Source organism: Corythoichthys intestinalis, unplaced genomic scaffold, assembly GCF_030265065.1.
Source record: "Corythoichthys intestinalis isolate RoL2023-P3 unplaced genomic scaffold, ASM3026506v1 HiC_scaffold_23, whole genome shotgun sequence".
Taxonomy (NCBI): domain Eukaryota; kingdom Metazoa; phylum Chordata; class Actinopteri; order Syngnathiformes; family Syngnathidae; genus Corythoichthys; species Corythoichthys intestinalis.
Genome location: NW_026651592.1, coordinates 4,673,413 through 4,795,308, shown reverse-complemented (window position 1 = coordinate 4,795,308; position 121,896 = coordinate 4,673,413). Strand labels below are relative to the sequence as shown.

Below are 121,896 nucleotides of genomic sequence, written 5' to 3'. Positions count from 1 at the left end.
CTACTGTTTTAAGTTTTCTGCATTGAAGATTAAGGATTGTTGCAACTTTTTGAGAGTTTTTGGCCTACTTCTGATCCTACTTGGGGATTTCTTGATCAAATAGGTCTGGAGAAAATCAAGCTCTGGTGTATTTAGTAAAATTGAACTTAATAAAGTGACTATTCAGCTAACCTTTCACAAAAAAAAAAAAAAAAAAAAAAAAAAAACTTGAGTTCTACTGGTTTACCGATACAGTAACGTTTTTATTTTTATTCCCAATAAGTATTTCTGTACATACACATCAGAGAACTGGAAATAAATCTGTTTTTGCTCTATCATACAATTTAATGGGAAAATTGGCAGAAGAGAAAAGGTTGTACAACCCTTAACAAAAGCTGAGTAACCACTTCATTTTATTTTAAAACACAATTTGAGAAAAACACGACACGAAGCAGTGCTTTTTACCAATCAGTCAGTACCGTAGAAGGCCATTAGGTGTCGTATTGCTTTGAAAACAGGTCCTATTGCATCTCAATGACATGTCTGTCAAGCTTTTACAAAAGTTGAGGTGGGTTTGGGTTGAGGGTTTCATCTCATTTTAGCTTTGTCTTTTTTATACAGTGGTTAAATTATGGTTGCACTCATATGACAGCGGGGAATGTTAAAATGTAACTTAAAACATTGCCTGTACAGTTAAAGGTTTTTAATTAACATCCTGTTGGAGGAAAATCTTTTTATGACGTGTGGAACAACAGCACACAAAGTCCTTCAGGATAAACGAGATTTACGTGCTGAGGGAAATGATTGTTTTAGTGCCAGTGACGGTGATAAGACGTCCAAATTCATTTGAACTTGAAGACGCTGGCAACGATTGGAGCCTTGTCATAGCCCATTTTTTCAACTTCCATGATTACTGCCAGCACTTCCAGTACAAACGGATTTGAAGTCTATCGCCATCAATGGCAACCAAGGAGTAAATACAAGGAATTTTAAGCAGGCCAAAATACGAGCTCAGAACCTGCAGACGTAACTTTAAAGATAATAGGAGCGACAGGGGTGGAGAGTCAATGCAAACACACAAGACGCCACATGTGGCGAGGGCGGCGAGGACGTCAACGCAGGTCGCTCTCCTCCTCCTGTATGGTCTTCTTGATCCGTAGGAGCATTGTGGTAAGCCACTGGTCCAACCGCGAGATAGTATCGAACTCCTTTACCTGTTCCAGTTGTAGAATTAGACCACAAAACGGCACCTGTTGTTTAGTAATAACATGAAAAAATGTAATTGTCCGCTTACTGAGTCGGTGTAGGCATCCACATTTTGTTCTTCGTAGGCATCTAGAAGTTTCTGGTCGACAAGAAAATACTTTTATGAGTTACAATAGCAGTTTCTTGAAAAATAATACAATCCCTGTCAAAAATTCAGTCATTTATTGCCTACTGTTTGGCTTCAAGAAATACTAATAGTTACTAAGACAAAAAATTGTAAGAGTCATGAACAGTTACTTTTTTAGACCACACCCAGGGAAAAACTTAACATTGCACCGACACTAGTATCGGAAGGCACCTTGATACTAGGGGTGTGTTATTTTAGGCACCCCACGATTCGATTCGATTACGATTCAGGGTGCTACGATCCGATTATTAAACGATAATCACGGTATTGACGATGATCGCGGTTATCGCGATTATTGATGCATCGTACATTGCTACTTAATACAGTAGCCAAACAAATTTATGTCCATTATTTATTTAAAATATCCTAATGATTCAACAAGAACAATAGAAACATGCTCATACGACAAAAAACAGCCCTTAAGCTGCTTTTTTTATTATTTTTTACAAGAAAGTGCAAAAACATTAACCATTTTAAAAGGGAGTACTTATTTCTCTCAACAATACAATAAAATTTACACAGGTGGAATGAATTCCACATTTTCTGGAAACAAAGTGTCTTTAGAAATAAGACTTCTTGTAACCAATATACTTTGTTTTCACAGAATTCTGTACTATTTCGCATGTTTGTAGTGTTACTGCTGTACTTAATCGTGGTTTTACAAGTTCTGCATATGAAATACACGTTAGCGAATTAGCTTAGTGCTAACTATTAACATCTCAAAAACAACAACAATAAAAACTAAACAGTACAAGAGGGTTTGTGTACTCACCTCTTTTAGATGCAAACGGGTCTTAGCAACACACTAAGGACATTTTTCAATTGAAATGCCTTAAAACTACTGCTGGACATCTAAATGACAAGGAGCAACGAACTATCTCTCTTCCCTTCTTGCTCTAAAAAAAATCATTTGCGCACAAAAGCGCGACCACCGGGTTGCGCTTCTGTCTAGACTCTCTCATACACACATTTATTTTCCAGTCTTTTAAAAAGGAGTAAATCTCTCTCTCAGTAACCAGCAATATCCATCATAAAGTGCGCGCGCCTGTTAACGGTGCCCGGCGGCAGACGTGTTTTGAATTTTGTTCTGCTACGAGCGGCTGCCATAAAGTTATGAGGGAAAAACATCGTTTTTGAACCTTTATGAATCGTAATCGAATCGTCATGTGTCGAACTGCGATGCATGTAATAATCGATTTTTTGGAACTCCTCTACTTGATTCTTCATTAAAACGCAGGCTTTGGTATCAGTTAGCACTAGAGATGGGGTGGCGTGGCTCAGTGGTAGAGTAGTTGTCTCCCAACCCAGAGGTTGTGGGTTCGATTCTTCGCCCTGATGAACTCGTCTAAGTGTCCTTGAGTAAGATACTGAACCCCACGTTGCTCCTGGTGCTGCGTCACCAGTAGGTGGATGGCGAGATAGTGTAAAGCGCCTTGAAAGGTGTAAAAGCGCTGTATAACACCATAGAGCAGGGGTCGCGTTAACCGAATATTTTCCGTCGTTGACCAGTTTTTTAAAATAGTGACGGAAAAAACTGAAGTCAGTCCGTCATTTTGACAGGTTGCAATTCACACCCCAGACGACAGGGTGGCGAGTGAGCATATGAATTAACTATTGTCTCTCTTAATGCATGACGTCGTTGGCTATTCTGTCAGAATATTGTAGCGTCACCGGGGTCTGGTGGCGGCACCGTGATTGACACATCAACGCGAGGTTCTAATTGGTGCACCCGGTGTGCCAGCGCATCATCCAATTGGTGGACTAGATTGCCGCCAATCACATGACGTCACAACTCCGCCCCCCGACTGGAGCCGCTCGTCATGTTTACACATTACCGCTACGTACATGCCTCGTATTACGGCATGTTTTTCTGCTCATTAACATTAATAATCAAAATGGTGAAGGCGTGTGTGGCGGTTGGTTGCAGTAACAGAGAAGACAGACGGAGAGACTTGAAGTTCTACCGTATTCTGAGAGACCTGAAGAGGAGAGCGAGATGGACTGCTGTAATTCGACAAGAAATCTGGGCACCAAACGATCACCACAGACTATGTAGTAGTCATTTTATATCTGGTAAGATGCATTTAATATATATTTAGGAGCTTTTGGGCTGACAACCACAAGTAAGATCATGTGTGACGTTGGTGATTGGGGTCTATATAGTTGCCTCTTTTTCTTTGGGGGTGGAGTTGTTGTTTTGTTGGTGGTGTTGGCGGTAAGCAGAGTAAAAAGAGGGAGAAAAATACCACAACTTTCGTGTCTAATTTTTCGCCGCCAAGCAAGCGTAACAATATTAATTAAAAATGAATGAAAACTAAATACTATTGAATATGTCATCATTATCATTTTAAAAATTTAAGTGACGGGTAAAAATAGATTATGACCGGATTTTTATGACACTGTCAGTCAAAATGACAGACAACGAAAATGTCTAGCGCAACCTCTGCCATAGAGATAGACCGATTACCGTCTGGGCTCATTATTTGATGTATATCGGTTTCAGCAGTTTTTTAAAAAAAAAATTTTTTTAATCCGACCGGCCGATACGAAAAATTTACAATTAAAACTGGGTAATTTCGGCTCAGATACAGCCGCGCCTCTCTCTCCTGCACTAGAATTCACCCCATCCTCTGATTGTTAAAGGGCAATGGTAAATGGAGTTACACTAGTATTGCACCTTTCCACTTTTTTAAGGCCCTCAAAGCGCTTCACAATATACAGCGCTGGCCAAAAGTATTGGCACCCTGCTATTCTGTCAGATAATGGTCAATTTCTCCCAGAAAATTATTGCAATTACAATGCTTTGGTAGTCATATCTTTGTCTATTTTGCTTGCAATAAAAACAACAAAAGAGAATGAAAAAACATTTAATCATTATTATTTTACACAAAAATCAAAAAATGGGACGGACAAAAGTATTGGCACCCTAAGCCTCATACTTGCTAGCACAACCTTTAGGCAAAATAACTGCGAACAACCGCTTCCGGTATCCATCAATGAGTTTCTTACAATGCTCTGCTGGAATATTAGACCATTCTTCTTTGGCCAACTGCTCGAGGTCTCAGATTTGAAGGGTGCTTCTCCAAACTGCCATTTTCAGATCTCTCCACAGGTGTTCTATGGAATTCAGGTCTGGACTCATTGCTGGCCACTTTAAAAGTCTCCAGTGTTTTCTCTCAAACCATTTTCTAGTGCTTTTTGAAGTGTGTTTTAGGTCATTGTCCTGCTGGAAGACCCATGACCTCTGAGGGAGACCCAGCTTTCTCACACTGGGCCCGACATGATGCTGCAAAATGTGTTGGTAGTCTTCAGACTTCATAATGCCATGCACACTATCAAGCAGTCCAGTGCCAGAGGCAGCCAAGCTACCCCAAAACAATCTGGGAACTTCCGCCATGTTTGACTGTGGGGACCGGGTTCTTTTCTTTGAAGGCCTCGTTTTTTCCCCCCTGTAAACTATGTTGATGTATTTTGCCAAAAAGCTCTACTTTTGTCTCATCTGACCAGAGAACATTCTTCCAAAACTAGGGCTGTCAAAATTATCGCGTTAACTGGCGGTAATTAATTTTTTAAATTAATCACGTTAAAATATTTGACACAATTAACGCACATGCATACTCAAACAGATTAAAATGACAGCACAATGTCATGTACACTTGTTACTTATGTTTTGTCGCCCTCTGCTGGCGCTTGGGTGCGACTGATTTTATGGGTTTCGGAACCCATGAGCATTGTGTAATTATTGACATCAACAATGGCGAGCTACTAGTTTATTTTTTGGGTTGAAATTTTTACAAATGTTATTAAAACGAAAACATTAAGAGGGGTTTTAATATAAAATTTCTATAGCTTGTACTAACATTTATCTTTTAAGAACTACAAGTCTTTCTATCCATGGATTGCTTTAACAGAATGTTAATAATGGTAATACCATCTTGTTGATTTATTGTTATAATAAAGAAATACAGTAATTATGTACCGTATGTTGAATGTATATATCCATCTTGTATTTTATCTTTCCATTCCAACAATAATTTACAGAAAAATATGGCATATTTTATAGATGGTTTGAATTGCTATTAATTACGATTAATTAATTTTTAAGCTGTGATTAACTCGATTAAAAATTTTAATCGTTTGACAGCCCTATCCAAAACATTAAGTTTTGGCAAACTCCAGCCTGGCTTTTTATGTCTCTGGCTCAGAGGTGGGGTCTTCCTGGCTATCCTACCATGGAGTCCCTTTTCATTCAGATGCCGACAGATAGTAAGGGTTGACACTGTTGTACCCTCGGACTGCAGGACAGCTTGAACTTGTTTGGATGTTTGTAGTTGAGGTTCTTTATCCACCATCCGCATAATGTTTCGTTAAAATCTCTCATCAATTTCTCTTTTCCACCCACATCGAGGGAGGTTAGCCACAGTCATTTATTGATGACACTGCGCACAGTAGACACAGGAACATTCAGGTCTTTGGAGATGGAATTGTAGCCTTCAGATTTCCCATGCTTCCTCAAAATTTTGCATCTCAAGTCCTCAGACAGTTCTTTGGTCTTCTTTCTTTTCTCCATGCTCAATGTGGTACACACAAGGACACAGGACAGAGGTTGAGTCAACTTTAATCCATTTTAACTGTCTGAAAGTGTGATTTAGTTTTTGCCAACGCCTGTTATGTGCCACAGGTAAAATACTGTTGATTACACAAATTCCATAAACATCACATGATTTGTTCAAAGGGTGCCAATACTTTTGTCCATCCCATTTTTTGGAGTTTTGTGTGAAATGATAATGATTTTTTTCCCCATTCTCTTTTGTGTTTCTTCATGGCAAGCAAAATAGATGATGATATTACTACCAAAGCATTTGTAATTGCAATCAATTTCTGGGAAATTTCTGAGAAATTGAGCATTATCTGACAGAATTGACACTATATGCACTACTGTATTTTTCGGACTATAAGTCGCACCAGCAATAAAATGCCCAATGAAGAGGAAAAAATATAAGTCGCACTGGAGTATAAGTCGCATTTTTGGGGGAAATTTACTTAATAAAATCCAGCACATAGAACAGATATTTCATCTTTACAGGCAATTTAAAATAAAAATACAATATAGAACAACATGCTGAATAAGTGTACAGTATGATGTTGCATGATGCATGAACAACAAAATGTAAACGTGGCCGGCATGTTAACGTAACATAGCTAGAGTTATTCAGATACCTATAACATAAAGAACATGCTAACAAGTTAGCAAACCATCAGTGTCACTCCAAAACTGCAAAATAACATGTGAAATGATATAAAAATGTGTTAATAATTTCACACATAAGTCGCTCCTGAGTATTAGTCGCACCCCCAGTCAAACTATGAAAAAAAAACTGCGACTTATAGTCCGAAAAATACGGTATATATGTGAACGTGAACCTACCTTCAACAGTTTGCACTCTCTTGAGTCGGAAAACGCTGGAAACATCTCTTCGTACTTCTGCACAGCCAGCTAACGCGGTGAGAAAAACGGTGAGTATTACAACTACGCGAAACCTATCAAGGCGACTCCATGGTGACTCACTTTGGCGTTCAACATGTCCACACAGAAGTGACACAGCGCCGCCTTGAAGAAGTGATCCTTGGCACTGTATTTGAGCAGCGTGCTGTCCATGGCGTGAGTGCCCACCTTCAAAAGACGCAATATCCTCAAATTCTAGTGTAATGTTTTATTCTGTGGCGTAAGAGATAAGGTATTTTTTCCTAATTTCATACGGTGATGCTAGTTAGCTGACCTGCTCGTAGATCTCGATGGCTTTGGGGTACTGCTCAAGCTGGGCGGCGTAGGTGGCAACCTTCAGGAGGCACTTGTTGGCCGAACTGAAAAGTCAAGGAAAGAGTTGCTCAATCTGAGAAGTTTACAATGGAACACTGCTAAAAGTGTTTGCAAGGCGAAAAACTCACCTAGTGGATTCTTCGCCTTTGTAATAATCTGCTGCTTGTTCATAGTGAGCGATGGCCTGCAAATGAAAAGCACAGCTGGTCAATTCATTCTTACATTATGTGAAATAGGGATTACTTTCATTGTGATTAGTTTTAAAATCCTCAACTCACTTTAATACAGTTCCTTGCACCAAAAAATGACTGCTTTTGTCTAAATGAGGCACTGAAACTATAGGGCAAGTGACTACCCGTATGTGGATGTCACATTTTGGGTAATGTAGGCCACAATATTAACATTTTGCTCTACAAATGTGGTCAACAAGATCCAAAATGTGACCTCGACATACTGTATGTGGACACCAAGTCGCAATTGTAATTATTAAGGGTGTAACGGTACATGCATTTGTTTTGAACCAATTCGGTACGTGGTGCTCGGTTCGGAACGGATGCGTACCAAACTAGTTTCTGACGTAATATAACCCTTACTTTTCGAGGCTGTTAGTCGATCAGGTTACAGTTTCTTTGTGGAGATTATATTTACTCCGTCTTCTCTACTATACTAAGGACCAACACGGTAGGACAGTATAACCCAGAAACGTCAACGGCGCGACAACTTGCCCGCCGCAAGAACACAGTGAAACGCGGGCGTTAAAGTAAATCAGCCAATGCACACCAGTCGCAGTGCGGCCACGTGTTGGACGTGTCCCAGAAGCGGCTCAACACGACACACGGGAAAAGAACGGCAGAGTTTATTATTTGATGCGAGACGCGACCCTCCTGCATCAAAACTACTACCGGTAGCTAGGATCGGGCAGACTGGAAGTCACTCATGTAAAAATACGTTGGATCCGGTCGATTTTCAAACTAATATGCAATCGTAACCCACTTTTTGAGTCCATCAGATCTCGAGTGGCAGATCGGGGCACAGTTGACTTGTCTTTGTTGATTTACTGCTGTCTTCTCTGCTACAATAATAACAACCAACACGGCCCCGTGTTCAATACAAAACCCTCCTACCACAACAAAACAAGTAGGAACTAATATTCACATAGGAACTAAAGTTATACAACATAAAATATACAATATAAATGAATACATCACATTTGTAAAATATTAACACATAAGATAAATAATAGCCCATTTAAATTAAATAAATTGAAATGAGCTAAACCACCTGCAATTAAGTAATAAGAATAATAGACAGATCCTGCTTACACAATTAAATTTAATAATTTCTGTGTGGCGCTTTAACTTGAGAAAATCCACCAATAAAGCTTTTGAAAACCATTCATAAGAAAAAAAAATGATTAATTGAGGCATTTCATTTGTAAAATACATGTTAAAATCTTTGTCATTGGGATTGCTTTTCTCTTTAGCACAGGACTTTTTTCTTCTTTCTTTCAGAAAGAAAGCTGACCAATACGCGGGGTCTGAAAGGCAAATTGTTGTTGGATTATCTTTAAATACCCGCTACTTTTTTAGCAGAATTCTAGCTTTGTATAGGCTAATATTCCTATCATGAAAGCACAAAGGTGTGTAATAAACAACTAGCACATTTATATTTTGCATTTTGTTTTCTTACTGTACCGAAAATGAACCGAACCGTGACCTCAAAACCGAGGTACGTACCGAACCGAGATTTTTGTGTATCGTTACACCCCTAATTTTTTTACTGATACAGATTCTAATTGCTATATGGTAGTCAGCAACCCGTGTTTTGAGAACCGCATGCGGCTCTTTAGCGCTGCCCAAGTGGCTTCCTGGAGCATTTTCAAAAATGTTTGAAAATGGAAAAAGATCGCGGAGTGAAATATATTTTTTGTTTTGATATGGTTTCTGTAGGAGGACAAAAATTACACAAACATTCTGTGTAGAATAAATATTGAATTTCAACATTTCGGTCAACGAAGATTTGCGTCATAGCCTGCAACACGTTTCTATCAGCAGGGCAGGATGCCAGGCAGGTGGCTATTGTAAACAAACCGGCAGCCGAGTACCCAGTTGGGAGTGAAAGAAAAAGTGTGATTCCATTACTTCTGAAGAACTTAGAAAGCGCAAAAATAGATTTAAGAAGTGGATTGCATTGCCAAACTCCACTATACTGCTGCATGTTTTGTTGCAACCCGGGAGATGATAAAACGTGGAAAACCCATCACAGATGGTGAGTACTTGAAGGAGACAATCATCAACATAACAGAAGACCTATAGACCCTACTCACATGACGTCACAACCACGCCTCCGCGCCATATTGTCCATCTACTCGTCGTGTTAATGCATTACCGCTACGTCAATTCCTCCTATTATGGTGTGTTTTTCTGCTCGTTAACATTAATAATCAAAATGGTGAAGGCGTGTGTGGCGGTTGGTCGCAATAACAGAGAAGATAGACGGAGAGACTTGAAGTTCTACCGTATTCCGAGAGACCCGGAGAGGAGAGCGAGATGGACTGCTGCAATTCGACGAGAAAACTGGGCTCCAAACGATTACCACGGATTATGTAGTAGTGATTTTATATCTGGTAAGATGCATTTAATATATATTTAGAGGGTTTTGGGCTGACAACCACAATTAAGATCATTGCGAGGCTAATCGCCGACAACATACAGTTTCAAATTCAAGATGCTTATTTCTTCCACCATCATTACATTTTGAATAATATTTAGCTGGTACCAAGTGAAAGAAGCTGGTCTCGTCTACGGATCATCAGTTAAACAGGTGTGTCCAAACCTTTTGCAAAGGGGGCCAGATTAGGTGTGGTAAAAATGCGGGGGGCTACCTTGGCTGATTTACATAGAACAATATATTTAAACAAATTTTAGCAAGCCCTACTGTGTGTCACATTTGCTTTATTATTTTTTTAAAATCATAATTTCAACAGTCTTGTCTTTGTGGCTTTTTCTTTCGACGCTCGGACTCTTGCGAAATACTGCTGCTGTGAAAAAATAAACTAGCTTCAACTTGCTATAATTTCTGGCTGCGTATCTTCCCTGTAATGTCGTACATGTCAGCGTGTCTTGTTTAGTAATATTGCGTCACATCGAACTTTTTGAAAACAGCGACTGTCTCTTTGCAAATGAGGCAGACACAGTTGTTGCGTGTTTTATTGAAAAAATAGTCCAATATCCACCTATCCTTGAAGCGTCGGCCATCGCAGTCAACTTTTATTTTTTTGATTGTCACCATTTTTAGAAATCACACGTGGTAATGTTGCTTAGAGTGCTGCTCAAAGTTTTTCAAACTTTCGTGAGAATAGGCTGATTTTGTGTGGACAAGATAGTTATAGATATCAGGGTAGCAGATGTCAGGCAAAGAGGGCGAAGACAGCGGGTCGAAAAATATTGATTTAGGCATCAAATATGGATCTGGCGAATGGATAGACTGAAGCTTTTCCACATAACGCCTTTTATGCAACGCGTCCAATGAGTTTACAGCGTCTGAAAGCACCGGGGTTTCCATGAATTGCTCTTTTTAACTGAACGACTAATTGAAACCATTGAGAATAGGGCTAAACAGAGACGGACAATATGGCAGCCGGATACAGTGACACGTCATTTGTGACGTTGGTGAGTAGGGTCTATTTGCAGACTTCAAAAACAACGCATGTTATGCACATTCCATTGTTGTTTTCGAAACCTCAAAATAAAAATGACATCAAAAATTGGATTTCTTTATTGCATTTCTATAATTTCATAAAAGCAATGACACAATTCATTAATATTTTAATGAAGTTAAACTTGAGGTGGCATCATATAAAGAGTAGTCACGTGCAGTCAGTGCATTGGATGCACTGCAGGGAAAATAAACATTAAATCATGAAGGCTCATTATGTATTTTTAGCTGACTTAGTCATTTTTGATATAAGGCTAATATAGCTAATACAGATACATACAGCATCTGTTGCCTTCATTATTAGGCTTATTTAAGGCTTTTAATTTTGGTTCAATATTGCTCTTTCAACATTTTGCGTTGCCGATCCCTGGTATAGCCCGATGCCGATAGCACGTCTTTTGGATTTTTTAATATTTTTTTATTTTAAATACTAAATTACTGTGTAATATCTTGAATGTATAAATGTATTTAACTCATTGTCTCCCACTGACAGCGGGAGAAGAGGAATCAGAGTGTCCTTATGGTCTGAACAGTTTTAATGTATCACATGGGAAATTAATATAGCCCCATTGCGGTTGTTCATATGATTTAGTGCAGCTATGAATAATCGATTAACTCGAGTATTCGATTAGAAAAAAATATTCGAATTCAATTTTGTTCCTTCGAGTATTCGTTGAATTAAAGTGGCATTGTAATGGTTAATTTTGAAAGTGTTTGCATGTTGTTTTATTAATTATGGTGGCTGAATCCAACTGCTCCATGTTAAGACCAACGTAAACTAAGTTTTTGTTTGAGCTAATGTTTTTTAATGCATTCATAATTTCGTTTATAGGTATATTTAGCAGTTTTTTTGCGAGAATATGTGTCTGAACCATTTGTTAACATTCATTCATTCATTTTCCATGCCGCTTTTTTCCTCACGAGGGTCACGGAGGTGCTGGAGCCTATCCCAGCTAATTACGGGCAGTAGGCAGGGGACACCCTGAACTGGTTGCCAGCCAATCGCAGGGCACGTGGAGACATACAACCACTCACGCACACACTCATACCTATGGACAATTTAGAGTGTTCAATCAGCCTACCATACATGTTTTTGGGATGTGGGAGGAAACCGGAGTTCCCGGAGGAAACCCACGCAGGCACGGGGAGAACATGCAAACTCCACACAGGAAGGCCGAAGCCCGGGATTGAACCCTTGATCTCAGAACTGTGAGGCGGACGTGCTAACCACCTCATTTGTTAACAGGATTGTAAAAAAAAAAACAAACAAAGAAAAACTAGCATTTTATAGCATCTAAGCTAGTGGACTTTTTCTATGTAAGTTATCCAATTGTTCTTTTGTTGTACATAACTCATTAAAAAAAAAAAAAAAAAAAACATACCATTTGAGGCTCAGCTCAGGTATTTTAATTTTTCGTGTTCCTTATCTGATTACTCGATTATTCGAACCAACTAGTCTATCGATTAATCGACTACTAAAATATTCGATAGCTGCAGCCCTAATATGATTCATTTACTAGGAGAAAGCAGCCAACAGGAATGGGTTATCGGGTGACAGAAAGGAAGGAACCAGGCAGAAGAGCAGAAAAACAACAAAAAGAAATACAGTATTACACACGTATGTTCCATAAGAACATAGTTGTGCTATCGTTGGCTAATTATATTAGCCCATGGACACCATGTGGTGGGCCTGATAGCCGGGGAAAAAAAGGAGGGAAGGCGAGTCAAAAGGTGATTTGATTAGGCGGGGTGGAGAGTACACAATTCAGCAATGAGGTGGGGAACCCAGTACGTCTAGCTCCGTCAATCGCAGAAATTGAGTACCTTATCAAAGCTCAACTTTGGATTCATTATATTTCACCTTGTCAATGTCCACCAACTCAGTCTCGTAGATCTCGGCGATGCTTATGTGATGCTTGGCCGCGATGGTGAAGCGACCCTAAAGTCACAACAACAACAAAAAAACACAAAATAAACACCCCCTTGAAAAAATTCACATCCCAACAACAACAAAAAAAATGTCAACCACATCCAAACTTACCATATCTGTATATATCTCGATAGCTCGGTTTAGACAGTTGATGGCCTCTGTTGAGACAAGGTATCAATAAACACTCAAGTTTTATGAAATTACAATTCATCAAACCGTTTCTACCTTGAGGATCAGCTTTTTTAAAGGCATTTCCTGCGTCGATGAAATTAGTAGCCGCGTCGTGTTTGCTTTGCATCTGCAGGTGGAGCCGGGCTGCCTGAGAGAAGGCGTTTCCCGCAGCTGTAAAAAGACAACATTACTTCTTAAATTTTAAAATAAAAAGGGAGCTGATTGGTTGATGTTGAAAAAAACTCATCTTACCGCACCAGTTCTTGGCCATTTTGAACATGTTGGCTGCCCTTACGTACATGTCGCAGGCTTCTTCCAGCTTGGAGGAACCTCTGCGTGTGACATAGCGTGACTAATATTTAGACATGTGTCGATTACCGGTTTCAAGGTATACCGTGGTATGAAAATGTTTTCCGTCATACCGTCCCAATGTTATTAGCTATTTTTTATGTCCCAAAAATGCAGGGACAAATCCCTTGCTTGCAACTGCAAGGCTCAACCCTCCCCCACTAGCTGTTGCTCAGTGTCACTAAGTCAGCTGTGCTAAACGATGGCTGGAGGAGGTGGAGGTTTTCCCCCACCAAAGAAAACTAAATCACTGGTATGGGAATACTTCGGCTACAGAAAAGTTACATATGGCCACGGCTTAGAGGAGTAAGGCCAACCGACCTGTAAAACGTGCTTGCTGAGGGTGGTTGCCAAGGAGGCAATACCTCCGATATGATTTCACACATTTATACAAAATAAAAGGTTAGTAAACACTGACATGAACGTTTCCCACCAGCTGCGAGAGTTAACTCCAGCGTGTTTAGTGTGTCTAGCGGTGGTAAAACGTGGTGGGGTTTTTTTTCTCCTGCAAATGTCTGTTGAGAAAGAGAGTGTGTGTATATTGTAAATATGATAGGAGTCATACACGTGTAGCTTTTATGGAAAAAAATTCAATTATTGTGTTGCTGCTGGTAATAATGTTGAGCTGTGGCTGTGGGTTTAGGCTCACCTAAAAGACTGACTGAAGATTTATTTTAATTGTATTTAGAATTTTTCAGATATTTCTGTTATTTTTTTAAATTTATTTTAACTTAACATTATACATATGCTAATGTTTTGAAAAATAAAAATCCTGTTCAATAGCATGGTAACCATGTAGATAAATGTGCTATATAAGTACTCTCCATTTACCAATAGAAAAAAAAAAGTTTTTTTTTCTTTCTTTTAAACCCAAATATCTCAAAGCAACACATTTTAGAGCTTTATTGCATTACCGTGAAACTGCGATATTTTGGCTTAAGAATCTCATACCGGGACATACCTACTATTATGCATCATTATGTTCTTATCATTATGTTATTCATTTAACTCATTGACTGGCATTCAGGGTTTCTCACAGTGCTTTATAAGCCTGGTGGGTCGCCCCCACGCCAGGCTATAAAAGTACAACAAAAAGTATAAAATGTATGACATTTTAACCGCATCTGGTGATACCTTTGAAAGCGCAATGATGACAGCTTATGGTCCATATGTGAATAAACCCGTCCAAGACATCTGGCATTGCAGCAGCAGTGTATTTTTGTTTGATAGTACTTCAAAACTGTGCCTTTTTGTGTGACTATGTTACTGCATTATTAATAAGTGGCTTATAACAGACAATAGTCACAATTTAGAAGTTCCTGTAAACGTTTTATTTTATTTTTTTGTTCAAAAAACATAGTGGGCCTTTGCAGGTTTTCTGGGGGAAACCCTGTGACATCAAAATGTAGTATTACAGTGGCCCACACATATATTCCTATAGGTAATGGGAATAAAAAAACTATCTCAAAAGTTTTGAAAAAAAATATTAAAAAAGAATATTTTATATAATTTGCCTTGGCCATTTTATGAAAAAAAGCAAAAAATATTAATTGCCAAAATTATATAATTATTAAATTTTTATATAAAATACAGTTTAAAAATAATAAATACAATTTAAAAATAATTGGTAAAAAATGCATATTTTGCCATTGACATTTCTTGTTTTCTTGTAGATCTATTTATACTTATTATTACTACATCTCTTATGGCCTATCATGGCTCAAGCTAACGATAACTTTGATGGTGCTTTTGCGAACAAGTTAGCCAAAGTGAATTATCAACATTAGCCCATATTTAAGGGATTACTTGATGCAGCCCAGTCTCACACATACTATTTCTAGTCGAGTTTGACACCCCTGTTGTAAACAAATGATGACTAAATATCCTCGACCATGAATAGCTTTCTCCACTAGATGGCGCAATCTGATGACCATACAGTATTTCGTTTTGGTGACGAATATTGCAAGTTATTCATTTACGCTTCTCGTGGTTAACCTGAAGAAATGCAATCTGCCTGACAACAACCAATTAGCAAATGGTCAATTCGTTATATTTATGTATTGACTATTTGAATGTTAAATTGCAATTCATATGCGTTTCCAAATTCGAAACACGCGTCAATCTCTAAAATGTTGAACGACAAGGTGAAAACAGGAAGGGAGAGTAATAAATAACTTCTTAAGCAGATGTTTTTAGCCATGTCAGGCCAGCTACCTTTTCCGCTTAGTTGGCCCATTAGCTAGGGGAGCTAGTGTGGCAACTCACCCGAAAAGAGCCCCAAAAAACGACTGAGACGACTTTAACTTCCTTTCGGCTTCCGCCATCAACGCTGTGGCTTCCTTCTCTTTGCCGCTGTTGTCCATGTCGGCGGCGAGTCCCTCGCAGTAGAGAGAGAAGGTGACAAAAAGACGAAAAGTCAACAAACTTGTAGCATAAGCAGCAGCCGTTGATTTGTCACTAGAAACCAGCTCGCCTGTCACGTGACAGTGAACACCGGAAACGCTGCTCTGGGGCGTTAAGGGACATTTCGGAAAAAACAGAATACCCCTCAGTGATGTTTTTTTAAAAAGTAAAATTCACTTTTCATTCCATTATTTGGATTTTTTTTGTTTTGTTCAAACATTTATTTTGTTACCATTTCTTTTAACGTTTTTGTCCAACAGTCTACATTATAATTGAATCACTGAGTTCAGTTATTTTTTTTTATGTTAGCAGTCGTTACAGTATTTTACATGTAATGTTACAGTAATATTTGACATGGGGTTTAGGGAGAAAACGTGCATGCTTTTTGATTAACACTTCATAAATGTTTGTAACTAGCAGCTACACATTAAACCCATTATAAAACATCAATCAAGGCATTAAAAGGCATTCGTGTTCATTTTAGTGCAAAATGCATATGAAGCAACTAATCAATATTGGCCAAAATTCCATTAACAAATTTATAAAACATGTTGCAAATCATTAAACTTCGTTAAGGGCAAATAACGGTTAAAAAAGAAATCTAGCATCAAAGTGTTAAAATAACATTTAATGACATTTTTCTTGGAAACACTTATTAACTGTTGAATAACAAATTTCAATAAATAATATTTCATGACATTTTTCTTAGAAATAAATCATTAATTACTGAATGACACATGTCAATAAATCAAATACTCATAGAGAGTTAAAAAAAAAATCAAATGGTATGAAAATTACCTTTACACAGTATATTTCAAGCTCTATACACATCAAATAAAGTGTGGGTATTAAAATACAATAACATTTACTGTACATTATAACCCCCCCCCCCAAAAAAAAATAAAAATAAAAAGTGCTGTGGTTATATTTTCTATATGATAAAATGCCATTTTAACATCATAAACAGTTTAAACTTTATTTACAAATTTGAATAGAGGAAAATGAAAAACCATACTCAAAAATGATTCAAATCACACGGATTACCAAATAAAAAAGTGTCTAAATAAATATTTGAAAATGAAATGTTCTGGGATGTAAAATAAAAATGTTTTTTTCACAGATACTTGGTTAACAAAACAGTTCAACACTAATATTACAAATTGTTTACCTTATTTACTCATTCCTAAACCAGAATTAAAAAGTACAAAATTTTATAGTATAAAAAAGTATATTTAAGATGTATTTTAACTAGATCATGAGACCTTTGAAAGCACACTGGCCACATTTTATGCTTGAAATATGAACAAACCTGTCCCAGCTCACTGCCACTACACTAAAATGCATCGCATTTTTGTTTGTTGAAGCTGTTTTTTTTTAGACGGTGCCTTTTTATAAGACTTTATGTTTAAGTATTGTTAATAAATGGCTTATAAAAAAACACATAATAGTCATCATTTCAAATCCAGGAAGATATTGTTCTTTTATATTTTGCCATTAATGTAAAGTATGTGACTTGACTCAGGATTGGGAAACACTGCATTAGCCCACCGTTTTGCCGTACTGACGGTTTTTGTTTATCAACGTTAGCAAAAGTCAAACCCGTAAAAATAGAATATTTAAAAACAAAATCGATAAACTATTTCCCAACTGTCATCAAAATTTTAGGGAAAACAAAAATGCATTCGTTAGTGGGAAATGACGAACCTGCCTAAAGTCGACTTTCCATCAGGCACAGCGATGGCCGACTAAGTTCCCTGCCTGTAGTCGGGTCCTGTGCAGCAGCCCGTGCGAAGCTGTCCTGGAGACCCCGCGCTGCCTGCACCTCTATCGTCTCGGGTGAGTTTGTTACAATGTAGCAATTTCTCAATTAATCGCAATAACTGCTACAAAGCTGCATTTATCCACGCAGTGCGAGTGCCGCCGCTTCGTGCATGGCGGTCGGCGTCGACTCGCCACACTGCCGCACGGCCCGCCTAAAACGGGGGGCTCCTTTTTCCCTGCGAATTCCCAAGCATACCCCCCTCCATCCAAGAGTATTCCAACATTAACTCATATTTTTCTGCTCTCTGGCTGACATAGGTTTGGCTCTGTGCTCCTTTTGGCGTATTCCACATCCGTGCTACTTGCTGCGTCTCTGCCCGAGTGTGAACGCGCAAGCTCGGGCGTTTAAACCGCCTCCGCTGGCGGTTTGTTTTGAATGTCAAAGGCTCCCGAGCTAGCGATACACGTACGAATATTGTTGGTAGCCTAGCTCGGGCTAACCAGCTAAGGCTAACTAAACATAACTCGCAGGATGGGACAAAATACCGGCGTTACAGCTGAAGCGTGTTAGTTTTATTCTTCACGCGGACACCTTGTGTGCGATTTGGGGTTGTTATCGTAAGCGTAACATGACGAAAATGTTATTACACAGACGGATATATTGGGGGGATGCGAGTTAGCATGTAGCTAAAAACGTCTCCCATTCATATCCTGCACACTGGCGCCGCTAAATGCTAATATCCGCCGCCTTTGTAGAGAGGGCAAGTGGGGCTACGTAGGATTTTTGGGGTACGGAGTAGGGAGTGTATTGGTATATGTTTATGTGCTAGGGTGGTCTCCTCCCGAGATCACAACGAAAAAGATCTCGGGACGCCAAGAATCCGCGCGTTTTCACTTTGTTTTCTTTTGACTTGCAGATTACTTGGCCAATAATTAGGACAAAACAGGCAATGACGAAGAGATTTTTTTGCTTTAAAAAACAAAAATTGATATTGGGAATATCTTTAGGGTTGTACATGTAGTTGGTCAATAGGCACTTGGATAGAAAAAAAATTAAAAGTCACCTGTTCCACAATTTCTGTCTGCAATTCCAAGGTTAGCAGAACCATTGATGGCCCTTTTTTGTTAATTAAAAAAATCTTTACAGAGGAAAATATGAAATATTTTACCCATTGACTTTCGTGATCCAAATTGGGATCAATGGTGGTGAATTTTCAATGTTTTAGGCTACATCTCAGACAATGTTTTCTTTTAAATCAAATGTACATCATCTTTATGACCAGAACTTCATGTACTTGATATTTGACCTGACAACTTGACCTTTGACATCGTTTTGGCACAATCCTCATACTAGCCTATATGGCAAGGTGTGGCAGTATATGGCATCAGCAGATTAATTTCATATTTCCTACACAAGTAATAGAAAATGTAACAGCAACCTAACAGGTAGAAATCAAATCTACTCATAATTTTTCATCATCCATTATCACTTCTAAAAGTCCCTATTATTAAAACAAACAACAAGTAACCTAAACAAACCATAGTGGCCTGGAACTTAGCTGTGATGGCTCCCCCATGTTGTCAGCTTCAAAACAAATGACTGGCTTAGCTGCAACCAACTTTATGGGAGAATAGTTCCCAAAACATGCAACTAGAGGTTAGGCAGTCAACAGACTTGCTGGGGCCCGGGACAAGAGACCATTATAGGGCCCCCCCACCCCTGCCACCGGCTTGTCACGACATTATGCAGTACTTTTAATGCTTTGCAAGCAATGACAGTGTAAAATTTCTAATTATTTAATTTGAGATAGTTAAATTTAACAGACTGTAATGTGATGTGACACAATATAAACAATTTCCATTACAATACAGTACAACTGAGAGTGCCATGCCTGCCTGCTACGCAACAAAACGGTATAACACAACATCCTGTGCCTGCCCCCTCCACATCCCTGGGGTTATCAAGCCCTCAAACAGGGATGCGCCTAGATTTTTTGACAGCAAAGTCATTTATAACATCAGTGAAATCCAGTTTTTGAGAAAGCTCGCACTCAATGGAGAGCATGGCTAGGTTGTTAAGCCTGCCCTGTGATATGGTGGAGCGTAGGTAGTTTTTGTAAACTCAAGATAAATCCAGCCACCGACCAGAGTCTGTTCAGCCTCGCGCACCTGCTCCCCCACATACTAACAAACCCACCTTCTCTCTCCTCGGCTTAACGCAAGCAGCATGTCTTGCCATACTGCAGCTCAATAGGTTACAAGCGGCCGGTGACAGACTCGAATCGGGCTTTGGTCACGGTGATCATGAATGTAAACGTTCACTGTTAGCGGCTGTTGTTCACTTACCGAAAACACTATCCACAGCCAACTCTAGCCCTAATTCTGTGGCTTACTGTCCCCCTTTTAAAAACTTCATTTTTTCTTGTTCACCTCTATGATCTTCATCTCTATTTCTTATAATGCGCACCTGATTTATGATGACTCGCCTTGTGTAGAGTTTTTAATAGGGGAATACGTTTAGTCTCTAGGTTGGTAGGGACAATATAACCACATAACCTGCATGTACACTTTTTGCTCGGGATGGGACATTAATAGGACCAAACAGATTGGGTGAATAGGGGTCAGGGCTACATTTCTCACCATTATGAACCTAATTAATTGATATGCTAAACCGGGGTGCTCATTACGTCGATCACGATCGACCAGTCGATCGCAACGCTAGTGTGGGTAGCTCGCGGCATCCATGAAAAAAAACATTTTTTAATGTACATAGTTAATTATGATTTTGTTGTGTGTATGTTGTGTTATGTGAGCAACATACGAGGTTATGTAGCTTCTTGCTCACGTTTTTCGGGGTTGTATAGTTTCCAGCAGAGTTCACTACATTTCTCACAGTTTAATTAATATTAACAGTACAAAACACAAACAGAAGGACACTTCTAAGCAGCTCCCTACTTGAGTTTTGCAGGTAAGCAAGTTCACACAGTTTAATGTTATGCTAACACTGATGCTGGTCGGACTTTCAGTAGAAAAATTAGTGGTGTGTTTCCCACCTCCACAACATTGGCGTCTTTTAAAATTACTTACAGTGGCTGCTGCTGGCCGAAAAAGAAAAAAAAAACTTCTAATATCCTTCGTATTCAAAGGGGGCGGAGGAGGCGGCATGTTGTCGACATGTATTTCTGTCTGGGCTCTGTGAGTGTGAGCGTGTGTGTGTATGTCGGGGTTTGGTTAAGTTATGTGTTGTGTTATGTCTCTACCGTCCCTATGCACACCTGCGCCCTTGGTTTACAACAATGACAGGTTTTAATTTCCTGCTTCAGGGCATGTACGTAGTGTAGCCTTGAGTGCGCCAGAGCGTGGTCAAACCATTCTCTGCTAAGACAGAGGGGTGGGGGGGTGCTGTGCAAAAAAGGAAAAAATATGTATTTGAAATATTAAATACGTTAAAGTTTTTAAGTACAGTGGGGCAAATAAGTATTTAGTCAACCACTAATTGTGCAAGTTCTCCCTCTTGAAAATATTAGAGAAGCCTGTAATTGTCAACATAGGTAAACCTCAACCATGAGAGACAATGTGGAAAACAAAAAATCACATTGATTGTTAAAGAATTTATTTGCAAATCATGGTGGAAATAAGTTTTTGGTCAATACCAAAAGTGCATATCAATACTTTGTTATGTACCCTTTGTTGGCAATAAGGGAGGCCAAACGTTTTCTGTAACTCTTCACAAGCTTGTCACACACTGTTGCTGGTATTTTGGTCAATTCCTCCCTGCAGATCTCTAGGACAGTGATGTTTTGGGGCTGTCGTTGGGCACCACTGACTTTCAACTCCCTCCACAGATTTTCTATGGGGTTGAGATCTGGAGACTGGCTAGGCCACTCCAGCACCTTAAAATGCTTCTTACGAAGCCACTCCTTTGTTGCCCTGGCTGTGTGTTTGGGATCATTGTCATGCTGAAAGACCCAGCCACGTCTCATCTTCAATGCCCTTGCTGATGGAAGGAGATTTTCACTCAAAATCTCTCGATAAATGGCCCCATTCATTCTTTCTTCACACAGATCAGTTGTCCTGGTCCCTTTGCAGAAAAACAGCCCCAAAGCAAGATGTTTCCACCCCCATGCTTCACAGTGGGTATGGTGCAATTCTTTTTCCTCCAAACACGAGAACCTGTGTTTCTACCAAAAAGTTCTATTTTGGTTTCATCTGACCATAACACATTCTCCTAGTCCTCTTCTGGATCATCCAAATGCTCTCTAGCGAACCGCAGACGGGCCTGGACGTGTACTTTCTTCAGCAGGGGGACACGTCTGGCAGTGCAGGATTTGAGTCCCTGGCGGCGCATTGTGTTACTGATAGTAGCCTTTGTTACTGTGGTCCCAGCTCTCTGTAGGTCATTCACTGGGTCCCCATGTGTGGTTATGGGATTTTTGCTCACCGTTCTTGTTATTATTTTGACGCCATGGGGTGTGGAGGGAGTTGAAAGTCCGTGTTGCCCAACGACAGCCCCAAAGCATCACTGTGCTAGAGGAGATCTGCATGGAGTAATGGGCCAAAATACCAGCAACAGTGTGTGAAACGCTTGTGAAGAGTTACAGAAAACGTTTGGCCTCTGTTATTGCCATCAAAGGGTACATACATAACAAAGTATTGAGATGAACTTTTGATATTGACCAAATACTTATTTTCCACCATGATTTGCAAATACATTCGTTAAAAATCAAACAATGTGTTTTTCTGTTTTTTTTTTTTTTTCCACATTTTGTCTCTCATGGTTGAGGTTTAACTATGCTGACAATTACAGGCCTCTCTAATATTTTCAAGTGGGAGAACTTGCACAATTAGTGGTTGACTAAATACATATTTGCCCCACTGTAAATGTCGAGTAGAACATAATATTTAATCAGACAATGATTTAAAAAAAAAAAAAAAAAAAAAAAAAAAGTAAAGTAAAATAAGGGTCATGAACAGGCCCCTGTGGTCCTGAGGGCCGGGACAACATACCTGGTTAGCCCCCCCCCCCCCCCCCCCCCCCCGTCGACGGGCTTGCAAGAGGGCATGCATGGTTGGAATCATGAAAAGGTGATACTGTATATCCGCGGCCACAAGTGTGCAGCACAAAATGTGTTTTGCAAGTGCCTACTATAGAAAAGCAGAGATTTTGATTAAAATTGCATTGCACATTGATAATTCTAACTAAGAAAGATCGTTACGCAAACTGAACATAAGTTATCCTATCGAATCAGCTAGCCGATATATCGGTCGACCGCCATCAGAATGATCATCAACCAAACAGTGAACATTACAGTTATCCTATTGTGTCGGCGGATGGCCGTTCTTGTAGTAATGGCGGTATATCGGCCGGCTGATATCGGTAGACCTTTAAGGTTTTTTCTACTATTTAATGGATTTGTGAAGTCCTAAAAATCAATACAAAATCTTGAGTTGTAAAATTTCATAATTAAAGTCGGGGATTTTTTTTGTGGCAAAAAAGATTTGTGTCTGTGATAACTAAAGTTAAAATTTCATGTCGTGTGAAACAGTTGTCATGGATGATGAAGACGGCAGGTGCCTTCTCGATGTGATTTGGTAAGTTGCCCTCAAGAGTTTTCACTTGAAAGGCCACTTTATCTTGGTTTTTTTCTGGTTAATTTCATTTTGCTTGTCGTGCACTGATGTGAATTCTACCCTTGTTTTCACCAACAGTGACCCAGAAGCTCTCAATGACTTTCTTCATGGATCTGAGACCCATGTGAGTATGACAACAAACTGAGGAGTTTTAACTTTTTTTTTGTCTTTGCTGGCCTGATGAGGAAGGTGCTGCATTAAAATGAAGGCTAGAAATAAAGTGCAGATTCAATTTTGTGCGGTGATAGGATGTCAATTTACATGCAGTTTCATCGCCTCTATCCTGCTTTTATATTGACCGCCTGAAAATGAAATGCGTGCAAAAATGAACATAAACAAAGAAACACTTTAATTTAGAATGAAATATTATTGCTTTAAACTCAGTTTTAATTGTGGTTCCGCTCTACTGAATATTTTTTATATGTTGAAATACGCAAAGTTAGAAGTATACAGCTTGTAGTAGATTTTTAAAGGCTGAAACGATTAAACATATCTATTATTTTGAGGGATGTTCCAATCGGTCTGCGCCAATCGCACCAAATTTCAGAGGATTGGAATTTGGTAAAATGGATCGGGTTTTTAATTGAAAAATATACAGTGGTACCTCTACATAAGTTAATTCGTCCCAGGACCTTGTTTGTAAATAGAAATTGTTGTATGTCGAGAAGGTTTTTACCATAAGAATACATTATGATTCCATTCATTAGTTCCACAGCCCTAAACCCTACACCAGACATGTCCAAAGTCCGGCCCGGGGGCCAAATGCGGCCCTTGGTCAAATTTCATCCAGCCCCCAGCCTCTGTCATAAAATCAATAACGTCTGGCCCGCAGACAGACTTAATAAATTGGTCAGCAGTACTGCTACCAACATATGAAGTAGCTTACACACTAAATGCTGCTCCTCATTTACCCACTAAAAGGCAGCAGCACTCCAAGCAACATTACCCCGTGTTACCCTTTAGTCCCCTTTTCTAAAAGGTAGGTAGGAAGGTAGTTTAATTTTACAGCAGCAGTATTTCGCAAGAGCCCGAGAGTCGAAAGAGAACGCCACAAAGGCTAGTTGTGAGATTGTTGAAATAATTAATTTAGGGCTTTCAATAGTAGCTCGCCATTGTTGATGTCAATAATTACACAATGTTCATGGTGCTGAAACCCATAAAATCTGTCGTACCCAAGCGCCAGCAGAGGGCGACAAAACACTAAAAAACACAAGTAACAAGTGGACATGACAATGTGCTGTCATTTTAATCTGTTTGAGCGGGGCATGTGCATTAATTACGTCAAATATTTTAACGTGATTAATTTTAAAAAATTAACAACCGCCCGTTAACGCAATAATTTTGACAGCCCTAAATTAATTTGATAAAATAGTAATAATAAAGCAAATGTGACACACAGAATGGCTAGCAAAAATTTGCTTAAATATGTTGTTCTACGTAAAGGACGTCAGCCAAGGTCGGCCCTCCACATTTTTACCTCACCAAATCTGGCCCTCTTTGCAAAAAGTTTGGACACCCCTGTCCTACACCAAATCCTTAATTGATTGTGGGTTCAATCCTGGCTTTGGCCTTCCTTTTGTTTAAATAAAAAGAAAAAAAACAGAAAAAAAAACCTTTTTTGGTATCGGATCGGGACTCCGTATCGGCAGATTCTCAAAATCAGGTGACTCGGACTAGGGGTGCAAAAATATGCGATCGGGACATCCTTTATTTGTTTTTATGCTTGTAATTTAAAATAAAATGTTTTTACCCTTTATTGGCTATTTTTTTATAAAAAAAAAAAAAAAAGACCTGGCTTAAATGTTACTTCTTTAACATTTAAATAATTTTGAATGTTATTAGGCGGCACGGTGGCTGAGTGGTAGGCACGTCTGCCTCACAGTTCTGAGATCAATGGTTCAATCCCGGGCTTCGGCCTTCCTGTGTGGAGTTTGCATGTTCTCCCCGTGCCTGCGTGGGTTTCCTCCGGGAACTCCGGTTTCCTCCCACATCCCAAAAACATGCATGGTAGGCTGATTGAACACTAAATCACAGGTGTCAAACCGGTCCTCAAAGGGCCGCAGTGGGTGCTGGATTTCATTCCAACCAAACAAGACGAATACCTTTTCACCAATCTGGTGTTTTACAAGCGTAATCAGTTGATTGCAGTCAGGTGCTGCTTATTTTAGCAGAAACCTCATTGGTTGAACTGTCTGTGCTGGATCTGTTGGAACAAAGACCAGGACCCACTGCGGCCCTTTGTGGAATCGGTTTGACACCACTGCTCTAAATTGTCCATAGGTGTGGGTGTGTGTGTGAATGGTTGTATGTCTCCTTGTGCTCTGCGATTGGCTGGCAACCAATTCAGGGTGTCCCCTGCCTACTGCCCGAAGTTAGCTGGGATAGGCTCCAGCACCTCCGCGACCCTCGTGAGGAACAAGCGGCATGGAAAATGAATGAATGAATGAATGAATGTTATTAATAAAGTAAATTAGTTTAAAATGATTTTAAAAAATAAAATAATGATGAATAATTTGAAAAAGAATACAATCATGGATGAAATTTTTGGCACCTCTGGAAGTTTTCCAGAAAACACAGCATTTCGCACATAAATTACAGCAATTACAAATGTTTTCAGTATGAATGTGTTTATTTCTTGGATGTGCATTGGAAAAACACAAAAAAGCTGAAAAGAAAAGCCAAAATGTACACAATTTTACACAGAGTGCAAAAAATGAGCTGGAAAGTATTATTGACACCCTCAACTCAATATTTGGTTGTACATCCTTTAGAAGAAATGATAAAAAGCAATCGCTTTCTATGACCATCAAGTTTCGTTCACCTATCAGATGGAATTTTGGACCACTCTTCTTTTGCCAACTGTTCCAGGTCTCGCATATTTGAAGGGTGCATTCTTACAAATGCAATTTTGAGATCTCTCCATAGTGTTCATTTTATTATGATTTAGATCCGGACTCATCGATGGGTACCTCAGAATTCTCCAGCGCTTTGTCTCCAACCATTTCTTGGTGCCACATGAATAAATTGTTTGTTGACTAAATATTTTCATCATAGTCCTCGCTGACAAAAACAACATTGCCTCGGAACAAATCAAAATGATGTCCATGTCTGCTATGTCTTCGACAACAAATACACATGAATAGTTCGTAATTACCAATGTGGTAAGTGTTATCTTTCCCATAACATGTTAAGCCAGCATGACCAAATTTTCCATAAAAGAAATAGAAGAGAAGGAAGCCCTCCTGACTTCCGTGTTAACAAAACATCAATCTGCCCATTTAGACATTAAACGTTAGCATTATTTCGAGCATTTTTCCCGTTTTGTCACCATCAAGTCTACATTTTAACCCTTTAACACCTAAGCCTATTTTGGCTGAATTGGCATGCATTTAATGTTGCCTTTATATTTCAAAGAAAAAAAATGTTTACAATGGCCAAGTTGGGTCCCTTTTTTCCGGACACCTTGAACTTCATGTCCAAACTGTTGTTTTCTTCACTGACCAATTATAATCCACATTTGGACCCAAAAAGACAAAAAAAAAAAAAAAAAAATCTTTTTTCAAAATTTGTAATATTGATGTCCCATTGACAACCAAACATGCCCGACCAACCGTTTTGTAGCTTGATAATATTTATTCAACTTGTTAGGATAAACATTCAATAGAAAAAAAATGAGATTGAATAGTTTTATGTTTGACAATTCAACACAAACAGCAGGTATGGTCAAAGGCGTTTTTGACCTTTACACATACTATGGTCAAAACAGGTTATATACAGTGCAAAATAGTGAGAAAAAAGATTATATATATATATATATATCATGTAACACACAAAGGGTTGGGCGGATATCTCTTTTTTTGAAGTTAGGTGTTGTACCCATTAAGCCTGTCGCAATATGCAATAATTCCATTTATCGCACGATAAATTAAAATAAAGGCGGTAATTTTTCCGCTGCTATTTATCGACGTGCACGCGTGCACCTGACGTGCTGTTAAAAGTTCGTTACCAACTACGCAAAATGCATCTTCCTTCCAGGTCTGGCAAAAACTAGCGCCGGAGCCAATCGTTCCTATTATATCCTATTTTTCAACGTATGCCGACCGCGTCAGTGCTCCGGAGTGACTGTGGACTATCTATGGCGCGCCGGTGTTGTTGATGTGTGGGTGCTCCCGTTAGGAGTGACATTTCACGCGGGGCGGCTATTTTTCGGCACAACGCCGGATATTTACAACGAAGTCCGCCAAAACATTGTTACCAACTTGGCTGCTACGAACAACCTCGCTTTGACACAGAACAGCTGAATGAAATTAAGAGCGCTGTGCTTCAAACTCGTCCTGTTTACGAAAGTCTGGTGTTGTGTAGTAATGAGCAGACGTGACTTCAGCGGTGCTTGCTAACTTTTTTAATGCGCCCACACACTAGATATCATGAAATGGCAAACTAGATGTGCATTGGTCCATGCCATTGGCTACGTGAGCCCAGAGTGATTATGGGACACGTAGTCCATATACTATATAGATGAATTCTAAACTGTCATGACTGAATGGAAGTTAAGAAGGCCAAATCAATCCATACCAGTGACTATAGATAATGTTGCAAATATTGTTAATTCAGTACGTGACACATATGGATTCGGACCACAAATAGGATGTCTTGCTCATGTAGTAAACCTAGTTGCAAAGAGAGCTGTAGCAGTCAACAGTGTGCCCTGCCTCACTTTACAAACAGTAAAGATTGTTCTCAGCACTTTTATACAAACTTTTTTCAGATCAGTAAGAAGTAAGCACATAAATTTTATGCACTAAAATGCATGTTTATATGATGTCAATTTAATTTTTGCTCGTTAGCACAAAAAAAAAAAAAAAAAAAAAAAAAAAACGAAACAAAATTTTTTAAATTTATTTATTTTTTGCAGAGCATTAAATGTATTGAATCGGATCGAAAATCGTGTCCCTCGTATCAAAAATCGTACCGAACTGTGACTTAACTGTATCGTTGCATCCCTATGGAACACCCTTGCAGAGGCTATGACGGGAAACGTTTTCATTTGCCTAAATGCTTAAGTTATTAATTGCATTAAAAAAAATTTTTTTTTAAACACATTTTATTTATTCTGTGTTTTTGTGCGGTATCAATATTGTTGTTTTTTACTTAAGAGGCATGGTCTATTGTTTTTAGTGATTTCTTAAAAAGTATTTTTGAATTTAGTCAATATTTATCGCGTTTAAATGGGTGTACTTGATCTATTAATATATAATGTATTCTCACTGTGTTACAGTTTTAAAAAATTTGGGGGGGGGCGCATTAATATCGCATATCGCAATAATTTATGAGAATAATTATCGCACACTAAAATTTGTTATCGCGACAGGTCTAGTACACATCACCTTATCAAAAGTATATACGTACATTACATGCAATCAAGCTTCTCGAACACACATCTACATAAAATTGAAAAGATTATAGTGAAGAAAAAATATATGTAACATTGAAAAAAAGTATTTATAAAGTTTTTTTTTTGCGCACTCAATAAAGCTTCTTGAACAGGTCATGGAGCTTCGTCACACACAATGTCACACAGCCTACTCTTTTGCCGTTTGCGCGCTGCTGTCACTTCTACTCGCCGAGACGGCGACTCATCCAAAGAAAACAACGACAAATACGGCTCATCTTCTTCCTTGAGTTAATGAAATAATGCATTATCTTGCGCTAAATGTAGTTTTAGATTCATTCTGCACGTTTCAAAGGCGCTCGCTCAAACCAACCGGGCGTTGCTTGCTTCGCAATATGCCTCCCTTTCATTAGTTGGCGCCTCGCTCGGAAATTTATTAAAAATTATCACATTCCATTCTTACTTCTTCTTTTGTGCTGCTTTCGGTTTTGAAAAAGGACAAGAAATGATGGCAATATGGAGATAGATACATGGTCCATGCAGCGTTTTAATGCATATTTATGAGTGCAATAAAAATATAAAATTCAAATGACATTATCTCCCGGTTTTTTGGTCGATTGACTTCAAATAAAAACTGGTGTGGACATCAACTTCCGCATTTTCAAATGAGACCAACCAGCGGCACGTGGGTGACGTAATTACAGCGTGACAAAGCTTCAAAGACGATATGCGTAAACGCATCGCTGCCGACACGTTCGGTGTTAAAGGGTTAAAGATCTTTTAATATTTCCAGCCACGTGTTCGCCTCACATACAGACCAGTTTAGTCTTGGGCAAGTTGTGCCTCCCGTCTTCCGCTCGTGCTGCTTCTAGTAGCTTCCGCGAATAACAAACGTACAGTGCCTTGCAAAAGTATTCGGCCCCCTTGAACCTTGCAACCTTTCGCCACATTTCAGGCTTCAAACATAAAGATATAAAATTTTAATTTTTTGTCAAGAATCAACAACAAGTGGGACACAATCGTGAAGTGGAACAACATTTATTGGATAATTTATAAACTTTTTTAACAAATAAAAAACTGAAAAGTGGGGCGTGCAATATTATTCGGCCCCCTTGCGTTAATACTTTGTAGCGCCACCTTTTGCTCCAATTACAGCTGCAAGTCGCTTGGGGTATGTTTCTATCAGTTTTGCACATCGAGAGACTCACATTCTTGCCCATTCTTCCTTGCAAAACAGCTCGAGCTCAGTGAGGCTGGATGGAGAGTGTTTGTGAACAGCAGTCTTCAGCTCTTTCCACAGATTCTCGATTGGATTCAGGTCTGGACTTTGACTTGGCCATTCTAACACCTGGATACGTTTATTTTTGAACCATTCCATTGTAGATTGTGCTTTATGTTTTGGATCATTGTCCTGTTGGAAGATAAATCTCCGTCCCAGTCTCAGGTCTTGTGCAGATACCAACAGGTTTTCTTCCAGAATGTTCCTGTATTTGGCTGCATCCATCTTCCCGTCAATTTTAACCATCTTCCCTGTCCCTGCTGAAGAAAAGCAGACCCAAACCATGATGCTGCCACCACCATGTTTGACAGTGGGGATGGTGTGTTCAGGGTGATGAGCTGTGTTGCTTTTACGCCAAACATATCGTTTTGCATTGTGGCCAAAAAGTTCAATTTTGGTTTCATCTGACCAGAGCACCTTCTTCCACATGTTTGGTGTGTCTCCCAGGTGGCTTGTGGCAAACTTTAAACGAGACTTTTTATGGATATCTTTGAGAAATGGCTTTCTTCTTGCCACTCTTCCAAAAAGGCCAGATTTGTGCCGTGTACGACTGATTGTTGTCCTATGGACAGACTCTCCCACCTCAGCTGTAGATCTCTGCAGTTCATCCAGAGTGATCATGGGCCTCTTGGCTGCATCTCTGATCAGTTTTCTCCTCGTTTGAGAAGAAAGTTTGGAAGGACGGCCGGGTCTTGGTAGATTTGCAGTGGTCTGATGCTCCTTCCATTTCAATATGATGGCTTGCACAGTGCTCCTTGAGATGCTTAAAGCTTGGGAAATCTTTTTGTATCCAAATCCGGCTTTAAACTTCTCCACAACAGTATCTCGGACCTGCCTGGTGTGTTCCTTGGTTTTCATAATGCTCTCTGCACTTTAAACAGAACCCTGAGACTATCACAGAGCAGGTGCATTTATACGGAGACTTGATTACACACAGGTGGATTCTATTTATCATCATCGGTCATTTAGGACAACATTGGATCATTCAGAGATCCTCACTGAACTTCTGGAGTGAGTTTGCTGCACTGAAAGTAAAGGGGCCGAATAATATTGCACGCCCCACTTTTCAGTTTTTTATTTGTTAAAAAAGTTTAAATTATCCAATAAATGTTGTTCCACTTCACGATTGTGTCCCACTTGTTGTTGATTCTTGACAAAAAAATTAAATTTCATATCTTTATGTTTGAAGCCTGAAATGTTGCGAAAGGTTGCAAGATTCAAGGGGGCCGAATAGTTTTGCAAGGCACTGTATATGGCGGAAAACACTCAGCTGACTTGAAGTTCCACTCTGAGACTCCCAACTTGGCCAAATTTCAAAATTGTCCTATATGCATGCGTGATACATCATTGGAAAGCTTAAAATCTCACTTTTCTGGGGGAAGAAAAATATTGAACAGGAGGGCATTTTTTAAAAGCGTTTTAACACCTCAACCCTGACTCGTGTTGAGAGCATGAGAGAGCATGATTAAATACACCATGATTTTAACAAGATATTGTCGCATACTTAACTTGTTTTGATCCAAAAACTCTGTGTTGCATGTCTCTCCGAGTGTCAAGACACAGCTGTGAATGGCCACAGCCTGACTTTTTGGAGATTTTATGGGTGAAACACGGTAATATAGCAAGGGTCGCAATGCAGACATAAAGAAGTGGTCGAGATTTTCTTTTTAAAATATTTACCCTTTTAAATGTTTAATAAAAATGTGTTTTTGTTTGGATCAATCATCATCTAAAATATCAAGAGAAAATGCGACAATAACAAAAAAATACAATTAAGCGATAGTTATGAGGTAGATATCCGTGACCTACTTCGGACACAATTTTTTTCATTATGACGTAATTTGTTCAAAAGTTTAAAATATGCGAGTGATTAATTTTCTTAAAATTTTATTTTTTTTTAACTAAATATTAGACATCATTTAATGATTCTAAGATAAAAATGATACATTTCGATTAATAAATATAATTACTTCCCTTCTTTTTATGGCTGGGTTGAAATAAAAGCGGTTGCGTGGCGTCTGTAAACGGGAGTCTCCAGGGTAAAACGGAAAAATATAATTAAATATAATTATAAAAATAATTTGATGCCTTTATGTGCCATGAAACTGCTATGGCAGCATATAGACATATTGTTCTATCGAACAACAGTTCTTTTGGCTTAAAATACAGCAATTTAAAGAGGCGTGCAAGAGCAAAAACTGGTTTTATAGCCTTTTCCACAATAAATTGACATCACAGGTAAGGACAGTTTGTTCCAAAATTATGACATAAAATGTTTTCATTCGTGCCGATCGGATTATAAATCGGCGTAAACCACCCCTCTCGTTTGGAATAGAATTTTGATCACAATGGGCCGGATCAGGTCAGAATATTCTGAATGGGGTGTGTAAATGAAGCAAATTTATTCCGACCAGGCTTTTTATCCGAATAAAAGTGTCCGTATAAACATGCCTACTGTCTTTGAATCTGCATATAAATTGTGAGATTAGTTGAGGCCTTCCGTTGGTTGATGCACCTTGCAGCCACATCCCTTTTTGCCTACTTTTTTTTCCTTCCCACTGTTTTGGCTGTTTGTTTTATGAATGCACTGTTTATGGTTTCAGCCTGTTCTTTCCCTTTTTAAAATGAGAAACTAACGCTTCCCAAGTCTGCCAAACCCTGTCGTTGTGCTTTTCTTTCCCTAATCTCTGGCTGAGTCCTTACAATCTTGGTTCTCTTTTTCTATGTTCTGTTCTATTCCTTGCCACTGCCTTCCCCTCGTCCCCCCACTACCTCCTTCTCCGATGTTCTGTTTCCCTGTCCTGGTGGCTTTTGCCTGCTGGTTTTCTGTCTGTCCTATCCTGGGTGGGCGCGTGTCCGTAGTTGGACACTGACGACCTTTTGGATGGTTCGGGTGATCCCACCAGCTCGTTCTTCTCTGCCGCCGAAGTGAGTAAAACCCCCAATCCCTCTTCCAACTTGTTTTCTATCTATGTGTATGGCATGCATGTCAAAATCCCCAACTCCTTCCTCTGCTTGTCTCCTCCACTAACATACCTACAAACTTTGATTCGCTTGTTTGCGGGTTTTTCGCCTAATGAGGTGTACGACCAACTAATCGGCACAATTTGTTAGTGGCGGGAAGATTTGGGAGTGTCTCGAATAAAGGAATTGCTAACAATAATATCATGATTTAATGTTTATGTGAAAATCGGTCAAATAATGGAACATTTGATGGATTACGATCAATCGCAACAGGGTTTCCCTGAGAAATTTGCAAAAGCTGGTGGAAGAGAAGCCCACTGGAAGCTCACCGTGTTTTTGGACAAAATTAAAAATGTTGAGTTCACAGGAATTTTTCAATTGTGACAATTAGGTGTTATCATAAGAAATTTATGCAAACAAAAATGCAATGCAACTCAGTGCAATGGCAAAGAGCTGGGACAGGTTTGTTAATATATCGTCATTGTTCTTTCAAACTTGCCACCAGACGTTGTTAAACTGCTTTTAAAATGTGTATACAGTGGTACCTCTACATACGAAGTTAATTCGTTCCAGGACCTTGTTTGTAAGTCAAAATGGTCGTATGTCGAGCAGGATTTTCCCATAAGAATACATTAAAATTCCATTAATTCGTTCCACAGCTCAAAAACCTACACTAAATCCTCAATAAATACTGCTGGTATTATTACAAATGGCAATTACACATAGCAAAACAAATAAGTTATAAAGAAAAATCAGAATAATATAATAATAAGAATAATAATTAATAATTATTGATGTAAATAATGTAACGAATCTGATTCTAATGTGCTGATTGCTGAATGCTGATTGAGTGTACAGTATGATAATGTTACATGATGCATGAACAACGAAATGCAAAAGTGGCTGGTACGTTAACGTAACATAACTATTAAGAGTTATTCAGATAACTATAGCATAAAGAACATGCTAACAAGTTTACCAAACCATCAGTGTCACTCCAAAACACCAAAATAACATGTGAAATGATATAATAATTAGGGCTGTCAAATGATTAACATTTTTAATCGAGTTAATTACAGTTTAAAAATTAATTAATCATAATTAATCGTAATTCAAACCATCTATAAAACATGCCATATTTTTCTGTAAGTTATTGTTGGAATGGAAAGATAAGACACAAGACAGATATATACATTCAACATATGGTACATAAGTACTGTATTTGTTTATTATAACAACTCAACAAGATGGCATTAACATTCTGTTAAAGCGATCCATGGATAGAAAGACTTGTAGCTCTTAAAATAAATGTTAGTACAAGTTATAGAAATTTTATATTAAAACACCTCTTAATTTTCGTTTTAATAAAATTAGTAAAACTTTCAATCCAAAAATAAACTAGTAGCCAGCCAATGTTGATGTCAATAATTACACAATGCTCATGGGTGCTGAAACCTATAAAATCAGTTGCACCCAAGCACCAGCAGGGGGCTACAAAACTCCAAAAACACACGTAACAAGTGGACATTACACTGTACTGTCATTTTAATCTGTTTGAGCGGGGCATGTGCGTTAATTGCATCAAATATTTTAACGTGATTAATTTTTTTAATTATTTACTGCCCGTTAACGCGATAATTTTGACAACCCTAATAATAATGTGTGAATGACTTCACACATAAGTCGCTCCAGAGTTTAAGTCGCACCCCCAGCCAAACTATGGGGAAAAAAAACTGCGACTTATAGTCCGAAAAATACGGTACATTGGCTTGGAATGCTTTAAGATCGCAACTGGTACCCTCCGAGCAGGATAAGTTCGACTTCCCGCCTTCCTCGAATGTGAACGAGTGACCGAAGCACTCCTCTTTATTGGGGCCGTATTACGGCATCTAAAAAAATAATAGTCCTGCAGAATGAAATGAATTACGACAATTTGGATGTGACATTGTTTTGGTCACATGGGTGTTTTGAAACAATGATGTGTTTTCAATTTCTTTGAGTATGTTGGATCTGTTCGTATATCTGTATGTCTTTTATTGGCATGCTATAATGGCGCCATTGACTTGCACTAGCTTAGCAATTCCGGAGCCCTGAAACAACAACAAAAAACTGAATTTGTTAAAATCAACTCCACCAACTAACTAAACCCCTGCTAACTCAAAGATTAAGCCTAACGTCAAAAATCCCGAACTTCCGCTTTAAATGTCATAAAGTTGTCAAGCTTGATAAAATGTCTTAAAAAGGCATCGGACTTTTTGTGCCAGGTCTTAAATTTCTCAGATATTAAATCGGGCTACATTGCTTGAAAATTTTCTCACGTTCTAGGAGAATTATTGCATTTTTGGCCATTTTATTTGCCCTTGAATTTGCATTCGATTCAAAGTGGCCTTGAAAAGGATTTAAAAAGCTTTTATTTCCTCTTGAAAACTGTCGCCAACCAGAAAAAACAAAATTTTGTCAACTCTCAGATGAAAAAAGAACAATTTTTAACCAAGATTTACAATACTTGGCTTCTTAAAACTAATTAACTACAATAAGCTTTGTTATAAAAAGATGATCAGTGAATGTTAAACACAGGACATATATATTAAAACATGTTTTTACTTGTTAAAAAAAGTAGTGATAATTACAATGTTGATGTAAAATTGTTATTGAATTTGTAAGTAGCCATGCTTGGGGGTCCTAATGTATAACGCAACTTGTGAAAAAAAAAAAAAAAAAACTTATGGTGGTAACTTAGTATACTTTCTTATGCTAACTGACAGCGTATTCTACTACGCTACAGAAACTCGTTCATTGCAATACAGTTGTAACCTTGAAAGGTTGTGTATCAAGACAACCAGTAAAGGATAGGACACTTGCTCAAAGTCCTGTATTATCAAACGTTGGTGTATTTATATGAAAACTGAAAGCTAATGAAGCACCGCTACCTTTACATGATATCCCGTCCCTAAATTCAGCCATCTTCTTGTTTACTCCTCGCTTCAAGGGCCATGTTCCAGAGGTCCAGCCTACAGTCCAGCTCTCGGCCAATGAGGCGGCAGGTCTGCCAAGAGTCAGTGTTGACCTGGACTTCTTGGAGGATGATGACATCCTGGTCGGCTCCCCCGACGGGGAAGGCGGGAGCAATGGCATCGGGACGAACCACGAGCCCTGTGACATCCTGCAACAGAGCTTGGCCGAGGCTAACATCACCGAGCAGAGTTTACAAGAAGCCAATGCAGAGCTGGACCTGGAATCTTTTGAGATTCCAGGACTTCCGCAGGTTGTTCAGACACTACCCGAAGCCAGCCTCTCTGGGGCTGCGAGTGCGGCGGTCGGTGTAGGTATAAGCGTCGGGGGGACAGCGGCGATCTTTCCAGGGTCGGCCCAAAGCGCTACCGGTACGCCACCGAATGCAACCGCAGACATGTTGGGCTCTGTTCTGGCTCAACAAGGCCTTCAGCTTCAACCACAAGTCATGAATAAGGCCATCAGTGTTCAACCGTTCATGCAGCCTGTGGGCCTTGGGAACGTGACACTTCAACCAATTTCAAGTCTTCAAACGCTCCCTAACGGAAGCCAGTCTGGACATTTGGGGATCGGACAGATTCAGGTTGTGGGACAACCCACGGTCATGACGATCAATCAGTCGGGGCAGCCCATCCTGGCCAAAGCCATGGGTGGCTACCAGCTGCATCAGTCTGCGCCGGAGGTCTCTGGGGCGACTACTCAAACAGGGCTCAGTGCGCCAGGAGGTGGACTTCTCATCCAAAGCAACAAAACCACTTTGGGATCTCCAGCTTTAAATGGACCAGCCACAGTTGTTAGCAGTACAAATAGCACCAGTGGCGGCACCATGACCGCTCCTGCTGGACTTTTGGGCTTCGGAAGCACGCCCTTGAGTTCAGGAATGGCATCCCAGACTCAAACTCAAGGCCAAATTATGCACAACGTGATTATCCAGCGCACACCAACACCCATTCAGCCTAAACCTCCTCAGGGAGGCACTCTCCAAACAAAACTCTTCAAGCCGCAGCAACAGCAACCCCAGACGGTACCGTCGAACCTGCAAAACGATGCCACCAAGGCTCTCGGGCTGCAGCAAATTCCCGTTTCTGCTGCTCAGAATGTAACTTTCCTTACGGGAAAACCAGGATCTAACGTTGTACTTGGCACTCAAGCCACCCCGCAAGGTTCGCAGTTCCAGCAAACGCTCTTCAAGCAACAAGCGGCACAAGCAGCGGGGAAGCCGCTCAGCGTGCACTTGTTAAACCAATCAGGCAGCATCGTGATTCCCTCTCAGACGGTTCTGCAAGGGCAGAATCACCAGTTCCTCCTTCCGCAGTTGCAAGCAGGTGGTCAAATCCTTACCCAACACCCCGGGGGTCACATCATAACCAGCCAGGGCCCTGGTGGGCAGCTCATTGCCAACCAGATTTTAACGGCGAACCAGAACATCAACTTGGGTCAGGTGCTGACCTCCCAGGGACATCCCGGAGCTGCCCACATTCTGTCAGGACCCATTCAACTCCAGCCTGGCCAGATGGGCGCGCCAACCCTGTTCCAGATGCCGGTCACATTGCCTCAGACGCAGAACCAGGCGCAGACCCATACTGTCTCGGGGCACGGTCCCACAGTCATCCAAGGCATGCCCATCCAGAACTCCTTGACAATGCTCGGTCAGGTTGAGGGCTTGAGCCCAGCGGTCAGCCTTCAGACTGCTCTGCAAGCTCAGCCAGGTGGCGTCCCCAGCAGCAGCAGTAGTAGTATTAACAATTGCAGTAGTAGTAGCAGCACCGGTGCGACCACAGTGGCGGCCACAATGGCCCAAGGGCAGCCTGGAGAGTGCGTCACTGTACTGGGGACCTCCCCTGACCAGGCTGCCCAGCAGGCCTCAATGATCGCCATGCAGCAACCTACCGCCGCGGTCACAGTCGCGTCGTCATCAGCTCCGTCCATCCCCACCTCTTCGTCGCTAACCGCCGTCGGCTTGGTTCCTCAGCAGGCTCAGCACAGTCCAGGAAGACTTCTGTTTACCAACCAGGGTTCCAGCATGATCCTGAGCCAGGAGTCTCTACAGATGTTCCTGCAGCAGGTCGGTGTCTTCCTACTCTCGTCCTTTGTCCTGAAACATTCATTAACATTGTGACAGAGTGGTATAGTGGGCTGTGTTGGGAATCACTCCCTATATATTAGCTCATTATGAGTTTGCCATTTTGCAGTTCTTTTCAAAAATGACTAGCCAATGGGATAGTCAACAAGTGAAAGAATTAGCAAGTATTTTGATAACCATAATCATTTAAAGACATTGTTAACCAAAATATTGTACTAAAAATACTCTCCCTCTCCTCTTCTATAAATCACACCACCAAAAGTTACCATTAGCTGGATATATTGTAGGCTGTAAGAGATTTAAAAATATATATCCATCCATACTTTGTCTACCGCTAAATCTGTGGTTGAGTCATGGGGGGCAACAGCTGGAGCAGGAAAGACTTCCCTCTCTCCAGCCACAACCAGTTCCCCCGGCAGGATCCCAAAGTGTTCCCTGGCTAGCCGAGAGACATAGTCTCTCCAGGGTCTCATGGGTAGCCCCCGGGTCCTCCCACAGGTGGGACATTCCCGGTACACCTCTTCAGAGAGGTGTCCAGGAGGCATCCAGACCAAATGCCCGAGACACCTCAGCTGCCTCCTCTCAACGCAGAAGAGTAGCGGCTCGACACAAAGTCCCTCCCGGATGACCGAGCTTCTTACCCTATTTCTAGGGGAGAGCTCGAATATCCTGCGGAGGAAACTCATTTCGGCCGCTTGTATCCGGGATCTTGTTCTTTCGGTCACGGTCTACAGCTCATGACCATAGGTGAGGGTAGGAACTTAGATCGACTGGTAAATCGAGAGCTTCGCCTTTTGACTCATCTCCTTTTTCACCACAACGGACCGGTACAGAGCCCGTATCACTGCAGACGCTGCACCGATCCGCCTGTCGATCTCCCGCTCCCTCCTACCCTCACATGTGAACAAGAACCCATGATAATTGAACTCTACTTGGGGCAGGATCTCGTCCCTGACCTGGAGAGGGCACGCCACCTTCCGATGAAAGATCATGATCTCGTATTTGGAGGTGCTGATTTTCATCCCGACAGCTTCACACTCAGCTGTGAACCGCTCCAGTTGGAGTTGGAGATCACGACTTGATGAAGCCAACAGCACCACATCATCTGCAAAAAGCATAGAAATATATACTGTATATATATATAATGCCCATTTTATAATTATGTTTAAATCACTTTTAAATATTTTTTTAATCACATATCTTTATTATATGAAGGTCCAGGACAAATTACACATGGCTTACACTTTTTACGTAAATCTATATATTTAAAAAAATATATTTTACTACAATTTAATTTTTTTGTTTCATTTATATACCATATTGGCTCGAATATAAGACGGTGTTTTTTGCAATGAAATAAGACTGAAAAAGTGGGGATCGTCTTATATTCGCGGTCTAGACATTATACCCATTCACGACGCTAGATGGCGCCAGATATCATTGAAGCGATGTTCTGTCATGAGTCATTACAGATCTCGGCTACTCTCAAGTTTAACCAGTTTGCATTATTTTATTGCAATGTTTTTCCTTATTCAGATTTGTTTCAAGACAACAGTTACAGTTAAGACTTCACTTTGATGGTAAATGCAGTTTTTGCTATTTTGTTGTTTTATCACAATAGATTGGTTTATATACATTTCAAAAACCAGAAGCCATTCATTTACGAATGTGATTGCATTTTAGTTTACATATTTAAATGTTCAGGTATTAAGATTTGAATGAGGCAAAATAACATGCTTTTTCTCTCAAATATATTGTTATAATCATCTTTCAGACGTACTGTAATTATTTTCTGTATAAAAATTAATTTGGTGTTCAAAAAGTCTTTTTTCAAACTTGAGTCTTGAAAAAGAGGATGTTATAATCAGGGCCGTCTTATATTCGGGCCAATACGGTATTTTTTTGTTTTCATTGCCCATGGCAGGCAACACTAAAACCTCACTTTGATATTACACGGTGGCTTCGGCCTCTATTGCCCCAAGCCGCCAAGTTTTAGCCAAAAATTGTCCAGATCCTCTTCTTTAAGCCACTTAACAGTAAATATCTTGTATTTTCTGTCATTCTCGATGAAAGAAGACCAACTATCCTTGTAATATATCAAAATCAGAGCCTAGTTTTTAGTTCCCATGCACATTTACCGCTAAAATGCTCAGGCCAGAGTAATAGAACAGCAAATGTAATTTATGTAAGAGCCGATTAGTCGACCATCAAAATAATGTGTTGCAGCCCTACACGATATAAAATCCCTATTCAGCGATTAGGGACGACTGAACAAGTGACTGATTCTGAACACAGCCTTTGACTGACCTCTCTGGCTCAGCATTCTGCTTCTCATCCAACCCCCTGTCATTCCTTCTCTCCTTTTTGGCCTCGGAAATGGTAAACTATTTAGCCAGAGAACAGAGAGAGTGATTTCACCCCCTCTGTGGGCGTCCCGGCGTCCGTAATCGTCAACAGCGCCAGTGTCACCTCTCCGGCCCAATTAAGTGACTCGTTGGTGGGTCAGAGCCCCCCAGTGGTCAAGCAGGTAGACGCGCCCGCTACGTTAAGCCCCCATCCACTTGCTACTGCCGCCACAGCCCTTAGACATGATATTCCCTTTTCCCCTTAGCTGCCGTGCTATTTGTAGTCCTTGCTTGAATGTCTATGTATTGTAGCGCGCAACCAGCTAACACGCTTGCAGCTTGTGTGTGTTACTAAAACTGCTTTGCTGTGTGTGAAAGCATGAGCCAACGTAGTACCAGTAGTTCATATCGGCAATTAAGAACATTTTTGAGGTAGGGGGGCTTCTGTTATTCAGTTTCTTTTGCTGTCTATCTTCCTTACTGTGTAATAATAAGGAGCTAACCTTTTAAAAAAGCATGAAATGGAAAGTGGTTTAAAATTAAATCTATGACTAATAATTAATCCAATTCAACCAACTCACTTGCTGTCACGAACTAATCAATTAGAACTGGCTATGCTGCATGAAACCAAGGCTATTATCCATCGCGACACTTGAGTCAGATTAGGAAGGAACCCGCAACTGGATTAGTCAAATGGTGATATATCATGATACTTTGTATCCCAAAAGGTTATCGATATGCTCCTGCAAGAATCGAGATATCATTTCAAGAACGTGTCAATGTCTTAAAAAAAAAAGAAAAAAAGAAAAGAAAAAAAACGAACTAACAAATTGCTACCAAAATCTTCCACTATAATCGTGTCTCAGTTAACTCAAAGGCTGCCTTGACGGTGCTCGACACCCAATCCATTTAGATGGGAACGTTTGTTCATTCAAAACCAGAGCATTCACAGTCATTCTGTCAGATTTTCAGGGCATTTATAGGTCACTTGCTGTTCATTTTAGGGCATTTCCAGGTCATTTCCTGTTGAGTTTGATTCACTGCCTATAGACCCCAATCACCAACGTCACACGGTCACGTGATCGCTGTATTGTGCCGCCATATTGTCCGTCATTGTGTGTTGTATTGTCAATGATCGCAGTTTGTAAAGGTGGATTCACTTGCAAATAATGGAAGCCCCGGTGCTTTCAGACGCTGTAAACTCATTGGATGAGTTGCATAAAAGCGGTTATTTGGAAAAGTTTCGGTCGATCCAGTCACTAGATCCATATTTGATGCCGAAACCGATGTTTCCTCCCGTCCGGTCCCGTCCTGTGCGTCAGAATTCGTCCTGAGACCACAAAATTTCCAATCATACTCCAGTTTATGTCATGATGAGGAGTCGGGTACCCAAGATCGGCACCTGCCTGAATATAAACCAACATTTGGTCAGCTGAGCTTCACCGTTGTCACGATTGTAAAATGAAACTTGATCGACAACGGGCCGGTGTGTGCCGAAAAATAGCTGCCACGCGTGAAATGTCCCAACTGACGGGAGTGCTTATTTATAACGCTTTATTGACGTGAAAACATCAAATGTTTTCATGGGCGCATTACAGTAATGGATTTACGACTGTAAGATCAGTTTTAAATTATTAAATTACACAAAATATTAGTACTGTATTTTAGTAACAAATCGTGGACTGGGCCACATAACCATCTTTGAACAGAAATGTATTAGTCTACAGGTTTTCACGACCATATCCCAATGACAATCACACAGGTATGACATTTATTAGTTCAAGCAAAGTAAAATAATACATATTCACGGTACAAGAAAGTTGTTTCCGTGTGGGCGCTCCGGTCAGGGGAGACATTTCACGCAGGGCGGCTATTTTTCGGCACAACACCTGTTGTTGCGCTCACCTTCTTGTTGCGCGACCGTGGCGACGAGCTTCGTAGTCTCAGTCTGATGATGTCTGCGATCGTGTCGGCATCATATTGATGTTTTCGCGCTGTCTGACAGCTGTCGACATAAACGCATCATAGACCGAGATAAACAAACCGTGCTGCTTTAGAGATTTGCCCTTTTAACAATGGGCACACAGCAACTATTAAAATGACCGTTTATCTTCTGTTGCTGCAACCAACCGCCACATATGCCTTCACCATTTTGATTAATCAATGTTAACGATTCTCAGGAAGGTTTTTGGGTTCGTTTACTAGGCGGTGATTCCTTAGACAAGCAGAAAAACACGCAGTTCACTAGTTCACACTAGTTCCAAAATTGTTGAAAAATCCTCTCGGGCTAAACAAACTACTATTTCAGTATCAAGTTGACCGTTAAAAACAATAAATAAAATACTGAAGTCCTCATTCTGTATCGGCAGCTTTAAACTACATTCAATTAATTTAATGTTGTGAATCAGCCGTTAAAGTTGTTAAAATTGCTCCCGTTATTCCAAAATTTTCCTTCTGTCTACTTTCGATGTGAAAGTCTTAAAACTTTCATCATTTAAAGATAGACTGAAGTCAAGATTTCGACGATCTGTTTTTTTATTGTTATTTATTTATTTTTTTTAGATAAAAAGTAATAAGGTTCGCTACAACAGAGCCTTCTAGAGAAGTGTACTGCTTTAAGATGGCGCCTGTTTACTAGCGCGGGAAAGTCATTTCGCATCTAGTTCTTGGTATATGATCTAACACTGCCGTCGTCTGTCATTTCACATCTAGTTCTAGATATTTGTGATATCTACCATAGCCGTATGTTGCCGTATGTTTGTAGCAACTAGCAACTGGGCGCTGTTTGTAGCGGCTGACGGCCGCAGTCAGGTGTTTTTTTTTTTTTTTTTTTTTTTTTTGTAATCTAGCGGCATGAGTTGAACATGATAGTTACTCTCAGTTTGTTCCTCATTGCGTCCTGAAGACTGCGTTGACTGTTTTATTTCAGCTTAACCTGGTATAATTCAATAATAGGAATTTGGATGTTTGTGAATCGTTATCTATTCTTCCACGGCCGCATCGCGAATAATCTAAGAACCGGAAATTTCGCTCGCCTCTAGAAGTGACCCATAAAATACCCTAAAATCAACAAAAAGTAACTGGAAAAAACAGGTAAATGACCTTTAATGGCCCAAAATCACCACATTGCCTGGCATTGGCTGCTACTGACGGTCATAGACGTTCAATCCTGGGAGGGTGGCAGCGAATGAACGAATCATTCGCTGCCATCCCTCCCACTTCAAACGGATTGGACGTCTGCTAGTGATAAAGTCATCAGTTCACAGCAGAAGCTTGTTTTTCTGTTTATTAGTTGTTTTTAGAATATCCTAGAATGATTTCCTGACCAATGTTTCGATAATTGTTGTATCGCGGTATCATCGTTATCGTGAGCTTTGTATCGCAAACCGTATCGTATTGTGACATACACTCCTAATTAAAATCATATCATCATGACTCTTTTCTTAATTTTAAGGAAAATACGTACAATCATTGGGCTTTCAGGCTTTTACATTTGTGCTGTTTGTTTTTCCACTCAATTGTGTACAGTACTTTCTGGACTATAAGTCGCACTTTTTTCAGTTTGGCTCTCCCTGCGATTTATACTCAGGCGCAATTTTATATGTATTTTTCTTCACTCTGACAGCCTGTTGTTTGGCGATATAGTCATCTGAAAAACTATTACTATTACTATTTTGCCTGTTGTTCTCCATTTTACTATTGTTACTTTAATATAACATATTTAATAGATTCCATCATATTTTGACGGGGCGCGGGGCTGATTCATTGGTGGCCTATCCCCGTCAAAGATGACGGAGTGGAAACAGAGCTTTTTACGTTGAAAATTGAAAATTCTTAAAGACATTTTGGATTCTATAGATTTGAATTTGAATGTTTTGGGTTAAATCTACATTTTTAAACATGATGATATTAATAATACATGCATTTAAATGTACCATTTTATGGTAAATTAATGCGACACATTTACAAGATGATAAACTGTGTAAAATCATGTTGGGCCTGATTAAAATGCCTGAATCATAGGCTTTATAATGTATTGACGGGGCGCGGGGCCAATTCATAGGGGGCCTATCTCCGTCAGAGCTGACCGTGTGGAAACACAAAGAGCTTTTTCTGTTGAAAATTCTTGTGAAGAAATGCTTCAATCCCTGAATTGTTTATAGATCTGACTGTAAAACAGTCTCGATTCTTGGTTGAAAGCAAAAAAAAAACCAGGCAGTTATTGTTTATTTTACGTACGTTGAATGTGATGCTAGCCTTTAAGCCACTGTGGCGCTGCCTTATCACAACAAAGAGCTTTTTACAATGAAAATTCTTGTGAATAAATGCTTAAATCCCTGAATTTTTTATAGATATGAACACAAAGCTTTCTAGATTCTTGGTTGAAAGCAAAAAAAAAAACGGGCAGTTAATATTTATTTTTATGTAAATATGTCGAATGTGATACACGAAAAACTTTTTACGATGAAAATTCTTGGAAATAAATGCTTAAATCCCCGAATTCTGTTTAGATATGGACGTAAAACAGTCTCGATTCTTGGTTAAAAGCAAAAAAACGGGCAGTTAGCATTTATTTTATGTAAATCTGTAGAATGTGATGCTAGCCTTTAGGCCAATGGGGCAGCAGTGATATGGTGTTATGGTTATGGTGTTATACTTAGCTCGAGTTATCCTGGGACCAAAGGGTCTGCGGTTCGATTCCAGGTTAGGACTGCTCACTGTCGAAGTGCCCTTGGACAAGGCACAGAACACTTATTTGCCCCCAATGGGTTGGCAGCACCTTGCATGGCAGCAGCACCATTGGTGTATGAACTAGGGCTGTCAAACGATTACAATTTTTAATCAAGTTAATTACAGCTTAAAAATTAATTAACCGTAATTAATCGCAATTCAAACCATCTCTAAAATATGCCATATTTTTCTGTAAATTATTGTTGGAATGAAAAGATAAGACACAAGACAGATATATACATTCAACTTACGGTACATAAGTACTGTATTTGTTTATTATAGCAATAAATCAACAAGATGGCATTAACATTATTAACATTCTCTTAAAGCGATCCATGGATAGAAAAACTTGTAGTTCTTAAAAGATAAATGTTAGTACAAGTTATAGAAATTTTATATTATAACTAGGGCTGTCAAACGATTAAAATTTTCAATCCAGTTAATTACAGCTTAAAAATTAATTAATCGTAATTAATCGCAATTAATCGCATTTCAAACCATTTATGAAATATGCCATATTTTTCTGTAAATTATATATATATACTGTAAAATAAATTGTTGGAATGGAAAGATAAAACACAAGATGGATATATACATTCAACATACGGTATATACGGACTGTAGTGGGCATTTCACTCTACTGTCATTTAGATCTGTCTATGCTGTCCTCACTCCGAAGCGTCTACTTTTTCCAAAGCTAGACAGCTAGTGAACAACGCCATAATAATCAGACTTCTTTTCATCAGACTTTTTCATCTGATTTATTAATAAAATGGCCTCAAACCATTGTCCTCTTTAGACCGTCGTAAAACTACAAAAAAAAAAAAGTACACAAGCATTGCATTAGCAACAACGTTAGCTTAGCACGCTATACAGGTTCACAAAACATAAACAAAAAGCGTCTCATACAAAAAATATAACATTTCGCTTACTAACATAATATGTACATTATTTACAACAACCATACTTACGGACAAATCTTGTCCAAGGATCACATAAGCACAACATTACAACGTAGGCGTCAGCCCGAGACGTCCTGCAGCCATAACTGGCAAGACAACAATAAACCATGTCGCAAAGCGACCACAAGAGTTCACTGTTAGACAGCATAAAAAGCCTTGCTGTAAAATTTACCAAAAGGCAGAATGCTGTCTGAGCGGGACATGTGTGTTAATTACGTCAAATATTTTAACGTGATTAATTTAAAAAATTAATTACCGCGCATTAACGCGATAATTTTGACAGCCCTAATTATAACCCCTCTTAATGTTTTTGTTTTATTAAAATTTGTAAAATTTTCAATCAAAAAATAAACTAGGAGCCCGCCATTGTTGATGTCATTACACCATGCTCACTTCCCCAAACCTATAAAGTCATTAGGACCCAAGCGCCAAACAACAAAAAACAAGTAACAAGCGGACATTACACTGCTGTCATCTTAATCTGAGCGGGGCATGTGCATTAATTGCGTCAAATATTTTAACGTAATTAATTGAAAAAATTAATTACGGCCCGTTAACGCGATAATTTTGACAGCTCTAGTATGAACGTGTGCGTGATTGGGTAAATGTGTGTTAATGTAAAGTGCTTTGGGCATAGTAACCATGTAGATAAATACGCTGTATAAATACTCTCCATATACCAATGTGACAGCCGCCTTAGCACCACAAAGAACTTTTTACAATGAAAATTCTTGTGAATAAATGCTTAAATCCATCAATTCTTTTTAGATATGGACGTAAAACAGTCTTGATTCTTGTCTAAAAGCAAAAAACTGGACAGATAGCATTTATTTTACGTAAATTTTGCGAAGTAGGATGCCAATGCTGTAGCGGCTAATTTCTCCCATTGATTTTTTTCACGTTTCAAAACGCATGCATGGTACGAAAAATATAATAATTACCTTGAATCCTCGAATAAATCACTCCAGAGACAATCCTTTCTGTTTGCATGCGGTACAGCTTTCGTACTTTTTCCAACCTTAAATCCGGCGTTAGATCGCTGCGTGCGTGTCCCGTCAATATATTATGAAGTCTATTCATATTTGTTATGTTATACATTTTTTTTTTTTTTTTAATTAGGAACCGCCGACAGAGACTTGTCGTTCTAAAAGAAAGCTAAATCTCAGTATGAGTTATAATAGTTTGATATTCAAACCCCTCTTAATGTTTCATTTTTATAAAATTTGAAGAATTGGTTAAAGTAGTAGGTCGCCATTGTTGTTGACGACGCAATGCACTCTGGGTGGTGACGTCACTGGGTAGCGCTGCCGTACTTCCACAGTGTCACTCGTTAAATACATAAACATGTCGGTTCTGCCCTTTGAATTTGAACCCCGAGCGGCAAAGTGATGAACAAGATGGCACTGTCGATATTTCACAAAACGAGCAGCAAAAGCAATTAAATGACTGTCTCCATTAGGATTCCAACCCGCATTTCCCGTGCAAAAGACGAGCATGTAGACCACAGGACATTGCGTGACGTCAGTCATGATTTTCCTCATAAAGCAATCGCGACCCACATGCGTTGTCTGTCTGTGCGGTTAAACCTAAAAGGGAAACACAACTGAAAAGAAAGTGCGGCTCGCTTGACCACGGAATTAGAAAATGCGGCTCACGTCTGACGGCAAGCAGACAAGAATAACATAGGAATTGCGTAACCGCGGTGAGAGGTAGACAAAAAAAAAAAAAACGACGTTAGGAACTCATCTCTGTAACAAAATAATCTTACTAGCAGCAGAATGTGACAAAATCATGCCATTCGTCATACTAGCTTCGCTTGCTAGCACAGCTATTCTCCCAGTCCAGTCCAAGCGCATCATCGACCCCAGCAGGCATAAAACATGGCGGCCTCCATAGCACAAAACATGTACTAAATCAATGGCAATAATAACATGTTTTGGTAAACAAGAACAATTGTTGCTTTTAAGAGCTTACAAGTCTTTAGGTCTGAGGTTCCCTTTAAGGATAAAAAACAGTAACTGTTGTGATTTTTCTAGTCCTTGGTATTTCATTGAAGACTCCAAAAATTTGATTTAAATTTTATTCATATTAATACAATTTATTTTAGAATAAAAGTGGTATTCGTCATTTCAAAAACACATAAATTTGACATCTATCGCTGTCAATGGCAGTGTATGAGTTAGTGGAATATGCTGGATTATTTCTAAAATTCCAAAAACTCCCACATTTTCCAAATGGCCAGATGAATTGAAATTTCACATTTACTCGACCTTCAAGTTTTATGTTGTAAATGTCAACTCTTAAGTAATTGCTCTGCATTTTAGTTCGCTATCAGCTCTTCAGCTTTCTACAGAAATTGGATTTTGTAGTTTTTTTGTAATCCAAAAGTGTTGAATTGACATTTTCCACCTCCACAGGTACCCTCCAGTGGGCACCAGCAGCCGTTGAAAATTCAAGGCATGTCCCCCTCGCCAGCCCTGACCAGTCACGCCACGGCGCCCCCTGTGTCCGACAGCCCCAAGCCCTCGCAGTCGCCGCTGACTCTGAGCCAGCAAATCCAGTCTCCACACCAACAGCAGTCACGTCCTCCCTCGCAGCCCCAGCCGCCATCGCAAACTCCTTCCCGCTCTTGCACGCCGTCATCCCACCCGCCGCCTCTCTTTATCGTCCACAACCAAGTCACCGAGTCCCCCTCACAGCCCCAAGTGGCGCAACCGCAGTCAACTCCAATCCAAGTACAACTCCTGTCCCAACCGCGGCCCTCCTCTCAACCGGCACCCTACCAACAGCAGGATCAGCCCCCCATGTCCCGGTCGCCCAAGCCCTCGCTCACGCACTCGTTCGCCGCCGCCACGCCGGTTCCCGCTGTGTTAAAAGCACAGGGGCCCATCCACAGCCTGACTGCGGATCAGCAGCAGCACTTGGCGCTGTTGGGTTCGCAAATCCAGACGCTGTCGGCCATCAGTCAGCCCTCGTTGCAGCAGAAGCAGCTGCTGGAAAAGCTCCACCAGGTTTGTACTCACATAGTTACCGAATTAAGATTTGTTAACAATGAAAAAATTAAAAGTGTTCGTTGGCTGTCACTGAGTAGCATTTGCGATCGCTTCACTAAGCTAACTAAAGTACCCCCAAGAATGGTAAGAGACTTAGGACAACCAGAGGATATATAAGAAAGACAGGGCTGATGGTAAAGGATAGCTTGTTAAAACAGGAGAATGTCATTGTCAGTCGCGTCGATTAAAAAGCTAAAGCTATGCTTAGGTCGGCTCGTTTTTTTTGTCTTTTTCAGCCTTCGACACTAAAGCCATCTCTTTAACTGAACATTTTTATGGTCTTCCACATCTTTTCTAGTCAATTTGGCACCAGGCCAGAGGTTGCGCTTGACTTTTTCGTTGTCTGTCATTTTGACTGACAGGGTCATAAAAATCCGGCCATAATCTATTTTTACCCGTCACTTAAATTTTTAAAATGATAATAATGACATATTCAATAGCAGTGTTGGTCAAAAGCGGTGCGTTACTTACTCAACTCTGAATACATTGAAGAAACTACCAGCCATGTTGTGTCTACTCTCTGCTCTGTTGATTTGTCATCCAAGACTCTGTGTGCTTTCAGGTTTGAGAATAGCGCATGTACTTCTGACTCCAAGCTGTTTGTCCCTGCTCATTCAATTAGGCTACGTTCATACTACAGGTCTTAATGCACAAATCCGATTTTTTTTGGTCATATCCGTTTTTTTGGCATGCCCGTTCAGACTGCTTTTGTCCATTGAGACCATTCAAGTACTACGCATGCGCTCTGATTCGCAGTCCGACACGCGCCGGTGCGCAGAAGCATCAAAACAAATGACAAGTCATCCGTCATTCCAGGGATATCATATTTTGCTTTTCAAAAGGAGGAGACAAATAACAGACATAAATAATCCCTGTTTAGACTTATATTCACTGTTTATATGGATCGATAGCATGCACGCACTGTCCGTGCATGTCACACACACATACGGGCAGTTTTCCCCGACTCTCCAGGACGGGCTGCAGCCAGACCCCTCTCCCGACTCTCGGCCGTGTAGGAAATGTTGAAATATAGCTCACATAGATCAGAGAGAAAACCGATCATTCTCATGCTTATCCTCAAACCATTTTTATTTTGTTATGACTGTTGTCAAGCCCGGCCCTTCCCGTGTTCACTGCAAGCTAGGCGCTAATAACGCACAGCTGAAATCGGATTTGGGACACTGGACGGTACAGACCGCCGCGACAGTCTGGAAAAATGTGGCCCAGATTGGATTTGAACCACATACAAAAATGACCCAGATCGGATTTGAAATGGTCCACTTCTATGCGACTTGTCCCGTTCAGACCGTCAAGTTAATGCCTGACTCGAGTCGGAAAAGCACGAAAAAATTGGATTCGTGCATTAAGACCTGTAGAATGAACGTAGCCTTAGACAATGCTCTCCAAAGCTTCCTAACGTTTCCGTGTTTGCTACACCTGAATGCTAGTTTGGACATTTTTCCGGGTAAGGCCAATGACGTCATGCATCAAGAGAGACAATAGCTGATTAATATGCTCACTCGCCATCCTGTGGTCTGGGGTGTGAATTGCAACCTGTCAAAATGACGGATGGACTTCATTTTTTTCCGTCACCGTTTTAAAAAAACGGTCAACGACGGAAAATATTCGGTTAACGCAACCCCTGCACAAGGCACATCATTTTCGGAGAGAATTGGTAGGTTTAGCTCTGTAAACATCTCCTTCGTACACAATTTCCATTCATTTCCTATGAGGGACAAACGGTGGCTTGTCCCTACTTAGTAACAGTAGCTAATGTCATGAATATTAATGAGCGGAAGTGACGTGTTGCTTGCGGTACGCCATTAGGCCTGTCGCGCTAACAAATTTTAGTGGGCGATAAATTAGCTCATAAATTATTGTGATATGTGATATTATTGTGCCCCCCCCCCCCCCCCCCCCCATTTTTTTTTTCAAGCCTATTTACAATAACACAGTGAGAATACAATACATATTAATAGATCAAGTACACCCATTTAAATGCAATAAATGTTTACACTTAAAAACAAAAGTACTTTTTATGAAACTACAACTAAAAATAATAGACCATGCCTCCTTTAGGTGGAGCGGCTGTGGCGCAGTCGGTAGCTCAAGTTGTCCTGGGACCGGCGGGTCAGTGGTTCGATGCCCAGCCCAGCACACTGTCGAAGGGCCCTTGGGCAGGGCACTGCAGCCTAATTTGCCCCCTATGGGTTGGCAGTGTGAATGTGTGCTAATGTAGAGCGCCCAGCACACTGTCGAAGGGCCCTTGGGCAGGGCACTGCAGCCTAATTTGCCCCCTATGGGTTGGCAGTGTGAATGTGTGCTAATGTAGAGCGCCTTGGGCATTGTAACAATGTAGATAAATCCGCTATTTAAATACTGTCCATTTGCCATTTAAGTAAAAGACAATAATATTATTACCGCACAGAAACACCCCAAAAATAAAATGTCTTTTTTTTTTTTTTTTTTTTTTTAAATAAAAATAAAATTGCACTTCAGTAATTTAAGCGTTTTGGCACAGAGGTATAAAGTTGTACTAACACAAACAAATGCACTTCAACAGAGAAAAATAGTTATTAAGTAGCAGTAACAAACATTTGGCTTCAATAAGTAACCCATAATAGAGGTGCGGAAAATTTCCGATTCTTAGATTATTCGCGATTCGGCCGTGGAAGATTCGAGAACGATTCACAAACATCCAAATTCCGATTATTGAAATATGCCAAGTAAAGCGGAAGTACAACACACTCAGCGCGCCGCGCGGTCTTCGGGGCGCAACGAGGAAGAACGCAGCGAGAGTAGCTAAACATCATGCTTCTCATTGCCCCTCGGGTAATGCACATGCTCAACTCATGGCTCTAGCTCAACTCATGCCACGAGATAAAAAAACACAACAACATACCTGACTGCTGCCGAAAAGCTGCTACAAAGTTATAAACGGCCGCCATCTTAAAGCAGTGCACTTCCCTGCAAGGCTGTTGTAGCGAACCTTCCAAACAAACCTAATTAACTTTTTATCTAAAATACTCCTAAATCGGTAAAATATTGACTTAAATCTATCTTTAAAATAGTTTTAAAACTTTCACATGTCGAAAGTAGACAAAAGGGAAATTATGGAATAACGGGAGCAATTTTAACAACTTTAACAGTTGATTCACAACATTAAATTAATTGAATGTAGTTTAAAGCTGCTGTTAGAGAATGGGGACTGGAGTTTATTTACTGTTACTGAGTTTTTTTATTTAATGTTATGTTTGGATATTTGTTTACTGCTATATATTAACTTGATACTGAAATAGTAGTTTGGTTTAGCCTGAGAGGATTTTTGAACAATTTTGGAACTAATGTACAAAACATTTAATTAAAAAAAAAAAAAAAAAAAAAAAAAACAGAAAGGGGGGGGTGCATCAATAATCGTTTTATAATCGAATCGGAGCCTCTGAATCGTAATCGTAATCAAATCGTTAGGTGCCCAAAGATTCCAGCTCTAACCAATAAGTAACAAACATCATTAAATAGTCATTTTTAGCGGTCTCGTTTGTATTTGTCACATCAAGCAGACACCTCTGTAATTGTCGAATGACGTGTCAAGGAAGGCACCGCTTGTTGCGATGTTTTCTTACCAAGCAGTGAAAACTAAGGAGGGTGATAGTGTTTCAAATGAGCATGTAGATTTGTTGTGTTGGGCCTCTTTGTTGAAAAAACCTCCAAAGGGATTTGCAGACTGGTTCATCCTTTTTGGTTGCCTCGCCATTTTCATTTGGTTTAAAATCAAAATATTCCCACACCAGGGCCGTGGTGTTTGGCTTGGGAATCAGGATTTTCCATCGATTTTTGTCTTCCTTACTCTGCTGTGGGTTGCTGTGCGCCAACAGTGCACTCGGCCCCGCCTCTCTCCATTGAATGATGGTCACTCAAACTCAAATGTATAAACGAACATACCCAGAAGTCAATAAAACAGAGTGAGTCCTCGTCACAGCATATTGTGTAGTTGGTAACAAGGAAGCCGAATTTTAACAGCACGTCTGCCGTAAAAGCATGTGAGGCTATAAATCGCAGCGGGAAAATTACTGCCTTCATTTTTATTTACTGTGCGATAAACGGAATTATCTATCACGACAGGCTTACCTCCAATATGATTTTGCATTTATACATAATAAAAGGTTAGTAAACACAGTTATGAACGTTTTCCACCAGCTGTGAGAGTTAACTCCAGCGTGTTTAGTGTGTCTAGCGGTGGTAAATCGTGGTGGGGTTTTTTTTTTTTTTTTTTTGTCCCCTCTCTCGCAACTGTCTGTTGAGAAAGTGTGTGTATAATGTAAACATGATACGAGTCACACACGTGCCTTATATGGAAAATAATTCAAGTATTTTTGTTCTGTTTGTAATAATGTTGAGCTGGGGCTGTGTGTTTAGGCTCACCTACAGGACTACATTTATTTTATTTAGAATATTTGTTATTTATTTATATATTTTTTATTTATTTTAATTTAACACTATACATAAGTTCCAATTTACTAATATGCTTTGGAAAAATAAAAATCCTGTTCAATAGAAAAAAAGTTTTTTTTTTAACCCAAATATATAAAACCGACCCATTTTAGAGCTGTAATTGCAATACCGTGAAACCGTGATATTTTGGCTTAAGGTTATCATGCCGTCAGAATCTCATACTGGCACCAGCCCAATAGTATTCATCCTGACGTTCTTAAACCTTAATAACTTATTCATTTAACTCATTGATTGGCATTCAGGGTTTCACACAGTGCTTTATAAGCCTGGTGGGTGGCCAATACCCACCCCACGCCAGGCCCCCATCAAAGAAACGAAATCGCTGGCATGGGAATACTTGGGCTAGAGAAAAGTTACAGGCGGCCGCGGCTTAGAGGAGGAGGGCCAACACACATGTGAAACATGTTTGCGAAGGGTAGCTGCCGAGGCACATGCCTAGTCTCCGGGTTATGACGTATCCAACTTTATGACACCGGAGTTTTGGTTGTTCTTTGTTGTTTTTCGATTCTAAACCTACCTAAGACCATTCGCAAACGCTTACACAGTGGTACCTCAACATACGATCGCTTTAACATGCGATCTTTTCGACATCCGACATAAAATTTGACTCGCCATTTGTTTCTACATCCGACAACATGCTCGAAATAGACGACATGACAGCAACGCAGACGGACACACGGCAAATTTTCTTGTGAGAGAAGTCAACACAGGTTTCGAAAAGCTTGGTACAGTTGGTCAAACAAGGAATAAGGTGACACCACTGAAATGACGATGCAAATTATAGACAAATATGGGCTGCGCATCCATGAACTGGCTCAACAATACATCTCCACGGTCCTCCTCCGACCACCGTTCGCCAGTCTTTATAAGTTAAGATGACAATTATTATTGTGGTAACATCATCAAATAAATCGCCAGCTTCGTCAGTTTTTTATCATTTATCTTAGAACTTATCCAACACAAAACGCCTCCTGGCCGCCAAAGTTGACGGTGTTCTCAAGAAAACATTGAAAGCTAAAGTAAACTCTCAGCCGCCACGTTAGCCACGCGGTGCGTTCAGGTATAGGAAAAAAACATCCGCCGCATTAGAACCAGATTCGTTACACTATTACAGGAATTAGTATGATATTATCACCGTATTGGCCCGAATATAAGACGGTGTTTTTTTTTGCATTGAAATAAGACTGAAAAAGTGAGGGTTGTCTTAGATTCGCGGTGTAGACATTATACCCATTCACGACGCTAGATGGTAGAGCTGGGAATCTTTGGGCACCTAACGATTCGATTACGATTACGATTCAGAGGCTCCGATTCAATTATAAAACGATTATTGATGCACCCCCCTCCTTTTTTTTTTTTTTTTTTTTTTTTTTAAATGTTTTGTACATTAGTTCCAAAATTGTTCAAAAATACTCTCAGGCTAAACCACACTACCATTTCAGTATCAAGTTGACATATAGCAGTAAACAAATATCCAAACATAACATTAAATAAAAAAACTCTAGTCCCCATTCTGTATCAGCAGCTTTAAACTACATTCAATTAATTTAATGTTGTGAATCAACCGTTAAATTTGTTAAAATTGCTCCCGTTATTCCATAATTTCCCTTTTGTCTTCTTTCGACATGTGAAAGTTTTAAAACTATTTTAAAGATAGATTCAAGTCAACATTTTACCGATTTAGGAGTATTTTAGATAAAAAGTTAGTTAGGTTTGCTTGGAAGGTTCGCTACAACAGCCTTGCAGGGAAGTGTACTGCTTTAAGATGGCGGCCGTGCTGCTAACACTACCAAATCTATAGTGCATCTAGTCCTATATAAATGATATCCACTGTAATATTATATGGATGTACTTTGTAGCAGCTTTTCGGCAGTAGTCAGGTATGTTGTTGTGTTTTTTTATCTCGTTGCATGAGTTGAGCTAGAGCCGTGAGTTGAGCATTGGCATTACCTGTGGGGCCGGGTAATGGGAAGCATGATGTTTAGCTATTCTCGCTCCGTTCCGTCCCGAAGACCGCCCGGCGCGCTGAGTGTTGTGTACTTCCGCTTTACTTCGCATATTTCAATAATCTGAATTTGGATGTTTGTGAATCGTTCTCGAATCTTCCACGGCCGGATCGCGAATAATCTAAGAATCGGAAATTTTGCACACCTCTACTAGATGGCGCCAGATATCATTGAAGCGATGTTCTGTCACGACAGATCTCAGCTACTCTCAAGTTTGCATTATTTTATTGCAATGTTTTTCTTTATTCAGATTTATTTCAAGACTACAGTTATAGTTAGACCTCACTTTGATGGTTAATGCAGTTATTGCAATTTTGTTGTTTTATCACAATAGATTGGTTTATTTACATTTCAAAAACCAGAAGCCATTCATTTACAAATGTGATTGCACTTTAGTTTACATATTTAAATGTTCAGATATTAAGATTTGAATGAGGCAAAATAACATGCTTTTTCTCTCAAATATATTGTTATAATCATTTGTTTCAGATGTACTGTAATTATTTTCTGTATAAAAATTAATTTGGTGTTCAAAAAGTCTTTTTTTCAAACTTGAGTCTTGAATAAGAGGGGGTCGTCTTATAATCAGGGTCGTCTTATATTCGGGCCAATACGGTATTCCGATTTTTATTTATAATTTATTTGTTTTGCTATAGGTAATTGCCATTTGTAATAGTACCAGCAGAATTCATTAAGGATTTCGTGTAGGTTTTTGGGCTGTGGAACGAATTAATGTGATTATATTGTATTCTTATGGGAAAATCCTGCTCGACATACGACCATTTTGACTTAGGGTCCTGGAACGAATTAACTTCGTATGTAGAGGTACCAGTTTAGTACAAATATGTAAATTTTCAAGAAAATCAGTTGAGCCGTTTCGGAGTCCATACAGAACGAACACACACAAAGTTCCACTTACGTATGTTTAGATTTTGTGCTGTAGTTGGGAAGTTGGAGGGTGTGGTTATGTGCTTTTGATTTAGATCTCATTTTGTTGTGCTTATGTGCTTCTAGATTCAGCAAAGCATCCTGCTGCAGGTCAAGCAGCCCACTCAAGCTCAGGCTCAAGTGCAGGCGCAAGCTCAGGCACAAGCTCAAGCTCTGCCTCCCTCAAACAACCAGTTTAGCGTGCAGCAAGACGTGCCTGTCGACAAAGTGGCAATCACCTCATCGGTCAGCGCCACGACACCCGCTCAGCTGACCTCCGCGCTGCAGCCCACCCCCATGCTCATTACAAGTACCGCTACAGGTACGCACGCGGCCATCATTACCTTGTGATAAGAGAGCAGCGCTCTGCCCTTTATAATCATTCTACCCGTTGTTTGCAGCCTCAAGTGACTTACAGGTCGTCTCAGGAGTCCAGGGACCAGCTGGAGCCACGGTGAATAAGACCATCGCTCCTGTGAGCCTTACACAGCCTGCACAGGTGAGCAATTATTTTTACACCAACATCAAGACTGTGTTTTATATTTATAGTGCTCCTGCACTAACACTTGTTATATTTTTTAATGGAACTAGGACGGCCATGATTAATTTTCTAATTGAGAACCAAATTGTCTAAACATATTTTCATTGTCGAATATTCTTGTCTGATAATGCTATATTCCTGATCGGGTCCGATGACGTCATTTTCAAAGTATTGGAATCGGCAAAAAAATATCGGACATGCCTTTTTTAAATATATATACTGTATATTTTTTAATTAAATCATTTTCTAATTGTATTTAACTTTACAGACATGATATGTTACACTCATCCAGAGTCTTTAGTTTAGGCTTAAGGTAGGGTTATCAAAGTTATCCTGATAACGGCAGTAATTGATTTTTTAAAAAATGTATCACGTTAAAATATTTAATGCATGCACTGCACGACCCACTCACGCATTGTTGCGCTCAATCTGTAATGGCGCCGTTTTACCTATATAGAGAGCTAAAAGGCAGCATAAAATGAGTAGAGTGAATTTTGGCAGCCTTTGGAGCCTTTTTTAATTGGCTAAACCCTTACAATCCTTCTCCCTACTATTAGAAATATCTTGGGAAGTAATGTAGAGAAGCAAGGTAGCAATTGACCTTTTTCTCAACACCGTATGTTATTTCCCAACGCATAGAAGATATATCAATTGGTAGCACGACACACAGTCATGGTTGCTAAAGGCGTGTTACATCCACCCATCATGCATTTGGGCATGGCTACAGTATCATTTACAGAAAGCTCAACAAATACACTAGATGGCGATATTTAGTCACAATATACAAAGTCACAAGTCTTTCTATCCGTGGATCCCTCTCACAGAAAGAATGTTAATAATGTAAATGCCATCTTGAGGATTTATTGTCATAATAAACAAATACAGTACTTATGTATTGCATGTTGAATGTATATATTCGTCTGAGTTTTATTCATTTTTTTCTTAATGCATTGCCAAAATGTATATGATCGGGAATGATTGGAATTGAATCGGGAGCCAAAAAAAGCTAGTTACTGTTACATTTTGTATTGATTGTTTTGTTATTATTTTAAATATTTGTAACAATTTTAAAAAATGAAGTCGCTTATTTATTGTAAATGTTTTAAATACACAAAAAACGGTGAAAATCCCCCTTTTTTTTTATGAAAAAAAAAAAAATTTAACTACAGGTACTCCCCAAGTTACGAACAAGTTCTGTTCCTACGCTGGCGATGAAACCCGAATTTCCGCGTAAGTCGGAATTAATCCTTTAAATACCCCAATGTACTGTAACCCCAAATCTCAAAAATAACTATCCAAAACCATGTATTTTACATCATTGTACGGTCCTTGCCAAGACGTTGGAGCTAAGTCCGAGCTAGTCAGCGAGCTAAACTGACTGCTCATGACATCAAAACTTGCAGAATGAAACTAAAATAAAATTAAGGCAGTTTAATCTTTAATAACAGCAATTCCAAATTTGTGTTTATAACTAGCTGCTGATACAGCAAAAAACAATCCACACAAACGATTAGCAACTTCCAGTTAGCGTCCGCACATCATCAAAAACAATGGCGTACCGCAAGCAATACATCACTTCCGCTCATTAATATTCATGGCATTAGCTACTGTTGCTAAGGAGGGACACGTCCCTAATTGTTAATTTGTCCCTAATAGGAAATGAATGGAAATCGTGTACGGAGGAGATGTTTACAGAGCTAAACCTACTAATTCTCTCCGAAAATGATGTCCCCGGTGCCAAATTCACTGGCAAAGACTTGGAAGACCATAAAAATGTTCAGTTAAAGAGATGGCAAGAGTGTCGAAGGCTGAAAAAGACGAGAGAAAAAAACAAGCCGACCTAAGCATAGCGACTGATGAACATTCTCCTGTTTCAACAAACTATCCTTTACCATCAGCGCTGTCTTTCTTATATATCCTCTGGTTGTTCTACGTCTCTGACCGTTCTTGGGGGAATTTAATTAGCTTTGTGTAGCGATCACAAATGCTACTCAGTGACAGGCAACGAGCACTTTTAATTTTTTAATTGATAACAAATCTTAATTCTATAATTTATTTACACTTCCCCCTTACTAAAGTTGTTTTTTCATACAACAGAAACTGTAACAGTGGCAGTCAGATACCATTGTAATTCTTTTCAGGTCATTCATTGTCAGACAGAAGCAGTACGTCACAACGTTACGCTAAAAAATAAGTTTAAAATATAAAAATGGCTTACCTCTTTGTCCTCTGGAAGACCATGTCAACCCAACAAAATGTTTACTGCATATGAAATGTGAATGGATTCACCGAGCTGGTGTTAAAGTCCGCGCAAGTTGTTTCGGTCTTCACATTTTTTCCTCCCGAGTTTTGGGTTTCCGGAAACGTATGAAGAAAACATCCTTCATATGTCGTAATCTCTAGAGTCGTTTCTACAAGTTCCAAAAAAGCAATGTGTGATCGGCATGTTCGTTTTTGAAAGATTACCGGAGAAAAGTAGCACAAATTACGTTGTTTCTATGTGAGGGTAGGTCCCTAATGTCCCACTTCGGCTTTACTTACGCTTCACGATGCGACGTCACGGTCTAAAAATAGCATGCGTGCGGTACGCCATTACATAAACTCGACCTTAGTAAAACACACAATAAACAGTAAAAAAGGTGTTATATACAGTGCTGGCCAAAAGTATTGGTACCCCTGCAATTCTGTCAGATAATGATCAATTTCTCCCAGGAAATGATTGCAATTACAAATGCTTTGGCAGTAATACCTTGATTTATTTTGCTTGCAATGAAAAACACAAAAGAGAATGGGAAAAAAATTAAATCATTATCATTTTACACAAAACTCCAAAATGGGCCGGACTAAAGTATTGGCACCCTCAGCCTAATACTTGGTTGCTCAACCTTTAGACAAAATAACTGCGAACAACCAGACCATTCTTCTTTGGTCAACTGCTCCAGGTCTCTGAGATTTGAAGGGTGCCTTCTCCAAACTGCCATTATCAGAGCTCTCCACTGGTGTTCTCTGGGATTCAGGTCTGGGCTCATTGCTGGCCACTTTAGAAGTCTCCAGTGCTTTCTCTAAAACCATTTTCTAGTGCTTTTTGAAGTGTGTTTTTAGTCATTGTCCTGCTGGAAGACCCATGACCTCTGAAGGAGACCCAAACTTCTCACACTGGGCCTTGCATTATGCTGCAAAATTTGTTGGTAGTCTTCAGACTTCATAATCCCATGCACACGGTCAAGCAGTCCAGTGCCAGAGGCAGCAAAGCAACTCCAAAACATCAGGAAACCTCCACCATGTTTGACTGTGGGGACCGTGTTCTTTTCTTTGAAGGCCTCTTTTTTTCCCTGTAAACTCGATGTTAATGCCTTTTCCCAAAAAGCTCTGCTTTTGTCTCATCTGACCAAAGATTCTTCCAAAACGTTTTTGGCTTTCTCAGGTAAGTTTTGGCAAACTCCAGCCTGGCTTTTTTATGTCTATGGGTCAGAAGTGGGGTCTTCCTGGGTATCCTACCATAGAGTCCCTTTTCATTCAGATGCCGATGGATAGTACGGGTTGACACTGTTATATCCTCGGACTGCAGGACAGCTTGAACTTGTTTGGATGTTAGTCAAGGTTCTTTATCCACCATCCGCACAATCTTTCGTTGAAATCTCTCGTCAGTTTTTCTTTTCCGTCCTCATCTAGGTAGAGTAGTCATAGTGCCATGGGCTTTACACTTATTGATGACACTGCACATGGTAGACACAGGAACATTCAGGTCTTTGGAGATGGACTTGTAGCCTTGAGATTGCCCATGCTTCCTCACATTTTTTTCTTCTCAAGACCTCGGACAGTTGTTTGGTCTTCTTTCTTTTCTCCATGCTCAATGTGGTGGACACAGGACAAAGGTTGCGTTTAACTGCAACTTTGATCCATTTTAACTGGCTGCAAGTGTGATTTAGTTATTGCCACCATGTTATGTGCCACAGGTAAGCAACAGGTACTGTTAATTACACAAATTAGAGAAGCATCACATGATTTTTCAAAGGGTGCCAATACTTTTGTCTGGCCCATTTTTGGAGTTTTGTTTAAAAAGATTTTTTTTCCCATTCTATTTTGTGTTCATGTTTTATGTTTGTTTTATTTTGGGGGGGTTTTATTGCTAGCAAGATAAATGAAGATATTAATACCAAAACATTTGTAAATGCAATCATTTTCTGGGAGAAATTGAGCATTATCCAACAGAAAAGCGCGGACTTCCAGCTGTAATCTTTGCCCTCTCACTCTTCTTCGTGTGTACGCAAATACGTTCTTCGTGTGCATACAGTATGCGTTCTTACTCGCGTGCGGAAGTACTACCTGCTCTACGCTTCCTGCACCAAAATAAAAGCATCACAAACCAAAAGTCAACATTATTTAAAAAAACAACAAACAAACAAAAAAAAACGACTGGAGACAAAATGGTCGAAATCACGTAAATCGGGTACGTCGTAATCCGGGAATTCCAGACTAAACATTCTAATCTCTGTCATCCCCCACATGGTTAACATATGCTCACTGTTTGGAACCCCTTTTGTTTTTGTTTTGTTTTACATGACTGATGCAGCCAAAGCCTGGAGTGATCAGTTCAGTTGGAGGGATTACTTTGGGTAAAAGTGGCATGCAGATCCACGTGTTGGGCGCCAATGTCACCCAAATGCCTGCTCCACAGCACCCCGCTCCTCTACAACCTCAGGTGAGTTACAATCTCAATTTGTATAGACACAAAATGTCAAATTTTTACTGTGGCGAAATGTTTTTTTGTCAACAATAACACTTACGAAAATGTTCAAACAACGGTTAATTTTTTTCATGATGATGACGGAACGATGACAAGCTAAAGGCTGATTTATACTTTTGCGTTGCGATGACGGCAGACCTACGCCGTTAACGCAGACCCAATTTACGACCCTACGTCGTAGCCTGACGTTCGCCTCACAAAAATCCTGACCACACGTCACGTCAACGGCTTGTGATGTGAACGTCAAAAGACAACAACACCGCCGTTTTCAAACATTGGCAAATGTCTTCTGTGTTGCCTACGCCTCAACTTTTGTATTTGTTGTTCAATATCGATTAGCTGCAGGGGCAAATACTGTATTAGCCCGAATATAAGACGGTGTTATTTGCATTGGAATAAGCTAGGGTTGTCAAAGTTATCGCGTTAACGGGCGTTTTTTTTTTCTTAATCACGTTAAAATATTTGACGCAATTAACGCACATGCCCAAACAGATTAAAATGACAGCACAGGGTCATATGCACTTGTTACTTGTGTTTTTTGGAGATTGTCGCCCTCTGCTGGCGCTTGGGAGCGACTGATTTTATGGGTTCAGCACGATGAGTATTGTGTAATTATTGACATCAACAATGGCGAGCGACTAGTTTATTTTTTGCTTGAAAATTTTACATATTTTAATAAAACGAAAACATTAAGAGGGCTTTTCATATAAAATTTCTATAACTTGTACTAACACTTATACTTTAAGAAGTCTTTCTATCCATGGATCGCTATGACAGAATTGATTTATTGTTATAATAAACAAATACAGTACTTATGTACAGTATGTTGAATGTATATATCCGTCTTGTGTCTTATCTTTCCATTCCAACAATAATTTACAGAAAAATATGGCATAGTTTATAGATGGTTTGAATTGCGATTAATTACGATTAATTTTTAAGCTGTGATTAACTCCATTAAAAATTTTAATTGTTTGACAGCCCTAGAATAAGCCTGAAAAAGAGGGGGTCGTCTTATATTCGAGGTCTAGACATTTACGACGCTAGATGGCGCCAGATATCATTGAAGCGATGTTCTGTCATGACAGATCTCAGGTACTCTATATTTACATTTCAAAAACCAGAATCCATTCATTTACAAATGTGATTGCACTTTAGTTTACATAGTTTAATCAGATCTTAAGATTTGAATGTGGCAAAATAATGTTTTTTATCTTAAATATTAGAGGTGGGAATCTTTGGGCACCTAACGATTCGATTACGATTACGATTCAGAGGCTCCGATTCGATTATAAAACGATTATTGATGCACCCCCCTCCTTTTTTTTTTTTTTTTTTAAATAAAGTTTTGTACATTAGTTCCAAAATTGTTCAAAAATACTCTCAGGCGAAACCAAACTACTATTTCAGTATCAGGTTAACATATAGCAGTAAACAAATATACAAAAATAACATTAAATAAAAAAACTCCAGTCCCCATTCTGTATCAGCAGCTTTAAACTACATTCAATTAATTTAATGTTGTGAATCAACCGTTAAAGTTGTTAAAATTGCTCCCGTTATTCCATAATTTCCCTTTTGTCTACTTTTGACATGTGAAAGTTTTAAAACTATTTTAAAGATAGATTCAAGTCAATGTTTTACCGATTTAGGAGTATTTTAGATAAAAAGTTAATTAGGTTTGCTTGGAAGGTTCGCTACAACAGCATTGCAGGGAAGTTTACTGCTTTAAGATGGCGGCCGTTTACTAACGCCCGCATCTAGCTTTTTGCAGATGTGCTGCTACAGGAGTCTACAATCCATCTAGTCCTATATAAATGATATCTACCGTAACATTATGTAGCTTAGCTGTACTTGTAGCAGCTTTTCGGCAGCAGGCAGGTATGTTGTTGTGTTTTTTTTTATCTCGTGGCATGAGTTGAGCTAGAGCCGTGAGTTGAGCGTTGGCATTACCCGAGGGGCTGGTTAATGAGAAGCATAATGTTTAGCTACTCCCGCTCCGTTCCGTCCCGAAGCCCGCGCGGCGCGCTGAGTGTGTTGTACTTCCGCTTTACTTGGCATATTTCAATAATCGGAATTTGGATGTTTGTGAATCGCTCTCGAATCTTCCACGGCCGAATCGCGAATAATCTAAGAATCGGAAATTTTGCACACCTCTATTAAATATATTGTTGTATTCATTTGTTTTGGATATACTGTAATTTTCTGTATAAAAATTAATTTGGTGTTCAAAAAGTCTTTTTTCCAACTTGAGTCTTGAAAAAGAGGGGGTCGTCTTATAATCAGGGCCATCTTATATTCGTTATATATATATTACACACATTCCATCTCTGTTGCCATGATTGGAAGAAAACTAAAGGAATTCGACAAGAGTCCCCCAAAACCGTACAAAGACAAAGCCACCGCCCCTCTTGGCAGTGAATTACAGAGCAATGGGTTCTTGAACTTTTAATGCTCAATGACGCCGTAGGGTCTATGCCGTCGCTCCGCTGTCAACAGAACACAGGAGCATAAATCATGCCTTAAAACGTGGCTTGAGATACTAAAACATAACTAGACGAATGCCAGTTCCGCCTGACAAGACGGCAAGGAGACGAAAATGTGACATGGTTTCTGTCTTATGTTCACTATGTGTGAGATTTTCATATTTTACGTGGAGTATGTCAGCTTGCATCGTAGCAGTGTTTGGGTCTTGTCACTCATGTGAGATGTGTTGCGCCTGTCCCTCACTCTTCTCACCACACTCTCCTCAATTTAAAATGTGTTTCAAATTAGGCTGTGCTCCATCTTGCTTGTATGGAAATATTGTAAGATTTGTATTCTTATCATGGCAAAAGATAACATGCAATGTAGCATTGGCCTTTAAAGGTCTATGCTGAGTGATCATCCAACACCAAATGTCACTCGTCGCATTAGCAAAGGATTAACTTTGGCGTAGTGAGCAATAGAGGTGCGCGAAATTTCCGATTCTTAGATTATTCGCGATTCGGCCGTGGAAGATTTGAGAACGGTTCACAAATATCCAAATTCCGATTATTGAATTATACCAGGTAAAGCGGAAATAAAACACAGTCAGCGCGGTCTTCAGGACGCAATGAGGAAGGGACCGAGAGTAAATATCATGTTCAACTCATGCCGCTAGATTAAAAAAAATTAAAAAAACAATACCTGACTGTGGTCGTCAGCCGCTACAAACAGCGCCCAGTTGCTAGTTGCTACAAACATACGGCAACATACGGCTATGGTAGATATCACATATATCTAGAACTAGATGTGAAATGACAGACGACGGCCGTGTTAGATCATATAGCAAGAGCTAAATGCGAATTGACACTTTCCCGCGCTAGTAAACAGGCGCCATCTTAAAGCAGTAGACTTCTTTAGATGGGTCTGATGTAGCGAACCTAATTACCTTTTATCTTAAAAAAAAAAAAAAGAAAAAAAACAAAATCGGCAAAATCTTGACTTGAATCTATCTTTAAATGATGAAACAGTTTTAAAACGTTCACGTCGAAAGTAAATAGAAGGGAAATTATGGAATCACGGGAGCCATTTTAACAACTTTAACGGTTGATTCAAATGCATTCACGTGCAGAAGTTATTTTTGTACACTTGTGGTTAACATTTTTACATTTTACTGTCATGAACTGTGTAAATGTTTGATTGAAGTAGTTAATATACTTTTGTCTCACATTAGACAACAGTGAAGATGCCTTTCAGTGCAGAGCCCAGTAAAGAAGCCAGGTTTGTGTCACACTCGTACAATTATCACTGTTGCACATTCTTCTCTCCTTTGTGTCTGGAGTAACTTTGATTTCATCCACTCTGCAGGTTCCTGGAGCAGCTGAGGAAACATCAAGGCTCGGTTCTCCACCCCAACTACAGCGCTCCTTTCTACTCGTTTGAGGACACGTTGCACCGATTACTGCCTTACCATCTCTACCAGGGAACTGCCAACTCGTCTCAAGATTATCAGAAAGGTAAGAAAGGAAAGCAAACCTGGACTGAAATGAGGATTTATCTTTTGAAAACTCCGTCTTACACAGTGGATGACGAATTTGAGAGCGTCTCCTGCCAGCTGCTGAAGAGAACGCAAGCCATGCTTGATAAATATCGATACCTCCTCTTTTCCGAATCAAAGGTGAGTCCGTAGAAATCAACCCTTTGTATCTCTTGGACTGAGTTCCACACTGACTCAATGTTTGAACCGCAGCAGAGACTTGGCCCCTCGGCAGAGATGGTGATGATCGATCGCATGTTCATCCAGGAGGAAAAGCTCGCGTTAAGTCAGGACAGGATTTTGGCCAAGGAGAGACCAGGTAAGGTGGTGCAACATTCAGTCGTACCTCTAAAGCCAATAAAAGCAATTCTGATGATGTACGTAGTCGAGGCGTGCGAAATTTCCGATTGTTAGATTATTCACGATTCGGCCGTGGAAGATTCGAGACCGATTCACAAATATCCAAATTCCGATTTTTGAATTATACCAGGTAAAGCGGAACTAAAACACAGCACGTTCTTCGGGACGCAATGAGGAACGGACAGAGAGTAAATGTCATTTTCAATTCATGCCGCTAGATAAAAAAAACAATAATACCTGACTTCGGCCGACAGCCGTACAAACAACGCCCAGTTGCTAGTTGCTACAAACATATGGCCACATACGGCTATGGTAGATATCACATATATGTAGAACTAGATGTGAAATGACAGACGATGGCGGCGTTAGAACATTTTAAAAGCTGCAGCTATCGAATATTGTAGTAATCGAGTAATCGACTGAAAATTCTATCGATTAATTGAGGAATCGTATAAAACATTTTTTTTAGGTAAAGAGCAATTATAAATATACATGAGAAAAAAAGACATTTAATCCAATATTGAACCATTTTCAGTCAATCAATGTCTTTATTTTCGATGTACATTGTTGAAAACAGCCAACAATTGCATCTCAGATGTGACTAGAAAAGAGAATTCACTGCTTTCACTCAAAAAAACTTCTAGATTTTATTTTTTAAAAAAAACATATTTCTTACCTAAAAATGTAATTACGCTTGATAACACACATCAATTGAAAGCTACTTGTTTTTCCCACGTGTTTCAATTGAATTTCCATTTGTGTCGAGCTATTTTTAAGTTCTAGTTAAGTTTTAAGTTAGTCTAAACTTTAAGTGCTGATAGGATTTTTAGTTTTTGCAGTGTTCAAAATATTTCTATGATACCTGCTTTATTGGTGCACATTAGGGACCTGTCCTACTTGTTTTATTCAGCAATGACTACTGAGCTAAAACTGACAGTTAGCTTTATTATGTTTTCATTTTACACCCTCATCACTCTACAGCGCTGTGTTTTTACAGATTCAATAAAGCCTGTATGTAAGACACGTTAGCCACGCATCGACCGTGCGTGGCTAACGTTTCCATTTCATTCTTTCCATTCCAACAATAATTTACAGAAAAATATGGCATATTTTATAGATGGTTTGAATTGCGATTAATTACGATTAATTAATTTTTAAGCTGTAATTAACTCTATTAACAATTTTAATCGTTTGACAGCCCAAAATATACAATATAAATGAATACTACATCACATTTCTAAAATATAAACACATAATAAAATAAATAATAGCCCATTTAAATAAAATAAATTAAAATGAGCTAAAACACCTGTAATTAAATAATAATAATAATACACAGATCCTGCTTACACAATTAAATTTATTAATTTCTGTGTGGCACTTTAACTTGAGAAAATCCACCAATAAAGCTTTTGAAAACAGTTTATAAGGGAAAAAAATGATTCATTGAGGCAATTCATTTGTAAAATACATGTTAAAATCTCTGTCATTGGGATTGCTTTTCTCTTTAGCACAGGACTTTTTTTTTTCTTTCAGAAAGAAAGCTGACCAATACGCGGGGTCTGAAAGGCAAATTGTTGTTGGATTATCTTTAAATACCCGCTACTTTTTGAGCAGAATTTTAGCTTTGTATAGTCTAATGTTCCTATTGCTGAAACCACAAAGGTGTGTAATAAACAACTAGCACATTTATATTTTGCATTTTGTTTTCTTTCTGTACTGAAAATGAACCGAACCGTGACCTCAAAACCGAGGTACGTACCGAACCGAGATTTTGGTGTACCGTTACACCCCTACAAATTATATAAGTCAGCTTGGGCGCATTTATCGTCATCGAGTGAAAAGTACATATGGCCACATCGCCCAGCCCTAACGTAGGTTGACAAATGGTAAGCAGTAAAATGTAACGATAGGCTTCTTTTTTTTTTTTTTTTAATACTTTTATGGAAACAAACAAAAAAAAAAAACAGCGGGGAACACATTTTTTTAGGACTGTCAAAATTATCGCGTTAACGGACGTTAATTAATTTTTTAAATTAATCACGTTAAAATATTTGACGCAATTAACGCACATGCCCCGCTCAAACAGATTAAAATGACAGCAGTGTCATGTCCACTTGTTACTTGTGTTTTTTGTCTCCCTCTGCTGGCGCTTTGGTGCGACTGATTTTATGGGTTGACATCAACAATGGCGAGCTACAAGTTTATTTTTTGATTGAAAATTTTACAAATTGTATTCAAACGAAAACATTAAGAGGGGTTTTAATTAGGGCTGTCAAATGATTAAAATTTTTAATTGAGATAATTACAGCTTAAAAATTAATCTTAATTAATTGCAATTAATCGCAATTCAAACCATCTAAAATATGCCATATTTATCTGTAAATTATTGTTGGAATGGAAAGACACAAGATGGATATATACATTCAACTTACGGTACATAAGGACTGTATTTGTTTATTGTAACAATTAATCAACAAGATGGCATTAACATTATTAACATTCTGTTAAAGCGATCCATGGATAGAAAGACTTGTAGTTCTTAAAAGATAAATGTTGGTATAAGTTATTGAAAATTTATATTAAAACTAGGGCTGTCAAACGATTAAAATTTTTAATCGAGTTAATTACAGCTTAAAAATTAATTAATCGTAATTAATCGCAATTAATCGCAATTCAAACCATTTATAAAATATGCCATATTTTTCTGTAAATTATATATATATTCTGTAAAATAAATTGTTGGAATGGAAAGATAAGACACGAGATGGATATATACATTCAACATACGGTATATAAGGACTGTGGTGGGCATTTCACTCTACTGTCATTTAAATCTGTCTATGCTGTCCTCACTCCGAAGCGTCTACTTTTTCCAAAGTTAGACAGCTAGTGAACGATGCCATAATAATCAGACTTCTTTTACATCTGATTTATTTATAAAATGGCCTCAAACCATTGTCCTCTTTAGACCGTCGTAAAACTACCAAAAAAAAGTACACAAGCATTGCATTAGCAACAACGTTAGCTTAGCACGCTATACAGGTTCACAAAACATAAACAAAAAGTGTCTCATACAAAAAATATAACATTTCGCTTACTAACATAATATGTGCATTATTTACAACAACCATACTTACGGACAAATCTTGTCCAAGGATCATATAAGCACAACATTACAACGTAGGCGTCAGCCCAAGACGTCCTGCAGCCATATTGAACTGGCAAGACAACAATAAACCATGTCGCAAAGCGACCACAAGAGTTCACTGTTAGCACAAAAAGCCTTGTTGTAAAACTTACCAAAAGGCAGAATACTGTCTGAGCGGGACATGTGCGTTAATTGCGTCAAATATTTTAACGTGATTAATTAAAAAGATTAATTACCGCGCGTTAACGCGATAATTTTGACAGCCCTAACTAAAACCCCTCTTAATGTTTTCATTTTAATAAAATTTGTAAAATTTTCAATCAGAAAAATAAACTTATTTTTAATTTAACGCAATTAACGCACATGCCCTGCTCAAACAGATTAAAATGACAGCAGTGTCATGTCCACTTGTTACCTGTGTTTTTTGTCTCCCTCTGCGGGCGCTTTGGTGCGACTGATTTTATGGGTTGACATCAACAATGGCGAGCTACAAGTTTATTTTTTGATTGAAAATTTTACAAATTTTATTAAAACGAAAACATTATTATGTTTTAGATGCCGTAATACGGCCCAAATAAAGAGGAGTGCTTCGGTCACTCGTTCACACGCTGCATTCGAGGAAGGCGGGAAGTCGAACTTATCCTGCTCGGAGGGTATCGGTTGCGATCTTAAAGCATTCCAAGCCAATGTACCGTATTTTTCGGACTATAAGTCGCAGTTTTTTTCCCATAGTTTGGCTGGGGGTCCGACTTAAACTCTGGAGCGACTTATGAGTGAAGTTATTCACACATTATTATTAGGGCTGTCAAAATTATCGCGTTAACGAGCGGTAATTAATTTTTTAAATTAATCCCGTTAAAATATTTGACGCAATTAACGTACAAATGCCCCGCTCAAACAGATTAAAATGAGAGCACAGTGAAAGGTGTACTTGATGTGTTTTTCGGAGTTTTGCCGTCCTCTGCTGGCGCTTGGGTGCGACTGATTTTATAGGCTTCAGCACCCATGAGCATTGTGTAAGTAATTATTGACATCAACAATGGCGGGCTACTAGTTTATTTTTTTGATTGAAAATTTTACAAATTTTATTAAAATGAAAACATGAAGAGGGGTTTTGATATAAAATTTCTATATCTTGTCTTTTAAGAACTACAAGTCTTTCTATCCATGGATCGCTTTAACAGAATGTTAATAATGGTAATGCAGTCTTTTTGATTTATTGTTATAATAAAGAAATACAGTACTTATGTACTGTATGTTGAATGTATATATCCATCTTGTGTCTTCTCTTTCCATTCCAACAATAATTTACAGAAAAATCTGGCATATTTTATAGATTGTTTGAATTGCGATTAATTACGGTTAATTAATTTTTAAGCTGTAATTAACTCGATTAAAAATTTTAATCGTTTGACACCGCTAGTTTTAATATAAAATTTCTATAACTTGTACTAACATTTATCTTTTATGAAGTACAAATCTTTCTATCCATGGATCGCTTTAACAGAACGTTAATGTTAATGCCATCTTGTTGATTTATTGTTATGATAAACAAATACAGTACTTATGTACAGTATGTTGAATGTATACATCCATCTTGTGTCTTATATTTCCATTCCAACAATAATTTACAGAAAAATCTGGCATATTTTATAGATGGTTTGAATTGCGATTAATTACGATTAATTAATTTTTAAGCTGTGATTAACTCATTTAAAATCGTTTGACAGTCCTAATTTTTTTATGAGTTAGGTTTGACAGATACCTAAAATTGATCCAAAAGTGATCAGTTTTTCACTGCTTTGACATTTTTTTAACAATAGGATCCCTGTTTAAAAATATACCAAACAAAAAAAAAAATCTAATAGTGACATACAATGAAATATGAAAGAAACAGGTCTGGCTGCAACGTTTATTTAGCATGATCATATTTTTACAAAGGCTATCGCTAGTTGTGTGTTAAGTAGTAACAACATAGTATGTAGGGGAGCTGTAGAAAAACGGGTTCAAATGAACTCCGACCTTTTGGCTCACTCACTAAAAGTATCATCAGCCCGCAGACATGGTAAGCACACCCTCTTTCTGGCAAACTTAGAAACTACAGGCAACAATAGTTTCGCAGTAAATTAATAAAACCTGAGAAAGAAAACATGAAGAAATAAAATAAATTGGGCTTAGAGGAACGATGTGTATACCGTAATTTTCGGACTATAAGACGCTACTTTTTTCCTTTATTTTGAATCCTGCGGCTTATAGTCCAGTGCGGCCTATTTGTTGATTTATTTGTGTTAATAGGTAACACTTTATTTGACAGCGGTTTCATAACATTATCATAAGACGGTAATAATAATGACATGACTCTTATCATAGGCGTTACTGAATGCTTATGTTATTAAGTGTCATCCAGCAAATTATGTCGCTAACACCATTTATGTCCAGCTTGGATCTTTTACATCCATGCAAAAGTGAGATAATATGCCGGTTAACACTAAATCACATCTGTTATAAGCCTTCATAAATGCTCATGACAGTGTTATGTCATAATTATAATTGTCTAATGAGAGTCTGATAGCTCCACTGTCAAATAAAGTGTTACCAAATACCATAACTCGCAAATAATGAAACAACTGGAACAGTAACTGAAGAAATAATTAGCACAGAACATGAATTTTGATTATGTACATCTGTAGCGCTGCAGTGCATGCTAAGAGGAATGTTGGAAGACAACAGTGCTAAACGCAGGTGGCAGCAGAGGTGGGCTGTCTACCCCGAGGGAGTAGTGATGACCAAATGAAGCTTCTTGAAGCAATGAACCAATTGGCTGTAAAGCTTTATGGTGGTGGTTCATTTGGTCTTATGACTGTTGTATGATGCCGCTGTCAAAAGAAGTGCTGCATCCCATAATACAATGAGGACAGCTGCGGCTTACAGTCCAGTGCAGCTGATCTATGAACAAATGCCATTTTCGTGCCAAATTTGGTGGGTAGCGGCTTATAATCAGGCGCGCCTTATATTGCAAAAATTACGGTACATCCTTAAACTACTGAATGCTACCAGCCCTAGTCAAAATGGATTGGACTTCTAGCAATGGCAACCAATTAGTTACTACTGAAAAATAAAATACATTTTAAAAAGTTTTTTCCCCCCTAACGTGCACTGTGTCTGATTGCAGAGGAATTTGTCGCCAACGCTCGTCAACTGGAGAGTTTGGCTTCTTCCCATCAAAAGTCTCCTCTGCCTCAGCTCACCGCCAGTATCAGCGTCGCCCCAGCCCCCGCCACGGCTCCACCACCACCGCCGGAACCCGCGCCTCCCGTTCCGGCGGTTCCGTCGCACGTCCCACCAAAGCCCCCTCCCGCTCGCACCCCGTCTCCGACTCCTGTCGCCGCCCCTCCCGTCACCCCTCCGCCTACCGCCTCCTTCCCAACAAAACTGGTGATAAAACAGGGCGGCGGCGGGGCATCGGTGTCGTGGTCCAGTAGCTGCGCCCCTCCTCCAGGGGGAGCTGAAGCGGTCAACACAAACCCCGTTTTCACGCGCGTACACACAGCCTCATCATTGTTCTCCTCCTCAAACTCAAAAATGGACGACGATGATGATGACGAGCTTCCGCAGAGGGTCAGCAAGCCGCCCATCAAGACCTACGAGGCGCGGAGGAGGATCGGCCTGAAGCTTAAAATCAAGCAGGACCAAACGGGTTTTGGTAAGGTGGTCCACAACACGGCTTTAGACCCCGTACACACATCTCAGCCCAACAAATCCCAAACCTCCCCCGCCCCCACACCCGTCGAGGGCTCTCAAACCCAGTCACCCGTACCGGCACCCACGCAGTCCTCGCCCTCCACACAAATGAACGGCACTCTGGAACACCATGTACCGGCCCCCGCCAACACCGCCCCCTCGCAGACCACCTGCCGCCTCCCTCTCCGAAAGACTTACCGCGAAAACGTCAGCCCCCGGGTCAGGCCGGGCGTCCCCGGGGGCGGCGGGGACGACGACTCGGCGCCCTACCCGGCCCCAGTGCACGAGAGGACGGTCATAGCCAGCGTGAAGGTAGAAAAACGGAGCCGGGACCCCGTTGACGAGGTGTTCAAACACGCCGTCAAGGGGTCGAAGGGGAGCGGGGACGATTGCTCGGAGCAGGGCGACTTCCCCAAATACAAGAGGACCGGTGGGAAAACAAAACAGCGGCAAGCGGGGACTTTTCGCATGGACCAGCACGCGCCGGGGCCCCCTTCGCCGGACTTCGCCTCGCTCCCCGCCAAGCGCTGCAAGTCGGACTCGCCCGACATGGACAACGCCAGCTTCTCTAGCGGCAGCCCCCCCGACGACTCCCTCAACCAGCATTTGCAATGCGCCATCGACAGCATCCTCAACCTACAGCAGGAGCCCGCGCCCCGTGGGCACCAGCACAAGGGCGGCAACGGCCGGACGCGACCGAGACCCTCGGCGCCGCCGCCCTCGTCGTCTTCCTCCGCCTCGTCCGCCGCTTCCTCGCTGGCCCAGCACGCTCAGGTCAGTGGCCGGGGCCACAATGGCAGCCTGGTTCCGCAGACTCAGAGTAGATAACGGCCCCCCCGGCCCCCCGGACTTACAGGGGGAGGGGGGCGCCCGAGGGAATAGCGAGAGAGGAACGACGACTCTGCCAAGTTTGTCTGCTGTCGTGTTTTTGTCGTCTTCTCCTTCTGTTGTCACATGACACTGCCCCCCATCCCCCCATAAACATCGCCCCCCTGCACATTCCATTTTGGTCTTCCTAAAGCAGTGTTTGGTAACCATTACTGAGCCAAGGCACATATTTTCATACTCGCACAGCACACTACCAAACAAAATATCACAAAAATCCGCATTTCACCGGATCAACCCTAAACTTAACAGGTCAACTTTGAACTTCTCCTAACATTTGAATGTCCAAATGTTAAACTCACTGGCTGCCATTGGCGGCAATAGACGTTCAATTTGTTTAAGGGGGCACTACATCAAAATCAAAATGAAACAATGAAAATCATTTCAATTCATAAAAATCCCAGAGAACCATAGGCATGGTTCTAAAGATCTTAGCAATACAATGTTTTACAGTTTAATACATTGTGGTTACCATGGTAACCAAAATTAAATGTAATTGGTTAATCCCCCTAAAATGCTTGCTTCTGCGTTAAATTATGGGGAATTTTGTTTTCATATTTCAACTAGCAATAACTGCGCCTCGGATATTTGGTCGATAGAAACAACTCAAACATTTTTATTTAGGGATGTCCCAATCACATGTTTTTGCACTTGAATCCGAGTCACCTAATCTTGAGGGTTTGCCGATAACAAATCCCAAACCGATACCTCGGCAATGTATTCAGCAGGGGGAAAAAGCACACTGAAATTTAATTTATGAAGTTTAGCGCAACAGTGAATTAAACGAAGTTTAAAAAAAAAAAAACGTAATTTTTTAAAATATAGAATATTTTATGGAATATTCTTTCAAAGAGGTAAATAATATATTGGAAATTCCACTTATTGCATAACTACCAAAATATATTAAAAGATCAATCAGTCAATTTTACTTGGTGCAAGAAAACTGAAGCACTTAATTCCAACGCTAAAGATGAAACATTAATACATTTTAAAAGCTTTTTTTTTTTTTTCGCAAAAAAAAAAATGTTCAGTGTATTTTTCAATGTAAAATTACAGAATATTGAAGATAACAATGGAAACTCAAATTTGTGGTAAAATTACCGAGCAAAATTAGTGAACAAAAACTTTTACGGCTTTATTTTTTTGTATAAAAGCTACAGAACATTGAAGATAAGAATCTAAAGTGTCAGAATTTCATCTTGAAGTAAAACCAAAATGGAAAGAAAATAGTTTTTTAAAAATTTTTTATTTAACATCGAAGCTAAGAACCAATATAGTCGAAATTGGCTAGCTAGCTAATTTGTAATTTGAAGGAGGCCTAAAAACAAAATTTGAAATCTTTTTTTTTTTTTGTAGTACTCCCTTTAACTTAAAATAATAACTTAAAATAATGTCAAAATATATAGCAAAAAATCAAAATTTGCAAAGGTAGTAAACTTTGAAGATAAGAACCTAAACTTTCAATTTAGCTAGCTAGCTAGCTAGTTAAATTGTCAATTTGAAGTAGGCCTAAAAACAAAATAAAAATCTTATTATTTGGGTATTACACCCTCTAACTATCTAAATAACCCCAAAATATGTAGCAAAAATAGCTAGCAAAATTTGCGAACGCACTGAACTTCGAAGTTAAGAACCTAAACTTGAAAAAATAACTAGCCAGCTAGCTAAATTGTCAATTCGAAGTAGGCCTAAAAACAAAATTTGGGAAAAAAATCATTTTTGTGTATTACACCCTTTAACTTGAAATAACCCCAAATTTTAGCAAAAATAGCAAAATTTGCAAAGGCACTGAACTTTGAAGTTAAGAACCTAAACTTTAAAAAATAACTAGCTAGCTAGCTAAATTGTCCATTCGAAGTAGGCCTAAAAACAAAATTTTTAAAAATAATAATAATTTTTGTGTATTACACCCTTAAACCTGGGGGGGGGAAAAAAAAAAAACTCAAAATATGTAGCAAAAATACCTAGCCAAATTTGCAAAGTGACTGAACTGTGAAGATAAGAACCTACATTTTCCAAATTAGGTAGCTAGCTAGCTAAATTGTCAATTTGAAGTAGGCCTAAAACCAAAATTTTAAAATAACATCTTTTTAAACATCTTATAACCTAAAAATATATAGCAAAAATAGCTAGCAAAATTTTGCAAAGGTTACTGAACTTCGAAGTTAAGAACCTAAACTTTCAAAATTAGCTAGCTGGCTAAATTGTCAATTTGAGGTACGCCTAAAAACAAAAACAAAAAAAATTTTTTGGGTTTAGTGGTGGAAGTAACGCCTGTCATTTTTTATAAGCAAAATTAGCAAGCAAACTTGCTAAATTTGTGAACAAAAACAATTTTGACTATTTTTATCTAATTATTTTTGTCTTAAGCTAAACATTGAAGATAAGAACCCAAACTGTCCAATTGCGTAACAAAATTAGCTAGCTATTTAGCCAAACCGTCACTCGAGTTGAAAAAAATAAAAAATATCTATTTTTGGTGTACTGCTCCCTTAAACTGGAAGGGCTAACAGTTAATCATGTTTCACTGCCATTTATGGGGAATTTGATTGCTAGCCCCTACCAATCAAAATAGATTGGACGCCTATCCTCGTCAATGTAGACTAAGGAGTCCATAATATCCTTCTTCAATTGGGATTGGTAAATGGCGTTTTCACATTTTAATCTCATTAAACTCCACTCACAAACCAGTAAATTATCTCAGCCAGCAGGGGGCAGGCCAAGCACACCCATTCATTCTTGAACAGTCAACTTCATCCTTTCCTCTCCATGTTTTTGTTTTGTTTTGTTTTTCCAATGTAAACCTGGCAGGCAAAAGTCCACCTGAAACGCAGCACAAGCGGGCGGCAGCGAGGAATAAAAGGAACAATAATAATGTACAAAAAAAGAGCGCAAGAGAATTTGAAGTATAGTATTACAGATTAATTTTGTATTGTATTTATTGTGTATAAGGATACTTTTTAAAAAAGAAATGTACATTTAGTAAAAGTGTAAATTAAACCTTGCTTCTTTTATGAATTGTGGAGTCATTTTTTATGTGATGTGAAACGTCTGATTGTTATTGTTGTGCTTAGCATTAGCTACAAAAGAACACAATAGCGCACGTTGGACTGAATAGTTTTTTTTTTTTTTTCATGGAACAAAACTTTTTAAAAGACATTTTGGATGCTATAGATGTCAATTTGAAGGTTTTGGGTTAAATCTCCCTTTTTTTTTTAACAATATTAATAATGACACATTTTAATGTACCATTTTAAAGTAAATTAATGCAACAAATTTACAGGGTGATAAATTCTGAAATTATGATGGGCCTGATTGAAATGCCTGAATCAGACTTCATAATGTATTGACGGGGTGCGGGACCGATTCATCGGAGCCTATCTCAGTCAGAGCTGACGGAATGGAACCAAAAACAGCTTTTTCCATTGAAAATTCTTGTGACTAAATGCTTAAATCTCTAATTCTTTATAGATATGAACGTAAAACAGTCTCGATACTTGGTTAAAAGCAAAAAAAAAAAAAAAAAAAAAAAAAAAAAAAAAAAAAAAAAAAAACGAGCTGTTTGCAGTTATTTTACGTAAATATTGCGAACTATGATGCTAGTCAGTAAGCAAATTGGCAGACGCCATATGTAAACAGCTTTTTCCGTTTAAAATTCTTGTGAATAAATGCTTAAATCCCTGAATTCTTTACAGATATGGACGTAAAACAGCCTTGATTCTTGGTTAAAAGCAGAAAAACCTGGCAGTTCGCAGTTATTTTACATAAATATTGTGAACTATGATGCTAGTCGGTAAGCAAATTGGCGGACGCCATATGCAAACAGCTTTTTCCGTTGAAAATTCTTGTGAATAAATGCTTAAATCCCTGAATTCTTTACAGATATGGACGTAAAACAGCCTTGATTCTTGGTTAAAAGCAAAAAACCTGGCATTTAGCAGTTATTTTACGTAAATATTGCGAACTATGATGCTAGTCTGTAAGCAAATTAGCAGACGCCATAGGTAAACGAGCTTTTTCCTTTGAAAATTCCTGTGAATAAATGCTTAAATCCCTGAATTCTTTATAGATATGGACGTAAAGCAGTCTCGATTCTTGGTTAGAAGCAAAAATAATAATAAAACGTGCAGTTAGCATTTTACGTGAATATTGCGAACTATGATGTTTGTCAGTAAGCAAATTAGCGGCTGCCATATCTAAACAAAGCTTTATCCGTTGAAAATTCATGCGAAAAAATGCTTAAATCCTTGAATTCTTCATAGATATGGACGTAGAACAGTCTCGATTCTTCGTTAAAAGAGCAAAAACCGGGCAGTTAGCATTTATTTTACGTAAATTTTGTGAAATATAATGCCAATGCTGTAGCGGCTAATTTCTCCCATTGATTTTTTTCACAACGTTTCAAAATACATCCATGGTATGAAAAATACAATAATTACCTTGAATCCTCGAACAAATCCCTCCTGAGACAATCCTTCCTGTTTGTATGCGGTACATCTTTCGTACTTTTTCAACCTTAAAACCGGCGTTGGATCCCTGCATGTGTTGACCGACTGTGACCGACTGCGAATAACTGAAGCGGACTGCAGGATGGCCTAACCCTACTCGAAGGGGTTGTGCAACGGCCGACGGATGTGACCCATCACCGTCAATACAATTATGAAGTCTGCTTGAAAAAATAAAATAAACATGAGCTATTTTACTGAAATTTTAATTGTATACATTCAAAAACGAAATAAAACAATTATAAAATGTAACAAAGAATGCATATTGGGGGAAAAAAATTTCAATGTAATAATTTTTACCGAACAAAAATGAAATTAATTTCATTTTAACACTATAAACTGCAACTTTTTTCCCCCTCATTTTGAATGGTTCGGTATATAGTCCAGTGGGGCTTATTTGTTGATTTAGCTGGGTTAATAGGTAACACTTTATTTGACGACGGCGTCATAAGACAGTCATAATTATGATATGACACTGTCATGGGCATTAATGAACGCTTATGACCAAGGGCACAGGTTTGGTCACAACATTGGTAGGGACGATATAGAACGGGGGTCAGGGCCACATTTCTCACGAATATGAACCTAATGAATTAATAGGCTAAATGCAACATTTGAACATAATTTATATTACATTAACATACACAATAAATACAAATGTATTGATAATCTCTTAAAGATCCAGGAATACAAAAACAACATTTGCCTTAAGACCACTTAACATTGTCTGTCTAAATAAAGAAATTAAATGTAACTGAAAAAAACGTCTTCGGGAATGACAAAATATAAAAATGGAGTCCTCCTTAAAGGCAAGGCAAGGCAAGGCAAGGCAAGGCAAATTTATTTATATAACACAATTCAACACGAGGCAATTCAAAGTGCTTTGCATCACATGAAGATCATATAAATCACATTTAAATCAATACAACGTAAAAACCAAGACAAAAGATCGCACTTAATCACAGAATAAAATTAAATAAATACAAATAAAACAAAAAAAAAATAAAACAAAAACTACTACTCCTAATAATAATTGAAATCAGCAATGGAGATAAGCACAAGAGGAATAGAAAGCAGGTAGATTGAAATATATAGACAGTTATGGATATGCAGTGCTAAACAAAAGTGTTTTTAGCCCTGATTTAAAAGAGCTAACAGTTTGAGCATACTTCAGAGGTTCGGGTAACTTGTTCCAGAGGTGAGGGCATAGTAACTAAATGCTGCCTCACCCTGCTTGGTTCTTGTTCTTGGAACATGCAGAAGACCGGTTCCAGACGACCTTAGGGGTCTAGATGTCTCATATGAATCTAACAAGTCAAGCATGTATTTTGGTCCAAGGCCATTAAGTGTTTTGTAGACGAGCAGTAGTATTTTATAGTCTATCCTTTGACTCACTGGAAGCCAGTGTAGCGATTTCAAAACCGGTGTAATGTGGTCCAGCTTCCTTGTATTTGTGAGGACTCTGGCTGCAGCATTCTGTACTAGCTGAAGCTTCCTGACTGATTTTTTATCAAGACCTGTAAATATACCGTTGCAATAGTCCAATCTGCTGAAAATGAATGCATGCATAAGTTTTTCCATGTCTTGTTGTGTCAGAAGCCCCTTAATTCTGGTTATATTTTTTAGGTGGTAATAAGCGGATTTAGTGACGGACTTTAGATGGCTATCAAATTTTAGGTCTGAGTCAATAATTACGCCGAGATTTCTGACTTGATTTGTAGCTGTAAGTGGCATTGTGCTAAGTTGGCTGCTTATCTTCAGGTAAAACACGACTGCTTTTGTCCACATGCAAAGTCAAACACAACAAAAAACTCCTTTGGGAGACTTTAAGACCACATAAATAAAATAAAAATGAAAATTGGGGAGAAAGGCAGGGGTGAAAGTGGCTAGAATTTCTTGCTGGAACTCTGCGATGTGAAGGTCGCCACGGAGCCAGAATTTTTTTTTTTTTTTTTTTGTGTGGGGGGTGGGGGGGTGTTTGGGGTCAAACCTCTAAAGCGACTGAAATGCAAAGAAAACTTTTTTGCACAGTTATTTCTAGGGTTGTTCCGATCATGTTTTTTTGCTCCCGATCCGATCGTTTTAGTTTGAATATCTGCCGATCCCGATATTTCCCGATCCGATTGCTTTTTTTTTGCTCCCGATTCAATTCCAATCATCCCTGATAATTTTTCCCGATCATATACATTTTGGCAATGCATTAAGAAAAAAATGAATAAAACTCGGACGAATATATACATTCAACATACTGTATTTGTTTATTATGACAATAAATCCTCAAGATGGCATTTACATTATTCACATTCTTTCTGTGAGAGGGATCCACCGATAGAAAGACTTGTAATTCTTAAAGGATAAATGTGACCTTGTATATTGTGACTAAATATTGCCATCTAGTGTATTTGTTGAGCTTTCAGTAAATGATACTGTAGCCATTTAACTTCTGCCCAAATGCATAATGGGAAGTGCGACCATGACTGTGCGTAGTGGTACCAATTGATACATCTTCTCTGCGTTGGGAAATATAATAGGGTGTTAAGAAAAAGATCAACTACTAACTTTCTTCCCCACATTGCTTCCCACGATATTTCTAATTGTTGAGAGAGGGATTGTAAGGTTTTACCCAATTAAAAAAAAAAAAGCTTCAAAGGCTGCCAAAATTCTCTCTACTCATTTAACGTTGCCTTTTAACTCTATGTATACGTAAAACAGTGCCATTATAGACTGAACGCGACATGATAGCCCTAGTTTAAGCCAAAACTAAAGACTCTGGATGAGTGTAAGACATTTTGTCTGTAACGTTAAATACAATTAGAAAACAATTTAATTAAAAAATATACAGTTGTGGTCAAAAGTTTACATACACTTGTGAAGAACATAATGTCATGGCTCTCTTGAGTTTCCAGTTATTTCTACAACTCTGATTTTTCTCCGATAGAGTGATTGGAACAGATACTTTTTTGTCACAAAAAACATTCATGAAGTTTGGTTCTTTTTTGACTTTATTATGGGTTAACAGAAAAAGTGATCAAATCTCCTGGGTCAAAAATATACAAACATGGATCTGAAAAAGCGAATCATTGACTTGAACAAGTCAGGAAAGTCACTTAGATCCTTTTCAAAGCAGCTGCAGGTCCCAAGAGCAACAGTGCAAACAATTGTTTGTAAGTATAAAGTGCATGGCACTGTTTTGTCACTGCCACGATCAGGACGAAAACGCAAGCTATCACCTGCTGCTGAGAGAAAATTGGTCAGGAGGGTGAAGATTCAACCGAGAATCACCAAAAAGCAGATCTACCAAGAATTAGAAGCTGCTGGAACACAGGTGTCAGTGTCCACAGTCAAGCGTGTTTTGCATCTCCATGGACTGAGAGGCTGCCGTGCAAGACGGAAGCCTTGCTCCAAAAGCGGCACCTTAAGGCTCGACTGAAGTTTGCTGCTGATCACATGGACAAAAATAAGACCTTCTGGAGGAAAGTTCTGTGGTCAGACGAAACAAAAATCGAGCTGTTTGGCCACAATGCCCAGCAATATGTTTGGAGGAGAAAAGGTGAGGCCTTTAACCCCAAGTACACCATGCCTACCGTCAAGCACGGTGGTGGTAGTATTATGCTGTGGGGCTGTTTTTTCTGCCAATGGAACTGGTGCTTTACATAGAGTAAATGGGATATTGAAGAAGGAGGATTACCTTCAAATTCTTCAAGATAACCTAAAGTCATCAGCCCGAAGATTGGGTCTTAGGCGCAGATGGGTATTCCAACAGGACAATGACCCCAAACACACATCAAAAGTGGTAATGGAATGACTAAATCAGGCTAGAATTAAGGTTTCCGAATGGCCTTCCCAAAGTCCTGACTTAAACTTGTGAACAATGCTGAAGAAACAAGTCCATGTCAGAAAGCCATCAAATTTAACTGAACTGCACCAATTCTGTCAAGAGGAGTGGTCAAAGATTCAACCAGAAGCTTGCCAGAAGCTTGTGGATGGCTACCAAAAGCGCCTAATTGAAGTGAAAATGGCCAAGGGACATGTTACCAAATATTAGCGCTGCTGTATGTATATTTTTGACCCAGCAGATTTGATCACTTTTTTCTGTTCACCCATAATAAAGTCATAAAAGAACCAAACTTCGTGAATGTTTTTTGTGACAAAGAAGTATCTGTTCCAATCACTCTATCAGAGAAAAATCAGAGTTGTAGAAATAACTGGAAACTCATGAGAGCCATGACATTATGTTCTTCACAAGTGTATGTAAACTTTTGACCACAACTGTATCTCTGTCAGGGCTATGAGTGCGTGTATGTGTTGGGGAGGTGTCAAGTCATTAGTTAATCAGATGTGCGTTTTAGGGGTGCGTTTGGTTCATAGATAAGCCGCACCGGACTATAAACAACAGCGATCCTCACTGTATTATGGGATATTTACACTAAAAGATATTAACCGGAACAGTTTATTTGACAGTGGCATCATTTGACTGTCATAAGACCATCATAATTATGACATGACACCTCATGAGCATTAATGAATGCTTATGACAGATGTCATTTAGTGTCATCCAGCAAATTTTGTCACTATGTTCAGCTCAGATCTTTTATTACACGGATGACACTAAATGACATCTGTCATCAGCAAGGGCGTAGGTTTGCCTCGGGACGGTAGGGACATAACACTAACAACTTTTCAGGATGCTTATATTGTCCCCACCAACTTTTAAGCAACCTTATTTGCATTATAAGATGACTTCAGTTATATAGTTCATTTAGATCATCTTCCCATATGTTGTAAGGATAGAATTGATCTACCGTATTGGCCCGAATATAAGACAGCCCTGATTGTAAGACAACCCCCCCTTTTTTTTAAGACTCAAGTTTGAAAAAATACTTTTTGAACACAAAATTATTTTTTATACAGAAAATAATTACAGTACATCCGAAACAAATGATTATAACAATATATATGAGAGAAAAATCATGTTATTTTGCCTCATTCAAATCTTAATATCGAATATTTAAATATGTAAACTCAAGTGCAATCACATTCGTAAATGAATGGCTTCTGGTTTTTGAAATGTAAATAAACTAGGGTTGTTCCGATCATGTTTTTTTGCTCCTGATCCGATCCCGATCGTTTGAAAAAATGAATAAAACTCGGACGAATGTATACATTCAACATACAGTACATACAGTGGGGAGAACAAGTATTTGATACACTGCCAATGGGAAAACCAATGGGAATGGGTTTTCCCATTGGCAGTGTATCAAATACTTGTTCTCCCCACTGTAAGTACTGTATTTGTTTATTATGACAATAAATCCTCAAGATGTCATGTACATAATTAACATTCTTTCTGTGAAAGGGATCCACGGATAGAAAGACTTGTGACTTTGTATATTGTGACTAAATATTGCCATCTAGTGTATTTGTTGAGCTTTCAGTAAATGATACTGCAGCCATGCCCCAATGCATGATGGGAAGTGGAACCATGATGGGAAGTCAAACCATGACTGTGCGTCGTGCTACCAATGGATATATCTTCTCTGTTTTGTGAAATAACTTTAAATCAATTGCTACCTTGCTTCCCACATTGCTTCCCATGATATTTCTAATCATAGGGAGAGAGATTGCAACGTTTTAGCCAAATGAAGAAAGGCTCCAAAGGCTGCCAAAATTCACTCTACTCATTTAGCGCTGCCTTTAATCTCTCTATATAGGTAAAACAGTGTCATTACAGATTGAGTGCAACAATGAGTGAGAGGGTCGTGAAGCGCCAGGGGTCGCGTTAACCGGATATTTTCCGTCGTTGACCGGTTTTTTAAAACGGTGACGGAAAAAACTGACGTCCGTCCGTCATTTTGACAGGTTGTAATTCACACCCCAGACCACAGGGTGGCGAGTTAGCATATTAATTAGCTATTGTCTCTCTTAATGCATGACGTCGTTGGCTCTTCTGTCAGAATATTGTAGCGTCACTGGGGTCTGGCGGCGGCACCGTGATTGACACATCAACGCGAGGTTCTTATTGGTGCACCCGGTGTGCCAGCGCGTCATCCAATTGATGGACAAGATTGCCGCCCAATCACATGACGTCACAACTCCGCCCCCCTGACTGGAGCCGCCATATTGTGTGTCAGCTGTTCATGTTTACACATTACCGCTACGTACATGCCTCTTATTACGGCGTGTTTTTCTGCTCGTTAATATTAATAATCAAAATGGTGAAGGCGTGTGTGGCGGTTGGTTGCTGTAACAGAAAAGATAGACGGAGAGACTTGAAGTTCTACCGTATTCTGAGAGACCCGAGGATGAGAGCGAGATGGACTGCTGTAATTCGACAAGAAATCTGGGCACCAAACGATCACCACAGACTATGTAGTAGTCATTTTATATCTGGTAAGATGCATTTAATATATATTTAGAAGATTTTGAGCTGACAACCACAATTAAGATCATTGTGTGACGTTGGTGATTGGGGTCTATATCGTTGCCTCTTTTTCTTTGGGGGCGGAGTAAAAAGGGAGAAAAATACCACGACTCCCGTGTCTAATTTTTCGCCGCCAAGCAAGCGTTACAATATTAATTAAAAATGAATGAAAACTAAATACTATTGAATATGTCATCATTATCATTTTAAAAATTGAAGTGACCGGTAAAAATAGACTATGACCGGATTTTTATGACCCTGTCAGTCAAAATGACAGACAACGAAAATGTCTAGCGCAACCTCTGTGAAGCGCATATATTATTAGCGTTAAATCTTTTAACATGACACATTTTTTAATAAATTAATTGCCGCCGTTATCGGGATATTTTTGCTAACCTACCTTAAGCCTAAATTAAAGACTCTGGATGAGTGTAACATATTATGTCTGTAACGTTAAATACAATTAGAAAACAATTTATATATATATATATGTATATATATATATATATATATTAAAAAAGGCGTGGCCGATATTTTTTTGCCGATTCCGATACTTTGAAAATGACGTGATTGGACCCGATCGATCGGCATCATCTCTAAAATAAACCAATCTATTGTGATAAAACAACAAAATTGCAATAACTGCATTAACCATCAAAGTGAAGTCTAACTAACTGTAGTCTTGAAACAAATCTGAATAAGGAAAAACATTGCAATAAAATAATGCAAACTGGTTAAACGTGAGAGTAGCTGAGATCTGTCATGACAGAACATCGCTTCAATGATATCTGGTGCCATCTAGCGTTGTGAATGGGGAGAGTAGCTCAGATCTGTCATGACAGAAGATTGCTTCAATGATACCTGGCGCCATCTAGCATCGTGAATGGGTCTAATGTCTAGACGGCGAATATAAGACGACCCCCTCTTTTTCAGTCTTATTTCAATGCAAAAAACATCGTCTTATATTCGGGCCAATACGGTAAGTAAATTCTTTTCATTATGTTCAGACTTCCATTTCTCTCATCTCTATTGACCAAAGCTTACGGTCCCAGTTGAAGCCGTGGACCGTGTGTATTTTTGTGTGAGACCAAGATTGAGCTTTTTGGCAACAAACACTCTAAGTGGGTCTGGCGTCCCACGAAAGATGCGCATGCTGAAAAGCACCTCATACCCACTGTGAAGTATGGGGGTGGGTCAGTGATGCTGTGGGGCTGTTTCGCTTCCAAAGGCCCTGGGAACCTTGTTAGGGTGCATGGCATCATGAATGCTTTGAAATACCAGGACATTTTAAATCAAAATCTGTTGCCCTCTGCCCGAAAGCTGAAGATGGGTCGTCACTGGGTCTTTCAGCAAAACAATGACCCAAAACATATGGCCAAATCTACACAGAAACGGTTCACCAGACACAAAATCAAGCTCCTCCCATGGCCATCTCAGTCCCCAGACCTTGTTTTGTTGGCAAAAGGGGGTTGTACAACGTATTAACACCAGGGGTGCTAATAATTGTGACACACATTATTTGATGTCAAATAATTTTTTCTTTATGTGGGATTTTTCCCCCACTGAACGAAAGCACTTGTATTGAAGGTTGGAGTTTTCTCTTTTTTCCATTAAGGTCCCATATTATTTGAATTAAAAAATATATATATTAGAAGCTAAAAAACAAATCTTTTTCAGGGGTGCCAATAATTATGGAGGGCACTGTAGTTTCTATGAGGTGTACTCACTTTTGTTGCCATGGGTTTAGAGATTAATGGCTATATTTTGAGTTATTTTGAGAGGAAAATAAATTAACTCTATTATATAAGCTGCACACAGACTACTTTTTATTGTGTCAAAGTGTCATTTTGTCAGTGTTGTCCCATTAAAAGATATACTTAAATATCTGCAGAAATGCAAGGGGTGTACTCACTTTTGTGATACACTGTATTTGTGTTGGCTGCTTCTGACGGCTCTGGACGTCCAATCCGTTTGAAGTGGAAGGGTTGGAAGCTAATGAAACAAGAGATAAACTCATTTAAAAAGTGACTTTTACTAGCCACGTGATACGTCTGGAATCGTTTGATTCCACAGTAGCAAGTTGTCATGTGAAGACCTCGTGTGTCATTTTCACAAAAAAAAAAAAAAGGTCTCCGCCCAAACGCAATTTTTCACGGGCCCTCCTCTTTAATTCCTCCTTCTGGAGTGTTTTGTGCTTCTGCTAGCGTTGCCAGGCATCCCCGGGGAGGAGGAGGAAGAAGAGGAGGAGGAGCATCCAAGTGGGAGTGAGGGCAAAAAAAAAAAAAAATCAGGACAAGAACTACATCAAACCTCGCAGGAGACGGAACGAAAAGAACTCTCCTTTTACCTCCACCTTTCACCCCAGCTGAGGCTTGCGCCCTTGTCAAAGGTAAAAATAAAAAAAGATTTTTGTGTTTTTGTATTGAACTGTGAGTTTAAAGTTTGGAAAAATCAGATTTGATATAAAACAAAAAAATAGTGAAAAGTTAATTTTATCTAACTTTGGAGTGCATGATCATATGTACGTTTTTCCTATATCAGTGTGAAAAAAAGGATTTTATTGACTTGAAATGTTTATTTTTCGAACTATTAACTAATAACTATTTAGTCAACCACTAATTGTATAAGTTCTCCCACTTAAAAATATTAGAGAGGCCTGTAATTAACATGGTTAAACCTCAACCATGAGAGACAGAATATGGAAAAAAAAAACAACCAGAAAATCACATTGTTTGATTTCTAAAGAATTTATTTCCAAATTAGAGTGGAAAATAAGTATTTGGTCAATACCAAAAGTTCATCTCAATACTTTGTTACGTACCCTTTGTTGGCAATAACGGAGGCCAAACGTTTTCTGTAACTCTTCACAAGCTTTTCACACGCTGTTGCTGGTATTTTGGCCCATTCCTCTATGCAGATCTCCTCGAGCAGTGATGTTTTGGGGCTGTTGTTGGGCAACATGGACTTTAAACTCCCTCCACAGATTTTCTATGGGGTTGAGATCTGGAGATTGGCTAGGCCGCTCCAGGACCTTGAAATGCTTCTTACCAAGCCACTCCTTTGTTGCCATGGCTGTGAGTTTGGGATCGTTGTCATGCTGAAAGACCAAGCCACGTCTCATCTTCAATGCTCTTCCTGATGGAAGGAGATTTTCACTCAAAATCTCTCGATACAGAGCCCCATTCATTCTTTCCTTTACACTGATCAGTCGTCCTGGTTCGTTTGTAGAAAAACAGCCCTTTAGCATGATGTTTCCACACCTATGCTTCATAGTGGGTATGGTGTTCTTTGGATGCAATTCAGTATTGTTTCTCCTCCAAACACGAGAACCTGTGCTTCTACCAAAAAGTTCTATTTTGGTTTCATCTGACAATAACACATTCTCCCCGTCCTATTCTGGATCATCCAAATGCTCTCTAGCGAACCGCAGACGAGCCTGGACGTGTACTTTCTTCAGCAGGGGGACACGTCTGGCAGTGCAGGATTTGAGTCCCTGGCGGCGCATTGTGTTACTGATAGTAGCCTTTGTTACTGTGGTCCCAGCTCTCTGTAGGTCATTCACTGGGTCCCCATGTGTGGTTCTGGGATTTTTGCTATTATTTGCTATGATTTTTGTTATTATTTTGACGCCACAGGGTGAGATCTTGCATGAAGCCCCAGATCAAGGGAGATTATTAGTGGTCTTGTATGACTTCCATTTTCTAATAATTGCTCCCACAGTTGATTTCTTACACTAAGGGTTTTACCTATTGCAGAGTCAGTCTTCCCAGCCTGGTGCAGGTCTACAATTTTGTCTCTGGTGTCCTTCGATAGCTCTTTGGTCTTGGCCATAGTGGAGTTTCGAGTATGACTGACTGAGAATGTGGACAGGTGTCTTTCATACCGATAATGAGTTAAAACAGGTGCCATTAATACAGGTAACGAGTGGAGCCTCGTTAGACCTCGTTAGAAGAAGTTAGACCTCTTTGACAGCCAGAAATCTTGCTTTTTTGTAGGTGACCAAATACTTATTTTCCACTGTAATTTGGAAATAAATTCTTTAAAAATCAAACAATTTGATTTTCTGTTTTTTTTTTTCCACATTCTGTCCCTCACGGTTGAGGTTTACCCATGTTGACAATTACATGCCTCTCTAATCTTTTCAAGTAGGAGAACTTGCACAATTGGTGGTTGACTAAATACTAATTTGTTCCACTGTACATATTTTTAGTTTTGTAACAGGAAAATTCTATAAGTAGAGACGCGTTTTCCATGTAAATGCCCTACTCTGTTCCAAGCCCCCCACAGTTCACACATTAATCTTTTATAATGCATAAAAATGCACCAAAACGTGGAACAAATACATGTTACAATTAGATTACTGCACAATAAACATAAAGTCTGAATGGTGCATAATGTAAAAAAAACAATAATAGAGTAAAGAATAAAAGTTAATATACGCGAATAAAGAGGACGCTGGAATATACACATACAGTAGAGGTCCCTCTCAGCCAATTGGATGCCAGGAATGCAAGGCAATAGCCAATGGCAGAGCAGCTATAAGTATATTACGTTCGGTAAACTCTGGGAGCTGCGAGTACCACCCACACTATATTTTTGTCTTTCGTTTCCTGAAATATTTTTCTTCACAAGATTTTACCATTGAGGCATGTCTTAACATGAAAATTCTGTATGTAGGGACGTTCGTAAGTAGAGGTACCACTGTAATAGTAAGCTGGAGAACAAGAGGCTAAATAAGCATTTGTTAGCATCACATATTAACAGTTTTTCGGATAATTGTAGCCTAAACAACAGGTGTTTCTTTTTTATTTTTTTTTTGTTGCATAGCAGTGTCTCGTCCTCCATTTTGGGGCCGGCCGCGATCTTATTTTTGACTTTATTTTATTAATATGATGTATAATACATGTTTTTGGCTAGTTATTTTGAGATTTAGGAGGTATTTAGGGTCATATAAAGGGTTAATTCCAATTTAGGCGGAAAATCGGGTTACGTCGCCAGCGTAGGAAGGGATGTTTCTATTTTTTTATGTCACAGTATGTAATAATGCTTGCATTGTTCGTATACACCGTACTTGGACTATATATCGCACTAGCTTAAGAATGTAAAATGAAGAGAACAATAGACATACAAATAACAACAAAGAATTTTGTGACGCTTACGTGTTTCCGTTTGGTTTCTTCGTAGTACGTAATAATGGTTACATTTTTTCGTATACAACTGACAAGTAATATTTTTAAGGAGCTGACATGTTTTAGCCTTTTTCTTCATAGTTAGTAATGCTGCGTACGTTATTCGTATACGACAGTGAATAAAGGTATATGGCGCTGGCATGTGAAGGAATCTGACCTTCTAGCTTAAGCGCCGGACCCGCGCTGGCGCAGCTCCAACGACCCGGGCCAGCGGGACTCCGACAATGTGGCTAGAAGGGCAAACTCCGCGCGTTCACCCTAGTCTTAAAAGGTCTTTACAAGGTTTAAATAAGGCTCACCGGGAACAAGTTGACAATTTTATTCGGGTCAACAGCGATCAAAACAGCAAGGCGGAACAGAAAGACTCAGGCAGGGAGGCAAGGTCACCCTATCACACATCAACAAAAGGTTCTCGAGAAAAATAACAACGCTTAATTGGACATTCAGTGTTTTAAAGGCTCTCCCAGGGCGGGCTGTGGGCAGGAAGAAGAGTGTGTTTAGGATTATTGTCTGTTTGTGGATTGGACAGGAGGATTCGGGAGGTGCTGTTGTCCGGGCAACGAGGGTTGGTGATTTTGCCACCTCAGCGTCAAAGGGGCTGTTGGAGTTTTTTCAGTCGTGTTATCAATTGGATATCGGGTGTTCTCTGATTTTCCTTGTGTTGGGGACAGAGCATCCTGCTATTTGTTCTGGACTGTCCGGGAGAAGTGAGTGCGAGACTTGGTGGTACAGACACGGGCTTGTCAGCGTCAATCTTGCTCAGTTAGTTGGGCTTCCGTGATAAGAAGGCATTGTTTATCTCTTATTCCCTATATTCGGCTTGTTTTCCTCTCTCATCTCCTTCACATGTTTCCAATTATTTTTCATCGTAGTACGTAATAATAGTGGCGTTTTTGGATACAACTGCGAAGAAAAGACTTTGTGGATCTGACTTGTTTTCCATTTCATTTCTTCGGAATACGTAATAATGCTAACGTTGTCCGTTTGACGGAAAAGAAAAGAATTTATGGAGCGTACAAGTTTTTGTTTTTTCGTAGTACAAAATAATGCTTACGTTTTATTTTTTATTTTTTTTAATATCACGGGAAAGAAAGGATTTCATGGAGTTGAAATGTTTCCATTTTCTTTTTTTGTTAGTACGTAAAAATGCTTACGTTATTCGTATAAGACAGTGAAGAGTGGATTCACTGGAGCTGACATTTCAACTTATTTTCACTCAGTAAAGTTCAGTTGTATTTAACTTCTAAATACAATACTATTCATGTTTTTAAAAATTGTCTAATAATCACGTACGTTCTAGCTAAAATTGTCAATAATGATACATTGGCATGCGTCAAGTCCTTGTTTAAAGTGGAAAAGCTGACTTGTTTTCTCCTGTTGTTGCTTTCTCCATTCTGACACTAACTTGGTATCTTGTGACATGTCAGTATTGAGCTTTGCTTTTCCCTCCGCCCCACTAATGACTCCAAAAATGGAGACGCTGCCTCTGCTCCACTTAATGAACGGCGCCTTTTTAGTCCAAAACCAGGATTCCCAAATGGAATTTTTCTCCTCCCCTTTCCGTACAGTGTGAACATTGTGGAGCTAAAAAAGCGGAATGTATTGGTCACTTTGCGCTGAAGTCATGAAGTGTGGCCTAAACATGGGCAGGGCTTGAAAGGCTTCCAGTTTGGAGCACCAGCTTTTTCCAGGCATGCACTGACAATGCTAGGCAGCCTCCTGGAGGGCTTAGGGGGAAAAAAAGGGGAAAAGAATTCCACATCTGCACTCGAGGTGCAGCAAGCACTCCTTCGCAATCGGTTGCCTGCCTCAGGCGGGAAGCAAGTGGGATGGTCGGAGAGCCAAACTTTTTCCACTTAAGCTCATGTACAGAAAACATGGAAGGAAGCCCCCCACCCAGCACACCCACATCAGGTTTAGGAAACATGCACTCTTCATAAGTTAGCTGTAGGGCAACATTTGCTAGTGTAGAAGTTTATGTATTTAAACTAGGGCTGTCAAACGATTAAAATTTTTAATCGAGTTAATTACAGCTTAAAAATTAATTAATCGTAATTAATCGCATTTCAAACCATCTATAAAATATGCCATTTTTTTCTGTAGATTATTGTTGGAATGAAAAGATAAGACACAAGACGGATATATATATTCAACATACGGTACATAAGTACTGTATTTGTTTATTATAACAATAAATCAACAAGATGCCATTAACATTATTAACATTCTCTTAAAGCGATCCATGGATCGAAAAACTTGTAGTTCTTAAAAGATAAATGTTAGTACAAGTTATAGAAATTTTATATTAAAACCCCTCTTAATGTTTTTGTTTTATTAAAAGTTGTAAAATTTTCAATCAAAAAATAAACTAGCAGCTCGCCATTGTTGATGTCATCCACCATGCTCACTCCCCAGACCCATAAAATCATTTGGACCCAAGCGCCAGCAGAGGGCGCCAAACAACAAAAAACAGGTAACAAGTAACAAGTTTACATTACACATCTGTCATTTTAATCTGAGCGGGGCGTGTGCGTTAATTGCGTCAAATATTGTAACGTGGTTAATTTAAAAAATTAATTACCGCCCGTTAACGCGATAATTTTGACAGCCCTAATTTAAACAGAAAAATATGTCAGTTTAATGATATTTTGATGACCAAGCTAAATGTTGTTAGAAGTAATTAATTCAAGTTTATTTATATAAAGAGGAAAACATATCAATTTAATGCCATTTTAACAAGTAAGCTAAATGTTATTAGCATTAATGCCTGTGACACCATAAAAATAATCTTAAATAGCATTATTCTTTTAATTAAAATCATATTTTGAGACGATTCGACTATATACAACAATTTGGCAAAGCGCAGATGACGAGAAATTAGTCTTTTAATCTGCCGTTTAGCCCCGCCTGTCATTATAGCGCTCTAGCGTCCCCAGCTGGAGGATGACGTCGGCAGAGTAACGCTTTCAGCTGATTTAGAATTCAGCCCAATGGAGGAGGAAGATTCAGAACAAGGAAAATGTGACAGAGAGTAGCAAAATTTTATCATTGTTTTTATCTATCTACGCCAATATTTTTACAGGATATTCTTTTAATCTAAGTATTTTTCCTCAATTGCTAAATAAGTTGTATGGTCATAAATAATAGTCTTGTGCTAAATGGAATATGAAATGTTAAAAGTGTATTTAGTCAGTAAGACAAGGCTAAATTACTGCCAAAAACTGCCGACTTCTTAAACCTCCCAAAAGGTATTTTATGCCACCGGAGTTAGTCCGGCTTTTGTCTTTTCCCTGCCTCGGCTTCGGAGACGGAGGAAAGAGAGTAAACAAAACGAGGAGTGAGAGCTAGGCGACATGCTAACCCAAACCGAACGACTCTTCCATGTCTCCTCCTTGCCTTTCGAAAATAAAAAAAAACATACAAGACTACCCCAACTCATGTCACACACGGCGAGGGGGGGTGGTGCTTGTCTTCACCGATCGGCCAGCTCCCTGCGGCGAGCAAGTTTCAGCTCGTCGTTCTGCTGCAGCCACGGCAGGCAGGTTGAGCTCGTCACCGGGGAGACAGAGGTGGTGAACAGGATCGTTTGGAAATCCATAAAGTCTCACACCACTCTCCCTGGTGTAGCAACAAAAGCCTGCAGCACATTGGGCTGTCATGACGCAAAAAATTAATCCACAAAATCAGCTGAATCTGCAGTCCTTCTGCATTCACTACGAATGGCTGTATTGTGATGATGGTTAGTTCGCTGACGTCACATTCGCCTTCTTCTTCAATCCGAGACCATGGCCGGAGCCCGGAAGTCTTCATTTTCGTAGCAAGGGATACAAAAAATGGAATAAATACATCGATCGCTTCCACACACATCCAAGCGGTCCTTTTCATTCAAGAGCATAAAATGCCACATGTTATATGAAAAAAACATGCTTTTTTGTGTCACAGGCACTTCAATTAATTCCAGTGTATGCATTTTAAGAGAAAAACATATAATTTTAGTGCTATTTTGTTGACAAAGCTAAATGTTCTTGGCATTAATTAATTCAAGATTAGGCTATGTATTTAAAGAGAAAACCAGATATTTTGTTGACAAAGTTAAATGTTGTTAGCGTTTATTAATTCACATTTGAGAAAACATCAGTTTAGAGATATTTTAATGACTAAGCTAAATGTTATTAACATTAATTAATACATGTTTTTGTGTTTTAGGGGAAAAGATATTAGTTTGGTGATATTTTAGTGACTAAGCTAAATTATCTTAGCAGTAATTAATTGCAATGTATGCATTTAAAAAGAAAATCATCAGTTAGTGATATTTTGATGACAAAGCTAAATGTTACCATTAACTAATTCGAGTTTATGTATTTAAAGAAAAAAAAAAACATTAGTGATATTTTGATGATGAAGCTGTTATTAGCATGAATTAATTCATGTTTATGTATTTAAAGAGAAAAACATCAGTTTAGTGATATGTTGATGACGAAGCTAACTTTTATTAGCATTAATTCATTCGTAGCAAACTGTTATTAGCATTAATTCATTCGTGTTTCTGTATTTAAGGAGCAAACATATTAGTTTGGTGATATCTTAATGACTGAGCTAAATTATGTTAGCGTTAATTAATTTCAATTTAGTGACATTTTGATCACAAAGGTAAATGTCATTAGCATTAATCAATTTAAGTTTATGTATTTAAAGAGAAAAACATCAGTTTAGTGATGTTTTGATGATGAAGCTAACTGTTATTAGCATTAATTAATCCATGTTTATGTATTCAAAGAGAAAAACATCAGAGATAGTTTGTTGACAAAGCCAAATGTTTATAAGTGTTTATTAATTCACATTTTAGAAAACATCAGTTTAGTGATATTCTCATGACTAAGCTAAATTTTATTAGCATTAACTAATACATGTTTCTGTGTTTTCGGAGAAAACATTAGTTTGGTGATATTTTAATGACTAAGCTAAATGTTATTAGCATTAACTAATACATGTTTCTGTGTTTTCGGAGAAAACATGTTGCGTTGGTGATATTTTAATGACTAAGCTAAATGATGTTAGCGTAAATTAATTGCAATTTAAGAAAAGAAAAACATACCAGCTAGTGATATTTTGATGACAAAACTACATGTTGTTAGCATTAAATAATCCATGTTTATGTATTTAAAGAGAAAAAAATCAGTTTAGTGATATCTTAATGACTTAGCTAAATTTTGTTAGCGTTAATTAATTACAATTAATGCATTTGAAGAGAAAAACATATTAATTTAGTGACATTTTTATGACTAAGCTAAATGTTATCTGCATTAATTAATTCATGTTTATATATTTAAAGAGAAAACATCAGTTTAGTTTTAATGACTATGCTAAATGATGTTAGCGTTAATTTATTCCAATATATGCATGACTTTAAAGGGTAAAGAGAAACCCGTATCATTTTAGTGACATTTTGATGAGAATGTTAACTGTTGCCAGCGTTAATTAATTCAAATTTATGAATTTAAAGATATTTATTTAGTGATATTTTGTCGATAAAATTTTATGTTGCCTGGCTGATAAAGCTAACGTATTTTAAAACATAGTAATTAATTTTACCCTTTCAGGGACATTGGTCACTTCAGTAGACAACTATTCACGTTGGTTCATTCGCTGCCAACCATCCAACTTCGAATGGATTGGACGTCTATTGCTGCCAATGGCAGCCATTGAGTTAATTTTAAAAAATAACATTGGACAAATTGTTATTGTGTCCCATTTAGCCTATAGGAAATTGACATACAGAATATTTTTGATGAACTTTTTGTAAAATCAGCCTAAACGGGGATATCGTCAACATCCTCATCATCTTAATATCTCCTTTGATGCTCACTTTATAGACCATCGGCCACTTCAAACGGGAACTTTTTGGCGTGAAGCTTCAAGGACGACGGAGCATCTTTTCTACACAAATACAGGAAACAGCTGAAGCTTTTGCTTTTTTTTTTTTTTCCCAGCAGAGGAAATAAAGCCCTCACGCATCCAACAAGCTCCTTCTCTCACTCTGTGAGTATCATGTCCTCACCTTACACGAAGCCAAAAAGAAGAAGAACGTATCCCAACAGTAAAGTTGAAACAAATAACAACACATTAGTAGAGACACTCACCAACACAAACATAGCTTTAAGTCCTATTTATTTAAATGCAATGTTTTTTTCTCCTTAAAACCCAAAATGAGCAGGAAGTGACCCGGAAATGCCCCCAAAATTAAAAGTAAGTTCGCCAAATTCAGAACAGCGTGAATGCCATTTTTCCATAAATTGCATTTCCTAGTGTTACTTAGTAATAGGGGTGTGACAAAATATCGAAATTGTGATATATCGTGATACTTTGTATCCCAAAAGGTTATCGATATGCTCCTGCAAGAATCGAGATATCCTTTTAAAAAGGTGTCAATGTCTAAAAAAAAAAAAAACTACCAAAACTACCAAAATCTTCCACCATAATAGTGTCTCAGATAACTCTAAGGCTGACAATAACAAAAACTAGCAGTTCACACCGCAGTAATGTTTAATTTCCATAAGTATTATGAACGTCTCTTCATAAAGATTATTTTTGTATTATGTGTATAATTAGATAGTCTGTGAAAAATGACATAGCCAACAAGCTACCAAACAGCTATCAGGGTACCGAATTTGAAATGAAAAATTATTAGTTTTGCAACAATTTTCATGAAAACTTTGATTTTTAAAAAAAAATTGACTATGACAGTAAAAGGTACAGATTCATAATATTTAATTTACATAAGTATTATGAGAGTCTCTTAGCAAAGATTCCGATTTTTTTTTTTGTATATCAGTAAATAGTGCATTAAAAATTACGTAGCTAACTAGCTAGTTTTGCAACAATTTTCACTAAAACTTTTTTTAATTGACTATAGCAGTAAAAGGCACGCAGTGTAGTAATATTTAATTCACAATAGTATATGTAGGTCTTAGCAAAGATTCTTAATTTTTGCTTTTATTTTTATCATCAACTGGTAAGTTAAAAATGACATAGCCAACTAGCTAACAAGTAGCTATCAGGCTAACAAATTTGAATTTAAAATAATAGCTTTTTTAATGACTATGAAAATAAACTAATAGTACCCACTGGTAATATTTAATTTTTAATTGCTTTTATTTTTATTATTAACTGGTAAGTTCAAAATGGCATGGCCTTATATCTACTTGTTAGCTAGGTGGGTAACGAATTTGAAATAAAAACTATTCGCTGTGCAACAATTTTCACGAAAACTTTTTTTTTTTTTAAATGACTTTATGACCATAAACTAACGGCACACACTGTCGTAAAATTTTAATTTCTTTCGTATTATGAACGTCTCTTAGCAAAGATTCTTTTTGTTTTTATCAATAAATAGCTTAAGTTAAAGTTAAAAGTGGCATAGCCAACTAGCTAACAGGTAGCTATCAGGCTAACAAATTTGAATTTAAACTAATAGGTTTTTTTTTAATGACTATGAAAATAAACTAATAGTACACATTGGTAATATTTAAATTTTTAATTGCTTTTATTTTTATCATTAACTGGTAAGTTAAAAATGACATGGCCTTATATCTACTAAACTAACGGTACACACTGTCATAAAATTTTAATTTCCTTAATATTATGAACGTCTCTTAGCAAAGATTCGTTTTGTTTTTATCATTAAAAACATTATCATTATCGTTAAGTTAAAGTTAAGTTAAAAATGACATATCCAATTAGCTAACAAGTAGCTATCTGGATAGCGAACTTGAAATTAAAAACCATTAGTTTTGCAACAATTTTAATGAAAACTTAGATTTTTAAAAAAATTGACTTTGACATTAAAAGGTACAGAGTCGTAATATTTATTTTCCATAAATATTTTGAGTCTCTTATCAAAGATTCTGAATTTTTGTTTTCATCATCAAACAGTACGTTAAAAATGTCACAGCCAACTAGCAAGCTAGCAGCTATTAGGTTAACGAATTTAAAATAAAAACTCTTATTTGTTTTGTGACAATTTTCACAAAAACGTTGATTTATTTAATTGACTACAGCAGTAAAAGGCACACACTGTAGTAATATTTAATTTCCAATAACATTTTGAAAGTCTTTTAGCAAAGATATCTATTTTTGCTTTTATTTTTATCATTAACTGGTAAGTTAAAAATGAGATCGCCAACTAGCTAACAAGTAGTTATCAGGCTAACGGATTTGAATTTAAACTGTAATAGTGTTGCGACAATTTTTACGAATACTTGGTTTTTTTTTTTTTTTTTTTAATTGAGTATGACAAAAAACTAACAGTCCACACTGTGGTAATATTTAATTCCCATAAGTATTATGAAAGTGTCTTGGCAAAAATTCCTTTTGTTTTTCTTTTTTATCATTAAATACTGTCGTAAATTAAAAAAGACATAGCCAACTAGCTAACATGTAGCTATTAGGCTAACAAATTTTGAAATAAAAACTCTAATATAGTATTTTTGCAACAATTTTCACAAAAACTTGATTATGGCAGTAAAAGGCATATACTGTGGTAGTATTTAAATTCCCTAAGTTTTATGAAAGTTAGCAAAGATTTTTTTTTTTAAGTCATTAAATAGCAAGTCAAAAATGAGATAGCCAACTAGCTAACAAGTAGCTAATGGTTATTAGGCTAACAAATTTTAAATAAAAACTATTAGTTTTGCAAATATTTTCATGAAAAGTTTGATTTTCTTTTAAATGACAATGACAATAAACTTACAGTACACACTGCAGTTATACTTATATTACCGTTAGCATTCTGAAAGTTTCTTTGGAAAAACACAAACCTTTGGCATTCATGGCTCAGATCTCGCAGAAATGTCGCGCTGGGGGCGTAAGAACGTGAAGAAGGCTCCGGAGGTGATCCGCACGGTGACGGAGGGCCTCAAGTCGCTGTACCGCAAAAAACTACTGCCGCTAGAACAGTACTATGGCTTCCACGACTTCCACTCGCTCAGCCTGGAGGACGCAGATTTTGACAACAAACCCATGGTGCTCGTGGTGGGACAGTATTCCACTGGGAAGACCACCTTCATTAAGTAAGTCCATCAGGTCATCATTTAAAGGTCACCTAACTCATTGGCTGCAATAGACATCAAATCCATGTTAATGTGCTATTTTTTAAAATAAGATAAGCCAAGAACAATGGAATATTATAAAACAAGTAGTTGGCCTACATGACTCAAAACGTGATGTCAACATATAGTGGGGCAGATAAGTATTTAGTCAACCACTAATTGTGCAAGTTCTCCCACTTGAAAATATTAGAGAGGCCTGTAATTGTCAACATGGGTAAACCTCAACCATGAGAGCCAAAATGTGGAGAAAAAAAAAAAAAAACAGAAAATCACATTGTTTGATTTTTAAAGAATTTATTTCCAAATTAGAGTGGAAAATAAGTATTTGGTCAATACCAAAAGTTCATCTCAATACTTTGTTATGTACCCTTTGTTGGCAATAACGGAGGCCAAACGTTTTCTGTAACTCTTCACAAGCTTTTCACACACTGTTGCTGGTATTTTGTCCCATTCCTCCATGCAGATCTCCTCGAGAGCAGTGATGTTTTGTGGCTGTCGTTGGGCAACACGGACTTTAAACTCCCTCCACAGACTTTCTATGGGGTTGAGATCTGGAGACTGGCTAGGCCACTCCAGGACCTTGAAATGCTTCTTACAAAGCCACTCCTTTGTTGCCCTGGCTGTGTGTTTAGGATCATTGTCACGCTGAAAGACCCAGCCATGTGTCATCTTCAATGCCCTTGCTGATAGAAGGAGGTTTTCACTCAAAATCTCTCCATACATGGCCCCATTCATTCTTTCCTTTACACAGATCAGTCGTCCTGGTCCCTTTGCAGAAAAACAGCCCCAAAGCATGATGTTTCCACCACCATGCTTCACAGTGGGTATGGTGTTCTTCGGATGCAATTCAGTATTCTTTCTCCTCCAAACACGAGAACTTGTGTTTCTACCAAAAAGTTCTATTTCAGTTTCATCTGACCATAATACATTCTCCCAGTCCTCTTCTGGATCATCCAAATGCTCTCTAGCGAACCGCAGACGGGCCTGGACGTGTACTGGCTTCAGCTGGGGAACACGTCTGGTAGTGCAGGATTTGAGTCCCTGGCGGCGCATTGTGTTACTGATAGTAGCCTTTTTTACTGTGGTCGCAACTCTCTGTAGGTCATTTACTAGGTCCCCCCGTGTGGTTCTGGGATTTTTGCTCACCGTTTTTGTTAGCATTTTGACGCCACGGGGTGAGATCTTGCATGGAGCCCCAGATCGAGGGAGATTATCAGTGGTCTTTTATGTCTTCCATATTCTAATAATTGCTCCCACAGTTGATTTCTTTACACCAAGTGTTTTACCTATTGCAGATTCAGTCTTCTCAGCCTGGTGCAGGTCTACAATTTTGTCTGTGGTGTCCTTTGACAGCTTTTTGGTCTTGGCCATAGTGGAGTTTGGAGTGTGACTGACTGAGGTTGTGGACAGGTGTCTTTTATACCGATAATGAGTTAAAACAGGTGCCATTAATACAGGTAACGAGTGGAGCCTCGTTAGAAAAGTTAGACCTCTTTGACAGCCAGAAAGCTTGCTTGTTTGTAGGTGACCAAATACTTATTTTCCACTCTAATTTGGAAATAAATTCTTTAAAAATCAAACAATGTGATATTCTGTTTTTTTTCCACATTCTGTTTCTCATGGTTGAGGTTTACCCATGTTGACAATTACAGGTCTCTCTAATCTTTTCAAGTAGGAGAACTCGCACAACTGGTGGTTGACTAAATACTTATTTTCCCCACTGTATGTGGAAGTTTTTAAAGGGTTAAGATTTTATTTTTAATGACCAAAAATAGTCACTTGCCCTTTGAAGGGTTAAAGGTGTTCAGCACTAAGGCGAGGTGTGACGGACAGGTACCTACTGGAACAGGAGATTCCTGGCAGCCGGGTGGGACCCGAACCCACCACCGACTGCTTCACCGCCATCATGCACGGCGAAGTAGAGAGCGTCATACCTGGGAACGCCCTCATTGTGGACCCAAACAAGCCTTTCCGAAAGCTCAACCCTTTCGGGAACACCTTCCTCAACAGGTGAGTTCAAGCCAGCATGGAGTGAGAGCGAGTGTTGGAAGGCTTTTGGAATTTTTCATGAGTAACTGCCAAATTTCCACGGAAAAGAGGAGAAAGAGAACCTTATCGGGAGGGAAAGAGGGAGCGTGATGAAAGCTATGAGAGGAAGTGTAATGAACAGAGGCCATGCCGGTTTATTTTTGTAGACCTTTTCACAATGAGCTCATACAGACTTCCGGCTGGTCAAAGCATGAGCATTCTCAGAGTAAACAAAATCCTGCATGTCAATTGACCAAAGTAGAGCGGCTGAGGAACAGGTTGGATGGCTTGAATTAGGATTGAATCCGTCAAAAGAAAAGATATGCAAGGCAAATTGCTTCAAATGGCGACATATAGCTAGCTGTGAGTAACAACTGATCAGGAAAACTAGACTTAGTCAGTAAGGACTGTCTTTGGATGTCTCATTGTTTGGTCCTGGTTCTGGACACACTCAATAGCCACTTTCAGACTGTAGGAACCTGAGTACTTAGTTCTTAAAACTACCGGCCTCTCCAGTGGTTGTAGGAACTATTCTTCGCCAGGCAGTCATGTTCGCACATGGGTACTGCGCCTGGTTCGAACTACTGTGAGAGTTATCGTCTGCGCCAGTTACGCATTATTTACTCGCCACACTCGCCTCTGGCAAAATAAAACCGCAAAAACTAAGCTGAACGGAAAACAACGAAATGGAGACCGTCGAAGACACAGCTGCAAGTCTTGCATGTCTGAAGCAAATAATTTCCATCGGCGAGCAAATCCAGCGTCTAACAACAGATTTAGAACAGGGTAGTTTTTTAAAAATATAGCGGCTCCTTGAGACGCGTGAATAGCTGCTGATTTCAGCGAATCACCAAACACCTACGTAATCAAGTTCCTACGGCCCCAATGTAAGTCCCTACTTTGGAGTAGGAAGTAAAATGGTTCTCGGCACTCGAGTTCCAGGTCCCTAGTACCTACATGTGCAAACATGCAAAATGATGTCATCATCATGTCCGGTGGGGTGGACATCCCCTGGTCGCTGGCGCTCGGCGTGGCGCCTGCTCGGAGTGCGGGGCGGTTGCTCGGTGGGTGGGTGGGGGGGCGGTCGCGGTGATTGCTCCTTTGCTGGGCTGCGGGAGGACGGATGGGCTGCGTTTGACCCCCCAACCCCCCGGGCTGGCTGGGTGGGGGCCGTGGCCCTGGGTTGGCGCCCCGCCCGTCTGCGTGGCTGTCGCGCGCCCGATGGGGCTTGCGTGCTGCTGGATGCGGTAGGGCATGCTCGAGTTGGGGGTCCTGGTGCCGGGATTAGCGATGAGGCGGCGTAGGGTTGGTCGCCAACGTGCTTACATTCATAAGAGATTCACACGATTACTGGGTTTTAGATCACAGAACTGATTTGTGTATACTCTACCTCTTTCAATCACTTAGCTTATAGATGCCCCCACCCACGTCCCCCTCGTTCACTGGCCAATGGGCCCCCACATGGTGTAAACCGGAAATACATCTCGCTGACGATGGCACCAGCATATTAATTATTAGTCTAGATGTTGTGTATGTGTTTCTTTTCTTTCTTCTCTTGTGTTGCTTTTCTTCTGTCCCCCCATAATCCCTTCCTGTTCGCTGCTTTGTCATAATAAAAAGGTATTTTGAATGATCACAATGGGAGTATGTCAGACTCTCAATGTGAAACATTAAAACTGTTCAGACTATCCGGGCACTTAGACTTCCATTCTCCGTGTCAAACAGCTGAACAGGACTGGTTAAAAAACAAAAAAAAAAAAAAAAAAAAAAAAAAAAAAAGACTTTTTGAATACCACATTAATTTTTATACAGGAAACAATTACAGTACATCTGAAATAAATTATTATAACAATATATTTAAGAGAAAAAGCATGTTATTTTGCCTCATTCAAATCTTAATATCTGAACATTTAAAATGTGTAAACTAAAGTGCAATCACATTCGTAAATTAATAGTTTTTGAAATGTAAATAAACCAATCTATTGTGATAAAACAACAAAATTACAATAACTGCATTAACCATCAAAGTGAAGTCTAACTGTAACTGTAGTCTTGAAACAAATCTGAATAAGGAAAAACACTGCAATAAAATAATGCAAACTGGTTAAACTTGAGAGTAGCTGATATCTTTCATGACAGAACATTGCTTCAATGATATCAATCTACAATTTTGAATGAAAATCAGTTTTTGTTAGAGATGCCCCGATCACGTCATTTTCAAAGTATCAGAATCGGCAAAAAAATATCGGCCATGCCTTTTTTTAATATATATATATATATTTTAATTAAATCGTTTTCTAATTATTTAACGCTACAGACATAATATGTTACACTCATCCAGAGTCTTTAGTTTAGGCTTAAGGTAGGGTTATCAAATTTATCCCGATAACGGCGGTAATGTTTTTTTTTTTAATGTATCACGTTAAAATATTTAACGCAATTAATGCATGCGTTGCACGACCCACTCACGCATTGTCGCGCTCAATCTGTAATGGCGCCATTTTACCTATATAGAGAATATAGATGAATAAATAAATTCAAGTCCTGGGTTTCCCCCATCCTTAGACCCTCCATGTCGGCAAGGAAAAACTCCAAAAACTCCAGAGTCTTCGGGAGAAAAATGAGAAACCTTCAGTCAGGAGAGATCCACTCCCAGGACGGACAGACAGGAAGCCCCAGGACCGCTAATAGGAATTAGCAGGACAAGCGACAAGGCTGTGGACCAGAATTGCAGCAGAATGTGGGGTGAGGGAAGGGCGGAGGCGATTAATGGTGCGGAGGTGAAAGTGGGCAATCTGGGTGATGTTATTGATGTGCGATCGAAAGGAAAGTGTGTTGTCGAGGATTACTCCTAGGCTCTTGACTTGGGGGGAGGGTGAAACAGTGGAGTTGTCATTGGTAAGGGAAATGTTATGGTTTTTTGAGATGGTGAATTTAGAGCCAACGAGGAGCACCTCAGTTTTATTACTGTTAGGTTTTAGGAAGTTGTGGGTAGACCAGATTTTTATTTCAGTGATACAGTCAGTCAGAGATGAGGGCGGGAGAGAGGAGGAGGGTTCAGAAGTGAGGTAAAGTTGGGTGTCGTCAGCATAGCAGTGAAAGTGGATGTTGAATTTACGAAAAATATTGCCAAGGGGAAGTAGGTACAGTGGGGAGAACAAGTATTTGATACACTGCCAATGGGTTTTCCCATTGACTGTGTATCAAATACTTGTTCTCCCCACTGAAGAGTAGGGGCCCCAGGACAGAGCCCTGAGGCACACCGGAGGTAACAGGGGATTGTTTAAATTTAAATGACTTTATTTGGATATATTGGCTGCACTCAGAAAGGAAGGAAGGAAAAGGGAAGGAAGAAAACCAGTTTAACGGGGTGCGGGTGATGCCGATAGTGGAAAGCTGGTGGAGGAGTGTGGTGTGACTAATGGTATAAAATCATCATCTTTTGTTTCAACCCAGCCATAAAACGTAGGTAATAAATTATATTTTATTATTCAAAATGTCCGTCATTTTTAGCTTAAAAATCATTAATTGATGTCTAATATTTCGTTAAAAAAAAAAACTTTAAAAAATTATTCACTCGCATATTTTAAACTTTTAAATAAATGATGTCACAACGAAAAAAATGGTGTCTGTAAAAAAGTCACAGATATCTACCTCATAACTATTGCTTAACTGTATATATTTTTTTTTGTTACTGTCGCATTTTTCCCGATGTTAGATGATAAATAATCGATCAAAACAAAGAAAATTAGAAAAAAAAAAAATTAAAAAAGGGTAAATATATCAAAAAGAAAATCTCGATCACTCCTTGATGTCTGCGATTTCTGCTTCGCGACTCTTGTTATATTACCATGTTTAACCCATAAAATCCCTATAAAATCCAGCTGTGGCCATTCACAGCTATGTCTTGACACTCAGTGATACATGCTACATGGAGTTTTTGGATCGAAAAAAGGTAAGTACGCAATAATATCTTGTTAATGTCGTGGCGTCTGTAATTCTGTTCTCGTGTGCTCTCACCCCCAGATTGGCTTTTTCTGTGTAATTTTTTTTTTAAATGCCTTCCTGTTCAAAATTTTTCTTCCTCCAGAAAATTGAGATTTTAAGCTTTCCAATGATGTATCACACATGTACAGTGCCTTGCAAAAGTATTCGGCCCCCTTGAATCTTGCAACATTTCGCCACATTTCAGGCTTCAAACATAAAGATATGAAATTTAATTTTTTTGTCAAGAATCAACAACAAGTGGGACACAATCATGAAGTGGAACAACATTTATTGGATAATTTAAACTTTTTTAACAAATAAAAAACTGAAAAGTGGGGCGTGCAATATTATTCGGCCCCTTTACTTTCAGGGCAGCAAACTCACTCCAGAAGTTCAGTGAGGATCTCTGAATGATCCAATGTTGTCCTAAATGACCGATGATGATAAATAGAATCCACCTGTGTGTAATCAAGTCTCCGTATAAATGCACCTGCTCTGTGATAGTCTCAGGGTTCTGTTTAAAGTGCAGAGAGCATTATGAAAACCAAGGAACACACCAGGCAGGTCCGAGATACTGCTGTGGAGAAGTTTAAAGCCGGATTTGGATACAAAAAGATTTCCCAAGCTTTAAACATCTCAAGGAGCACTGTGCAAGCCATCATATTGAAATGGAAGGAGCATCAGACCACTGCAAATCTACCAAGACCCGGCCGTCCTTCCAAACTTTCTTCTCAAACAAGGAGAAAACTGATCAGAGATGCAGCCAAGAGGCCCATGATCACTCTGGATGAACTGCAGAGATCTACAGCTGAGGTGGGAGAGTCTGTCCATAGGACAACAATAAGTCGTACACTGCACAAATCTGGCCTTTATGGAAGAGTGGCAAGAAGAAAGCCATTTCTCAAAGATATCCATAAAAAGTCTCGTTTAAAGTTTGCCACAAGCCACCTGGGAGACACACCAAACATGTGGAAGAAGGTGCTCTGGTCAGATGAAACCAAAATGGAACTTTTTGGCCACAATGCAAAACGATATGTTTGGCGTAAAAGCAACACAGCTCATCACCCTGAACACACCATCCCCACTGTCAAACATGGTGGTGGCAGCATCATGGTTTGGGCCTGCTTTTCTTCAGCAGGGACAGGGAAGATGGTTAAAATTGACGGGAAGATGGATACAGCCAAATACAGGAACATTCTGGAAGAAAACCTGTTGGTATCTGCACAAGACCTGAGACTGGGACGGAGATTTATGTTCCAACAGGACAATGATCCAAAACATAAAGCCAAATCTACAATGGAATGGTTCAAAAATAAATGTATCCAGGTGTTAGAATGGCCAAGTCAAAGTCCAGACCTGAATCCAATCGAGAATCTGTGGAAAGAGCTGAAGACTGCTGTTCACAAACACTCTCCATCCAACCTCAATGAGCTCGAGCTGTTTTGCAAGGAAGAATGGGCAAGAATGTCAGTCTCTCGATGTGCAAAACTGATAGAAACATACCCCAAGCGACTTGCAGCTGTAATTGGAGCAAAAGGTGGCGCTACAAAGTATTAATGCAAGGGGGCCGAATAATATTGCACGCCCCACTTTTCAGTTTTTTATTTGTTAAAAAAGTTTAAATTATCCAATAAATTTTGTTCCACTTCACGATTGTGTCCCACTTGTTGTTGATTCTTGACAAAAAATTAAAATTTTATATCTTTATGTTTGAAGCCTGAAATGTGGCGAAAGGTTGCAAGGTTCAAGTGGGCCGAATACTTTTGCAAGGCACTGTATATCGGACAATTATGAAAGTTGGCCAAATTTGGGGTCTCAGAACGGAACTTCAAGTCACCTGAGTGTTTTGCGCCATATACTTCACCCATTTCTTGAACAATAAGATGCAAAAACATTCACGCACAGACAATTTGCTTCCCAGCTACGTCTCATGAATAATTTTGTTTACATTCTTACTTACATTCTTACAAAACGAAGTATTTCCGTGTCTTGTTTGGACAGAAGATGAGTGTGAAAAGTCAGCAAGATGTGATGGGGTGATGGGGAGGGAGTGTCAAGATAAACAAACACAGTGACGAACTTGTGAGACCAGGAGAACCCTCAGTAGAATCCCTCCTGGTTTTTATTTTCCACTGTTGACGTCGAAGGCCGGCCTACAGGAAAGCGTTTGACATGGCTCCGTCATAGAAATCCCGGGACTCCCTCTTTTGTGATTGTCTTTGACTTCCTGTCTTTGGAGGGATGGCGGTACAATGGTTGATCTCGCAACCAATCACAGGCCACATATGGACAAACAACAGTTTCACATTAATGGCTAAGGACGATTTACAGTGCTGCCCAAAACTACTGGCACCCCTGCAATTCCGTCAGACATTGCTCAATTTCTTCCAGAAAATGATTGCAATTACAAATGCTTTGGTAGTAATATCGTCATTTATTTTGCTTGCAATAAAAAACAAAACAAAAAAGAGAATGGGAAAATTTAAAAAATCATTATCATTTTACACAAAACAATCTTGCACTTTAGTCAACTGCAAATGAAGACACAGCTTGAGTAGATGAGTCCCTCTTTTCATATTTTTTTAAAAATTCAAAATCATGAACTCTAATAATAAATGCTAACAATATCTTGTTAAAAACAATCATGCACTCGAGTAGAACATGTGAAAATTCACCTTGCAAATGAGCTTCAGGTTTTTCATTTTTTAGGTTCTTAAGTATATTCTGACAAATTTGAATAGGTAAACTTCTGATAACATGTCAAAACAATCATGCATTTAAGTCACTCACAAGGCCGTCTAAACAATCATGCACTTTAGTCAAATGCAAATGAAGACACACCTTGAGGAGATTAGTCGCCATTTTCATATTTTTTATTGTCAAATCCTGAACCCTAGCTAGATATAATAAAACAAGTTTAGCAAGGCTAACAATAGCAGTTAAAAACAATCATGCACTGGAGTCAAACAAGTGAAAATTCATCTTGCAAATGAGCGTCAGGTATTTCATTTTTTAGGTTCTTAAGTATATTCTGATAAATTTGAATAGGTAAACTTCTGATAACATGTCAAAACAATCATGCATTTAAGTCACTCACAAGGCCGTCTAAACAATCATGCACTTTAGTCAAATGCAAATGAAGACACACCTTGAGGAGATTAGTCGCCATTTTCATATTTTTTATTGTCAAATCCTGAACCCTAGCTAGATATAATAAAACAAGTTTAGCAATGCTAACAATAGCAGTTAAAAACAATCATGCACTGGAGTCAAACAAGTGAAAATTCATCTTGCAAATGAGCTTCAGGTATTTCATTTTTTAGGTTCTTAAGTATATTCTGACAGATTTAAATAGGTAAACTTCTGATAACATGTCAAAACAATCATGCATTTAGGTCACACACAAAGTAGACAAAACAATCATGCACTTTATTCAACCCAAGCAGAGAAAATTCAACTTCCAGATAGGCCTCGTGCATTTGATATTTTTAAACATCCTCTACTAAATTCTTAAGTAGTATATTGTGGCGTAAAAACAATAAGGCACTCGAGCCAAATGCAATCGAAGATGAGTTGTTCTCGCAGATTTGCATTTATTTTTAGAAAAACGTTCTGAACTAAAATCTTACAAGTGTACAAATAACAACTACATTTTGCTCATTGGCTGCCATTGACGGCGACAGATGTCCAATTCATTTTGACTGGGAGGGCTAGCAACGATCGAAAATCACCGTCAATTGCAGCAAAACATAAATGAAATGGTGTCTCACACTGTACTGGAGTTAAACTTCCCTATGTTCTTAAAAAAAATAAGCTCAGCTATAAAAACAATCTCTGGACGACTGATGTTGTCCTTTGTTGGTCTTCCCCTCATCCGGGTGAGGGTCGGGAAGCGGGGCGCTCATTAAGCTGACGGGCCACGGGAAGTGGCGTTGTTGTTTTTCCACAAGCGCAACATCATTAGTGAGCCTTATTGTTCGATTTCACCACCGGGACGCCGTTTTTTTTCCGTTCAGGAAGTCCAAAGCGGCGTTCCATTCCTGTCCGAGCCCTAGGCGCGCTCGCCTCTGGGTTGGGCCACGTTACGCTTCCACACAATAGCCACATTGTTGGGGAATGAAAAATGAAAGAAATATATTTTATCAAAGAAATAAATACAGAATAGAATTTGAAAATCAATTCATTTTGCTAATATAATCACGAGCATAACACATTGTATTCTTTATCATGAATTAATTGACTTACTATAATGGGGCAAATAAGTATTTAGTCAACCACTAATTTTGCAAGTTCTCCCACTTGAAAATATTAGAGAGGCCTGTAATTGTCAACATGGGTAAACATCAACAATGAGACAGAATGTGGGGGAAAAAAATCACATTGATTGATTTTTAAAGAATTTATTTGCAAATCATGGTGGAAAATACGTATTTGGTCAATACCAAAAGTTCATCTCAATACTTTGTTATGTACCCTTTGTTGGCAATAACGGAGACCAAACGTTTTCTGTAACTCTTCACAAGCTTTTCACACACTGTTGTTTGTATTTTGGCCCATTCCTCCTCGCAGATTTCCTCTAGAGCAGTGATGTTTCTGGGGCTCTCGTTGGGCAACACGGACTTTCAACTCCCTTCGCAGATTTTCTATGGCAGGGGTCCCCATCTGCCGGGCCGCGGACCGGTAGCGGTCCGTGGCACATTTGCTACCGGGCCGCACAGAAATAATAATTTAATAACGACCGCATTCTGGCCGAAATAACCCTGTACCCCTGCTTAATGGGCTGTCCTGTGTTGCAGATTCCAGTGCGCCCAGATGTCCAATCAGGTGTTGGAGAGCATCAGCATCATCGACACCCCTGGAATCTTGTCTGGAGCTAAGCAGAGAGTCAGCCGAGGTCAGGCTTTCTTGAAAAAAAAAAAAAAAAATACAATAAATAATAATAATAGTATTTTTGATTTCTAAATATCACATTCCTATATATAAATAAACCAAACACAACAATCCTACGACACACACATTTTAGGAAGCCAAAGTGGTTGCTAAGTCCTGACTTGTGCCACACTAAAATACAGTGGCGCAAATAAGTATTTAGTCAACCACCAATTGTGCAAGTTCTCCTACTAAAAGATGAGAGAGGCCTGTAACTGTCAACATGGGTAAACCTCAACCATGAGAGACAGAATGTGAAAAGAAAAAAACAGAAAATCACATTGTCTAATTTTTAAAGAATTTATTTCCAAATTAGAGTGGAAAATAAGTATTTGGTCACCAACATACAAGCAAGATTTCTGGCTGTCAAAGAGGTCTAACTTCTTCTAACGAGGTCTAACGAGGCTCCACTCGTTACCTGTATTAACGGCACCTGTTTTAACTCATTATCGGTATAAAAGACACCTGTCCACAATCTCAGTCAGTCACACTCCAAACTCCACTTTGACCAAGACCAAAGAGCTGTCGAAGGACACCAGAGACAAAATTGTAGACCTGCACCAGGCTGGGAAGACTGAATATGCGATAGGTAAAACGCTTGGTGTAAAGAAATCAACTGTGGGAGCAATTATTAGAAAATGGAAGACATACAAGACCACTGATAATCGCCCTTGATCTGGGGCTCCATGCAAGATCTCACCCCGTGGCGTCAAAATGATAACAAGAACTGTGAGAAAAAATCCCAGAACCACACGAGGGGACCTAGTGAATGACCTACAGAGAGCTGCGACCACAGTAACAAAGGCTACTATCAGTAACACAATGCGCCGCCAGGGACTCAAATCCTGCACTGCCAGACTTGCTGAAGCCAGTACACGTCCAGGCCCATCTGCGGTTCGCGAGAGAGCATTTGGATGATCCAGAAGAGAACTGGGAGAATGTGATATGGTCAGATGAAACCAAAATAGAACTTTTTGGTAGAAACACAGGTTCTCTTGTTTGGAGGAGAAAGAATACTGAATTGCATCCGAAGAACACCATACCCACTGTGAAGCATGGGGGTGGAACCATCATGCTTTGGGGCTGTTTTTCTGCAACGGGACCAGGACGACTGACCTGTGTAAAGGAAAGAATGAATGGGGCCATGTATCGAGACATTTTGAGTGAAAATCTCCTTCCATCAGCGAGGGGACTGAAGATGAGATGTGGCCTAGCCAGTCCCCAGATCTCAACCCCATAGAAAATCTGTGGAGGGAGTTGAAAGACCGTGTTGCCCAACGACAGCCCCAAAACATCACTGCTCTAGAGGAGATCTGCATGGAGGAATGGGCCAAAATACCAGCAACAGCGTGTGAAAAGCTTGTGAAGAGTTACAGAAAACGTTTGACCTCTGTCATTGCCAACAAAGGGTACATAACAAAGTATTGAGATGAACTTTTGGTATTGACCAAATACTTAATTTCCACCATGATTTGCAAATAAAATTCTTTAAAAATCAAACAATGTGATTTTCTGTTTTTTTCCCCCACATTCTGTCTCTCATGGTTGAGGTTTAACCATGTTGACAATTACAGGCCTCTGTAATATTTTCAAGTGGGAGAACTTGCACAATTAGTGGTTGAATAAATACTTATTTGCCCCACTGTATAAATCTAAAAAAGTTGAGTAAGAAGTGTCAAAAGTCACACACAAAAGACGCTTATGCAAAAAAGATGACATCATGTTGCTGTTTCCACATACTGTAGCTGTGAGCAAGTCCAAGTGGAATGCTCTACTTTTTAACTCCTTGACTGTCATTGCCAACGCTAAACGTCCAATCCATTTGAAGTGAGGCTAAGCTAATGAATGAGTTACCTAATATAAACTTTTGAACAGAAAAGTGTTTAAAATTTGTGAATTGAACTTTGGAAATTCCAAAGTCGTTACCGTTGAAAATGAAGCTAACTGTAACACTGCTCGCAGGCTACGACTTTCCCGCCGTGTTGCGCTGGTTCGCCGAGCGCGTGGACCGCATCATCCTCCTCTTCGACGCCCACAAACTGGAGATCTCGGACGAGTTCTCGGAGGCCATCGGCGCGCTGAAGGGCAACGAAGACAAGCTGCGGGTGGTCCTCAACAAGGCCGACATGGTGGGGACCCAGCAGCTCATGAGGGTCTACGGCGCCCTCATGTGGTCTCTGGGCAAGGTTTTCGGCACCCCCGAGGTTCTCAGGGTCTACATCGGTTCCTTCTGGTCCGAACCGCTGATGGTGACGGACAACCGCAAGCTGTTCGAGCTGGAGGAGGAGGACCTCTTCGCCGATATCCAGAATCTTCCTCGGCATGCGGCGCTGCGCAAGCTAAATGACCTGGTCAAGAGGGCGCGCCTGGTTCGGGTGAGTGCTTCTTTTTCAGAGAGGAATTCAGAATACCTCCAGTCCAAAAGTTTTCTTTGCTCTTGTGAAGATTAGGACTTTGTTTTACGAGGATTAGGCTGGAACAGTTTCTCCAAAATAGGCAATTTTTCCAGGTTGATGTGTGAAAACAAAAAATTTGTAGATTTATAGTTATCTAAAACAAGTACAGAACTGAACAGTATCATGGGCATTAACGAAGTTTTATGATAGATATCATTAAGTGTCATCCGGCTAATTATGTCACTAACTCCATTTATGTTCAGCTCGGATCTTTTACATACATTCAGAAGTGAGATCATTTGTCAGATGACATAAAAGGACACATGTCATAAGCATTCATTATGTTAATGGCAGTGTCACTTCATAATTATAATGGTGTTACCAAATACCATTACTAGCAATTAATGAAACAACTAGAACAGTAACTGAAGAAATAATTAGCATAGAACATGAATTTTATTGTTATTTACATCTGTAGCGCTGCAATGCATGCTAGGAGGCATATTGGATGACAACAGTGTTGACAGCAGGTGGCAGCAGAGGTTGACTGTCTCCCCCAAGGTAGCAGTGATGGCAAATAAAGCTTCTATATAAAGCAAATAAAGCTTCTTAAAGCAATTAAGCTTCGCAGTTCAAAGCTTCATGGTGGTTCATTTCGTGTTATGACAGTCGTATGATGCCGCTTTCAAATAAAAAGTTACCAATTAATATCTTTTGGTGTAAACATCCCATAATACAGTGAGGACAGCTGCGGCTTATTGTCAGGTGCACCTTGGAGTCCGAAAATTACGGTATTTTATATATATATATATATATATGGATGTATGTATATATATATATATATATGTATGTATGTATGTATGTATGTATGTATGTATGTATGTATATATGTATGTATGTATGTATGTATGTATATATATATTTATTTATTTATTTATTTATTTATTTTAAACCGGTCCTGTTCAGCTGCTTAGGAGAATCGGAATCTGAGTGTCCTTAGAGTCTGAACAGTTTTAATGTATCACATGGGAGTTTGATATCCTCCCATTGTGGTTGTTCGCTATGTTTTATTCATTTAGAGAAAGCGAGCAGGAAGGGGTTGTGGGGGGACTGAAAAGAAGGGAGCAGACAGAAGAGGAGAAAACCAACAACAATAACAAATACATTATTACACACCTGTGCTACCTATGAAAGTCGTGGTGCTATCGTGAGCTAATTATATTTTCCCATGGACACAGTGTGGGTGGCATGATAACTGAAAAGAAAGAGGGGGGAAGGTGAGTTAAAAGGAGAAGTAAATAGGTGGGGTGGAGCCTACAAAATTAACCAATGTGAGGTGGGAAACTCAGTATTACGTAAATCACCTGGAGGTGTGGATGTGTTCACATCCTATTCAATGCTACCTGATCGCTAATCCTGGCACTGACTTTTTGAGTGTGTCTAATCGCACCCAGTCATGCATGAATATACTCAGACATGTACAGTGGGGTAAATAAACATTTAGTCAACCACCAGTTGTGCAAGTTCTCCTTCTTGAAGAGATTAGAGAGGCCTGTAATTGTCAACTTGGGTAAAACTCAACCATGAGAGACAGAATGTGGAAAACAAAACAGAAAATACCATTGTTTGATTTTTAAATCATTTATTTCCAAATTAGAGTGGAAAATAACTATTTAGTCACATACAAACAAGCAAGGTTTCTGGCTGTCAAAGAGGTCTAACTTCTTCTAACGAGGTCTAACGAGGCTCCACTCGTTACCTGTATTAATGGCACCTGTTTTAACTCATCATCAGTATAAAACACACCTGTCCACAATCTCAGTCAGTCACACTCCAAACTCCACTATGGCCAAGACCAAAGAGCTGTCGAATGACACCAGAGACAAAATTGTAGACCTGCACCAGGCTGGGAAGACTGAATCTGCAATAGGTAAAATGCTTGGTGTAAAGACATCAACTGTGGGAGCAATTATTAGAAAATGGAAGACATACAAGACCACTGATAATCTCCCTCGATCTCGGGCTCCATGCAAGATCTGTGACCGTGGCGTCAAAATGATAACAAGAACGGTGAGAAAAAATCCCAGAACCACACGGGGGGATCTAGTGAATGACCTACAGAGAGCTGGGACCAAAGTAACAAATGCTACTATCAGTAACACAATGGGCAGGTAGGGACTGAAATCCTGCACTGCCAGACGTGTCCCCCTGCTGAAGCCAGTACATGTCCAGGCCCGTCTGCGGTTTGCTAGAGAGCTTTTGGATGATCCAGAAGAGGACTGGGAGAACGTGTTACGATCAGATGAAACCAAAATAGAACTTTTTGGTAGAAACTCAGGTTCTCGTGTTTGGAGGAGAAAGAATACTGAATTGCATCCGAAGAACACCATACCCACTGTGAAGCATGGGGGTGGAAACATGCTTTGGGGTTTTTTCTGCAAAGGGACCAGAACGACTGATCTGTGTAAAGGAAAGAATGAATGGGGCCATGTATCGAGAGATTTTGAGTGAAAATCTCCTTCCATCAACAAGGGCATTGAAGATGAGACGTGGCTGGGTCTTTCAGCATGACAATTATCCCAAACACACAGCCAGGGCAACAAAGGAGTGGCCTCGTAAAAAGCGTTTCAGGTCGTGGAGTGGCCTAGCCAGTCTTCAGATCTCGACCCCATAGAAAATCTGTGGAGGGAGTTGAAAGTCCGTGTTGCCCAACAACAGCCCCAAAACATCACTGCTCTAGAGGAGATCTGCATGGAGGAATGGGCCAAATGACAATCACAGGCTTCTCTAATATTTTCAAGTGGGAGAACTTGCACAATTAGGGGTTGACTAAATACTTATTTGCCCCACCTTAATAGTCCGGCAGAAAAGTGAAAATGCTGCGCCTGTTCAATGGATTTTTTTAAAACCCAGATATCTCAAAATAACACCTTTTAGAGCTGCAATTGCAATACCGTAAAACCATGATATTTTGGCTTAAGCTTATTTGACGGACAAAATCTCTTACCAGCACATGCCTACGCGCAACTGAAGTACCTCGGGTGTACTTGGGAAAACTAGCTGCTCCAAAAAGCCCAGAGTTTAAACTTCAAAATGATCTCCCTGACGTGTGAAAATAACTGAATGTTCCATTTTCAGGTGCACGCTCACATCATCAGCTACCTGAAGCAAGAGATGCCGTCCGTTTTTAGGAAGGACAATAAGAAAAAGAACCTCATCTATCAATTGCCCGTCATCTTCTCTAAGATTCAACTGCAGCATAACATTTCTGCCGGAGACTTCCCAGACTGTGCCAAGATGCAGGTCAGCTCGCAACTCATTCCGAGCATTCCGTGTTCGCTTCTCACCATCTTATCACTTTTAGGAGCAACTGATGGTTCACGACTTCACCAAGTTCAAAACCCTGAAGCCCAACCTGATGGCGGCCCTGGACGAGCTCCTGTCCGTGGACATCGCCAAGCTGATGCCGCTCCTGCGCCAGGAAGAGCTGGAGGCCGGCGATCAGCCCGGCGTGCAGGGCGGCGCCTTCCTGGGCAGCCGCGCCGGCCCCTTCGGCGAGGGCGACCCCTTCAGGGACGAGGAAGAAGAGCCCTGCGATGACGGTGAGGAGGAGCCCGACAAGTGGGTGGTGACCAAGGACAAACCCAAATACGACGAAATCTTCCACAACCTGGCGCCCAACGAGGGCAAGCTGAGCGGCACCAAAGCTAAACACTGGATGGTCAGCTCTCGGCTGCCCAACTCGGTCCTGGGTCGCATCTGGAAGCTGTCCGACGTGGACCGGGACGGCATGCTGGACGAGGAGGAGTTTGCCCTGGCCAGCCACCTGATTGAGGTCAAGCTGGAAGGCCACGGACTGCCCCCGGAGTTGCCCGTCCGCTTGGTGCCGCCCTCCAAACGCAGGCAGAAAGGCTCCGATGCTTGAACCCGACAACCGTTGACCAATGAATGGATGACTCCCAGCTATTTTTGGGGGCGTAGGGACGGGTGAAATCTGTTCCTTTACAATTCTTGACGCTAATTACTACTTTCATATTAGCTGGTCTTAGGCAGCGTAATGGAACGCCAACATGTGGGGGATTACTGTAATGCAGGGGTGTCCAAACTTTTTGTCCAACTTGAAAATCCTTCTACTTTCATTTTTCAAATAGAGTATCGGTATCGGGTACAAAAGATCAGGTTTTAAAAATGTATTTATTTTTAGGTTTTAACTCATTGGCTGCCACTGACGCCGATAGACGTCCAATCCATTTTCCATTGATGAGTACACACTGGTTATGTTCGAAAAGTTTTTTTTTCCATAGTATTTCACACATTGCGTGCCCTGTAGTTGTTTTTTTTTTTTTTTTTTTAAATCATAACTCATGTGTGAAAGTGTTAAAATTAATTGAGCAGGTAAAAAAATCTCCAATCTCCCAGCTTTCCTGAAAGCAGCATCTGTTTGTTTGCTACTACTAGAAACTTAAGTCTCCAGGTGTCCCAAACAAAGTAGATAAAGTAGTCAAATAAGCCAAAGTTTTAATAACTCACAATTGTGACGTATTTTAGCTATTTAGCGCACACGCCGCTTCCTTAGCAGCTCACTTGTTGTGTATGTAGCCTCCTAGCCTCTCTCGTTAGCATGTTTAGCATTTAGCACGTCACGTGCACTTTGACCTGTAGTATTTTATTTTCGGGTGCGTCTCATTGCTGCTTGCGTTTACACGATTGTATTAAACCGCTCAACGAGGCTGAAAACTACTACTGCTGTGCACAGCGCCACCGCCTGGCCTCATTGTGGTTAATAGAGCAATAAATGTATTTTTTGACTGTGTTTTGTCAGAAGTGTGTTTTACTTTGAAATATTTTTTGTAAGCCACTGTAACTGAAAGTTTGAACGAGAACGTGCTTAAAGACAAGAGTTCAAATGTGAAATCATGTGATTCAAAAAAATGTACATTGCGCATAAAAAGTTTAATAAAGAAGTGTGAATGAAGTTGAGGTTTGATTAAAGGGAAGTCGGCCATTTTGTTTTGAAACAGGCATTTTGGGTGGATTACCTGGCTAAAATTTTGGCAAGCTACTTGGGAATTTTAACAAATAGGCTCAAATCGCAAAAAGAGCGAAGTTCTCAAGGATATTTCAAATTATTTTTTGTGTCTGCCATCGTTTGTGAGCGTAGTAACCCGTAGTTATTGCTCTACTAGCATAAACAAATCCCTGACAACGGTTTTACTGATCTTCATGAAATTGACTGGACATGTCTAGTACGGTTGTTTTTGGCAGCCCTTTTAATTTTCGACTTCCTCTTTTGGGCGATATTACTTATACAGATTTCTTTTGCATTGATCATTTAGCCTATCATATAGGTTCATATTCTTGAGAAATGAACCACTGACCCCCATTCACCCAATCTGTTTGGTCTTATTAATATGATGTCCCAACCAATGTTGAGACCAAACCCTTGATGATTATACACATTTAGCAGGAAAACAGTACATTATTTTCAATTAATTATACCCACCTGGACGCCACAAACTGTATGCAAAAAAAATGTTGACTGAGGGTTCAAGAGGACGCTCGCCATTAGCATTAGCCTATTGCGAACGTGAATGCTATGCTAACCAGGGTTGTCAACAGACTCGGAGGGGCCTGCCACCCCACCCCACTCCTGCCACCGGCTTGTCACGACAACATACGCAGTACTTTTAACGCTTTGCAAGCAATGACAGTGTAAATTTTCAAATTATTTAACTTGAGATGGACAGTTAAATTTAACAGACGGTAATGTGATGTGACACAATACAAACAAACAATTTCCATCTATTGTCCCATGTAGGCTACAATTCAATACAACTGAGAGTGCTACGCCTGCCTGCTAAGCAACATAACCGTATCACTAAACATCCTGTGCCTGCCCCCTCCAAATCCCTGGGGTTATCAAACCCTCAAACAGTGATGTGCCTAGATTTTTTGACAGCAAAGTCATGTTCCACTGCTGCTCGTTTGTGCTGTTTCGGTGATGGATTCGTATTAGAGTTTGCTATGATACACAGTGGGTTGTAAACCCAAGATAAATCCAGCCGTCGGACCAGAGTCTGTTCAGCCTCGCGCACCTGCTCTCCGCAGACTAACATACAGTGCCCTCCATAATTATTGGCACCCCTAGTTAAGATGTGTTTTTTAGCTTCTAATAATTTTTTTATTCAAATAATATGAGACCTTAATGGGAAAAAAAGAGAAAAATCCAACCTTCAATACAAGTGCATTTATTCAGTGGGGGAAAAATCCCACATAAAGAAATAATTATTGGACATCAAATAATGTGTGTCACAATTATTAGCACCCCCGGTGTTAATACTTTGTACAACCCCCTTTTGCCAACAAAACAGCACCTAATCTTCTCCTATAATGTTTCACAAGCTTGATTTTGTGTCTGGTGAACCATTTCTGTGTAGATTTGGCCATATGTTTAGGGTCATTGTCTTGCTGAAAGACCCAGTGATGACCCATCTGCTTTCGGGCAGAGGGCAACAGATTTTGATTTAAAATGTCCTGGTATTTCAAAGCATTCATGATGCCATGCACCCTTACAAGGTTACCAGAGCCTTTGGAAGCGAAACAGCCCCACAGCATCACTGACCCACCCCCGTACTTCACAGTGGGTATGAGGTGCTTTTCAGCATGCGCATCTTTCGTGGCACGCCAGACCCACTTATAGTGTTTGTTGCCAGAAAGCTCAATCTTGGTCTCATCTGACCAAAGCACACGGACCGTGCAGATGAGACCTTAGCCATCTCAGTCCCCAGACCTTGTTTTGTTGGCAAAAGGGGGTTGTACAAAGTATTAACACCAGGGGTGCTAATAATTGTGACACACATTATTTGATGTCAAATAATTATTTTTTTATGTGGGATTTTTTTCCCCCACTGAATAAATGCACTTGTAGTAAAGGTTAGATTTTTTTCTTTTTTTCCATCAAGGTCCCATATTATTTGAATTAAAAAAAAATATTAGAAGCTAAAAAACACATCTTAACCAGGGGTGCCAATAATTATGGAGGGCACTGTATATCCCTGATCTCCCATCACCTTCTCTCTCCTTGGCTCAACGCAAGCAGCATGTCTTGTCATACCGCAGCTCAATAGGCTACAAGCGGCCGGTGACACTCGAATCGGGCTTTGGTCACGGTGATCGTGAATTTAAACGTTCAGTGTTAGCGGCTGTTGTTCAAATACCCACATCCCCGTCCACAGCCAACTTTGGCCCTAATTCTCTGGCTTCTTGTCTTTCTCGTTCGCCTCTATGATCTTCATCTTTTTTTCTTTTCTGCGCGCACCCGACTTATGACGACTCGCCATTTCAGATGTTAATTTCCCGCTCCAGGGCACGTACGTAGTTTAGCCTTGAGTGCGCCAGAGCGGGGTCAAACATTTCTCTGCTAAGACGTGGGAGGGGTACAAATAAAGGAAAAAAATATATATTTGAAATGCTTAATATGTTAAAGTGTTTAAGTATATATCGAGTAAAACATAATATTTAATCGAACAATGATTTAAATTTGAAAAAATATGTGAACGTAAAGTAAAATAAATCAAGGTTCATTCAGGGGCCCCTATGGTCCTGAGCCCCAGAACAACATTACCGGTTGCCCCCCCTGTCGACGGGCTTGACGCTAACACTACCAGTTACATTTAGAGTGTGATGATCACTCAACACAGACCTTTAAAGACTAAAGCAACATAGCATATTCTCTCTCGCCAAGAAAAAATATCTTACCGTGTGGTCAAGCCATTATGGATACGTCACAAGTGATACAATCAGACACTGCTACGATGCAGGCTAACTACATATATAAAACATTGTGATTGTGAGACACATTGTGAACATGTGACGGAAACTATTCCGCATTTTCATTCTCTTCACGTCAGACGAAAACTGGCATGCGACACGTTATGTTTTAATTTCCCAAAAGTCATAACTTAAGCATGTTATCGTCTCGTCATCTTCCAGAAAAAATGTTTTCTTTGATGGAATAAATCCAAAAAACTATTTCGTTCCTAAATTAAATTAATGTATGCACACTGTAATTCAATTGCTATCATGGCTTGGTCAGACACTCAATCAACACAATTTTAGTTCCGTATCGGTACAGATACTTGCATTGGCGCAACGCTACTTAAAATGCTTCTCTTGAGACAAATTCCATCCATCCGCCTTATTTGCATTACTAGCTTCCTATGAGAACAAATTTGCTTTGGAAGCGAGTTCCACCGCGTGTCATGTTCTCAAGCAGGCCGTCCTGATAAACACTCACTCTGAGTCACTCCAGCCAAGTGTGCATACCACCTTTTTCCAACCCCCAAATCACAACATCAGCCTTACAAAGTGAAGTCTATCCACACTGCCATTTGTGTACACTAAGAAGCTCTGTATGTGCGCTCGTGCATGTTTGCGTCAACTTTTCCATATTTTCTCATCTGTGGAAAAGGGAGGCAAATGAGAAACAGGAGCAATCCTTCCCGAGTCACTGACTTGTTCGCTTGCTCTGAAGCTGACTCACAAGGGAAGAATGTGGAGGGCCGAGCCGAGGGTTATTAATATCCCTGTGAAGTTTCCTTCACAGGGGCCGCGCACTGTACCTTTAAGAGAAACACAACATGATTTATTTTACTTCAGGATTATGTAAAATGGCATCAACAAAATCCAGATGAATTGAATCGGCGATGGTACCGAGTGAAAATCCTTTTTTTTTTGTATCTTCCGTTGACAGTGATAGACGTCCAGTCTGTATTGACTGGGAGCGGTAGTAGTGGTTGTCTATTTTAGTGCCACAGATAAAATAAAGATGTGATCGATAAATTGTTACACATCATAGTGATTCAAGACAGGAAAAACAGTGTTTAGAAAAAAAAAACATTCACAACACTAAAAGAAATACTACAAATAAAACAAGTGATTAAACACATTCATTTATCCATAAATTGTGATAATTTGAGTTAAATTGGAGAAAATGCTTTTCTTTACTTATTGACATGTGGCAGTGGGGCAAATAAGTATTTAGTCAACCACTAATTGTGCAAGTTCTCCCACTTGAAAATATTAGAGAGGCCTGTATTTGTCATCATGGGTAAAGGTAAACCGCAACCACGAGAAAAAGAATATTGGAAAAAAAAAAAAAAAATCACATTGTTTGATTTTTAAAGAATTTATTAGCAAATCATGGTGGAAAACAAGTATTTGGTCAATACTAAAAGTTCATCTCAATACTTTGTTATGTACCCTTTGTTGGCAATAACAGAGGTCAAACATTTTCTGTCACTCTTCACAAGCTTTTCACACACTTTTGCTGGTATTTTGGCCCATTCCTCCATGAAGATCTCCTCTAGAGCAGTGATGTTTTGGAGCTGTCGTTGGGCAACACGGACTTTCAACTCCCTCCACAGATTTTCTATAGGGTTGAGATCTGGAGACTGGCTAGGCCACTCCAGGACCTTGAAATGCTTCTTA

The 121,896-nt window shown here is 39.3% G+C and overlaps 3 protein-coding genes across 10 annotated transcripts; 2 read left to right on the top strand and 1 right to left on the bottom strand.

Moving 5' to 3' along the window:
- Nucleotides 1-221: 221 nt before the first annotated feature.
- Nucleotides 222-16,411, bottom strand: LOC130911159 (alpha-soluble NSF attachment protein). The gene is made up of 11 exons (XM_057828934.1): nt 15,625-16,411; nt 13,264-13,343; nt 13,066-13,182; nt 12,952-12,998; nt 12,772-12,849; nt 7,322-7,377; nt 7,153-7,237; nt 6,942-7,046; nt 6,801-6,869; nt 1,274-1,324; nt 222-1,193 (listed from the first exon to the last, which is right to left on the bottom strand). The coding sequence occupies exons 1-11, from the start codon at nt 15,720-15,722 to the stop codon at nt 1,092-1,094; spliced, it is 888 nt and encodes a 295-aa protein (XP_057684917.1). The 5' UTR covers nt 15,723-16,411; the 3' UTR covers nt 222-1,091.
- A 1,106-nt stretch (nt 16,412-17,517) lies between these two features.
- Nucleotides 17,518-76,828, top strand: LOC130911158 (BRD4-interacting chromatin-remodeling complex-associated protein-like). 7 transcript variants are annotated; one of them, XM_057828927.1, is made up of 15 exons: nt 17,523-17,598; nt 23,070-23,115; nt 23,233-23,278; nt 32,688-32,753; nt 35,779-37,866; nt 40,277-40,411; nt 48,340-48,933; nt 56,508-56,742; nt 56,822-56,919; nt 61,535-61,663; nt 65,406-65,452; nt 65,540-65,688; nt 65,755-65,849; nt 65,922-66,027; nt 72,392-76,828. In XM_057828927.1, exons 2-15 carry the CDS (start codon nt 23,075-23,077, stop codon nt 73,786-73,788), a joined length of 5,226 nt encoding a protein of 1,741 aa, XP_057684910.1. In that variant the 5' UTR covers nt 17,523-17,598; nt 23,070-23,074; the 3' UTR covers nt 73,789-76,828. The 7 variants fall into 7 exon arrangements, with proteins under 7 accessions (XP_057684913.1, XP_057684910.1, XP_057684911.1 ...); XM_057828928.1 differs by lacking the exon at nt 17,523-17,598 and adding an exon at nt 17,605-20,491; XM_057828930.1 differs by lacking the exon at nt 32,688-32,753 and having other exon boundaries at nt 17,518-17,598.
- Nucleotides 76,829-87,057: 10,229 nt separating this feature from the next.
- Nucleotides 87,058-117,387, top strand: LOC130911090 (EH domain-containing protein 2-like). 2 transcript variants are annotated; one of them, XM_057828800.1, is made up of 8 exons: nt 87,058-87,160; nt 95,834-95,999; nt 98,797-99,028; nt 100,901-101,077; nt 109,879-109,976; nt 111,974-112,386; nt 115,546-115,710; nt 115,772-117,387. In XM_057828800.1, the coding sequence occupies exons 3-8, from the start codon at nt 98,808-98,810 to the stop codon at nt 116,330-116,332; spliced, it is 1,635 nt and encodes a 544-aa protein (XP_057684783.1). In that variant the 5' UTR covers nt 87,058-87,160; nt 95,834-95,999; nt 98,797-98,807; the 3' UTR covers nt 116,333-117,387. The 2 variants fall into 2 exon arrangements, with proteins under 2 accessions (XP_057684783.1, XP_057684784.1); XM_057828801.1 differs by lacking the exon at nt 87,058-87,160 and adding an exon at nt 92,392-92,433.
- The last annotated feature ends 4,509 nt before the right edge of the window (nt 117,388-121,896 follow it).

Excerpts from the sequence above, each read along its gene's own strand:
- LOC130911090 (XM_057828800.1), top strand. The coding sequence starts at position 98,808 with ATGTCGCGCTGGGGGCGTAAGAACGTGAAGAAGGCTCCGGAGGTGATC. Across the intron at positions 99,029-100,900 it reads GGGAAGACCACCTTCATTAA|GTACCTACTGGAACAGGAGA; the intron begins GTAAGTCCATCA and ends TGTGACGGACAG. Across the intron at positions 115,711-115,771 it reads CAGACTGTGCCAAGATGCAG|GAGCAACTGATGGTTCACGA; the intron begins GTCAGCTCGCAA and ends TATCACTTTTAG.
- LOC130911159 (XM_057828934.1), bottom strand. The coding sequence starts at position 15,722 with ATGGACAACAGCGGCAAAGAGAAGGAAGCCACAGCGTTGATGGCGGAA. Across the intron at positions 13,344-15,624 it reads TTTTTTGGGGCTCTTTTCGG|AGGTTCCTCCAAGCTGGAAG; the intron begins GTGAGTTGCCAC and ends TGTCACACGCAG. Across the intron at positions 7,238-7,321 it reads AAAGGCGAAGAATCCACTAG|TTCGGCCAACAAGTGCCTCC; the intron begins GTGAGTTTTTCG and ends TTGACTTTTCAG.
- LOC130911158 (XM_057828926.1), top strand. The coding sequence starts at position 23,054 with ATGTCGTGTGAAACAGTTGTCATGGATGATGAAGACGGCAGGTGCCTT. Across the intron at positions 23,279-32,687 it reads TTCATGGATCTGAGACCCAT|TTGGACACTGACGACCTTTT; the intron begins GTGAGTATGACA and ends GCGTGTCCGTAG. Across the intron at positions 65,453-65,539 it reads GAGCCCAGTAAAGAAGCCAG|GTTCCTGGAGCAGCTGAGGA; the intron begins GTTTGTGTCACA and ends TCCACTCTGCAG.